Source organism: Stegodyphus dumicola, chromosome 7 (assembly GCF_044657685.1).
Source record: "Stegodyphus dumicola isolate Sdum_Otavi_A_Nest chromosome 7, ASM4465768v1".
NCBI classification, from domain to species: domain Eukaryota; kingdom Metazoa; phylum Arthropoda; class Arachnida; order Araneae; family Eresidae; genus Stegodyphus; species Stegodyphus dumicola.
The window spans coordinates 24,315,898-24,436,058 of NC_140774.1; the positions used below are offsets into that span (position 1 = coordinate 24,315,898).

The window sequence follows — 120,161 nt, forward strand, 5'->3', positions numbered from 1 at the left end:
TCTTACTCACTTGGTTTCCTTTTATGTCCAGCGCGCGGAACTGTGTATCGGAAATTCTAAAGATATGCTTGCTAATTTTAAAATTATTTTGCGACATTGCTGTTGAACTGAATTTTATGGTTTAAGTGCAAAGAACATGTTATTTAATAGATAAAGGTAGCACACTAAACGTAAAAAAAAAGGCCCTTTTGACGTAAATTTAAAATCTGACACCTTTCAGATTTTTTAAATATTTTTCTAATTGGTATTATATTTAATTTATATCATGTAGCAATCAAGTACTAAAAAAATTAACTTCGTAATGAAAAAAAAAGATATCAAAATGGTTGCCATAATAAGTATGCCCACCAGCGGCCGAGCGGTAAAGTCGCTGAACACTGGTAGATCGGTCCGAGGTTCGAATCCCGTGAACGGGTTGGTTGCATGGGCGTTTTCGTGGTTTTCCCCGTGTGCAACGTGTATACGAGCCAGTTTCCCTTAGAAAGTCCTCCACGAAGGCATCCCTTCCCTTAGGCAGATTGCCGTAGTGTGCTTGGCCATGCCATAATAAGGATCGTGGTTACTATTTCGGGCTGGCTTGCCAGTGGCCCCAGGTTCGAATCTTGAATATTTGTAATTGCGCAATGTTTGTGCGGGATGAAGGCACTTAAGATATGGGCGAGCCGAATGTCGTCCCTGGGATGGGAAGATCTCAGCCGCTAGGGTCCTTCCCGGGGTGTTATTCACAAAGTTGAGACGGAGCTTTCCTTTTCTCGCGGGTGAAATTTGGTCGCTCCCCTGTGGGCTTATCCTAGGCTACACATTCGGCGTTGAGACGGCTGAATGATAAATGGTTAGTGGCCATTGCCGATGAATGCTTTAACCTGCAGGTGTCCCAGCACACGGCATTTGGAACAGAAGTAACTACAACAGATATCTAAATAGTAGAACTGAAAGAAAAAATTAAAATTGCAAAGCATTCATTTAAGCATTTCAGAACATATTACTCTTATATTCCAAATCATAAATTATGCTACAGTATATTTGTGACATTTGCTAGAAAAACTAACATGTAGCATGATTTAAAGTTTAAAATATAGGTATAAAATAAATCTAAGACAGTTTAACATAAATTCAAAATTACTTGCAACATTAAGCTAAAATTTCAGTATTATAAATGCGTGACATTTAAATTAAACATAGATTTTAATTAACTGCGAGTTTTAAAAATTAAAAATGCAGATTATTCTGCCATGTTCACAACCAGCAACTACAGGCAGTATCTAAATTTAGACTCAAACAAACAAAACTCCCTAATTTATCGGCAAGTAGTATTAAATCTACAACGCAACCCTAAGCACGACACGCACGTAAAACACTTTTAAACATTTCTTCAACCTTGAATAAACAATTTACGCTTTTAGTAACATTTAATTCGGTTTCCACAAGTTGCCCATTGCATCATCTCACATGGTGAAGGTCAACTGTGAGCGATAAAATTCGTAATATATCAACGCTTTACTGCTGGTCCGTATGAGTTAAGACATTATTTAATTTTGCATTGCGTGGTTATATTTTCCGTTAGACTGATCGCAGAAACCCGTTAATATTTTTTTCCAAATCAAAATCTCTTAGGGACAATTTATGAAGTAAATTTGAATCAAACATTCCTCATCTGAATAAAACATAACTGAGTCATAATTATTTAAAGGCCCACCAGCGGCCGAGCGGTAAAGTCGCTGAACACTGGTAGTTCGGTCCGAGGTTCGAATCCCGCGAACGGGCTGGCTGCATGGGCGTTTTCGTGGTTTTCCCCATGTGTAACGTGTATACGAGCCAGTTTCCCTTAGAAAGTCCTCCACGAAGGCATCCCTCCCCTTAGGCAGATAGCCCTCGAGGCTTTGCCATAATCACACACACACATAATTATTTAAAATTAACTTTTCCTTCAAAGCGGGCTTTATATTTATTTCATGCTCTATATGCATGTCAAATTATGTGAGAATTTCGGAAAGAATTACTTTCCTTGGGGTTTGGAGTCTGATGGAAAAATAACAAATAAATAAAAAATATAAAACGATAAGTAGTCAAAAAAATCATTAATTTATGTATAGACTATGAAACAACTTATTATACACGTACGGTTCGAAGTTATCGACATTTAATTTACTTCCTGATAATCTATGGAGTTCCTATTTTGTACACACTAATTTGTTTGTAATTGTACACACTAAGATCAGATCAGATACAGCTGAAAAAAAACTTTTTAATGACGTTTATTCGAGATTTTAACCGTAATTTCCTATTTTTTGACAAATTCGCTAGATATTTTAGATATTTTGACTTAACGGAAGCTTTGAAATTTAAAGGAGTGATTACTTGTTGTTGAAAAAGTTGGTTAATATCAGTTGATTAATTTTATTAATAACGTACCACTAAAACTAAGAAAATAAAAATGTAAAAATAAAAAAAGATTTTATAAATTATACTTTTATTTCAAACTGATAAAATCACTAGTGAAATAAAAGGAGAAAGATAATTTATCATACGGTGTAATGAGAGCAATTCTTTCTACAAAATTCATCTACAATTTATATCACGAATAATAAAAGCATAAACGACTAAATACCGAAATCTGATAATCGACTTGCATTGTTAAAAGCTTAAATCATTATTTTTACAAATTTATCAAAGGCGTTCCACGCTCTTATCTTCGTAATACAAAATTGTAGATGAGTTTTGTGAAGAGAATTATTTAATGTTTTGTTCCTATTAAACTGTTATATATCTATTCTACTTCATTAATTATTTTATGAGTTTAAAATTAAAGCTTATTTCGTAAAAACATTAAAATTTTCTTTTATTGCTATGGCATCTTAATTGCTTTTTCTAAAATTTTATCTCTTTAAGGAGAGAATTTTCTGTGCATTTAATTGTTTACTTTAATTCAGTGAACATCTCTTATGGGTTCGAGAGCAAAGATCATTTATAACGTTTTGATGTAAAGCAGTAAAATTAATAAGATTTTTCAAACAGTCTGCGCCTAGAGATGAAATTTTATGTTCTGCTTATGATACTGACACAAAATGGATTTTATCTGCTTGGGTTGGAGAAAATTCACAACGATCCCAGAAACAAGGTTTCAGAAAACAAGGTTAAAACCATGCTTATATATATTTTTTGAAAGATATTGTAATGTATTTTCTCCCTTCTTTCTATATTTTTTGAAAGATATTGTAATGTATTTTCTCCCTTCTTTCTCCTACCCTTCGTTGTGTAACTGGAAGCCCGCTCGACGCGTATTTGGAAGATCCAGAATTCGAGTCCCGGCGAGGCGTTGCACAATTTTCACATCTCCTACTTCAAAATAACTTAATGTCCCTACAAGGGGCGCCTGAACTAAAAGGTGGTGAGTGATAATTCGTCACCAGCAGGATTTGGCGACTGTACCCCCAGTCGCCTTTTAAAAGGGAGAGTATATAAGGTATTTTCTCCTTCCTTTCCGCGTGCCTTTGTGGTGTAATTGGAAGCATACTCGACGCGTATTCGTGAGGTCCAAGGCTGGAGTCCCGGAGAGCTTTGCACATTTTTAACGTTTCTTTCATTTTGAAACACATAACGCATTGAATTCTAATGCGCATTTTGCGAATTAAGCTTGAAAATATTCAATAGAATAACTAGTTTGTGTAGCACGGCAATACCAGCAGTCGAGCGGTAAAGTCGCTGAATACTGGTAGTTCGGTGTGGTGTTCGAATCCCCGTGGACAGTCTGGTTGCAGGGGGCATCCCCATGTGCAACATGTATACGAGTCCGTTTCCCTTAGAAAGTCCTCCACCAAGACATACCTCTCCACCAAGACAGATAGTCCTCGTGTACTTTGCCGTAATTAAATACGGTAAAGCACACGAGCATACATACACCACCGCACGACAATACATCGTTGCTTAGCTCCATTTTTGTTAAGTAATTTCTAACAGAGAAAAGTGTCATTTCTCAGGCACCTCTCTTATTAACGAGATTTATAAGCATCAGACTATTTTCTCTTACTTATAATGAAATTTTCTCAAAGGTTTTTATTTTAGAGTACTCAAGAGATTCAGGAAACGGTAATAAGCGTCTTAAAACTGTGTTCTATAAGATGAGTTCTTCGAAAGAATCAAGCAATTATACGGGTAAGGGCCGGCGTTGCTTGGACTTAAGAGTATTGTGTATTGATGGCTAAGAAGAAAGAATGTTAGGTATTTTCGTAACAAAGAACCTATCCGGCCGGATCTACGAGTATAATAATCTAACCTGTATTTGCCTTTGGTTACGAACATGAATCACATGATATACCTACCTGAAGGTGATTTTTGTTAAGCTTACTGCAGTGCCGTTATTCATACAATAAAACCTCGTTGCTAATTTTATGGAATATGGAAGGAACAACACTGTGATGCTGTCCCGTCACCTTGCAGAACTATGATCGCGATCTGTCAAAAATGGGGAACAAATTTCTGCTCCTGTTGAGCGATATCAGGACAATGTTTCTATTAGTGAAAAATAGGAATGGCTATTAGTATTCCTTTACATCCGATTACAGAAATAAAATTCTGACTTTTGACAAATGTGAAATAGGATAGCTTGAATTAGGTTTATAATGTCTTCAAACTGTAGTGTAAATATAAAGCATGTCTTTGATAGGATAGATAAATTTAATGCATTCTTTTGGTAATGCTATGGAACTTAATATAATAATCTGGTAATGTAATAAATGTAATTCTTCTGACAATGTAATGAAAGTAAGTATGTATAATTGTTTTGTATTTATTTATTAATGTACTGCTGTTTTTCGTTCGGTGTATTACGGTAATGTCATCAGTGTGTTTGGATGTGATCATAGTTAATGGAAAGCAGATCAGAAGACGGCGGTAGACAGTCTTTTACAAGAATACCGAATGCTGTTCTGTTGAATTTTCGATTTTTCATTAACTTAAATTTCTGTGGAAAAACTGTCTACGTATCGAGGGTTAGAAATTTTTTAAAATATTGGTTTGATGTCTATTGTTTCATTTGAAGTGTACTGTTGTCTATTGAAGTTTATTGTCTATTGAAGCCTATTGTTTCAAGTTATTTTAAATAAAGTCCGAATAGTTTTTAATTATGCTGTGCTAAGTGAACAGCAATATAATGCATAACGGAATATCTTTTCTAAAAGTGTAAAAGGAAATTGGAGATTCACATTCGAGTTCTTACTCAATATATCACTGCAATAACTTCGAAGGTTAAACAGAATTAAACAGTTTCATTCTAATGTAACTTTCCAAATGTTTGCTCTAAAGTTAATGAGGAGTACATTCTTAAGTTAACTTGATGAACCAAAAATTAGATGCAGAAATTGCTCTTAGCTAATCATCTTCCCAAGAGAACCAATACTTAAAGCGATCAATATTGCAGAGAACATAATTGAGGAAAAAATAGTGAATATCCCGATAGTTCATGCTCCCTAAGGCGACTGTTTCCACATTAAGATCAGAGACATCTGGAGCTCCGCAAAAGCAGGGCTAAACAGGATCTTTGGCCCTAAGCCTTCTACAATTTTCGGAAGCTTTCACCTGCGCTAAATCTCTTATGACATATATAAGCTATCAGCATGAGCCATTTCTCTCGGGGGCACATGAGAGATGTTGTTAATGCCAGTCATTGAAATGGCAATGCGCAGAGGAACAAAAGCGTTTGAATGCATAGGGAAGTTTCACTGTTGTAATGAAGCTATCGAAAACAGAATAACGAATAAGTGTAAATGAAAAAAAATCTGGAAAGATTCGGATTTTAAACTTTTGTCTCTCTTATTTACATGTATTATACATTACATACAAGCCTTATAAGCGATACGTTATCATCTGAAACACAAACGTTCGAGAACATGATATTTTTTAACATTGTAAACGTTCATGCGTGATAAGAGCTATGAAATTAAATAATAAGCATTATATGCTTTATAAGAGTCACTGGTGAAACTTAAATATTTACAGAAATTTTAACCAGTATCACTTGTAGTAGCATTTCAGGTCAACTTCTGCATATATATATATATATATATATATATATAGTGGCATTTTAAAGGTATTGTATTTAATGATGAAAGAATAAACATGATTATGGTATGTACAGAGTGAGAGGAAGTAAAATAAAAAGTTTGAGTCATCATGAAACGGAATTACATCATCAAGCAACATCGTCGATCAGCATAGCTCAGTTCAATGCATCGCTACGTCATAACCTCATCAGAATGGAATTCCGTTTTCATTTCCTCGCGCAGCTTGAAGAAGTATCTCGCTGCTGTAGCTGTTGCCAGATTTAGGAAAAGGCGGATGAGTTGTAGAAGCGAATGTCCGCATATATAAGATATGCACTTATTTTACTTACGTAGATTATGAATAAATATCCATATAATGTTCATTATCCACGTATGCAGGGAATTAAAATATCTAAAATGAGTTAAATTTGTATTCATTTCACTTCAGCATATTTTATGCGATCAAAGGTAAGAATTTGATCATTTTGTGTATAATTTCATCACTGATTTTAAACATGTGTTTAGGTAATATTTTTTTTTAATGTGGAAAAAACTTTTTTACAAACAGTCTGACGTTGACTTGTAAGAAGTGTTCTGTGAAAGCAATATTTAATTTTTTATATCCACTCGAGTGAAAGATTTAATTGAAGGGTCTCATTAGTGGTTAAAAGAAAAAAGAATTATACATTTAATTATCGTAACTCTCAGAAATGAGCCTAATAAGCATTTTAGCGACAATAAATGGACTAAGTACGAGGGTTTAATCGTCATGGCAATGCAAATTTAAACAATGAATGTATGTTTTTATATATGTCTATCGCATGCACAAATGTCTTGTTATTGTCCCGATCTTGTTAGAGGGTTAATGCTTCTTTTCTCTCTGATACTGAGATTTGTGAGATTTGTGGTTCGTAATACATTGACATAATGTCTTTTTCAACGTGCTGTTTGAGGTGCTCAGGGTTTATGATAGGTGAAACTTATATACTACCGAATTTGAAAGGACGTTACTTCCCGGGCGCTCATATCCAAACTTTCACGCCGTAGCGGGCTTGTTAAATAATTTCAAACCACCGGATGTTGTGAGTTAGTGACACAAAACGTCGTTAGGCACAATTATTTAAAGTTTACACAAACTGAATTACGGGAAATGATTAACTGAGAGATAACGGCAACCGTGATCAACTCGTACATTTTACAGAGCTATTACCTCTATTGCTCTTACGAAAAATAAAAGAGCAAATGAAAATTCGATTTTCCTTTGGGCATGAAGCAAATGATGTCTTCCAAAGTTTCTGTATATATTTTATATTTTCTGTATATTATAGGTAGAAACATTTGATTTCCTTCTTCAATTCATTTTCTTCTTCAAACGTGAAGTTTTATGAAAAAGATACGTGACGCTAATGTCTTCTGCGTGTGACATATTAGACTTGATGGTAGATTGATAATTCACGTTATTAAGTTCCCACACCAGATATTTAGAACACGAGAAAGATCAGGCTGATTTAGTTTGATAATATTCGCCTATAAACGGGGTAAGGATTAATGTTTATGTAGCGGCGTTATTATTTAATTATCCTAAAAATGTATATTATGTAATATATGACGTTTAATAATTGTTATTCGTATTTGAATATTACTCATATTTGTAGGATGACCGGATGCCAGGCATATTTTTATACACTTGGGTTTGGCAAGAATAAAAATTGTTGTGGAATTGTTTTCAGTGGAGAGGTATCAGCATATAATCCCACAAATAGAAAGTAAAAGAATTTCTATGAAAATAAATAAGATGCTGTAAAATAATATTGCCAGTGAAATATTTTTGGTTGAAATGAGTAAGGCGTAGAATAATTAAATAATGAATGAATTAGTAATTAAATAATGAATTAGTAGAGTGTTGCCATGGCTCGCTTTGAAATCCTTGAGCTTGTTAATCAAAAATTCGTTTAAAGTTTTACAAAATATGAAATCGATAATAAAACAAATTCCAAAATTCAAATTGGGTCTTCCACATGTTCATATTCGTAGGAAGATTAGGTCATTCAAAATTCGATGGCTCTATGTACCGTTGTTTTATCACAATGCGAGAAATACACATACATTTATGCAGATTTTTCATTATTTAATTTCTTCAAATATAATGCAGGACTCTAACATTTGACATTTGATGGCAACAGTTTGAAAAGTGAAACGGACATTTATAGTGATTCAACGCAAAATGAAAACAGTAGTCCTTCAGAGACAAAGCCCCTTTGGACTAAAAATCTGAAAGGCTTCAGGTTTTAAATTACGTCCAAAGGGAAGTATATTTAACCTTTTGATTGTTACTTTTATTTATTAAATCTCTTTGCTCTTTGTACTTAAAACATAAAATTCAATTCAACAGCCATATCGAAAAATAATTTTAAAATAGGCATATGTATCTTTATAATTTCTGATACAGAATTTCGCGCGTTGGAGATAAAATTTTTTTTTTTTTTTTTTTTTTAAAAATACAGTATTGCCATTGCTCGCTTTTAAATTGTTTAGTTTGTTAATAAAAAGTCGTTGAAGTGTCACAAAATATTAAATCAATAATAAAACAAATTTAAAATTCAAATTAGGGCTTCTACATGCCCATAATCTATGGGAGATTACGTTATTCAAATTTTGATGGCTCTAGCTACCGCTGTTTTATCACAATGCGAGAAACATACATGCGTTCATGCAGATTCTTCATTATTTAATTTCTTTAAAGGGCGATAATATTTGTTGGCAACAATTTGAAAAGTGAATCAACGCTTATCGTGAATCGAGGAAAAATGCCAAAACGAAATTAATTGTCCTTCTGGAAAAACTACTTTGGACTAAAAATGAAAAGAAAAAAAAAAAAAAAAGTCTGAAAGATGAAATTATTTTTTTCACTTATATATTCATTTCTTAAATCTTTTTTATATTATAATGAATATTAATCTACATAATAGTATATTAGAAATTTTATGTAGCAATAAAATCCTTTGTGAAAACAGTAGAATTAAAGGGTTCTAGATGTAAATTAAAAAAATTGTCTTCTTTTTATTAATTCCAAAGCTTAATGTCTTCGAAAATAATTAAGCTATCTCAAATACAAGTACGTGTGACTTGTTGTTTACCATTTTAATAAATGGTAGAACTGAATTATTCTATAATGCTAATTAAAAACAAACATTCATTAAAACCCAAACTTAATTCTTAAAAATGTAAATTAAGAATAAATAATTTAATATTAATTTAACAACAACTGAGCATTGTTGTTTTAAATAGAAAAAAGTAAATACACGGTGCGTAAATACTAGAATACATTAGGACGTTACAGTCTTAGTACCATCCATTTATTGACGTCAATTAGCTCCAGCTTCACAGTTTTATTTATGCAGCGAATTATGAGCTTTTACCATTAAAATCATTATTTAGGAAATAATTATTGAATTTTAATTGTTTTATAAAATATTGAAACGTTTCGACTTAACATATTAAAAAAATCTGATGTGTACACCACATGACTTCTTTGTACGGAATATTAAATTATACGATTTTTTTTTTCATTTCATTTAAACTTATTGGATTGAATTTAATCTACTTTGCCGACAGCGCATAAACCACAATAGAATAAATGCATTTTTTAAAATTCACTCTAATTGTTTACCACAGCGACACTCTGGCGCTAGGTTCTCTTAACAGTATTATATTTCGTTCATATTATAACTCAGAATGCACAAAATTTATATCATTTGAAGAATTATCTAATCGTTGCCACATGTTCTATTCAAATACTATAATAAATCTAGAACGATGTATAAAAGAAATTAAGCAAACAAAACAAAAAAGAAACAGTTTTTCACAGACGATTGATTATTTCTCATTCAATTAATTCACTTCTGACTTCGCAAATAGGCCAAAATATCTATATTGAAAATTACGAAGTAAATCTTAAACACTTATTCCCTTGACAAAATTCCAGAAAGGATTAAGCATGATTTAATTCGCAATGATAAATGAAGGCTTTATGTTTGTTGTTGCGAAGCAAATCTTTCTAGAATGGCAACAAATATACTATTCTGTTGTTTCAAATGTAAACAAGCATGTCCGCCATGTTATTTAATAACCTTATTGTTATTTAATAACCATGTTATTTAATATAGTCTTAACCGCACTTAAACAGATTTTAAATTGTTGATAATTCTACAAATATTGCTTGCAGATTTCCTAAAGGGATAAAAACTGTAACCGGAAGATAAAAACAATATAATTCAATATTTCGAAAAGGAAAAAATGCACAATTTACAACCATATAAGAGTTAAGAACCTGAGATCACTGAGCCGGGTAATAGAGGGAATCTATATATAAATATATTCATATACGTTTGATGCGGCCGATTCCAACCAAAATACGAGGTGCACATGTTGCAGCAGTCCTATATACAAAATTTCAACGTTCTGAAGCTACTCGGTTTAGAGTTATGCGAGATACATACGTACGTACAGACACCACAAAAAATTTTCTTCAGAATTCATTTTAAAGCAGTTTTATAATTTTTTTGGAGGAAAAGAGTCTTTTATTCTGTCCTTACGTATAGATGTCACGCAAAAACATCGTTAAATTGCATTCGATAGCGGTCAAAATGGATATTTTCGTTGCAATATGCTGCCTAAAACTTTTCGCGATTACAGTACTTCCATTTTACTTCGTACAAGGAAATAGAAAAATTGTGATGTGGTCTGCTCATGACCTAACACCCGCAAGGAGCTGTGAGACTTCACTAAAGATATCACTTCTGGTTAAATGCTTGTAAACAAAATCTAATTTATTGTTCCGCTAAATAGAACGGTAAGTAATATAAAATTTTGAATTATATTTCATTACGCATAACGGGCCGTGTGTAGAAACTAGTTTTCCTAAATTTATACCAATATAATCAAAGATACGTTCCTTTATTTATTTGATTAAAAACAGTATTTCATTTGGAAGTTGAATAACATATAATTTAACTGTTTTTTTTTAATTAAGTGTTTATAATATATTTAAAATAAACAATTTGAAACGAATATCATAGTTCAACTTTCTTCTGTGTTATTTCTATCATATTAACAATTCGTTAGAATCAATCTAAATTCATTTTGATCTGAACGTTTATCACAGAACATTTATGTTTCAGCAAACGATTATGGTTTAACGGCAAGAATATATTATGGTTTATGCAACAAAGTTCTATGTTGATTACTGAAAACGGTTATGGGCTTCAAGTAAAGTATCACTTCCGGTCGTCCAGTTTTACCCAGAATCTAATATGAATGTAGAAAGCATAAATATGGAAAATAGAAATATTTATAAGTTTGATACTATGTGTACGGAAAACCTGTGGACAGAAAACATTACCTTTCTTATCTATCTATCTATCTATATATATATATATGTAAGTTCGCAGGTGGTAATAAACGTTTTGAATGAAATAAGAAAGTATCTGAAATAGAATAAACCCAAAATTAACTTTTCGAAGACAATAATTATTTTTATTGTAAATTTTAGCTTTAGTGTTTGATACTGAGTTACATTCAATTTTAAGTTAATTTTTAAAAGTTTAAAACAAAAATGCTAAAAGAATGCTAAAGGAAGTTAGAAATATTTTCCATTGCGGGTTTGTTAAAGTAAACATTTTATCTGCAATGGAAATAAAAAAAAGGGGGAGAAAGGTAATGAAGAAAAGAGTGATTAATTCAAGGATTTACCTAGTTAAGATTGTGGGAACATTCAGGTTTGAAATTTGCTAGTGTTGCCATCTAGCGGTTTCTTTGTAATGTAGACTGTATAGTTGTTAAATGTTCCAATAGATGGCAGCACTAGTCATACACAGGAATTCGTGCAGGAATAAAACTTTCCTTAAATGTGATTTCATGTTTCCTGAAATAATATGCTTTCCAATTTTTTTGTCTTAATTACTCTTTACGTTTTCTGTACTTTTATAAAATAATTTCCTGATTATAATAAATTTAGTTTTTAATACGTGATAATGTACTAATGTTTAAACTTCAGATAGAGCATATCTCAAAATTTTCCCTGAAGAATCTAATTTTGCTCAACCAATTAATTGTTATTTCTGTACAATTCTCACTAATTGATTGCCAGGCTACCTTTTCCACCATATTTAATTGTAAAAGGAAATATATTATCACCGATTTTTTTCTTAAATTTTACTTTTAATAAGACGATATTTATAATAAATTTCGTGTTTTATTTCTATCACTTGATCTGCCGTATAATATCACCAAGCAAATTATTATGCTGTCATCTACAGATCTTTCATGAAATTGTACTCCTCTGTTCTCATTCAGTTATAATACTAGCTAGTTCATATGCTGTAGGTTATGAGGCAGCCAATGACAATAATTATTTTGCACTTCAAAACATCTTTATTATGCTAGCTTTATTAATCGTTAAGTGCTACCATACCATTGCGCAGATAATTTGGTCGTCTGCCACTGTGCACAGATATAAGAAAACTTATATAAACTTCGGTTTTAGATTTACTGATTCTGGAAGTCGTAAATTTCTTGTATGTGTTGTATGCGGAGAAAAATTAAGCGATGAGTGTATGGTTGTAAGCAAACTAAAAACAAAATCTAAAAGATTTCCAGATTTTATATTACGTCCAAAGCAGCACTTTTTTTAAACATTTTGTATGTTAACTTTATTTATTAAATACCATGTTCTTCGCATTTAAACCACAAAATTCAATTCAACAACAATATGATAAAATAATTTATAAAGAGCATATCTTTAGAATTTCCGATTTACAGTCTCGCGCGCTGAAGATAAAAATGTTTCATCCTCCCCCCCTACAGTGCTGCCATTGCTCGTTTTGAAATTGTTGTGTTTTTTAATCAAAAACTCATGAATGCTTTACAAAATATGAAATAAATAATAAAACAAATTCAAAATTCAAAATTTCGGTTTCCAGATGCCCATATTCTGGTGGAGACGTACGTTATTCAAAATTTGATGGGTCTAGGTACCGTTGTTTTATCACAATGCGAAAAACATACATACATTTGTGCAGATTCTTCATTATTTAATTTCTTTAAATGTAATACAGGGCGATAATATTTGATTAAATAAAGATGCTGAATTTTAAATATAATAAAGATTGCAACTGAGAAGGGTTGTAAAATTTTTTTATTCTCAGTAGGTTTCCACAATTATTCGGTGCAGTCTAAACTGCGTAGATTACTCGTGAATTTCGAATTCGTCACTCTCCATTTATTTACGTTGGGTTGGTAAGTAAATACTACTTAGCTGATAATTGATTGTTCGAATGTTTTCTTCAGTTCCTTTCTAGCTTCGAAGACTATGCGTAATATAAGGTATGTGCATTTTACTTCGTTTTTGTATGAGGAATAAAAAGTTCCGATTGTTGTTATCTTTTCCTAAAGCCAGAATTAAATATTTTAACGAGGACAAAATACGTATGCTTTTTTTAACTAGAAATAATGTGTATTCTTTTAAATTCGTTGAATAATAAAATAAATAATTTTTAATGATATAGTAAAGATAGATATTTCTTGATTTTAAATATGAATACCTTAAAATCGTATAAGTTTAATTTTATCTAATAGTTATTTTTTATCTTATAGTTTATGCTATAGTTATAGTTACAGTTTTTATCTTATCTTATAGATTTATTTTTGTTTTAAAGTTTTGTATATGTCAAGTTATGCATTAGTCAGAGTGATGGAAAAAAAATTAAATGGACATCACATGAAATTCTTCAAGTAAAATTAGTGTTAAATACAATGCCATCTTAATTTTCTTTTCTGCATTTTAAGTATTTTAAATTAAGCCATGTGAAGATAATAAAGAAATTGAATAGAATTTCTCATGAGAACCAGTATTAATCAAGTAAAAACAAAAATACAGATATATTTTCGTATAAATTAAACTTTAGAATCGGGCGTTACATATTAATTATATATCCATTCTAGAATCAGACGCTCTTCTATTTTCTGCTGCATCATGACTCCGTAAATCATTACTCTTTTTTCAACTGCTTGCATATATTTCCACTTTAGACCTTTGTTCTGTTATACAGTGCTTGTTAAAGAGAACGCACATTTTATAATTGCATAGCTTTATTGCCTGGTTTTAAGCCTTTGTTATGTGACCAGAATATGTGAAATTAATAGCTAATTTTGTAAAGTTTATTTTAGTTGATATGTCGTTTTTTTATGTTAAATCTTTCCTGTTGTTCTGCCTTTACCATCAAATTCACCAGAAATGTAAATTGGCAGAGTTCAATAATGGACGTTAAAATTGTAAAATTGAGGATGAGAGTATAAAAACTTTATATAAAACTTTGTATAAAATCTTATATTTAACTCGTTATCATAGCTGAGCTGATTTATAGCCATTATAGCCGAAAGTATCCATTTCAACCGCTCTCGAATTTATTACTGCTCTCTGATCGCATTTGAAAGATGTTTTTGCGTGACAACACTACATGCGGACAGAATAAAGGATTCTTTTTTCTAACGTAGATTGTAAAATGGATTCAGAGCACACTTTTTCCGTGACTTCTGTACTTACATATGTATTTATCGCACATAACTCAAAAATTCAGAAAATTGAAATTTTGTATATGGAACTGCTATAACATGCAAGTTTTGGGACCCACCCTTTGGGGTTGCAATCGGCAGAGCCAAACATATATATATATGTGTGTGCTCACTCTGTAACCAATATTTTATTCGTATAAGCTGGTAAATTGTGAATTTTTTGCTCTAAAATTCATTGAATTATGTTGTTCTTAGTTTCCAGTTATTGTTTTTAGATAATCTGCATGCGACAGTTGTAGAATTACCAACAGTTGCTTAAGTGGTACTAAGCCGAACGAAACCACAATTTATTTACGATTGAAATTCTTAGCAATATAGCGAATTAAGTTAATTTGTGCACCAACTTCAGTGTCCTTTTACCGAGTGTGACCCAAAGTAAGCTTTCAGTTTTGTTCAGCGAAAAGTTTGTCTTCCTGCCTGCTGGCTGAATTGCTTGGTTTTGAGCAGAAAGTCTTAATTTTAATCGTAAAAACTGTTTTTTAAACTGTTTTTAGGTGTATTTGGTGCTTTATGTTTTTCTGTATTTTACAATTTTAATGAAGATTTTTTGATTTTTTATGTATTTTTGCCTTTTTCGAAGTGAGAACTGAATTAATTGAATGAGAAATATATCTCTACTGAAATTCGAGGAAGTGAGTTTAAATGAAATGCAGCAAAAAACTGTGTATAGTTTAATAGGGCGAACAAGGAAATCAAACGGGTGTCCATATCAGACTTTTTTTAACAGACACATAACGTAAAATGAGATTAAAAACTAAATATAAATACACTGCTTTCATAATAACTAATATTTGTAATTCATTAGTGTCCTGAAATGAATTGTCAACAGGGCTGTATTTTATATTTTTAGTGGAATTTGAAATAAATTCTGGAATTAATTTCAAGCCTTTTTTCTTCTTTTGGTGTGTTAATATCTTCAGTGATATATCGAAAAATAGACTTTTTCAGGAAACATTTTGGGTATTTCTTACACTTTGCTTGTTTTTCAGCGTGAAAATTCGAATTTGGAAAGCGAAATGTGTCATTTTTCTGAACGTTTCTGAAAACGAAAATGTGAAGGAGCAGTAAAGATCAACTTGTGAAACTACAGCAGATTTATAATCATAATACATTTCTCCACTAATGAAAAGTTAACAGAAATAAATTACCGCTTTGTAATGACATGAGTCAAAGAACTGGAACGGATTTTCTGATTCCATTCAAGTTCCGAAACTGAGCTAGGTAATTTATTGTTTGAAATTATTAGGACACAGTGAAAGTGAAAAATAACGAAAAAAATTCCATAACTGCACATAATAATAATTGAACCATTCTTTCAAATTCGAATTTTATTTCATTGTTTTTGGTAGCTTAAAGAATATTGTTTCATTTGTATTATGAACAATATGACAGCCTACAAAATACAGTTTCTGATTAATATCTCACACTAATTGGTTTTTATTTTCTGCGAAAGGTGTTGGTTGCTTTTCGTGTTTTTCTTCATAAATGTCACTTCTGACGCAAGAGCTGCCTCCACAGAAAGGAACTCAGGTAAAATTGTCCAGTAATAATTTTTGCCTTATTTTGATAAACATTCTGTAATTAACGAAATTGTAATAACTATAAGGAAGAAAGAAGTCTTATGAAGATAAAAGTTTTCATTAAAGAGAGTATTCATTCTTCGTATGGCCCTTTAGAAATATGAATAAATTCTTTAATTGGTGTAAGAAGGTTGTCGAAGACATCACTTGTATTTTTCAACTTATTCTTTATATAATTGAATTTGCATTAGTTCGAAGCAGTTATAAAGTTTTAATTTCAAATATTTATCTTTATATTTTGTAATAACTTCTCATATTTTGTGAAATGTCTTGACAAACAATATTAAATTATGTTTCATATAATAATATAAGAGGAAGAATATTTTCATAATATAATATCATTTCCATGAATAATAAGGAATGATTTATAATGTTACATGTATTAGATAACTATTATTTTAAATTTTATAAATGTTAATTATATATGCTAAAATGTTGGCTATAATACAAGGCATCAAAAAAAGACGAATCGGATTTAAATAATTATATATACTTTATCGCAAATCAATTTTCTTTGCTTTTGCCACAAAATAATTTCAAAATGTCCAAGTTCTGACTGTAGGCCAGAGAGGTTAAAATTGACATTCTAGAAGCTTTGCTCAGCATTAATGTCTCCACTCCCTTTAATCTGTCAGTTCACATGAAAAAGATGACCGGGAAAAAAGCTCAATATGTATGTTATGGTACGCAGAATTAAAACTTTTTTTATAATTATTCAAAAAACCTTTAACGAAATTATGTGACAATGATGCCAAATGATCACTTACTGTCTTGGCTACAATCAAGGAAGGTTGCAAGTATACGAGTAGGCGATACTGGTAGCCGCCTAGAATGCCCGATTTCAGAAGGCGCCAGCAAAATTGTTCATAGAGGTGGACTTCTGAAAAGGATGTTTGATGACCTTGAACTTATGAGCCAAACACCGATATAACGAAACCTCGGCTATAATGAACAAACACTTTCATCCCGTTGGCTAAAGCGAACTTCCAAACTTACGATTATCGGATATGTTATACCTTATCTCACTTGCGCGGCCTAATTAGAACAAGTCTACGAGTTTTATCTTGGCAAGGAGCTCAAGATTACGTCTGTCGTTGGCATGGGCTATGGGCATTGCATAGGTGACATTACTATTTAGCCAGCTCCCTCCCAATTTTGTTAGAATGAGTCCAAAAATTATTCCGAAGGTCTTCCTCCTCACTTTCCCTATCACCAACTCATTTAAATGAACTTTCGGCTCGCCATGTATATTGAGTACACCCTGCTGCACAAATACTATATGCTTAAAAGCATCCATGTTTTATTCCGAGATTCGATCTCGAGTCAGGATAGTAGCCAGGAGAAATCGGACATAACAAATTTCATCGCTGTTTGGATTAAATTGTTTTTAATATTTATTTTTCAAAAAATTTGAAGAATATCTGCATGTCTTAGAAAATTGTTAACTTTTTAAAATCCTTCATACTTAGGCTATTAGGGGTAATCAAGAACACATATAGATTACCTTCACCTTTCTCTAAGACAAGACTATGTGCGAAACAATTGTAAAAACAATTCTTGGAAACAAAAGCCCGCAGCAGCATTATCCCGCAATAAGCATAAAGAGTACATAGTGTTCTCAATGATTACTGAGTTAAAGAACTTGAATTGGTTCCCTAATTCTGTTCAAGTTCTTAGACTCAGCTAAATAATTTATCTTGTAAAATTATTATTATACGGAGCTGGCAAGAATGAAGAGAAAATAAAGCTGAAGGTAATAATATTCGTAATGAGCCCATAACACATTTTAATATTCTAATTAGAGGTATTACTTACTTCTTTTGGTAGAGGCAACAATGCTAAAATGATTGCTTTTATTTCATTTATTTATTTACTTTTATTTTTGAAGTCATCAACTAAATTTTACAATCTTTTGTGGGGCAATATATTTTAATTATTAAACAAAACGTAGCAAACAAAATTTCCGGTCCCTTTAAATTCATTAAAATAAAGAATTAATTTTATGCTTAATCTGTACGGGCGCTAACTGCACTTATCGCTTTGAACGCCAAAAGTACTGGAGCCAGTCCTGAATACAATAGCATCAGTTATGATCGAGTATACATAGATGGAAACGGATTAGTGCCTCGATAATTTCAGAAGAACTAGGGCAGAAGATATACTGAAGTACATTTATTATATGGTAAAAGGAAAAAAATAGAACATTCATATTTAGTTTCGCAATAATTTTTTTTTCTGCTTGCCCCATGTACGCTACTAATAAAATTAAATGTCAGGTATATTTTTTGATTAAACTGTATTTAAGTAGTTGACACTATATAGTGTTCAATTAAAATGATTTATTGCATTTTCAGATTCGCTGGAAGTGGTCATTTTTAATTCTTCGTCAAAAAAACCCGAGCACACCCAAGCAGACAGAAATTGTCACACAGTTGCAGGAATGGAAACAATTTGTGAACCTTACTTGCGGTGTTATTTTAACAACTCACCAGCATGGACTGCAGTAAAATGCAATCGCAATAGATTATATGACATGCTATGTTGTTCTGATGGGCTACAGGATGGAAGTATACCGAGTACGTTAATTGAAAATATGTCTGTCAATTATTCTTCTGAAAATACTTCCTCGCTGCATTCTATTCTGGAGCCCATAAAAAGTTTTCTCGAAAGTGTACTGATTCCAGTACTGGAATCCTTGTCCACAACAACACAGCCTTCTAAAATTTTCAGCGCTCACTCTGAATTAGGCAAGAGCAAAAGAGCCACAGTGATTCCACATCATAAAACTGCTGAAGAATTATTAAGCCTCTCAACGACATCAACAAAAGTCCCCGCTGCATATGATATACTGCCAAGTACGGAATTGGATTATGCAGCTGATGAAGCTACTGTATTACCCGATAGAGCGTCAATGGCATCGCCTCCAAGACTTAGGTATCCTGTAATTCCAGATGCAGTAAAAACGTCAGAGACGAATACTGATGTTTTGCCACAAAATAGTCAATCCACAGTAGAAAGTTTCACGTCTTCGTCAAGGGTTGGTAAGTGATGCGATTTATTTTCTTTTTGTTCAGCATTTATTGGTTAATTGTAACCTTTTATTTTAAATCAACTCTTAATTTTTTAATGATTGTTATTGGCATTTCTGAACGGAAATTTGGCGATTTTCCGACATATGAATTGGAGAGGCGGCTTTTGCATTTGAGATAATTTTCCTTTGTAATATTTTGGATAATAATTTTATGTAAAATTATCCAAAATTTTGAATATTTATGCATTTTTAAATTTACCAGAGTTAAGAAAAGTACCCATTTAATCTTACTAGAGTTCATTACCATTTTGAACAATTTAAGGATGATTTTAATTGCTTAATTTAAACCTTTTATCTTTTAAGCTTATCTATAATAAAAGTTAAGAAGAAAAAACGTTTCTAAATAAAATAAAAATTAAGTAATAAAAATTTCAAAATCGAATAAATGTTACATACGGTTGTACCCCAGTATCCAAGGTTTCAGTTATCCTCGGATTCAGTACCCTTGGTTCCAGGGCAGAAAAAGAATCCTTCGAAGAACAGCCAAATGTAAAACAGCCACTGAATAAATATTCTAACGGTGATCATGACAATATGTATGTGATGATTCACATGCGCATATAGAAGATCCACATGCATATGATACACACGATATAGATGATCCAAATTGTCTTCTTTTTGTTTCCCATGACGTGTATACATTTCCCTTACGACTGTAACAAAAGGGGAGAGAAGTGATAGCTTGATAGCTTCAGAACCTTATGCCTATTGTCAAGTAACAGGTCACTTCTCAGAATCGAGCTCATCTTAGTTCACCCCTCTCGCCCCGATGGCTATAAAAAATATCACTAGCTGCTACGACTATTAGCAGCCAAAACATATAGCTTCCTCTCTTCTGCACTTACACACATTTTGCCTGTTAAAGTTTCCTCTTGTCTTGTTTTAGCAATTTTCTGAGTATCATTAGTACCATTTTATTGCAGCTTTCGCAGTGAGAAGTGTTTTATTTTAGAGCTTAAGAGTAGCGATGTTACTAGGCTTTCTAAATTTTACTCAAATAAAATTATTCTCAAGGACCTAGAATATTTTTTTTGTTTTGGAGGTATGAAAGCAGCTAAATTGAAAACAGATTTTACCACAAATTGAGTCAAAATTTTTATTATCGATCAAAAGGAACATGTTTCTGCATAAAACATCTCATATTCACTGTCAATTTCGGTACCACTACAATAGTTTACTTCTGTTTGCAGTAATTACTACTGCAGTAGTTTACTACTGTAGTGGTACCGAAAGTACTACCAGAATCACTATCTTTGGTATCGGTATCCAACAGTATTCTCCGAGTCGCCTAGCGAAGTAGTCTCAAATTCAAATTGCACGCAGGCCAAAATCTGAAAGTAGATCCACAATCTGAAAGTAGATCCAAAATCGGAAAGTAGATCCAAAATCGGAAAGTAGTCATTTCGCTGTAAAATATAAGTGAATAAATAATGGCGTGCAATAAAAAATAAATGGATAAATAAAAATGAACAAATAGAAAAGAGAGAGAGTTTTTCTAACAAAACAAATTTCTTAACTAAATTTTAAAAAATTCACAAGACATTTGTTAAAGCATACATATAAAAATGATGCAAAGAAAAAATTCAAATTATACATACTGCCTTGAAATCAAAAGTTTGGTTGGTATCTGCAATAAATTTCTGTTGGTCACAATTTATAATTCAAACATATTGGCAGCAGTATAAATATTGAAATTTTTAGATTGACATTCATTCAATTAATTGGAATATTTTGAAATAACCACTGAATAACTTAAATTAAAAAGAAATACATGAAAACTTCATAAAAGGACAAAACTTGAGAATAAATAGTGTCTACCTATCCTCTTTCTTTTATTTAATACGTTTTTCTATAATACATATCAAAAATACGTATTTTCATGTAAATTATTATAAACTTCTCTGTTTTTAGTACATATCATGCCGTTTCGATTTTTATAAAATTTGTAACTTGAAAAATTGCTAGAAAGTATCTCCATCACCTCTATTGGCAGTCTGGTTTTTTTCCTTAGATTTCTTAATTTTCAACTACAGAAAAGAAAAAGTTCACGTGTGAATGTACTTACAAATAAGGCCATTATTTCAATTGCAAAAATTCGTAATCGAGGATATATATCTTTTGACGTGTACTCATAAAAGTTAATCAAATCTGTATCTCTAAATCTTTAAATACAATTTATATCATAGTGTAAATTATTTATCTCCATTTCTATATTTTCTATGGCATTACTGACGTTCGTTATTGGTAATGGAAAATAACGTAAAATAGACTCGAAACGATAAATATCTTAAACTTTTCTTTCAAATTTTTATCATAAAATCCTAGTTAGTTTATGAAAAATGTAATCGAGGGCCGCATAAAATTGTTTCGGGGACCGTGAGCCGCCAGTTTGAGGCCACTTGCCTTTAGAGCACTGCATGTTCCACACTTCACGCTTTTCCCACCGCCGGACGTTGGATTCATTCACGTCAAAAGCAAGTACTAGAGCTCGTTCCAGTTTTCATCAGAGAGTCGGATTGCAGTTTAAATTGCACCTCGTAGCTGAATCCATTTGTCGGCTATTTTCGTTCAAAAGACCTGTATATATATATAAAATAATAATAATAATAAAAAAAAATCCCATGTAATGCTTACCAATAATAGATTTTATATCCAATCGTTAAATATGCGCTGCTATGTTTGCACATGTTTGTATGTATCTGTTTCTAATCAATCGCGCATAGGTGCACCCCTAATTTTCATCTAATATTTTTGCGAAAAAAAGTGCGGCTTAACCACGTCAGAATATGATACATTAATTAAATATAACGCTGAAGCTATTTTTCCCCCATATCTTCCTTTAATAGACAAACTGAAGCTCTCAGAATTTTACTGCTTTTAATCTATCATATAGTTTCATAAGAACAGGAGATTAAACAATTCTCTTTGCAAAAATTTCTCTACAATTTCATATTACGAATAATAAAAGCATCAGTGCCAAAGCAATGAAATCTAATAGTCGAATTACATTACCAAAAGTATCAGTCAGTATGATGATAAATTTATCAAGGATGTCTCCGTTTATTATTCGTGATATATAAAATTGTAGATGAATTTTGTAAATAACATTATTTAATATTTTGCTCTCATGAAGCTATATGATGAATTGTTTTTTCTTTTAGTTCATTAAATATTTTATGAATATTTAATGAAAATTTAAATTTAGATATTTAATGAATAAGTTCATTAAATACTTAAATAAACACTTATTTTATAAAATTGTGTTTGAAACTTATTTTATAAAATCATTTTTAGCGTTCTTTTATTTTAAATGTATAAATCTATATGTTTTCATTTCCGTCAAGAAATCCCAGTTCTTCTTCCAGTCATATAAGATTAATAATTACTTTCCAAATGTTTCGATTCCATTTACGGGAAAAATGAGTATCGTTTTCCCAAAAGAATGATGAAAAAAGTAAAACTGTATTCGGTTATAAGAAAGTTGCATTATTAATCTGCTTTTGCTCTATCATTTATCATTTTTCATAATTTACTCATCAGGTTGTGGAATAAGATATGAGGGATATGACAATACTAGTCTGAGAAAAATATTTGAAGGCTTCGTTCTTGGAGGATCAGAAACTAACTATACTTGGCCTTGGATGGTAAGCATATAGCATATACGTACACAGACTACATATTTCTTGAGAAACACTAGAGACTTTAATTTATTTTAAATAGCGGGATATGTTTCCAACCGAGCTTTAATAATTAGATGATTATTCAGTAATTTTTCTCTCCTAAATTTTATATTTTGTAGCAAATACTAAAATAAGATTTATGAAATAATCTTAGCTTTGTAATAATAAAATATCGTTTTCTGTATTTATATACGTTTGCATTCGTGTGTCAAGATCGCTGTAGATCCTTTAACGTTTTCTGGCAATAGTTATACTCTGATTCCTAAACTCCTCCAAGCTCTGCGCCTTGGACATCTACTACTACGCTATCAGTAAAAGGAAAACTTCCATTTCTGATACGAGCAGAAATGGGAGTACTTATAAGAATCAAATCTTATCGAAAGATGGAAGAAAATTTTAATTAAGTCGTCAGAAAGGAACTGGAGTGTTTGTAGTAGGAAAACGTACCAAGGAAATATCTGTATTCAAACAGCATATATATATATAAGCTGTATATGCTGCATGTTCAAACTATATATATATATTTGAATTGATATATACAATTTGAAAGGTAAATATTGCATATATATATTTCAAATTGTATGTATATGCTGTATGTTCAAATTGTATATATATATAAAATTTGAAAGATAAATATTGCATATATATATATATATATATAATTTGAAACATTAATTTAGTTATTTCACTCAGAATATATCTTAGCAGATCAGAGTTTGAGTATTTTATGAATTTTTCTCATGCTCTCTTTCTGAAATCTGTCGATATATTTAAAAAAAAAAAAAAAAAAAAAAAGCATTTAGATACATGTGAAATAAAAATAAATAAATTTTAATTACATTCGAAAGCTGAATTTTTCTAAATATTTCTATGGTACAGATCTGCTTATATAGATATCTATGATAATTTATTAGCATATCAGGAACTGGTTTGAACGTTTTCATGTTTATAATACATTGTTTTATACTTTAGTAACCGTTTCCACGGCGAGATGCCTAAAATAGCGATTATAGAAAATTTAAAAAATATGTATAACAATTTTAATGAGTGCAGCTAGTGTCACTTCATGGATCCAGATAGTAAATAATAACAATAGAGCTTAAGAACTGCGTTTACTGCTTTTAAATCACTTAGTTTGTTAATCAGTAACTAGAATAATATAGATTAAATATGAAAGAGAAAAATTAAACATCTTAAGCTTTACCAAATGGTAACACGCTGGCGCGTAGAAGATTAAAGTATTTTATATTGCGCAGTGGCAACACTTTTCTTCGCTTTCTCAAATGACAACATATTTCTTTTAAATACTCACTGTTATATATAAATACTGACTGTTATGATTCAATTTGAAATATTAGTATCTTATTCTTTGCAGAGTAGTGAAGCATTGCTTCCCAATCGCCGATTTTCTTTAAAAAGTATTATCATATTCAAGCAAAATATTAAATAAGTTTTAAGAAAAATTCGAATTTCAAAATTTGAGCTTCGAGGTGAACATATTCTAGTGGAAGCCAATACGCGTTCGAAATTTGATGTTTCTAGGAGCGGCCGTTTTTCGGCGATGCGAGGAACATAATACATACACATGTACGTATATACACAGATATACAAATTCTTCATTAGGTAGAAAGATAGCTATGGAGATCACACTTTATTTTTAAAATTTTATTCCTATTGCTAATTTAGGTACAGAGTTCCGTTCCGAATTGAAATGCAACGGTTACATTTGTATGGGTAGAATGAGAGATTTAGTTTTTTTTTTTTTTTTTTTTTTTTCTCATTAGCGATTGCATGCGATGCTAGATATAAAGAATTTACTGTTTTCATTGTTTGTTATTCATTTTTACATTTCTTTTTACGTACAAACAGGTTTGGTATCCAAGTTCCTCAGAAAAATAGAATTAATATCGATATGGCACTTTACTTTAAACAGCTCTGCAAAATTTCCAACATTAGATAAAATTCTACGAAGTGCTTCGATTTCTTAACCATGAACTGAAATGATTAAAAAAATTTAAATATTTTACTGCCAGTGTAAATGGAATACCTTATTTTCATGTAACTTGTGTACTGGCGCCATCTAGTGACTTAATTAATTATCAATATGAGATTTGGGAAAATGTATTACAGCTCGAGTTATAAACATCAAAATGTAAGAATAAAATGATATATTTAAAGTTCTTTGGTAAAATATTCATAATTAAATTATTATTTGAAATCTGTTTCTAATAAAATTGCGAGAGGCTTTTATTGATTAGAAACAAACTAGGTAAAGTATTTAATTTTCAAAATGAATATAATTAATTTCATATTAACATTGATAAGATTATGTAAATGGATAGAATAAATTATAAACTATCCACATTATACATATGTATCAAAATATGCAGTTAAATTTTTTATATTTATAATCAGAAAGAGAGGAATAGAGAAGGGGGGAAAGGAATCCTTACGTCCTCCTTCAGGAGGAAGGGATTCACTTCCGAAAATGAAGGATCAATGTCAGTTTGCACTTAAAATTGATACAAATTTATTGAAAATCTCTACCAATCGACGCTAAATTGTAGCCTAATGTAAAATTGTATGCTGAAATATGTTTCTTCCATTTAAACTATTAAAATAAGAAATGGGCAATTAGGTTTCAAAAGTATTGAAAGAAATATACATAAAATACTAAAAGAAATCATTAAAAAAAAAAAAAAAAAAAAAAAAAAAAAAAACCCGAGAATAAGGAGTTTTGTATTGCGTCATAGAAAAGAACTTTATTTGCCTTCAAATCAATGCATTAATTATGTATCTGTAATTTCAACTCTTTGCTTATTTTTAATATGTATATTGTACATTTTGTATCAAAATAATTCGCAGTTCCAGAAAACCTTTTCGATCTGATGAAATGTTGTACGGGAAAGGAGGAGCCAGAAATGAAGAAGAGGTTAATATCAGAGAGTAATCAAACTATTTATTGAAAAATTATCGTATTGTTATGCTTAGTATGATATACGCGTGATGTATCCAGAACTGTTTGTATTAAAATGTATACAGCTGCTTTTGTTAGCAATGAAGAAGTAAACATAGAAATGTCAAATGCAGTTTAACGGAATTTGCTGCCAAAGAGGTACTTCATCAGCAGGTTCACCTATATTGTGAAATGAAATCAATATACGTCACAATATGCTTCTTTTGTGTTTGACTGCAGAAAGTTTTGAAATACTTTGAGGCCAAGAAAGGATTCTGATTCCACAGAAATATATCTTGGATATGTTCGCCAAGTGTGGGCTAGCAATAACATGTAAAGAGGTCCCAGACAGACACCCCGTCGACACATCTGTGGACCATTACCAAAGAATATGTATTGTTAAGAAGGAAAGCTTCGCAGCAGCAGGAGTGGCTCCCTCCGAACGAAAAGGGACACAACTGCGCATGCGTGAAATATCAGTCGCCAAAAAGCGTCAAAGCTCGCAGCTGATGTGGAAGTTCGAACAAGTTCGACGGTCACGTTTATCAAGAGTTTAAAGCTGTGTGACTCCATTTTTTACCCTACATATTGACAGATATAAAATCAGACATCAAACTGCGATATGGATAATACAAGTTCAACTAGTAAAGCAAAAAAGCACGAAAATTCGAGTTTAAATTATCGCGAAAAGTCAAAGAACGATTCATCTTAACCCGTCTTCTTTAATTTCCTGTACACGTGGCGGAGGTGAAAAATGGGGGAAATTCTCGCCAACAGGTTCCATCGCCAAATCCCTTGGCGAATTGTCCCTATTCTTTCTAGCGGCGTAGAAGACAAACTGGTTTACATTACATCTATAGAGCCCTTCCTTCTTTTCATAGACTTACTTTGCCATTACAGTACTGCAAAATATGACTAAAGGTTATCGGAACCAAATTCTATTGACTATCCCAACTATAATGCTACATGTGATGGACATCGTGCATATGTATTAAAAAGCATTGCATACTTTTTCTTTTATTATAGTAACTCTTTTAGGCGGCTGACTGCGCCAGCGGCTTGTTATCAAAAAAAGTACCTGCATTCCTTAGATGATATTATCTCGAAGAAATATAAAACGTTTTTCTTGACTTATGTAAGAATCTTCCGTTCATGAACCCATTCACCGAATTTTATTGTCATAGCTTGTATATTTGTGATCTCTCCTCTCGCTCTCTCAAAATGCAATACGAGCACAATGATATGAATAAAAATTAAAACTGATTATCATTACCGTATAAAAAATGTTTGTACATCATATAATTTCATAATACTTCAGTCATGGATACCGCAACATTTCGTTACACTATTTTTTAAATTTTATCACGCTTTAACACTTGACCTAGAAACACATTTCACTATGCCTTGTCTTTAAACTGAATAACTTAGCATGTTTTTTGTTATTCATTTTCAAATGTCAGATATTATACTGACGTCGTAATTCCAAGCTGATTTATATGAAATGTACGCAAGGCAGTTATCTAATCGCAGGCTCATATTAAAGAACTCTCGTAACTTTGTTTTTGGCTAAATTTTTATTTGGGTTTGAACTATCATTTTGTATAGTCTAAATTTTTATAGTAAGGAGAAAACATATATCTTGGAACTTCAAACGCAGTTCTAAACAGGAAATCACACTTCCCTCCTTCTCCCAAATTTTATTACTAATAAAAAAAAAAAAAAAAGTATTGGCCCTTGATAAATTCAGCAATTTTATTTAACAATTTAACAACGATTTTTGTTTTTAAACATGTAAAATATTGTAGATTTTATTAACAAAGAAATCTTATAACAGAAATATAAAATGTATGTACACACTATCACAAACATGTATACATACATAAAGTGAATCATTCGTTTTTTTTTTTTTTTTTTTTTTTTTTTTTTTTTTTTTTTTTTTTTAAAAGCATAAAATGTGCAATATCCTCGTCTGGACTCGATAGACTTCTCGAATACGCACCGAGGATGCTTCTAATTACTACATACCAAAGGCATTCGGAAAGGAGGGAGAAATCACCTTATATACTCCCTCACAGCGACTGGGGTAAGGGGACCTAACCACCAAATCCTAGTGGTGACGAACTATCGCCCACAACCTTTTAGTTCGAGCTGCACCTTGTGTAAGGTATTTTCTCCCCCCCCCTTTGCGCATGCCTTCGTGTTGTAATTGGAAGCACACTCGACGCGTTTTCGAGAGGTCCAGAGTTCCAGTCCCTGCGAGATCATTGTTCATTTTTTATGTCTTCTGCTTTAAAATAACTTAATGATTCTACAAATCCATTTCCTCATTTTCCGGGCCAACAAATACGATTCTGCACGTCGTTACAGAGAAGTAATCTTCGAACTCTGCCAGTTCTGAAAATCCATATAACTATAATAATTTTATAGAGCCCCGTCCTTCATACGAATGATAAAAGTTAAAAATGCATGGAAAATGTTATATTGAAAGTCTTGCGACTCCTTGAATATTTCTTGGCGTTGTATTACTGACCAGTTAGCGCCCTGGCATAAAAAGCGGCAACACCAGAACTGGTTTGACGAGGCGAAAAAGGGTTCATGGTGAGAAGAAGAACGGAAAAAGGGCGGCGAGGAAAAGTAATGGATGGTGTCGTAGACGTTTGGCAAGTTTACTGTCAGGAGGTATTAAAAAAAATTAATATGAGTTACGAAAATTAAATAATTTCGACGATTAAGCATCCAATCTAGGGAAACAGGGCTCGGTACGACAACACTAAGCTGTCAAAGGAATATATTGAGCCTTAATCATAGGCATAGCACGTATAAAATAATTGATTGTTTGATTAATTTACTGCTCAGCTAACTTGTGTCAAGGACCCGGATCTTCGAGAAATAAATTTTTAAGTGTGTATGACGGACGTATGTGTTCAAGCCATTTCAATAAATGATTTCAGACTTTTGGCATTATCAAAGAGCGAGTAACTGGATAAACATAGGATCTTAAAATGGTGTAATGGGTTCATCAGCAATGGATCATACCAAAATATATCAATATTCTATGCGTTTAATGTAAAAAATGAAAACAGAAATCATTATTTCATTGAAAGCAGATCTAGTGCATATTATTTTAGGTAGCAGTAATAACAGAGGTTAAAAAATATCAATTAATCAATTGTTTTATACGCTTCTTTTTGCAGATGATAAGTCATTTAAAAATAACTTCGAATTTTAGTTTTGACTCGTGGGATCCCCAGAAGACGGGAAATACAACTCGGTTCCACAGAATGTAGTTTGAGGACTACTACTGTGGACTGTATTTATTACATTGTGAATTTTTTACTGCACTATTATTATCTATAACTCATTATAGATTGTTCATTGCCCAATATTTTTTCTTCAATGATGAAATAATTCGTTGAGGCTATTGGTGAGTTTACCAAGATTGAGACCAAATCTTCGAACTCTGCCAGTTCTGAAAATCCATATAACTATAATAATTTTATAGAGCCCCGTCCTTCATACGAATGATAAAAGTTAAAAATGCATGGAAAATGTTATATTGAAAGTCTTGCGACTCCTTGAATATTTCTTGGCGTTGTATTACTGACCAGTTAGCGCCCTGGCATAAAAAGCGGCAACACCAGAACTGGTTTGACGAGGCGAAAAAGGGTTCATGGTGAGAAGAAGAACGGAAAAAGGGCGGCGAGGAAAAGTAATGGATGGTGTCGTAGACGTTTGGCAAGTTTACTGTCAGGAGGTATTAAAAAAAATTAATATGAGTTACGAAAATTAAATAATTTCGACGATTAAGCATCCAATCTAGGGAAACAGGGCTCGGTACGACAACACTAAGCTGTCAAAGGAATATATTGAGCCTTAATCATAGGCATAGCACGTATAAAATAATTGATTGTTTGATTAATTTACTGCTCAGCTAACTTGTGTCAAGGACCCGGATCTTCGAGAAATAAATTTTTAAGTGTGTATGACGGACGTATGTGTTCAAGCCATTTCAATAAATGATTTCAGACTTTTGGCATTATCAAAGAGCGAGTAACTGGATAAACATAGGATCTTAAAATGGTGTAATGGGTTCATCAGCAATGGATCATACCAAAATATATCAATATTCTATGCGTTTAATGTAAAAAATGAAAACAGAAATCATTATTTCATTGAAAGCAGATCTAGTGCATATTATTTTAGGTAGCAGTAATAACAGAGGTTAAAAAATATCAATTAATCAATTGTTTTATACGCTTCTTTTTGCAGATGATAAGTCATTTAAAAATAACTTCGAATTTTAGTTTTGACTCGTGGGATCCCCAGAAGACGGGAAATACAACTCGGTTCCACAGAATGTAGTTTGAGGACTACTACTGTGGACTGTATTTATTACATTGTGAATTTTTTATTGCACTATTATTATCTATAACTCATTATAGATTGTTCATTGCCCAATATTTTTTCTTCAATGATGAAATAATTCGTTGAGGCTATTGGTGAGTTTACCAAGATTGAGACCAAATTGATCGAACGATATATAAGCGAATTTCGATTATTAATTAATGTATTATTTATATTATATTTTAAGAAGAATTAAACGCTAAAATTAGTTTATTCTATTTTGCATAATTCAAAAATTTATCTCCCGTTTTTTAACAGGCTTCTATTCATTCGTGGCAAAAGCCTACCGTCAGTCGTTTACTTTGTGGAGGAACGCTCATCAGTCGACGACATGTTCTCACAGCTGCTCATTGCTTTGACGATAACAGCAAGTATGGAATATTCTTCATTCTTTCACGTCATATCTAATTATAGGTAGTCTGAACAATTGTTTTCATACAATGACAATTATTCATAATGTAGAAAAGAATCAGAAAAATTGATTAATATTATTAATACAATTTTTTTTTGTTATGCGTAAAATGATACGATAATCTTGTATTTAACGTCTTACAACAATATCCTTGTATCTGGATTAAGAAATACAAGATCGATCTGTTCAGTGGATGATGAATGGGGATACCTCTTGATTAGACTTTACCAATGTTTAACAAGTATTGTCCTACATTCATCTTTAACTAAATTTGTTTTAATTTTAAATAATAATAACCAAATCAATTACATTTTCACAGGAATATCATTTCAGAATTTTTCAGTGATGCACCGCGCTAAAGCGTTCTAAAGATACTCCTAACATTAAAACATCGGAAACAGGGCATCTAGTCTAAAACATAGCATTTCTAAATACTGGTCATTCAGCCCTAGTTCAAATCTCAGTGAACGGACTGGCTGGCTGAATGGGTTATTCTTAGTTTTCCTCATGTGTAATGTTAATGAGGCTGAAAATATCGTGGCTAAACATCGTGGAAGAAAATACCGCGGAGAAAACAAAGCAAGACGAAAACGTCGTAGTACAAAACATCGTACGAGAAAACAAAGCGAGAAAAAACATCGCAATTCTAACATATCATGGTACAAACCATTGTGATCGAAAATAAAGCGGTTCAGAAACTTCGCAGTTTAAAAACATAATCGTCGAAAGTATCGTGGTAAAAAATACACCTACAAGTCGTCATATGACGATATCATCGTAGACATGCGTTTTTTAAGGGTTAAAAGTTGTAAACGCACGTTAGCATAATGATTTGTGAGCTGAAGGAGAAATGAAGAATATTTTTATTTTTATATTTCGTATTTTTGATTTAACTACTAAATTTCTGCTGAAAAAATAAGAAGAATATTCAAAAGTTAAAATTAAATGGATAAACAACGCTAGATGTAGCAGTTATTAGAATTTTAAAATAAGTAGCTACTTAATAGCTGTTAATAAAATGCATGACAAATTTTCCGGGACCTATCCAGAAATGGGACATAGCAATGAACAAGGAGACTGTCCCGCACAATCCGAAACATCCGGTCGCTTTACAAATAGCATACTCTTAGGTTATGTGATCTACTGACAAAGATCTCTATTCGTACAGTCTCGACTCTGGGGGTTTCGAATAGATTCATAGTACTTAGAGTAGGCAGCGCAGGTGGTCAAGACTTGAGGATGGTGATATCGCTAAAGGAGGTCGAATCCTCTTCTGATGCTTAGCTAGTCTAGAAAGCCTCCTCACTGACAACGGATCAAAGTTGGCGGGACATTTCTCATTTTATTATTTTATTGCTTTTTTCTCATTGTATTGCTCTCATTGTATTATTTTATCGCTAATACATACAGGGTGATCAGCGAATAAGCCCTGATTTCAAAATTAAATATCTCTACAACAAAGATCGATAGAATTATGCGGTAAACTGTACGTTTATTAGCAAAACTGTAAAAATGGTGTACAAAAGTTTATAAAATTTAGTTATGAAATTAGTTAACAGATGGCGCTCCAATCGCAATGGCCTATCAATAGCCTTTAAAATGTGCTTCGAAGTCGAAAGTGATCAGTACAACTGTTGGCTAGTGAAAAGAGGCTAGCGTAGAAAGTGAAATAATGTATTCCATCGAATGACGTGTATTTTGGTTCTGGAATTTCACCAATTAGAACACAGTCCTACGGCAACACTTCGCAGTTTTCGAAACCGATTCAATGTTCCAGTTGGACCCGATGCGAAAACCATTCGCATGCTGTTCGCGAAATTCGAATGGACTGGCAGCGTGACTGATGATCGAAAGGGAAATGTTGGGCCTAAGCAAACTATAGTCACCCCTGCCAAAGTTTCTGGATTTGTTCAGCAAAATCCTAGAAAAAGCATCCGACGTATTGCATCAGAGACAGGTTTGAAGTACACGAGCACACAAAAAATATTTAAAAATAGCCTACCGCTGTTTCCATACAAAATCCAAAGTCATCAGGCCATACCCATGAAAGCTGCGCAACAAAGGGTTCACTTTACGAACCAGATTCTAACAATGATCGACAACGGCAGATTTGATGTGAGCTGCATCTGGTTCACACATGAGGCACATTTTCATTTGAATGGAATCGTTAATAAACAAAACTGGAGATTTTGGGGTACCGAAAATTCTCATTTGTGTGAATAAAAAGCGCTGCATTCGCCTAAAGTTATGGCATGGGTTGCGGTATGCGCCAGAGGCATTATCGGACCCTTTTTCGTACGAGAAACGATAACTACTGAACGTTACGTTACAATTCGTCAGCACTCAACTAGCGTTGGAGGATCGACCAGGTATTGAGTGGTTCCTGCAAGATGGGGCTCGACCACATCGAATAAATAAAGTTTTTCACTTTCTTCACGAATGCTTTGAGAATAGAGTAACTGCGTTAGATTATCCTCAATTTACTGACACAGGAATAGCTTCGCCTCCATATTCTCCCGATCTGAGTCCTTGTGACTTCTTTCTGTGGGGCGCATTGAGAGACGCTGTCTATCGAAATAATCCTACTACTCTAGATGAGCTTGAATTGTTGATTGGTGTTACATGTGATTCCATTTCCGTCCAGAAATTGCAAGAGGTGATGTCTAATTTCATTGTTCGTTTACGCCACCTCATTGTTTCGAACGGTGAACATTTTGAAAAAGTTGTATTTTGATTGCAAAGGCTGCTTCACTTTATTCTTTTACTAATTTTTTGGCTCCTTTCAGAGAAAGAGTTTTCAGTGCGGAGCGCCATCTGTTAACGATTTTCGTAACTAAATTTTCTAAATTTCTGTACACCATTTTTACAGTTTTTCTAATAAATGTACAGTTTACTGCATAATTCTATCGATTTTTGTTGTAGAGATATTTAATTTTGAAATCAGGGCTTATTCGCTGATCACCCTGTATAAGTGTATAGTTCTCTTAATTAAATAGGAGTGCGATAAAGATAATTACTCAGGCTAGCTCGCTTTGCCTTAAATGATTTAGAAAGCGGAAGCCCAACTCACCTGAAATTTTAGCGGCCCTACTTACGATATAGGGTATGCAAACGTCTTTTCTTTAAAGATTAATTATTGATTCAGAGACCCTCTGAACATAGAGTGCCTCGTGATTGTGACTTGTAATACCCCCAAAGTCCACTCCTAGTTGTCATCCGACGAGTCCAATTCGGTACCAGAAGATATTAATCCTGACAGATTAAACCTGCCCCAGAGTGCTTCCGTAACGCTGTTGAATTTATTTATACATAAACAGATTATATAAAGAAGGAAAACATTCAGTGAAAGGATTGGTAGAAATAAAAATCAACAGTTTATCACTTAAAAAGATCGAACTGCATTTTCAAATTGGATATAATTTAGAAAAATGATATAAAAGGCATTTATGTGGTGTAACAATAACTACAATTTATTTTTCAGGATTAAGGTCAACTATACTGTCATGCTCGGATCGAAAAGCCGAATTCCTGAAACAGACGATAAAAATGTTTTTTATGGGAGACATGTGAGTGTTTCAAATATAAAAACACATGAACATTACGTTTCCAGAGTTCACTACCATGATATAGCCATCTTAACTCTCTCTGAAGACATTGAAATCAGCGAAAGAGTGCAGCCAATTTGCCTACCCAATGTGTCAGACACGGCGGCAGTTACGTCACGGGCTAATGTTACAGTAACTGGCTGGGGACATACGTCTTATGGTAAATAAACTTTTCATATTATTATATGTCACAAAAGCTTCTATGTACCGTTTATATAAATGTAAAAAAATGTATGAAAATTGCAATATTACTGTCAGCATAAAATTTATAATGGATATACTTTGGTATAAATCATTAAGTTGCTGGAAATAAAATGGCCGATTTTAAAGAGGATTAAAAATGAAGAAAACAAAAGAACAAGAATACTTATTTACTCAGCGTAATTGGTAGCAGTACTCGTAAATTTTTGCGAACGTATGTCAAAATCATTTGTGTGACGTTTGTAAAAATCGGATGTGTATACCACATGACTTCCTTGTACAACCTATTAAATTATGCATACTTTTTGTTGCATTTCAATTAAACTTACTTCCTCGAATTTTCATTACAGGTATATTTCTCATTCGATTAATTCAGTTCTAACTTAGCGGCAAGGCAGAAATACATTAAAATCTCAAAATATCTTCATTGAAAATTGTAAAATACAGAACATGAAAGAACAGATACAGTTAACAGTTAAAAACAATTTTTACAATTAAAATTAGAGTTTCTGCGCAAAAACAAGCAATTCTGCCAGTGGGCATCAAGACAGATTTTCCGGTGCACAAAACTGAAAGCTTCCTTTCGGTCCCATTTGGCAAGAAGACACTAAAGTTGGTGCACAAACTGACTTAATCACTTATTATACTAAGAGTTTCAAATGTAAACAAGTGGGGGCTTCATTAGGCTGAGTAGCACTTAACACCGTTTAAATTATTGATGATTCTACAACTACTGCATGCAAATTCTCTAAAGGCATAAAATCCTTAACCAGAACATAGGACCAACTTAACTCAATCCCTTTGAAAACAGAAGTGGGTTATATGTATATTTATATTCGATTGCTACGGCTCATTGCAAACAAAAACGGAGGTACACAACTACATGTTATAGCAGCCCCATATACAAAATTTCAACGTTCTGAGCTTAATTGTTCGTTAATTATGCTAGATACAAACATATGTAAGTACGTACAGAAGCCAAGAAAAAAATATCTTCTGACTTCATTTTAAATTCCTTTTAGAATCCGTTTTGCAAAACGAGTTCTTTATTCTGTCCGCACGTACAGATGTCAGGCAAAAACATCGTTCAAAATGTACATTTTCGTTAAAATACGATACCCGAAATTTTTCGCAACTTCCTTTACTTCCTACAAAGAAGTAAAAAATAGTATCTGTACAAGAGATGAAGGCTTCTACTGCCCGATTAATTTATCTATAGTTGGCAAATAATTTTTTGGATAAAAAATGGCTTAGTTTCCGGAGAAATACGTAACCTGTTGAGAAAATGCCAAAATAGTATGGAGGATGAGCAAGCACTGATTTGCTGTATGGTAGACACACTGCCGTATCTGGGTGGGTAGTATCCTAAATTCATAAGACTGCATGGCTCTTCTGGTTGCTTAGGTAAAATTTCTTTTATTAAAAAAATTATTTTCCACATATTTGAAGAATATCAAGGCGCATGTATCATTTCGTCTTTTGGGAGTAATAAGAAGTGAATAAAGTGAATAATATCAACAGATAGCACAACTATACTGTAAACATCTTATTTAGATACAAAGATATCTTTGAAGTCTTTACTGGTATACCTACACTCCCAGCCATGTCGACGAACATATGACCATCATCGTAAAATATTCACTTCTCATCTGCAGTCATAATTCATTGAAGGCCAGTTTCTTCTTTATTTTTTCTTAAGGGACAAGGGCACACTTCTAAGCTCCGTTCTTAATTTTCATCAGTGAATTCGTAAGGCACCCACTTTTACAGCTTTTTATTTTTCCTTTAAATGCCAAATGCTGTAAAACAATAAAAATTGCGTATTAATTGTATGGGCAATTTCTAGTGCACAATTTGTTGTTTTAGTTCTTTAGTTCATTGGAATCAACGAAGGAAAGACGATGTCTACGCGTTACATTTTGCAATCTCAAACCTCCTGAACGAAAGATTGCAAATCAAAGTCTAGCTATTCTCTCATTAGTTATTCCTCCCCTAAATGCATTGTCGATATTATTACTACAACCGGTACAGAATTTTCCAGTTTAAAATATATCTGGCAGTCTTAATAAACTGGGCTTTATGATAACTTGTTGTCAGTGATATACAATGTTCAGTGCTCGTTGAATGAAATAAATACTACAGTTGCATCACAGATGTTTTATACGATCAAATTTAGCATAAATTCCAATGCTCATTTTTTCCCAAAACCAATGGAAATATGAAGCCATTCAACGGCTGTTTCATCTGCTACAATCCAATAATAAAATGTTTTATATAGAATAGTAAATTTAATAAATAAATAATGAATAAATAACATAATAATAAAATGTCTGTCAATGTAAATTTATAATATTCTGAAACTTCTATTTTTCTGTTAAAGTGAAATATTTTGATGACGCTGAGTAGTCAACATATGATTTTGGATTCTTTATTAAAAGTTTTAATTAATGCATGGATGTGCATAGGATAAATATAGGTAAATATAAATAATCCGTAGTTACATCAAGCTTTTCCAGAGCTTTCACATGAAGTACGTATATATTGTACTGATTAAAACACGCAATCCGATCAGTATACGATTTAAAACATTGTTTAATTTATATATATATAAATAATTTTTATAGATGTCAATAAGGGAAAGTGCATTCCTTTCGTTAGCAACCACATGGAAATTCCTTCACAGAATAGTCCAAATACTGTGCAAAGCTGTGATGTCATTAAAACCTACAGAGGATGTTTTCACATTTTTAGAACAAATTCAGTAATAAATTAAACAAATGCGAATAATTTGAAATAAAAATTTCTGGAAACAGCTTATTAGTTGAAATAAATAATGTTGTATGTTACTTTTAAATGCATATTTCTTTCAAAATGTCGCATGTTAATAAACTGCGGGGTTGAAGGATACGTTTTTGTGCTTTCCGAAGATATATATTCCTATCCCATAACTGAGAAACGTTGTGAAATGCATGGTATTAAAATTTTTAAGTGAAAAATGAGCAAAAGTATTAATCAAAAAGGGAAAAAAACTTTCAAATATTACTGATACATGAAACGAGATCTCCAAATGAATACCCGAAATAGGTACGTACGGTTTATAGTGTTTCTAAAGTTAAACCGTTGGTATCAAGAGAAAAATCCGCCGATGCAGAAATCATTTCCAAAGTCTTAAAATACATCTGTGCCAATAAAAAGTAAAATAATAAACTAACATTTACAGCTTAAAAAACTAAAAAACAAAATTTACCAGCTTTTGCCGAGATATGTGCCTCAACACAGAAAATTTGTACAACTCTTGTAGAGGCATTAGGTTATTTCGAAGCAGGAGATGTGAAAAATGAGCAATACCCTCGCCGGGACTCGAACCACGGACCTCTCGAGTTTGCGTCGAGCGTGCTGACCACTACACCACGAAGGCAGTCTAAAAAGGCGGGAGAAATACCTTATACCTTTATGAAAACTATTTAGCCCGAGAGAAATAGAAATACATTGTGACTCTCGATGAAGCATGAGTTTATCTAAATGAATGCAACAAAAAAGAGAAAAAAGTTATTAACGAAAAAAAGAGAAAAAAATGTACAAACCTAGTTCCGTCAGTGCAATGAAAGTTTCAGTAAGGGGTTTATGATTGTCGCAGGACTCTCTTACCATAAGAAATTGAAAATAAGAAGAAGAGGGGATGTTAAAATCAACTCAGCATACTATCAAGAGAATGTTTATGTCCCATGTTTGCAGAAGAAATTCCATTTCATTTTCCCAATGACTTTTAAAGAGTGAAATTTCATCAGGACACAGAAAGAAGTCATACTTTGAAAAGTACAGTTACATTCATTGAAAAAATGAAGACTGATACAGGTATTGTATACATACCTTTTCAACGTATTCCCGCAAAGTTCCGTGGGCTTAAACCTATGGACTATTGTGCGTCTGGTCTTTTGAAAAGAGCTCTTCTAAACGTAAATACAGCACGATTGATGGACTCTGAAGTAGTAGAAGAGAAAAATAGAAATCAATGCCCCTGGACATTTTGCAAAACATCATTCCATTTAGGAAATCCTAATGCATATTTACGGTCCAAGAACAAGGTTATTAGATCGAATATTAAAAAAAAATACTCTTTACATATTAAAAATTAATTAAACGGTCTCGAAATCGTTCTATAAATTTGTAAACACCCTCTGTAACTAAGCTGCTTACCCGTATAATTTAGTAATTAGTTTACTCATGTTATTTCGTCTTCAATTTTCTCTTCGAACTCTTTTCTAATGATAAATCCATGCGTTAAAACTCTCTTACATCGTAAAATCCGAAAGTTGAAATTATGTTTTGCTTTCTGTATCTGTACTTCTTCATTATCTTTACATTTCTCTTCATATTCGTTAAAATAAAATAAATAATAATCTCTTCAAATAAAATTAACAAGAATGCTTTGTGCAGGGTTTCTCAACCGGTGGTACGCAAAGAAGGAAAGTATTTTGAACTATTAAATTCAAAAATTAAAATCCCAACATCCTCATTAGTTTTTGTCTCTAACTCTCGTAAATCTATGCGATCTGATCTTTGTTCATAGGGGTTGGTGATAGTAGTACTCTGTAGCGGTGATACTAAAGGTTTTCAGTTTTTGTTTAGATGCTACGCATTAGTCAAAAGGTTGAGAACCGCTGCTTTAGGGTTTTTCTTTTCTTTTAAATTACATTCAGAAAAAAAACAAATTCTGGGTCAAAGCATACTTGTTTATATTTTATTCAACATATAACCTAACGGAAAACGAAACGATGAATATATGAATATTTTTGAATGAAAACTAATGACTACATTGAATATTCCATAAAATACGAAATACGAAATGTATTTTATTTCGATGGTGGATTTACTAAGACGAAAAAATTAGAGGATCTCTCTTTTTTAACAGGCTTCGCTCCGAGCTTCCAGTTTTAAAATCTGCAGTTTTAATCAAAACATAACTTTGAAAAGGAAATCCTAAAGCTTTTTTAATTCCACTGTATTAAAAAATAACGTCTTTGGTGAAACTATGCATATGGAACTAAGATATTTATTATTTTTGTGCATATAAAGCTGATTATCGTTATCCAAAGTAATTGGATTAGGATAAATGATGCACTATCTATCTATCAGATCGAAAATCGAAATAATTGATATGAATGTACTTAATTTTATTTTCTCATAATAAAATTTCATTTTTTAGGGGGAGAAAGCAGTAACATTCTAAAAGAAGCCTCGTTGCAAATTGTGGCCCTCAGCCGTTGTAAACTTGCTTATGAAAACCTTAAAACTCGAGCTCTGTCTCAAGGTATTACCACGAGTATGATATGCGCTGGACATCCTGATGGAGGCGTGGACGCTTGTCATGTAAGTATTCACCCTTGCTGTGTAAAGACATTGCTAATGGATCGGGATTCCCATTTGTGAAAACGGAATTACCAATCTTTGAGTCAAAGGTAGATCAACTGGCCAAGTACATTTTGAAAGGGGAAAGATAAAGCATTTCTTCGCAGGGAGAAAGCAATCTTAATGGTTTTTTTTTTTTTTTTTTTTTTGGCAATGAAATTTATGCAAATATGCAAAACCTGCATAAACACCATTTTCTTCCTTCTTTGAATGTGGCATGTTAATGGAAAATTCATCTGTGAATCAAATTATTGCAACGGCTTTAACTAAAAATTCATCGAAGCTGTAGGAAGAGGTACTGTAGAAGTCATGCGCTAGGTGACTTCTACAGTACCTCTTCCAACCTCACACGCAAAGTTGAACAGTATACTGAACTATTTCCTTAGCAATATTACCGTCAATAACACAACGGAGCTGCAAAGTGAGGGCCCAAGGCCTCTGAAATGTTTAGGGCCCTACATCCTAAAATATAATATACGTTTACTATTTTATTTAATTAATTGGCTTAACTTTATTAGCCTTTCACGACTGCCACCTTTGAGAACCGAAACACTCGTTACTGGTGTCAGAATCCTATAGTAATATAAGTTTGAGTACAGCTCCATATTTGTTTGCAATCATTAGAGGACCCATAGAAGAAGCACGCAAGTATAGGCAGTATATAAAAATATAAGTACCATATGTAAAACATCTATATCCGATGAAACATGGATGGCCTTGTTTCATCACAGACGACATGCTGCTGTCACAGACGAATTCTAATGACCTTCACCTAATATGATACGAGAGAAAATACTTACATCTTTTATTTTGTCGTCATTTTGCAAGATTTTGTTTTACTTTATCTAATAGATAAAGATTCAGTTACGCCTTCTGACCGATTCTTCCATCTCTCCTCCCAAGAGAGAAATTCCCACATTATTTAGAAGATATAAATTAGTTTATAAAAGGGCACAAAAGTTTGGGGAAGTATGAGCGTTACTTGAACGGGTTTACTAAATATCTGTAAATATAATCCTATTTCCTTTTACTATTTAAATAAAAAATTGTGGTTAGTTGATTTAATTATGACAAGTCACGAGCGTTGCCTGTTAAACGAGGGATGTTTTCGCGGTGAACTTCTAAAGAGAAACTACCTCGCATTCTTTAAGAATTTTAAATTAGTTGTTCATTTATATGGAACATCATTTGAATTAATAAATTATTTTAACTTAGTTTACTTAAGCATCTCATCTAAACCTTACCAGTGACCGAGCGGTAAAATCACTGATCACTAGCAGGTCGACTCTGATTAAAAATCCCAGCGAAAGTTTTAACTAAATGGAAAGTTTCACGACTACCTCATGTGTTCCCCTGTTTGTCTTAAAAGTACCCGAGAAGGCATCCGTGTTCTTACGCAGATAGCCTTTGCTTGCTCTAACTTATTTCAAACAGTCCAGTTCATTTTAGTTAACAATAATGAGATGCTTTACCGCAGATGATTGTTGTAGTATTAGTTAATTTTAGACCGTAAATTCTGTAAGGTTTTCAATAAATTTTAATCTTCATATTTTTAGTATATGTGACGTCAGGTTTATTGTTGATATTTTTTATATTTGTATGGTATATTTTGTACACGTTTCTCCGGCGCACCTTTTGTGATATCATCGGTTAACAGTTCCAGTTCACAGATGGAAGATTTACTATTTGAATGCCTTCGAGGACCAAATACCTTCTTCTAATGACCCACAATGCAGGACTCTTCACCTCTGTTTCTTGCCTTGCAACCTGCAATATGCCCAAAAGGTCAGTACCAGTGTCCTACAAATTATGGTAGAACTTGAAATTGAAGTGGTACCTCCAAAAATATTATGACATTCATTCTTGTTTCCAACCACAGCTATACCTCCCACTTGCTCAGTATCTAGCTACATTGTTTATAATAACCCGCTTTCTTCCTCAAAACTACTCTGGCTCACGTAGCACACGTTCCTATAACAGTCTTCAAACGCACAGCCCATTATATTCAACAACCTGCTAAGGTAGCTCCTAATTTAACAAGACTTACACAGGTGTCGCCGGACATATTATTAGTGTCTGCAGTGGGGCATATAAAAATCGTACGCGAGCCAAATGTGCCAATTCGTTGACCCAGCACTAGTGGTTAGTCAACAACAGGGTGCGTCCCTCAGATGCAGATATCAAGCAATGAAAAACCGTGCAACAGCCAAATGTACCAGTTGGTTGACCCCAGTACTGGTGGTAAGACAGGAGCAGGGTCCATGCCATGGATGCAGATATCAAGCAATAACAGAGCAAACATTCTCGAACGCTGCAGTTTGAAATAATTTTGAATTTTACAGTTCAGGAATGCCACAGCGGCACATAACAGATCGATTAACAAAGCTAAAATCTCTTGCTGGCGCAACAGCTTCTCTTAAACAACTTACTTGTACAAGCCGGCATTTAGGATTGCATCAATAAGATATTTCGGACTGAAAAATCCCATGTATCCATGTTTCCTAATGATAACACTTGTGCCGAAGTGTTCCACTGCCTACTGGTTCCACTCATTTTCGAATGTGACGATGGAACCGGTTTTTACGATCAGCAAAGACAGCATCAAAGAAAGTTTGTACAGCCCAACCATGAGAGGAAACCTGGCTCACAGTTCCCTCTGACATCTTCTGAAATATGACATTTCAGAAGGGCAGTGAATTAATTCCAGTGATTTGATTCAGTGAAAATTTAATTTTATGAAGCTCTTTTACTGAAAAAGGCCACAGGTCTAGATGATGTCTATAAGGCAATCATACAGATAACGCAACAGGTTTTTCTATACTTACTGTTTGCCTTCAACTGGGCATGTGGGAAACCATGATATTTTCTTCAAGTCACAATACGTGCAGAAGTAGCTTTATTGTTTCGTAAAAGGTAAAGATACTGACCTGAAAAGCTCCGATTGACCGATATATCTCTCCTTTGCTTTTGGAAAGGTCCTGAGAAAAGTTATCCTCTCTAGAATCAGTCACCATCTACACTTGATTAGAACCATTAGTCCTTTACAGTTTAGCTTTAGAACAAAATATTCATGCTATAAAAGAATACACTAACAGCCAACAAAGCAGATTTTCGTTTAGTGGTTATTTATTTGAATATACAGAGAACCTCTGACTTGCTGTAGTACTCAGATGTTGAGTATAACTCTTGCAACAATTGCCTGAGCGGGTTCAATTGCTGACTTATTTCGAAATTACCTTCAGGGAAGAATGGTCCAAATCACATTAAGTGGCACTGAATTGAACAAAGACGTCGTAAGCGGATGCCCAGAAGTGTCATGCTTTATGGAACATACTTTGGATCTTTATTGCCAACAGAGTATTCCAACTCTATAAAGGAGAGGAAAATCTTAAATTCATTGGCTTTGCAGACGACTTCCTCCTGGTTGTGGCTATCGCAAATGCGCATTGCATGCGCAAATGCGATTTGACACTTTCTCTGGCTGGACTAGGCAGCAAAAGCATCAGATCTGAAATACTAAAACCCAAGCTTGACTATGTACAATCAATTAAAATACGCAATCAATTAAAAAAATCACTCAAAACTTTAAAAGTTTCGCGTTAAACAAGAAAGAATGGAATTTCATAAAACATGTTAAGCACTAAAATAATAAGCGATCAAAGCAAGTCTGACGCTTGTCAAGTTCACATAAAAATATACAATCAATTAAAAATAAACGCTGATAACTAAATTAGTTAAGCGTCAAAATATACATATATACAAGAAATTACACATGAAAACACCTTAAACAAATACATACTTGCTTACAAACGAGAAGTTGCGGTTGCTGATCGGTAACACTTCCCCAAAGGTTAGGTTAGGTTATTTAATTACGGCAAAGCCTCGAGGGCTATCTGCTTAAGGGGAGGGATGCCTTCGTGGAGGACTTTCTAAGGGGAACTGGCTCGTATACACGTTACACATGGGAAAAACCACGAAACCACCCATGCAGCCAGCCCGTTTGCGGGATTCGAACTTCGGACCGAACTACCAGTGTTCAGCGACTTTACCGCTCGCCTGCTGGTGGGCTTCTAAACAGAAAAAAGAGAAGGGAAACTATTGCCGCTTAACTTGCCAGCGCAGCACGCATCGCGCCCTCTTGACAAGATTAACATAATCCTTACATAGTCAAGCCACAAGCTTGACTATGTAAGGATTATGTTAATTTTATTAACAGTTAAATTTTAAGTTCCTTTTCTGTCGATTCTTAGCTTCAATTTACTACTTCCGGCCAGAATGTAGTTTTAGAATCACGTCTGAAAACATAATGAGGAAGAGCGGTATTTAACCGAGAAGTTCTTCGGTCTTAGTGAGAGAGATACGAGATATTCTGGCTGCATGAGTCCGCCTCTATTAAACTACTCTCTTCTAAGCTATTACACTCGGCCGTACTTTAGGCGTTTGATAGCTTGGCAGTCTATTAACGCTTAGGGGCCAATTCTATTAGAATTTTTGATAGCTTCGACTATACCTCTTTAGATTAGATTAGTTTAGTATTATTCTTAGTCTCTTAAGTTCAAAGCCCAAGTGTCGGCTTTATTGTACACTCCAAGACGAAGTTTTGTTAATTTTTAGTTGGAATAATAAAGAGCTAGTTTACCCTTCTATCTTGTTGTTTCCTGTCACACGAACTCAAGCAATTATTCGCTTATCAGTTCTTAAGATTCTTCACTTCCAATAGTAACTCAGCATTATACTATGAGGAATCCTACAGCTATAGCCCGGAATAAAACGTTAGCTAAAACGTTAAAGCGGAATAAAACGTTAGCTTCAAGAGGTCTGGCTTTCCCATCAAATGTGTGGTTAAATAAAAGTTAAATCTTTTGACATAACATTTGACAATACATTATCGTGGATGCCACATATTCGGCACATTAAACAGCGTAACAGTCACCTAGCAAATACAATGCAAAGAACGGCATGTTGAAAAGCCAAAGGTTGCCTCAATAATATCACAGTATGCATTCGTATCCTAAACTGAAAACTTTGATTCTGATTGACTCTCATAATGATAGTATGACAGATAGTATAACGATAGATGTATGACATTTATAAGTCGCAGATCCAATGTATTATATTGAATAAGAGCGAGTTTTCCTTAAAGAAGGTCCTCCTCAAAGTTATTCCTCTCCTTAGGCAAGTAGATCTCGTTTGTCGTAATAGAAATTCGAAATCCCAGTTTTTGAGTCCTCTATCTGAGTCTTGCGGCTTAGACTATAATGAGGATCTTATTATCGCAGATAAGTGAAAAATTACTAGACTATGTTTCAGAAGCATTAATAGGCTGTGTCACCAGCCTTCAAATGTGTAAGGCTGTTTAGGAAGTTTTATTTTAACCTTATATTAAATCCTTTGATCATGCATTGAGTATGCTCTTTTAAACAATACTCTGTTTCACTGTAGCCTCCAGTGGTCGAGTGGATTAAACCTAGTATGAATACTAAGCATTCGACTCAGGCTCGATCTACACGAATGGGCTGACTGCATGGTTGATTTTCGTTGTCCTTCCCATGTATAGTGTGAATACGATCCAGTTTCCTTTAGGAAGTCTACCACGGAAGCATCCATTCCCCCGAGGCAGATAGCTTATCTGTGCTTTACCATGTTCCAATAACTATAACTTGTCTTATTGTAGTACTTTGTTCATACTGTAAATGTAAATTATAAATGTTTTAAATCATAGTCTACCAGAGCCAGAAACCAGCAAAATATCTGCCTTATCCGTGTTGAAAACTTAAGGCTAATTATGTGCCGTAACATCTCCACAGATGAGATAATCACTTTGCTTTCTTTGATAAGTATATGAACGGATAATACATTTAACTGCGCATTCGGTTTTAATTAGTCTTAAAGTTGATATCTGTCCATATATGAAATGAACAAGGTCTCCGTCATGTTTTTCCACTCTGTTTGCTTTAGCAAAGTTTTAACTGATATGACACGGTTGATTTGCTTAGCGGGTGTTCTTGATTCACCTTTCTCGATTGAAATTTCCAGTAATAATGGAATTTCCCTGAATGACGTTTTTTAATAACAGATGCTTGATCCTGTAGGAAAAAAAAAAAAAAAAAACGCTGCGAAAAAACCCGGTTTACTTCTCCCTGCTAAGCAGAAAACTAGTCACTCTCTTAGGAACTTTGAAGAAGAATATTACATTGAACTTTGAGATAAGTATACCTTATAAATTGCGAACAGCGCTCTGTACCCAATATATTCAGACTTCAATACATTGCATTAATTTAAACACTGCGATAACTTTCCTAGACTTCCAGACAAATTCTCGCCCCTTATTTAACGTAGAATCAAATAACATAAAGTGATTCAGCAAGAGTCAGAGTAATTTAAATATTTACTTGTATTTCGACTTAAAGTTACAAAACCCAAACATCCTCTTCTTGTGGGCTGATAATGTAAGTATATTCAATTACTTACAAAACAAATATTAAATCAGAGACGCAAAATTCTGGCTGTTATGCAAATGCGCCTGTTTACATAACGACAAGCAGGCCAAATCTCGCAAACAATACGGCTTAGCTTAGAGAGTAGCTCGGCGTGCTTTTCTGAGAAAATTTAATTTTTGACAATTATAGACTTCTTTATCGCTTGAAGTTGGCAAATTCTCTTTATACTACTTATCTGAGGAAATAACTAAGCGTCTTCTTTAAGAAGACTTAATTTTCCATCGGTTTAAATTCCAAAGTCGCCTAAATGTAGGAAAGTTATTGTCAAAAGGAAAACAATCGATGTCATACATTCTTGTTTTACTTGGTTGACTTTTAAATGGGCAAATGAGATTAAATCTGCACTTGTGTGTAAGGGATTGTAATCAGGGGATAAATCAACGACAGTTTAGATTTGTTTATTTTGATATACCGATACATATAAGAAATAGCGCTTGCCTAAAGGGAGGTACGCTTTCATGCAGGACTTTTCTAGGGATAGTAAATTGTAAAAAAAAAAAAAAAAAAAAAAAAAAAAAAAAAGAAAAGAAAGAAAAAAAAAAAACATCAGGCAGGGCATTCTCTCGGGATCGAGTCCGGGCTAATCCCAGACCGAACTATCAGTGTTCAGCGGCTTTTATCGCTCGGCGCTAGTAGGACTGAATGCATTATATAAGAGATATTAAATGTACAGTAGTATACATATATAATTGAATGTGTATATAATACAGAATTATATGCAATATTTAGCTTAGTTTATAATACATATTATAATGTAGTATATTAATGCAGAGTATACTGTACCGTACACTGTATCATTAAAATACGTCCATGAAAATCCTCGTAACAGCTCTTGTTTCTGTAACTGTCCTGGATAGTGTCGTTTGTGCTATTATTGAGAATTTAGTAATAAATTGATCAGATTTTAGCTACCTGAACTGAATAAAAATAATTTTGCTATATTTGATATGCCGAAAAGACTTTTCACGCGACTAATTTGTAAGTGATTAAAGTTTAAAAATGCGTTATTAATATTCTCACGAAGTTTTATTACTTTAGAATCATAACTTGGTAATCGTACGAAAATCCATTATACTACAAATATTTTTTAGCCTAAAGGGGCAATTTGCCCAGAAAGGCTATTAATTTTTTTTTTTTCATTTTGCGTCATCCACTATAGAACGGCGTGTCACTTTTCAAATCTGTGCCACCTAATATTAGAACCTTGTATTATATTTAAAGAAATTAAATAATGAAACGTCTACATGAATGTGTGTATGTTTTTCGCACTGTGAAAACCCAACTGTACATAGAGACATCAAATATTGAATAACGTGTAATCCTTCACTCGAATACGGGCATCTGGGAGTCCAAATTTAGAATTTGTTTTATTATCTATTTCATATTTTGTAAAATTTTAACGAATTTTTAATTACCAAACTGAAAGATTTCAAAGTGAGCAATGACAGCACCGTAAGGGAATAAAATATCTCCAGCGCGCGAGACTCTGTAGCGAAATTTCTAAACATATGCTCTTTTTAAATATTTTGTTCTATTGCTGATGGTTTAAATGCAAAGAACATGACATTTAACAAATAAAGGCAACACACAAAACGTTAAGCAAACGACCCTTTGGGCGTAATATAAAATCTGAAAGCTTTCCGACTTTTTTTTTATTATTGCATACAATATTACACTGAACCCCACAAACATTTTCGAAAACACGAATTCTGTAGGTTCTTTGATCTTCACAAAATGTGTAGTGATCAGTATTTTCATAATAATTTGAAAAAGAATGTTCGCCATTTAATTTCTCAGCATCAGAACCTTTTTTCTCTAAACTGATATTTTAATTTAATTCACGTATGCATGGAAACATTCGCTCCCCAATTTGTGTACGGTCCCGAAATAAGATCTCCGACTTTAGTACCAAATATCTCGATTAATTTTTTTTTTGTCGTACAGATGTCCCATTTTTTGTGTTTTATTTCATATAATGAGACAAAATTATCACAAATATAATTACAGGGACCGTAAGAGAGTATAAAACGATTAAATTAAAGAAATTTTTAAAAATTGGTTTTTTTAAATTTAAAAATGCCAATCTTTGCATCATGAAACATTTTTGTAAATGGGAGTATGTATGTTTGTGACCAATGCTTGTGAAAATAAAATCTGGATAAGAAATTTTGTGAACATGATCTACAAAAACCAGAGTTATTTTTTTCTTTAATAAAATCTGCAGACGCTATTTTTTAATTTTTTGAAAGCAAAAATATTTTCCTTTCATTTAGAATAATAAATTTAATTAATTGTATTCATTATATATAATGTACGTATATTTCATTAGTAAATACAAATAGAAGTAGCTTTTATATGTGATATGTAAGTTAAACTTTTTGGGAAGTAAAATACCGACTTATATTATCTTAAAATATCCATTTATAAATTGAAAAATATGGTAAGTCGTTAAAAGAGAAGTCCCGTAAGTTTCGATAAATTTTGTTATCTATGACATCATTGTCGAAAATTTCACAGTAAGCGAGGAATTTCAAGAACAATGCAAGGTCAGCAGATTCTTTAATGATGATAATCACTTCCATTGATAAATTCTAGACACGTATCTATCTCTTGTTACTTGAAGTTAACGGAAACTGATCAAAGTCGATATTTGTTGTTCACTTTATTACCAATTTCTTGAATACTTAAATATCTTATTTCAATTTTAGGGGGATTCCGGAGGTCCTCTAATGATCGAAATAGATTCAAGGTGGATACATGTAGGAATTGTCTCGTTTGGCTTCTTGTGTGGTGTTGCAGAATATCCAGGCGTCTACACTCGAGTCTCTTCTTATATGCCATGGATTCAAAGAATTGTAGCCGAAGATAATAACTGAGCACAAATTAGATTTTTTTTTAAATATACGTTCAGATGTATTTCTTACACTACTTCTGAACTCAGTCTGACAATTCCAGAAATTTTCTTTCTGCATTTAGTAAAAATATTTCCTTTTTTAAATCGAATGTAACAAGAAATAACCTTCGGCTCATTCATTCGCATTTTCCTGTTTATTCTTTGAAATGGAAGATAAGTGAATGTGTTACTGAAATTATTGTTCTTTTAATTATTGTATACCTTACAACATTAATGGTGAACCTTTTGAGTTGAGCATGTTAAAACTTGGAAAACCCTAATTTTGGCGACGTATCACATATAGAATCATCCGTCTGCCATCTGTATCGTCTGTCTGCCAAGAATGTACTCGAACGCATCCGAGGCAAGCGTAGCATATAATGACAATGATGAGACCGTTGACAAGAAACAAATATTTTTCTGTTATGTAAATTTTTGTCTCGTTCGGCGGTTCTGAAGTGCGTAATGCGTGTCATACGAAATAGATTCGTGTGTCATAAGTAAGCAATCACTGCTTTATAAACAGTATCCCCTAAAATTTCTATCATTTCATTAAATTTTAACCTTTTGAGGCCGGGGCTTTGGTAGCAATAAAAGCTACCAAAGGACGGGGAATTTTGAACCGAATGCTTTCTCCCCTTTAAGAAATCACCTCCTATTTGCAACAAGGATTCTTGTGTGTAGTTTAATGGATTCTCAGAGGGGTGCATCTATGTCGCAAAAGGAAGACCTTTGAAAGTGATAAGTGGTTAAAATCCCAGAGACGTCAAATTTGACATTTCACCTCAATTTTCAGCCTGGAAAATGGGGGAAAAAGACATGCCCACTAAAGTGGACAACCCCGTTTTTCAAAGAGAGGACTCTGTGGCCACTATAATGGCCATCCCGTCTTCAAAAGGTTAAATCAATGCCATGCCATCTTCAAATCGTTGTTGTTACTTATGCTTGCTTGTCTAAGAGGAACATCAGCCCAAGCCCATGAAATTCCTCGTGGCAGGAAGAGCAAGATACAGCCTTGAGCCCCATACAGGTGACAGAGCGATTTAGCTCATTTCCGCCGACCACCCACCCAAGGACTTAACGAGTCTCTCGGTCTAATTATCATGTTGGCAGATGCCATCTAATACCTGTTATCTGTGGTTACAGCTAGCAGGCAGGATGGCATTTTTAACAATTCTCAAAAAGGTTACAGTGCGACATATACATCTTTAAATAGATTGTTTTCATATAATACTATACATTTTCGATTCTAGGATGTTAAATACAGCTATTTGTTATGACTTACATAGCTTAGCAGTCAAATTTCCTATTTGCTGGGAAATACTAAAGATTAATTTTACTGAACAGTTTCAAGAGGTTATTTTGCAAAGGGTTAACAGAGCACATAACTAATTAAATACAAAATACATTTGCACAAGGTTAATAGATCCCGTTCTGAATTAACTACCAGATTCACACTTTTATATATACAAATAGTTACAACAGGATTAAAATGAGTATACTCAAATGACCAAAGTAAATGCACTTATAGAACTATAGCTACATACATTCAAAGTTACATAATTGTTGAATGAAGAATAATAAATTTGCCTATAGTACTTGTAGAGGATAACATCTATTTTCTTTATAGTACTTGTAGATGATAACATCTCCTTTCTTTAAAACAAAAAATATAGGGGAAAAATCTTACTATAAATTCCTTAAAATACAACAGATATGCTATTGATTACATAGACACAAATATGCGCAAGGAAGCTATGAACCCAATAATTAAACATAGTACAAAAAAATTGGTAGTTGCAAATTAGATGTAATATTAATAACCGGGGGACGGGTCCGAGGGTCTCCCACTCCTCTTCCCTTCCATCAAACCACACGAGAGGACTTTCGGCTCGCGGCATATTTAGAGTGCCGCCATACTACACCAACACTATACATTTACAAACATTTACAACACTATACATACAAAAACGTTATGACTTCTCCGCGATTCGAACTCGGGTCCTTCGGCAGGGCATTCAGCGACGCTAACCGCTATACCGGTTGGATTGCGCTGCAGATTGTTTCTGTTCTGAATTTGCATATCGTTTTAAATGGCCCTCTTCGTGGGAAACATACTTCGATTTTAAATATGAAGTAAGTATATATATATCTGAACTTCTTTTAAGGTTCATGTCTTAACATTAATTTCAGCCTGACATTTTCTGAAATCTTCAGTCTACAAAGAATGAAGTAAATAATAATTCGTCATAATCTTGAATGGATCGAAGGCGGTTTGCCTCCATACTATTCATTATTTAGAAAGAATGTAAATTATTAAAGATTATGACAATGTTAAATCTCTATCAGAGTATGAAATTACACCACATACGACTTTTATAGAGTAATAGTTTGGGCATATCATTCCATCATGAGCTGAATAGAAATTTAAATCCGGGTACGAATGCCCACGGGTATTTAAAAACTCGCCCTCCAAAATTCCCGTGTCTTTGCAAATACTAATTTCAGTTTGATTTTACATGCGTTTTTGGCTAAGTATTATTAAACTATTGTAGGGGTTTCTTTGTCTTCACTTTCCTCGAGACGTAAAGGTCACAACTATAATAATGTCCAGAGCTGTGTAAATAAAGAAATCTTCAGTTATGAGTTATCAAGAGTGATTTAATTGAGTGAGACATCAAGTTGAGTTATGAAGAGTGATTAGCCTAATTATAAAATATTTCTAATCTGATTTATTTAAAATACCCATGAACTTCTTTCTAATTCTAATTAAGTAGCGATAAGAGATAAGGCGCAAATAAGTTAGTGATATCTTTAACTGCATCAGAGGTTAGCTAATGATGCACTTAAACTCATATGACTCTTAGTTTGACGAATTTCGTGTTAAATTAGAAATGATAGTTTCGTACAACAACATTGTTAAGCATTTCCCAGTGTCTTTGTGATATGCCAAGCATGTAGCAAGAATCTCCATTATACTCATACCGAAAGATATTTCTCAGAATCAAACAATGTCTTTGAATGCTGTAGTAGTTGCAATCAATATTCTGTCTACAGATAATCACGAAAACATTTCTTTGATTCATAATTGAGGGAAGATGCATTGTCCTGTTAAGAGAAAGGCAAAAAAAAGTGTTTTCTTTATTTTATTGAATTGACAATTTACAAGTTTCTGACCGTTCATTCATCCTTTCAATAATCAAAATATTTTGATATACAAAATAAAAGATTCGTTATATCACAAGAATCTTTTCCTTACTTCTGTTGTTTACTTACTTCTTTTCTTTGCTTCTATTGTTAAATGATTTCGTTCTTCCTCATAGTCATTTATATGTTTGTAACTTTTTGAAATCTGGAAGCATTTTTTATTGAAACAGAAGCAAATAAAAGATGAAGTATATTTATTTTTTTCATTTATAGAAGAACTATGCCATAACTACAAAAAGAAAAGAAATAAAATGTAATAAATGCTATCGTTGTAGAAACAGTGGTTAAAAAATAATCACATTGAAATTTTTATAAATCAACTCATTTAAATTAATTATTTAAATTCCATACAGCATTCCATGCTTATTTTTATAAATTTATGCTTTCAAAAGTAAAATATATTTACATATAACACATTTTACATCATGCCACTTTCGAATGAATTTTGATTTTATTATGTCCAAATAACTTCTGAGAATCGAAGTTTCCTGTGTAATCATTATGATGAATGACCATAGCGTTTGTCTATGTACGGAATAAATTTGTTAGTGCCCATTTTCTAAAATATTACATCCACCATATTACCTTTAGTCGAACATTCATGTAAGTTCAAAAAACAGGGGCCCCCGTGAACAAGAACTGAAAAAAGATGCGAAAGATGATTTTGCGCCAGATTAGGATTATAGAGAGAATGGTCCAAAGTCCAACATCGGAAATACTATAACATTTTATTTACGTAACAGTTAAAAACTTTGATTAGCGTCTTTCTTTTATGCCTCATTTCGTCATGTACTTACTCAGTCCAGAAATTTGTCCAAATTTCACTGGCAAGCGTTTTAGTATATATCGTAATCGTATGAATTGCAATGAATAGTTATTTGACTGTGTAAATACTTGCCGAGCGTGCCTCGTATTCAGAGAATGTCGCTTTTATGGTAAAATAAATTACCATTTATTACCCCAAGTGGTAGAACATAAGTTGTTCGACCCAAAGTGTTGTGGTCTTGACAGAAAATTCGTATATTGCATCAAAGTGAATTGTATGTTACAGCCGTTCTTTGCGAAGTCAGGGATACTTAAATTTTGTTTTGTATTATTTAAATTCAACACTCACAAATGGTGAGCTAGAATGAAGTTAAAAGTTTTTGAGTTTGCTAAGTTAAGCGGCAAGCGATAGCTCGTATCATAGCTTTCAGGTAACACTGAAGGGTGAGAGTAGACTTATCAGGACTTGTGTTCCTCTTTACTTGCTTTGGAAACATGAACTGTCCTGACTCGGAACAGGGAGCTTACTCAAGCTATGTTCAATAAATCGTGAAGTAGACAATACACACAGGAAGGGTATACGAAACCCTTTATTTTTCTATCTTTACAGAGATTTCCGGAACTTCGGAATACAGAGACCAACCACTTGTAGTCTGAACGTAAGAATATAAAACTACTAACTAAAACTATAACTAAAACTAACTTTGGATTAATATACAAGTGCCTAACTTTAAGATTGGCCGTTATTTAACAAAATCCGTATGTATTACAGAGAGCTGCTAAAACTACGATACGTTTGAGATTATCAAGAGGACTAAACCTCTGGCCTTGAAGGCAACCAGCAACCGAGTAAAACTACTATGGCAAGCGGCCTGCTTCTAATATCTCCTTCCTCTCTCTTGCTTGGCAAAAAGCCACAACTTAAGTACTTGGCGTTAGCAAGACAAATTTGCATAAATTAGTTAAAGCTTTTAATTCTGGCCGGAAGTAGAAAATAAGAAGTGATAGTAAAGATTTAAAATAAAATAAACGTTAGCAAAACTTAGGATCCTTACATAATTCCCGGCAGAGTTAATTAGTTTGAAACTGAGGTCTAAAACGACCTTGTTGAAAACTTTTAGCTCTAGAATCTAACGCGAAGCCAATCTTTTACAAACATTTCTCCCTAGAAATTATCTAATCTAGAAATTAAAAAGTCGTTTTTACATTATCAACTCCATGGACAAGTAATTTTCATCTGTACTGCATCTATAAACAGAAGTTTCTTAGTTGAAATCTGGTTCCTTCCAGAGATCTGGAAGGAAAACTAGTTTAATGAAATGTTACACAATCAAATGGCAAGTAACATGAATATTTATATTTCTCTTTTAAAATTCTTATTTCATTCATGACGTTATTTAATTATCTCCCTGGGCTCTCTGACATGTGTTGTAAAGAAAAACACCAAACACGTGCGTGTCTATGTACAAGTGTTCAACACTACCGCCTGCAATCAAAACACTAACGTGTTAAAATTCAACATAACAAGACCTCAGAACACACTTCATATTCATCTCTAAACCCTGAGGTACTATTCTGAATAGCGGCTAACTCTGAAGTGTAGCGTCAGAGAACCTAACTACATTCATTCAACCTTTAACACATATTCACAATAATTTGCTCTTTTTACAGTCACACCAATAAGTTAAAATTTTTGGTATTACTCTAATATTTTCACTTTTAACATATCACAGTATTTCTTAACTTTTAAGATAACAGTTCACATTGTATATAAGGACATATTAACATGCCGTTAATTTTACGCATTTTAAAACATACATTAGTAGTACATTGTTAACTTCTATTCTTTTCCAAGCAAGTGCAAATTCTTCTACATTGAAATGCTACATTTCAAAAGTCTTTCAGACTAAAACTTCTTTCTTGCCAGAATCTTTTAATTAAAATTTTATACAATAATTTTTACAATTTTCTTAAGGTACCTTTCTCAAAAATTATCAATGCTTTTACAATATTCAAGTATTTACACATTCCTATTATACATTAATTTTAGTTTTACTCGCGAGTAATTGAAAAACAATACCAAAATAGGTAACAACTCATTTCTCGCCTTTTTGGCGATAAAGGTAGGCCTCACATGAGGTAAAACTTCTTGAATTCTGCCACTTGCAGTAAGAATGAAAAACTAAAATTTTCAATGTAACATAAAGTTTTACTTATCTTTGTGATATTCAGACATCCTTTTTTCTGCCCAGTCCTGGAAAGTAGGAAAGACTACCGCCTGGTTTATCTTCCTTCTTGAGCGGGTTCGCCCTTCAGTTCCTTCCTCCATGAGCTTTCTTTTTCTTCCAGTCCGGTCACCCTTGAAGACCTTCTTTTTAACATCTGCTTGTGGTCTCGGCCGTTTGATGGCAGCTGGTCTTGACGGAACCGGGACAACTCTCTCTCGTTGTTGCCTGGATCTCGTTGCTAGCTGTTCAAACTTTTCTTGCTTCTTTGCATCGGCAGCTGGTTTTCCTTCATCAATTCGTCGATATTTGCTGCGTAGACTCCTATCCGATGGGTAGATCTTCCGTTTTGGAGCCATGTTATAGTTGCTGCTATTTCTCCTGGCTCTCTTTGCATTAGTCGTACTTCTCCCTTCTTCATTCTGGGGGTGGTCGTGCCCTCTCTTTTCTGGTCGGTGGAATGGCTTCTTTTTCTTGTTACCTTCAGTTTTCCAACGGGGAACTTTCTTTTCAATTGCTCCTGTCTACTAATGGCTTGCCCTTGTGATTGTCGTTGTTCCACCTCTGGATATTGTGCCTGCCGTGTTGGATCCTGCAAAAGATCTTGAAATATTGGCATTTTATTACGATTATAAAATGGTTTTATCTGGTCAACGTTTGCGGTGCAGGTTTCACCATTCCTGGCTTTTAACACCACTACAGCCTGAGTTACTTTTTCTATGACATATGGTCCTTCAAATTGTGGAAAATTTTGGCAGATTTATCTTCTGGTGCTGAAGAAAGAGAATGCTTAATTTTTAACACTTCATCCCCTACTTTATAAGTTACTCCCTGTCGTTTCATATCATAATACAACTTCTGTTTTCTTTGTGCTACTTCAGTGTTTTTTTTTTTTTTTTGCTTCTTTCTCCCTGCGCAGCTAACACTGTCGTATTATCCGAATTATATATTCGGTATCTACAGAAATACTTCCTAAAAAAAATCTTCTGCCACACAGGAACACTGCGCGCCTGTATCCAGGAGTGCGGTGGCTGGGATGTTGTTCACCAAAACTTCAATCTTTGGAAGAGTCAAATTTTTTACAATAACTGTATTTAACTTGAAGGAAGAGGGGTTTTCTTGGCCTTCGGATTTCCGCACCCTCCCGTCAGCAGAAATCCGTTTTAGTTTAAATTTTCTTTCTTCCTTTCCATGCCTTCCTTCTTTTTCCGCTGGCCTTCAGACTTTTTTCTGGCTTACTATTGAACTGTCGACGTTCGCCGGTGTTTTTTGGATACTCAGGTTTCCTTGCCCACTGATTAGATTTGCTTCCGTAGCCGTGTTCTTGTCTTTGCTGTGGTCTTGGCGCACCAAATTGGCTTCGTTGCTCATACTGGCGTGTTCTTTCAACGTCCGCCGTTCTTCTACTTTCAAACTGGATTGCTAGCTCAAATAACTTTTCCAGTGTAGTCGGATTCCTTAATTCAATAAAGTCTTGTACTTGGGGAAGTAACCTCGGCAAAATCACTTGGATTATATCAGGATTCGGACGGCTTCCATACAAGAGTTTAAATACGTGAATTTTTCTTAAAATAAAGCTTGAGAGATTTTCAATTCGTTGCTGGTATATGCTGAAGAGTTCCGCTTCTAATTTTGAACGATTTCTTACGAAAGGGAAGGCTTTTACTAAGGCAGTCTTGAAATTTTCGTAAGTATAGGCGGGGCTTCCCGCTTGACCCAAGAGGTTTCTGCCTATACATTTGAACCAATTAAGCGCTTGGCGCCTCAAAGCGCTGGTAGCTAAGGTGACTTTCTGGAATTCATGGACTGGATACAGCATGAAGTGGTCATCCAATTTTTCCAAAAAACTGGTTACCGGTGAGTTTCCATTGAAGGTTGCTTCTGGTTTCATCGATGCGAGCATGGTCTGGACGAAGTACCCAAATCGTTCCAGGGCGGCAGCTGGCATTTCTGGATTCTGAGCCCCTTCTGCAGGCACCACAGGTTCTTCTTGAAACTCGGCCATGGTTATCCTTCTTCGTCGGGCGCCACTATCAGGACTTGTGTTCCTCTTTACTTGCTTTCGAAACATGAACTGTCCTGTCTCGGAACAGGGAGCTTACTCAAGCTATGTTCAATAAATTGTGAAGTAGACAATACACACAGGAAGGGTATACGAAACCCTTTATTTTTCTATCTTTACAGAGATTTCCGGAACTTCGGAATACAGAGACCAACCACTTGTGGTCTGAACGTAGGAATATAAAACTACTAACTAAAACTCTAACTAAAACTAACTTTGGATTAATATACAGGTGCCTAACTTTAAGATTGGCCGTTATTTAACAAAATCCGTATGTAGTACAGAGAGCTGCTAAAACTACGATACGTTTGAGATTATCAAGAGGACTAAACCTCTGGCCTTGAAGGCAACCAGCAACCGAGTAGAACTACTATGGCAAGCGGCCTGCTTCTAATAACTCCTTTCTCTCTCTTGCTTGGCAAAAAGCCACAACTTAAGTACTTGGCGTTAGGAAGACAAATTTGCATAAATTATTTAAAGCTTTTAATTCTGGCCGGAAGTAGAAAACAAGAAATGATAGTAAAGATTTAAAATAAAATAAACGTTAGTAAAACTTAGGATCCTTACAGACTTAAGTAGTTAGGTAGTTACAAATACTGTTCAGTTTTTGTAATATTACGGACGTTCTGAATGAAGCTGTCATGAAGGGACAAGCATTAATTAAAGAGTTAGTCGACAAGACTTTTCCCAAGAGAGGGAGCACCTGAACGATGTGTGAAATAAAGTGTAAAGTTAACACTTCTTAACTTGTTTGTCTATTCAGCGTGCACACGAACATAGCTTGAGTAAGTTCCCTGTTCCCACTCAAGATTACTAGATGTTTCCCAAGACAATTAGAAAGAATAGCAGTCCTAGCTATTATTTTGCCATCAAACAACATAATATTACATCTCCTTATTGAGGATATGTAGGATACCGCTATGACTGGGATTTTAAATTTTGGCATGCTATAATGAAGCCATATCTAAGGCCCAGTAACAAGTGTTCCAGAGCTTATTGGTTATGAGAGGCATCATTTTGCAGAAATGATGCTTCAGATGTCATTCTTTTTGCTTTATCGGCCTTTTAAAAATTCTCAGGAGTCCACTTTATTCAAGCCTCACGAAAGTTCATCAGTACGATTATTTCGGACTCTGGTTTCGTATATCATATTCAATCCGTTGCAATTAGTCGTCTGTTATCTAATTTTAAATGATGTTAAAAATTTATTGGTGGCTATCAATTTCGAAGTGACCACGATGTCAAAATAGAAGTGGCACGATGATAAAATGTTACGAGCAGTATATTCAATCCAGACAGACAGAAACAAATTTACACCCTATACTGCCTCAGTCATCAATGTGATTATATAGAATAGTAAAACGCTTGTCATAGAACACACTGCAAATTATATTATTCTCAATTAAATTTTGTTCTTCAAGTATCAATACACTAACTTTAGGAACATTTACTTTAGGTACGATCATGTTCATAGCACAGGTTAATTAACGATAAAACTAGAATAAAGTTTCAGATTAGCATTTTGGTCAATGAAGGAGACTCAGAAATTAATGCTGAGCTTTGAGGTCAATCTATTATTTTAATCTATTTGCTAAGCTTTGAGTTGAATTTAGCAAATGATGTAGTATCTTATAGAGTCGTTTCAAGTAAACTAAAGCACTAACTCTGACTTTCAGTATACAGGAAGTTTTTGTGGATAGTTCTTTTCTTACTCTAGAAGCCAAGAATCGGATGTCTAGGTTTGCTACATTTTATAGGGTTTTAGAATATGCTGCCTTTATATTTCCCTAAGCATTTACACGATGTTAAATGAAGGTTTTAGAAACAGTATACAATATGCAGCTATTAAGATTTGTAAACAGCAAACTAGAATGCCATTGCATTCTAAATTACTCAGCAGTGTTAAATTGAAAACGTTAATATTGAGCTGCACAGAAACTAATTAGAAGAGGAACACACAAAGAAATACACGCAAATATTAGAAACCCTATGCAGATTAATGACATAACTGTACACAGATATACAAAAATAACATAAAAGAAACAGTTACTTTAACCCTTTGCGGCACAGTGTGTCCGGTCTGGACACACCTAAAAATTTCCTTCTGTACGCGAAGAAAAATTGAATGAAAAAGGATTTATAGGTTACTATAGGTTACTCTGAACCTTCTTTATTTATAGTAGATGGCAGCTCAACACAAACCAGTCCATATATTTTAGCCATGTTTAGTTTTTTAAGACCCTCATTTTTCAAAGAAATTTCCCAGATTTTTTTAGGGTATAAAAGGAATTGTTTGAAAATAAATTTCTATGTTATTTCTTGGTTGTATGCTAATCTCCTTATTCTATATTAGTTTTAAATTTTTACCTTGAAATCTTGCATAAAATCAAACGGCGAACCCTAGGTATGCCGAGATCGGGCTCACCGATCATCTATGACAAATGAGAGTCTGTATTCTTTGTTTCTCCGCATCTCATCGGTCAGTTCATTGACAACAATGCTCGTTTCAGCACTCTTTTCGAAGCTCTATTCAATCAATGTGCCAATTTAGGCACACCTACAGAATTAAAACGATAAGTGCTATCTTCACAAAATTTTACTTGTGTACTTCTCTAGGTCTAATTAGGCTGCCTACCTTTTTTTTTTTTTTTTTTTTCCATCAAAACTCCGACTTTAAAAGGAAGCGTGCCGGAAAGGGTTAAGAGTTTTCTAGATACAAGCTGATCAATGCTGCTGAATTATTCCCGATTGATGCAGGAATTCTATCCCTACACATTGGAGGAGGGTATAGTATAGGTATTACGTTGATCATCCATAGTGACTTACTTGCAATTACAGAACATAAAAAGTAAGTGTAGGTTAGGCAGTAAAACAAGAAGCGTTTCTAAGTACAATGTACAATCCACTGTACGAATGTGTTTAAGTACAATCCATTGTTCAGTGGATTGTGCAATTTTTTTATCTTTTCTTGTGCTGTTACTGAGGGCTGTAAATTTTAATATTTTAATAGCATTTTCATTTGCTCTTTCTTTTTTTACAGACAAAATGGTAGGTTCTTGGATGTGATAATGATAAGAGAGTGTTATGTCAAATACTACTCTCAAAAGACGGTAGTTGTCAGCCGGCGGCATTTAAATAAAATAAATAACAATAAACTTTTCTCGTGAGGAAATTGCTTTATTTTATATACGGTACGGACGAAAAACTGAGATGGATTATAAGCTTCTCAGATTTGATGAAACATTAAACTCTGATGCTTATTGCGTTTATTTCTCGTATTCACTTAGAAACTTGCAGTAAGACTCTCTGTAGTAAATAAAATAAAAACAGTTTTACTGTTTTACGGATTCATTCTTCTCGATTACACGCAAGACTCATTCTTTACGAAATACTCTATAAAATTTCAGAGAACTGTGCTGGAATTTTGGTTGGTTGGTTTTCTAACTACCTCATCTATTTTATAACCCCAAAATAGCTGCCTTGTATTACTATTTTTGATGAACAATGTAATGTTTATTAGTTGATAAAAAATTTAAAATATTTTATGCTGTTCAACCAGATTGTAATTCTAAGAAATTAAAGTGTTTTAAAAATGGTACTTACAGCTTGATTTCTGGGTGGAGAAAGGTTACAGGAAATATAAAAATGATGAAAATTAATGAGTATTTACGTTACTAATATCTTTGTGTTTGCTTTGATTATGATACAGCTTCGAAATTTACCTATAAAAGCGTTGAAAGTTTGAAATGACCTTTTTATCAATTTTATTGCAGCATAGGGATTCGAATTTGAAGCTTTTTATAGCCAGCTGATCGTTGTGCCTACTGTGGATGACGTAAACAGTGGCATCGCAATCATATTGAGTTGTTTTCAAAATGCTTGATAAAAAAAATTGCATTTCTACCATTTTAGAATAGTTTAATAGTTAGCTTGACAGAGAATCTTAAGATCCCAAGTTCGAATTCGACGAAAGACACACGTCTGTTCTCAGGTAACACTTGAAAATGCTTCATCTCTGCTGCATGTATGCAATTAATAGGATCAATAACTTTGGTTGTTGAGATAATTATTTATTTAAACAAAATGCTTGTTAAAGAATCATAAGGAAGAAATTCTTCTAGGTTAAATAAAAAGAAAAGAAGCTATAAGCAAAATAAGCATTGAGGATCATCAAATTGTACAAATGCTCATAAAATTAATATTTGGCTATATTATAAATTTAAAACGATTATAAATTACATCTTTATATGAGATTTAAATTATAAAAATGGGCTTTTGTCAAGTCATTGAATAACCTTTTTTAAATCACTGGATTAACTATGGAATTACAATCATAATTTCGAAAGAAAATCGAAGATATCGGCTCACACAAATGGCAGTGATCTGGAAGGAACTGCTTTCCTACAATGTGTGATAAATTCAAAATCTTATGTGTGCTATGATTACATTTGCGATGATGATAAATTATGTGAGAATGTCACGATGATGTTGAAGAAGTTCAGTAACATTCTACTAAAGACATTTCTAATGTCAAAATAGAAAGAAATTTTCGCGCCATTACTTTGAAACTCCACCGAGGTCCTGTCAGATCAAGGAAGTGTTCATATCAGATATTTACTATTTTCAACCCTGAAAAAATGTTTGTCATTCGTTAAAGAACAAAATGTTTAAAGATAAACAAAGAAACATAAAAAGCACGCGTGAAACTTACATTTTCGAACTTTCATTTCCACAAACATTTTCCTTGACTTAATGAATTACTTCAAAAAAGGATGTATCGAGGTCTTTGTATTACGACTATATATACGTGCTCAGACAGATAAGGAAGATAGTCCATTTTCTTCACTCACATTTGTCAATTTTGATATCACTGACTTATTTCATTCAACAAAGTAAATCACAGATTGCTTAAAAAAATCGTAAACAAAACTACAATCATAATATCTCAGAACCTTTGACTCATTAATTTTAACATCAAAGTTTCTCGTAAAAACTTTCTTTCATAACTATAAAAGTTATAAAAGAAAAAGTTTTAAAACTATATTTATAACTGTAAATAAATTAATTACACGAAAATATAAATTATTTTAATTTTATAATTTCGTTTTTTATGCAACTGATATAATAATATCAGAATTGTATCCCTCTTTTTATTTCAAAATAAAAGAAATCATTCATCAGGTTTGAATAAATCTATCTATTCATTTTGTAAATAAGAGGAATTTACTTATGTATTGATAGGATTAATTTACATATATGATAGCTAAATAAAATATTATTTTATGAGTTGAACTACATTACTTCTTTAAAATGGCCTATTTTTTTAACGTTAACTGTTTAAAGGATATGCTAGTATATACCTTCTCTCGTGAAATTTTATGCTTGTTATAGGCAATGCCAATTATCTCTTTATAAATTTTGCAGTTATCGCCTGACCCTCAAGAACAAATTCCTTGTGAAGCATTTCTTTCCACCCCCCCCAAAAAAAAATAATAATCAGTAATATGAGCTTTACTAGTTTGTATGGCCGTCAAAAACTTTCTCCAGTATAAACAGATATTTGCGATTTTATCTTAGGATCAAAAGCAAAGTGTACAGTTTCAGCTCCAGTCGCAGTTTGTAAACATCAGGATTAATATCTGCTATTTGAGACAAGTCATAATGTGCGAGAATTCTATCTTGTTTCTATCACCCAGTCAATTCAAGAAGTACAAAATCAGTATAAACATTTCTTTTACAATATAATTCACTAAATCCTATGAGTAGTATATTTATGACGTTAAACTCGCGGGATAACATTCGAAGAGCCAAGTGACGGTTTTTCGACAACAGTTGTCGAACTGTTTCGATGTTCTCATCTGTTCGAGACTACTAAAAAGGGTATTACTTCGCTTCCATCACGAAATTATACGTATTACTAGCATAAACATGAGATTTTTAACACTCACATGCTCTGCATAATATTTCCAATGAATCTGTTGCAATTTCTGCTTTTCAGCATAATTTTACTGCTCTTCATCGCTTAAATTTCGAATCTACTAAGCTGGATGAAAGATCCTCACTGGATGAAAGCAAATGATTAATTATTTAGGAAACTCTGCCCATGAGCACACGAGGTTTTAGAAAAAGCATGTTGAAACATTGTAGTGAAAAATGCTGTCAGTTACCATTTCGCAGTTTGGCTGAAATTTGCTAAAACTTTATCTTAAAATTTTATACACGTACTGTTTAAGCCAATACATTTTCATGTCTGATACTCTTCGGGAAATAACGTCCCTCTTATATGCTCAGCCTTAATCCTGATACTCGTAAAATTAGGATAATTTATTAAGTATTCCAGTGATTTTAATATTCAAATAAAACACTTTTAAATTTGGCAAGTTATGATGTTTAAATTATTCAACTTGGTTTTACTTAGTATCTTCTTCTAGCTCATATACAGAGTAATCACAAAACAAAACCGGATGTTTTATGTTATTCAGTATTCACCCCAGACACACAAGCTAAACAATGGCCAAGTAAATAAGACTACTAAGCACTGGTATTTCGAATTTCAGGTGGGTTCATATCCTGTCGATCGGGTAGCTTGATGAACGTTTTCATGGTTTTTCTTCCTGTATAACGCCAGCACGAGCTAACGACTTTTAGTTTAGTATCACACATTCATTAGTTTAGGACGAACAACTGCTTTAAACAGTTTTTCTACTAGCTTTGCCATTGTAAAGATGATACACGATTTTTTAATTTCTTTTGCAAAAACCTGTAAGTTGTTCGTTTTAAAGTCGGCTATCGAATCCTTATCATCAATCACCGTTTGTATTGGACAACTACAAACGTACCTTTACATTGTAACCCCAAAACGGTCTGCGATGATTGGCTGTTTCACATCGTGGGACAAAGCAGAAAACTTTTTCTAGAGAGTTGTTCTTCCAAAATTTTTGGAATGTATGATACTACCTTTAGAAAGCCTTCCATGGAGGCATCCTTATCGTTAAGCAGATAGCCATTGTGCGTTTTACAGTAATCAGATCAAGAAACCTAGACATTTTCGTCCAAAGTATACAGTCAAAATAGTTTAAAGCTTTGAGATTCCATAAGAGTTCGATAAACATGAAATCCAACTTTTGTATGGCTCATAACCTAAAAAAGTATTGTTAAAAATATTCATTAGATATTAGATATGGCTTTATATGATATATTATTTAAAATGGTTTCGCAGTTTTTTTTTTCGTCCTCTTTTTTTCTCCTTTTCTTTTTTTTCTTCTGTGTGTGTGTGTGCGCAGGAGGTAGAGAGAAGGATGTTCCTATTTTAGAAATTTCGAGTCTAGGTCACACACAATCTTTATTTGAATTTATTACATTTATTTGAATTTGTTCCATTTATTTGAATTTATTCTATTTATTTGAAATTTTTCTGTGGCATATTTTTAAGTATTTAAGTGTCTATTTTCAATAAATAATAGTTGGTTATTATTTTGCTATGAAACAAACCACACTCAAGAAGCAACTAAAATAAATAACTTATTCCTCAAAATTTTGCTAACTAAGTAATCAAAATTATTTTTTATATATATTCCCAATTGAAATATTGACAGGCGAGTGACAATGCTCTATCCTGGAAGAAACTGATGTCTTTTTAAGCTGTCGAAGTACGCCATCTTTTCTTTTTACTTTCACGATAAAGTAAGGCTTTGCATTGTTTTGCAATTTTACACCGTGATGGTGCAATGAGTTACGTTGCTCAGTCAGCGTAGCTAGTTAGTGCGTCGGCTGATTTGCCACAGGGAAAATAAAAGTCGCGCGAGTTGCACGCAGAATGAAAATTTGCCTTCATTAAGAATCCAAGGAAAAAAAAAAAATATCTATGCGCAGAAATACCTGCAGCTCAAACGACTTACTACAAGAGGAAAGTCCGAGTTCCTGCCGATTATATTATTTTTTATTTTCTTCTGTTGACGTTCAACTTTCTTACATTACCAAAGTACCTCAAGGTCATAGCATCCTTTACGTCGCCAGAGAGCAATTAAGAATCCCGAAACCAGAAAAAAGAGAAACGAAAACAAAGAACAAAATACTGGGCTAGAATTCGCTCCTATTTGAAGACTCGTTTCAATGGCTGCTGCGGAACTTTGAGTGGAGGACGTCTGATGTATATACAAAATACCTTTTAAGATCTCCGTGCTTTAAGAGGTAAGATTTTCCTTATTTTCTTCATCGTAGAATTGGCTCTTTTTGTGTCAGTTCAGACTTTTATGTAAATAGTATTTTCATAATAGATTATTCGTTAAGAATCCAATGTTCTGATCTCTTGCAAGGTTCATTAAACGGTTAAAATGACTACGATACTCAAGATAGAACTGAGTTTTCCATCAGTTATTCCAACTGTATTTTTAAAAATTGCCGTTTAATAAACTCATGAACTGGTTTTATATTTGAAGATTACATTTTGTTCTAACTATAGCAACCATTGTCTAAATTATTCCAGGGATATTTTTTCGTATTCACCTATTTTAAGTTTCATAAAGAAGATTTTAAGGCTTGTGAAAGAAAATTTTTGTAAAGTCGAGGTTGCCAACGTTAAGCCGCGTGTTGTACTGTAACATTCGCAATACAATGATCATATATATTTTCCGAAATTTGCAGGAATAAAAATAAATCGAACATAGGCATTAGTATAGACATTGGTAATATACCTCAAAAGCTTTTTTTATCGCATTGTTTTGCATAAGTAACCTGCAAACATTTACATAAAAAGTTACTTTTTTAGAATATATATAATTTAACAATCTTTCTGATAAAGTAGAGAGAAAGAATAATTTACAGTGCTTGAATATATTTTATTTTTAGGGATGTTACTTATAATTAAAGGTATATGTTAACCTTTTCCTATATCTTTTTACCATCCTTGACTGGAATTAAGATAGTCATAAATAATTGCATGATTTAATATGCTTTACTCCAAGATTTCTCAACCAAGAGGTAGTTCCCGTCTGGGGGGGGGATTTTATAGTTTCAAGGGAAGAATACGGTTAGCCTAAATTCATCTGTTAAGTATTTAGTTTTATTTTATGACTATAAAAAAACGACAGAAGATCTTTAAGTGCCTTTCATTAATTAGAAAAGCTTGTTGCTTTACGGCAAGTTTAAATATTTAAAAACAATAGACGCACTTTTTAAAAAGAAAAAAAGAATCTGAAATGTTACGGATTTTAAATTACGTCCAAAGGGGCGTTTTTATAACGTTTTGTGTGTTACCTTTATTTATTAAATATCATGTTCTTTGCACTTAAACCATAAATTTAGTTCAATAGCAATGTCGCAAAATAATTTTAAAATGAGCATATCTTTAGAATTTCTGGTACAAAGTCCCCCTCGCTGGAGATAAATGTTTTTTCTCCGTATAGTGTTGCCATTGCTCGCTTTGAAATCGTTTACTTTGTTAATCAAAAATTTGTTTAAGTGTTATAAAATAGGAAATCAATAATAAAACAAATTTCAAACTCAAATTAGGGCTTCCACATGCCCATATTCTGTGGAAGATTACGTTATTCAAAATTTGATGGCTCTAGGTACCGTTGTTTTATCCCAAGCGAGAAACATACATACATTTATGCAGATTCTTCATTATTTAATTTTTTTAATATAATACAGGGCTCTAATAGTTGGTGGCAACAATTTGAAAAGTGAATCAACGTTTGTAGTAAATCAGCGCAAAATGCCAAATCGAAATTTATAGTCCTTCTGGGCAAATTCCCCCTTTGGACTAAAATTCTCAGTACTTTCAGAGTAAAAAATGTGTTTTTTGCGCGCTTTTTAAAAGAGTATACAAAGTTTAACAGGTTAATTACATATGAAACTGAAAACGTTTGTCAATATTTTTCATGGTGAAGGTCTATGGATATAAAAATTTGTTAATATATCACAAGATGTTTTGAATTAGTTTTTATATTCATATGCTATTCTTTCATGTTTTATATTCAAAATGCAGTTAACTTTTAAACGCATGCAATCACTAATCAATTTTGAATAAGCTGTTTGTTTTTCGTATTATTTGCTCACATTTTCAATAAATTTTGCGAAAAGGAAAAACTGCAGGAATCTACCAGTAAACTGGTTTACAATGATAATTTTGCCGAAATACGAGTAATTGAAAAAGGCGGCAAATATGCAGATCTTAGTTTCCTGTTACAAGGAAACTTTCTTTCAAATGCCATTATAATTAAAATACAAGGTAAGTATGTCGTTAATATACAAACTTGTAAGCTGTTTTTAGATTTTAGAAACTAGGAATAGTCGAACTTCAGGGAATAATAAGGCTGTAAAATGAAACGTAAGTGCACGTTTTGGCCAAACGTTCTACAGTTGTGATGTCCAAGAGCAAAGGACATCGTCGCGAAGAAGCTGGTGTCCTCTGTTCGGTATCTTGGTCTCATATGACGAAACCTGACAGATTCTTGTCTTTGATGACAAAGAATACCTCTGATAGTTTACTTCGACTAAAGAATTCTTTTGACATTTGGTGATTTTTTTCGATTTCCGTTAGGGCACATTGCCGTTTTGTTTAAGAAACATAACAAGAAACCCCATGTTCATTATCTATATTATCTTCACTATCTATTATTCAAAAAATTGGTAGACTATTTGTTATTCAATGGGATAACTTGGTACATGTCGTCCTTTATTTTATTTAGATTCCAAAATATTGAACCAAAGACATAACGCTGAAAGTAGGAGTTAAAGAAGAGTCTCTGCCACTGTCAAGATAAAACTGTCAGATGACTTATTGCCTCGTCTGATTCTTATTTCCTATTTATATTTGGAGGAATACCAATTCCACTTTTTATCTTGTATAATCAATGTCAGTTTCAACTTGCCATACTACATACTCAACAAGATTAAGATTTGGTATACACAGATAGTATTTAAAATTATTGCAATTTCAGGATATTATTGGATTTTCATCGGAGATTACTTTCTCTCTATAAAAAGGTCTACTAGCCATGATACAATTCGGAAATGCATTTTAGTGGAAAATACGGAATTCATTCAGTAGAAAATAGGAAACAATTTCATTGGCCGTAGATCAACGGGATTATTTCCTAAATTCTAAACACTCCTTATACACCTACCAAGAAAAAGCTGTGATTTAACAGAGTTCTTTTATTTGCAAATAGTAATATTGTAGACTTTGTGATCTCCCGAAAAAGGGGAACATGATATGATCTTGCAAAACAGTGGAATTACAAGAATTATTACGAATAAACCTACATAAAATTTAATGACGGTAATTCGTTACTTTTACGTAGCATCAGATTTATTTTCAAATTTTTAGGTTATGTAAATGAATTGTTCAAAGAGTTGAGTTAGAAATAAAAATGGCAATAATTAATGAAAACAGCTAATAATTAAGAGTTAGCATAACATCAATTTAAAGATTGTCATAAGTAGAAGTTTATCGAACTTTATTTTCTTAATTTTTATTTAGGAAATGTGACGGAAGTAAGGAGGGAGCTGAATAAACGACATGAGGTGTTGCAGTTGAAAGACAGTAATGGGAGATATGAATCTCAGGCTTATCGTTTTGGTTTCTGTCCTTATTCTGTTAGAAATAACAGGTAAGTCAAAAGAAAGCTAAGTCAAATGTCACGCAAAGGAGAGAATATGAAGAAATTACTTCGGAAGTTGCAGTATTAACAAATTTGTACAAACGGCAACTTTTCAGGCAGAAAACGAAGGTCATAACATTTAGACATGCAATACTTGAGAACGTCAAATTAGAAAACATGCTAAGAGTATTTTGTTTTGCTAAACGCTTCTACTGCGCATTTTCAGTCTGTGTAAAAAATACAGAGGATGAAGAAAATTTGCTAGACTGTTTCTTTTATTTATTCTATTCAAAAACCAAGATTTAAAAGAAAATGTCACACCTACAATTTTGTTATTTATTTTCTTCTTGCTACATCAAACAAAATACGAGAATATAATAGCATTTTTGTTGATGAATCCAAACATACGTACTGAATATTACTATCGTAGAACCGCCTTTTTCGTGATATAGATTTAAGCTTATATGAGTAGGCGTAAATTATGTGTTACATCGAGAAAGGTAGTCATGTAAAGGTCAAAGCCATGCAGGGTTCCTCTACTAATTTAGCTAATTTGTACCTTTCCAAGACTGTCAGTTTGTAGAGACATTAGCTTATTTTGAAGCAGGAGAGATGATAAATAAGCAACGACTTCACCGGGAGTCGAAGCGCGGACCTCTGGAATATACGCCCAGCGTGCAGACCACTACAATACGAAGGCACGCTAAGAAGGCGGGAGAATTACCTTATATACTCCCCCTTTTAAAGGGTGTTTGGGATTGGACCCAATCGCCAAATCCTGGGTGGGGAGAATCATCATCCACTACCCTTTTCGTTCGTATTGGCGTATTTACGTATTGGCGGGTTTTGAAATTTTGCATTTTCTTAAAGCAATAATAACGTAAAATATGGCTTACGGATCTAAAAATAACAGATATGAGTAAAAAATATAAAGCAAAGAAAGATATTTGAAAGAATGAACGATTCACCTTTTTTTCTGTTAATGCACTAAGAAAGTGAAAGGAAAATAAGTTACCATAATTAAGAATTTCTCCCAGTGGACTATTTTTGGCGCAAACTGAAAAATGTGCATCCAGATAAATTTTCGAATTTCTCAGTAAATTTCGAAATTTAATATTTAGGCCAAATTTGAGTCGTAGAAAAAGATATACATTTTATCCGTAGAATCGAAATATGGAAAAAGATATACATTATTTCAGAAAAAGTCTGATTTTTTGACAAAATACTCATATTAGAACAATCCTAGAAATCTAATGAAATCATGCTCTCCAGAAATGAAAAACGCAAGTTAAATTTCATCCGTCTCCCCACTCTAGTAGAACGGGATATATTAAATTGTCCCTTTTTTGTGTAGAGTGTGGGTATTGATATCAAGTAGATTAATATCAAAATTAATGTCAAACTCTAATCCACATTTTAAAGAAATGTCTCCAGTTTCAATAGTGTTAACATTGTTTTGCCCAATCTCTCGTGTGTTATAAGTATTTGAAACAAATTAACAACAAAGTACTATCAATGACTTTCCCATGTATACATAACAATACTGAAATAATGTATGACTGTAAATTACATTACAATCAAAATTTTAAATGCGTTATTTCTTCGCAGTAAACGGGAGCCCTCAATTCACCAGATGCAAGGCAATGAGTGGACATGCTGGCCTCTGCGTCGCTGATCGCTTCTGCAGAGTTCGGTCTATAAAACTTGTTCCGTGCGTTACGGATGACCCGTTTTTGTATTGCTGTCCATTTCCCGCCAACGATACAGTTTGGAGTTTGGAAGATAAAGATTCTCCGCCCATCATCTTCCCCAATGAAGCTTCCCTTTCTGGGAAACCAATAGTAAGTCCATTCATTCCAAGTCTCATAAGCAATCAAAACTTCGATCTCTACATAAAAACTACATTTAGTGATAATATTTATGGAATTATAATTCTTAAAGTTTCGGCACAAAGGATATATCAGTTGTGCTGAAAACGTCATTCGGAATAAAATCATGCATGGAATATAGTCACAGTACATCATGGGAGAAGCCAAAAGGTAAGAAAATAACTGTCAAAATAGTATTTGAGCTTTGAAAAGACAAATGGAGTTGCGTCTGGCATCCAGATTCATTTTAAAGGATGACATATCTTTTCAGGGGCCGAAACTTGATGTTCACTTTAGACTAGGTTTCGCTTCAGCATCGTTGGTCGTTGTGAGTTCCCTTACTCTGGATGTAGCGTGATAGACACTGCAAGATATACGTAGTGAGTTATCTAACTTCGAGCGTAGCATAATAGCCAGAAAAACGTTGTGAGCTCCCTTACGTAGCTGTGGCTAGAGACGCGTCGTGAGCTATCTGACTTTAAACGTAGCATGAAAATCCGTGCGAAAGACACATTATATGATATCGATGATAGCGCAGAGATTTTGTTCGCGTAGTTTCTGCAATGTCACACTGATGACATTACCTACGCTTAAGTCAGCGATTAGGCTGGCAATGGACACTTACAATGCTCATCGATTGCCACTAACATGAACCGCCAACAAACGCATTTAATGAAATCATTACAAATATCATTGAAAGACCAAACACAGAACGTTAAAAGAAGAACTCTCTTTTGCCTTCTGTATTTCATAGAAATATAGAAGACATTAGCTGCACTATTTATGCAACAAAGCGTTTACAAGTTTACTTCAATATACATATGGCTATTTAAATCCTGTACTTAAGCAAAACGTAGTTTTTGTTGAAGGAAGTGAATGACAGCTTTTGTTTATGTTTAATTTATAAAGGCTTAATATGAAAGTTATGAATTTATAATTTTAGCCCTAAATTTGCATGAGCAGATGGATTGTATAACTAACATTAAATACCAAAGTACAACTACGATATATATTAGTATTTTTATGTAAAACATCGTTATGTTATTTTCGCAGTGATCTGACACATAATAAGCGATGGAAATTCAGTCGCAGGAATTTATATTATTTTTTGCTGCATGACAAATGGGAGGTTTCATATGCTCCTTTAATAACTGAGACTAAAAAATTAAAATACCATTAAATTAAGTAGTTTAAATACGAGCAACCTGCCGTCAAATTAATAAAAGTTCTAATTGCTCTTGAGAGAGATGCTGTATTTAAAATTAGTACCAGTTGTATGCTTAGCGGATGTTTTATAATCAGAGCCTTTATGTATGCCTACATATATCATAACATAATATTGATTCTGCAAAGTTTTAGTACTAAGTTCGTACAAAACCGAAAGCTGAAGAAAACGCTTTTTACTTCTTAACCTTCGTATACAATATTTGTAAGTCTATGCAGTGCTTGGCACATTGATACATCTGCTTGATTCCTTAGTAAAACTCATGCTTTGGAATACCGTTTAACGTCTTCCTGACAGTTTTCTGTATCTAGTCAGTGAAAGTAGTCTGCAGGTGCCAAGTCTGATAAATAACAGGATGGTTGAGATTTAAGACACGTATCTTTCTACTAGGAACTGCTTGACTACAATGGAACTGTAAGACAGTGCATTATCATGCAACGAAACTAAGTCGATTGACTGAAAGCGTTTTCAGGCTTCACATGTTGAATTTGCTTCAGAAGGTTTTCTATTATATCTTTGTAAAATAAATTTCTCATTAATTAACCCTTTCCAATTAAAAATTTATTTTTTCCATTTTAGGATAATGATGATGCCCGAGAAGAAGGCTATGAATCGGACGAAATAGTTTTCCCTCAAGATGAAACAACAACCACTAAAACTACACACCGGCCCACTCGAAAGTTACTTCCTTTTCCCTTTTTAGGGCATACAACATCCTTACCGAACTTGGATAAGCAACCACAAAATTCTCGAACACAAGAACCTAAACGAATGCCTACGTCAAGGGAAAGAAATCCAAATGAAAATGTTTATATTGATGGAGAGCTAGAAGAAGGAGGACAAATACTGTTCGAACTATTCCCAAAACCTAAGACAACCACTCAAAGGCAGAGGATAACTACATTGAAAAATCAAGTTCCAACAAAACTAACTGTTACCTCAAGACCAGAAGTGTCTACATCTTCTAGACAAGACTATCCCACAACAAAATCGACCGTACAGCTTCCAGAAACAACTACTAAACTTACTCCAGATAAAATCACTTACGGCCCCTTTGACAGTATTGACACCAATAAGGCTTCTATAGAACCAGGTATTGTGGTACAGGTTTTGTTTTTGACATTTTCATTAGTACTAGTAATTATAGGCAATCATGAAATTAATTCACAGTGTGCTGCAAATGTGTGTTTTAGGCGTTTAAATGCCCGTATATATAATTTGCTCGGCGATGCAAGTTTCTTTCTAAAATTACTGCCTCACAGGAATTTGTTTGTATAGTGCGAATTTATTTCAGAGTTGATCTAAGCTACTGATCCAGTAATAAAAGTCATGTTCATTATATATTTTCTATCCAAGAGAACTCATCGCATGTACAAATAAACACTAATTTCGGTGGATATCTAAAGATAGTATAAACCTCGTTTGCCTAATCGAGTTATTTTCTGTATTTTCTATTTATTTGTGGAAAGTAAAAGTCCGAGTATCAACATGATTCATCAATCAATGCTCTGCAATGATGAAAACTTTCAGTGATAAGTAAGTTAATTTTAATTAATGATAGCATAAAGAAATTAAAATATAAAATTAAATGAAATAATAAAACAAATAGAACAGTACAAACAAGTCGAGAGTTATAGCTCGTCACTTCCATATGCAATATTGTTGTTTGTTGCCAATTAAATCGTCAGCAACATTGTTTGCTGTCCTATTCAAAACCATTATAGCTAGCATGGACACTGTCAACATGTTCCTGTCGCGCTGGTATGATGTTTCCCTGTGTAGACAGGTTGGTGTAAGCGCAGTAGTCGTGGGAAGAAACTTGCTCGAATACATGTTTCCTCGTGTAGACCAAGGCTGTTTGAAGCTTATCTAAACATTGTCACTTGACGCTATTGGTGCACTGAAGATGTATCGCTGAGCCTATTTCCTCGGTGTCTTTATGTGTATGTAGTTAGATTATGTAGTCTCGGTGTCTTTTCGTGTTATGTAGTTATTATATGTAGCTAGAATTTACTGCATTGCATTTCTATTTATCATTGTGTTTAAAGCAGCGGACTAGAAAAATCCTGTTCTTTGAAATATAAATACATGCCCTTGGTACTTACGTGTATTCGGCATTAAACTCCGTCCGCAATCGAATCTCCATCTTTAACCATTTCGTTACGCAATCAAAACCTTTTTTTTTTTTTTTTTTTTTTAAATTCTTGTGATATTTTTTTGTAATGTTTCTTATAGAATGTACACTAATGAACCTAGGATATCAATCTTCATCGTCATTATCCAATTTCAGGCAAGCAAGTAACTAAAAATCAGAAATTCACTTACGATAAGAAATTGCTTTTAGAATACTCATATTTCATATTTATTGTTTACCCAAACAATTTAAGGAGACTCAGTACTAGATGAAAATTGGGACATGTTTTTCTTGTTTATTAAAGCTGAAATTATTATTTTACACACTTGGCAAGGCAGGCTGTTTTCACATACAAATAAGTTTCTTGTAAAGTTATCGTCATTCTTTGATCAACAATTTTATTTTAATAAAAACAAACACAAGGTAAAATTTACCTGTAGAAACTATCTGTGATGTCACGAGTACAGAGATTCACTTACAATTCACAGTATATAATTTTGAGGCAATGCTAAAGTTTGTCATTAATGCTTTTCAATTTTGCAGTATAAGATACGGTTATAGAAAGAGATGTATTCACATTTCAAAAGTAAAATGCTTTTAAAAATATTTTGACGAGTCAACGAGACGTTAGCCAGACTATAGAATTTATATGAGAGCTTAAGAATCAATGATCAGTCTTTGACCATAGTGACAAGAACAGCCTTTTTCTGTCCATTTTTGAAACTTCGTGTCTTTAGGATGTTTACTGGACTATTCATTTGACACTTGGCTAATAAATTCGAGAATATTTATACATAACTATAATCGCTTGTTGTTAACTTGATCGCTTGTCGTTAACTTGATCGCTTGTTGTTAACTTTATCGCTTGTTGTTAACTTGATCGCTTGTTCGGTAACATAAGAAAAGGGATATCTAACATAAACAACATTTTGTAATTCGTGTTAACTACATATATTTTTTAAATGCCATAGAAAACAAAAATATAAAATTACAAAATATCAAAAATTTTATGCTAATCAATGAACTTAAATATGTTTAAACTAACATAGCTTAAAAATACTTATTTAGAAAATCACCTTTGGTTTTAATTATTCACGAATATCACTCGCAAATCACAAGATCATTCATTCGAATTAGACGTTGAATTTTAACAGTTGTTAAGATGGTTTTTTATAGGAAAAAAAAGTATATTTATACTTCTGGAAGGGCGAATAAACGTTGTTGACCTCTAGTTGAAAGTATCGTATGTTTTTCTCTCTTATGTTTGTTTTCATGTTATTCGTTTGAACAGTGTTTTACTCGGCTGTTTGTATAGAATATATTTGTGGATTAGAATTCAAAGAACTAAAATATTTATGTATTTCTTTCTCCTATAGCTTGCGGACAAGCCCCATTTTCGCCTTTAATTGCCGGAGGTACTGAGTCAAAGTCAAAACAATGGCCCTGGATGGTACGAATCAGTTTTATGTTAAAAATTATTCATACAAATGTAATACAGATCCTTGTAAGATATAATGACAAATTTAACATATTGTATGACTTAGCACACCACTTAACAAGTTAAAATATCTTAGTATGTAAGGTTAAACCTAATTTCCTACATAATTCTTAAAAATATTCTTTATGTAACCTTCTGTGTTTCCGAGGACCTTATCATGTTCTCACTTAATGAAAAGTGTAGAATTCTATGAAGCACTGATAAAAACTAAAATTAAACTAACAGTTTATTAACCTTATGTCTTTTAAGTACAACCAAAAGTAATACAAAACTCAACCATTGCTTAATATGTATGACACAACAAATATATTTAATATCTGCATAGCATAGCGCCAGCTAATTGCGATCTCTAACCGTAAACGTTTACTCACTAATTAAATACCATATAATTTACCTTCTGGTGACATTGATGGAAGAAACAGAAATAATAGGAGAGATTTAATATAAAATTAAAAGTGTTCTGGATTGTCTCCTTTTTATTGATTTAGATACTTATATACTTATCATTTTTCCTTTATTTACAACAAATTGGGGGTTTCTAAAACTCAAGAGCTAGTGTCTTCCGAACAACGTTGTATACATTTTCGTGTAACACTAACGTAGCACTCAGTTATGAATATTACGAAGCACTCTTTTTTTTGTTTCTTAGGAAAGTGGAAACGCATGTTTTCTGTCTCTAAAAGTGCGTAATATTTTGCTATAAAATCAGACACCCATCCAACATTGAATTTCTCATATTTTTGAATATGTTTCTGTACTACATTTATATTCAAACACCTCTAGTATTAAAATTATATTATTTCATTACTAGTTGCTGTTCTTCCCAGTGCGTAAACCTTTTCTTACAAACATTTCGTCAAACAAAAAATAAATGCATGTGATTATAGCATCCTTTTGCATACGACATGGAAATATAACTTCCTTAAAAATTTTGAAAACGTTTTTCAAGTTGTATAGTTAGGGTTGGCAAAATTCTTCCGCAGAGGTATGTACTGCTGGAAAAATGAGCTAGAAGAAATAGATTTCTTCCATTAAAGGTGGAAGAAGCTAATTTTTGAACTTGTTTCATATTTATGCTATTATATCTAGATTTTCTCATATGTAGCACTTATTTTAATTACATAAATATTTTAATTCTGTATAATAGCCTCATTTCAATGTATGCAGTGATATACTATATTTAATTAAATGTATAAATTCAGTAAATTTATAATCATATTCACCATAATAAAAATTAATTAACACAAAAAGTGTTTTAGTTGTAAAATTAAACAGAACTATTGTAAAATCTCATAAAGTACCAGGATTGTGTAAAATTCAAATTCGTGCAAAATTATCACAACGAAAAGTGCAAAATATAATAAAATCAAATGAATTTTACATATCCTGGAAGACTTTATAAGTGGATGGTGTAGGGAGAGGAGTAATAGAAAAAGGCTTATTCTGAACTCACAAATATACAAAATTAATCTTAAATCAGAAGAACATAAATTAGCACAGTATGAGTGTAATGTCAATTCATCTGCTCAACGTCTACAGGCTGGAATAATAAAGGTAACTTGCTCAGATACAAACGTAATTAAATGTTATACAAAAATGAAATGAAAGAAAACTTGGAAAAGTAGTACAAAGCACAACTTAAAATTTATTAATTTTTTATGAAACGTATTATGTTTAACAAAAATACAAGTAAATAAAACTTGCAATCTGCAAATAATTGAATCAGTAGCAAAATAATTTATAGATCTCAAACCAAGCTTTTGTATTGAGAACAATAAACACGATAATTGTTATAAAAAAATCCTAATAAAATTTTACAATCTTTAGGTTGTTTATTTACGGACAGAAATTACGTAGGTAAATTCAGAAATCTTTGAATAATAAAACTTGTCCAAATATATCAAAAGTCACATTATTGCATTTCTTTTTAAAACTACTCGTATTTTGAGAAACAAAATTCTTTAACTATTTTAGGAATTTTTATTCATTAAAAGTAAATATATTATAATTAAAAAGTCCCCTATTGTGATCATTAATCTGTTGTATTTACTTAATAAAGATGTGATAAATCAATATTAAAAAGTTGAGAGTTTTTGAAATAATTCCTGCAATTTACTTATGATGCTCCATTTTTAGAAATTCAGTTACAATCTTTTTAGGAAACAAGTGCGTACAGTGGTCTCCAATTATTTTAATTCACATTTAAAATATGTAACATTAATTAATATCATTTGCTATATTAAGGAATAAAAATTCTCAAATGAAATCCTGACATCGAAATTTCTTCCACTAAAACATTTGCCTTTTTGCTATATAATTTTCAATTAAAACTTTATACTAATTGTTATCCAGTTGCTATCTATTCAAACAAATTATTTAAAACTGTTGAATATCTGCAACAGTTTTAAATAATAACAATTTAAACGTCAAAGCAACATACATGAATTGAAACATAAGTTATACGTTGCATATGATTATGATTTATTAAATCCCTTCCCACCGTGTGAAAATTTCATAAATTTCGCATTACGAACTTTGAAATTTTATTTATAATCGTACTTTATTCAATTTGACTTGAAAATTTAATTAATATTATTAGTCTCAGTTGATAGACTTACAATTTTCATTAAAGTGCTTAAATCAACATGATTTTACACTTATTTAAAGAAACGAAAAGTTCAGTGGAAAGAGACATATGCGAGATGTATTAGCTTCATATTATAAGGTATTTATCCCGCCTTCTTACCGTGCCTTCGTGGTGTAGTGGCCTGCACGATGGGCGCGTATTCCAGAGGTCAGTGGTTAGATTCCCGGCGAAGGCGTTACTCATTTTTCCCGTCTCCTGATTTCAAAAAATCCCTAATGTATCTACAGTGGCGCCTGAACTAAATGGGTGTTGGATGATGACTCTCCACACACAGGATATGGAGATTAGGTCCTCTAAAACACCAGTCGCTCTTTAAAAGGGGGAGTATATAAGTTGTTTCTCCCGCTTTCCTAGCGTGTCTTCGTGGTGGAGTGGTCTGCATGCTGGGTGCGTATTCCAGAGGTCCGTGGTTCGATTCCTGGCGAAGGCGTTGCTCATTTTTCATTTCTCCTGCTTTCAAAAAATACCTAATGTCTCTACAGGGTATTTATATAATGAGACAGCTTATGACAGTTTCTGTTATACTAATAAGCCTTTACTAGCATGTCTTTTAAAATAAACGAAATGAAACCCCTTATTGATGATACTTGATGATCATTAAAAAGCCATGTTTGTAGTCACTTGCTTTAGTGATGCATTGGGGAGGACCAGTAATTCTGAGAACAGGCTTCAGTTCTTTGCGACAGCGTAATGGACTTTTCAAGAAATATTTTTCTCGAATTCCTAACATCACCATAAACTTGTAGGCATACATGATGTTACGGATTGAAAACATTTTCAAGAAATCCCTCCTCTAAGATCCTAATTTTACATTAACCTTTAAAATATTTTATTACGTTAAAACTACATTTGGTTAATAATACGCTTAAATTGATATAAGTTGTTTGTAAAAGATGATTGTAACAAACTTAGCTTTCTTTAAACCAAAAAACTTTCTCCTCTCACTTTGAGGTTGGATTTATTGGACGGATTTTACTTTTCTTCCCTTAAGTTTTGAACTTGGACTCTGCCACCGATAGACGTAAAAAATCAAAATAAACTATGCAGGGACTCTGCAACCGTTACGGCATAAGAATATGCAATCAATACCCACCTGTAATCTGATTATTTTTTGCCATTATTTTATGTTTTTGTAAATGCTTTTATGTATTTGTCAGCGTTCATAAATGAGATACGTTAAAGTTATTTGTCGAGTCATTATTATGGTAGGGAATGCACTTCCATGAATAATGGCTAAAAATGATCTTGAAACTAACAGAGTACTACAGTACAGAGGCTTCTTGCTAGTGCTTTATATTTTCCTAACTGGTCATTTTTATACTTCTGGTCGGAGTGAATACTTGTAGCGTGAATGAAAGGGAGCATAAATGGAAAGTATGCAGATGTTTTATTATAGAGATGAGAAATACGTAAATGTTTTGTAAATGTAACATGTAAATGTTTTGTTTCAGAGAAAATGTTTTATTTGAAATAACATTCTTTTTTTAACAGTAAAGTGTCACTGCATATGGGCAGTTTCTGAAATTCAAGATATTATTTTCCGTTTTTTTATCTAGGCAGCTATCTTTCAAAGATTTACAACTGCTCGACCAAACAAATTTCTTTGTGGAGGGTCATTGATCAGCACAAGATATATTCTGACAGCTGCTCACTGTTGTGTTAGTGGGCCGTCTTCTGTCGCTCTGTAAGTGCCATTTCATTTGCATTCTTACAGAGCTTATTTAAGACTAAGATGATTTTATTTATTCATCTCATGAATATTGTTATAAATTACTGTAATATTTTCTTCTTTTTATTGGATTGACTTGGCATTGTATATTATTTTATTTATTTAATTTTGAATTTATGGTTTTTAGAGTTAATTTTGTGTGTAGTTCAATTTATAGCCTCATGTTTAGTATAAAAATATTTATTTCTTGTATTGGGTTGTCAATGTTTCAGTTCTGAATTCAACGACGTTTAAATTGTTAAAATAGTTCAACTAGAATGCAAGATATGGGCAAAAACGTTCTGATGGGCCTTGACGGCATCTAGCAATTTATTGCCAACTTGGTGACTTTCTGCAAGTTTCCAGTAAACGTATTTTCGAAGCTTTAGGAATGATACCGTATTTACGCGAATCTAATGCGCATCGTTTTTGGCTAAATGTAGTATTCAAAATTGGGGTGCGCATTAGATTCGATGGCGCATTAGATTCGAGTGCAAAGTTCGCCGATGACCGTGAATTAACCCCGGCAGGAAAAATTAAGCGTGCTGCACCGCACATTGTTGCACTGAGTTTCTGCTGCCTGGAAAAGCATCGAAGCACCAAAGATTGTGAAATTTTTCAAGAAATGTTGCATGACAATGATGATGAGGAGGAGGAGGAGGAAAGAAGAAATGAATCTGCGGCTGACGAAAAGAGCTGCGAGGATTCCAGTGATGAAAACAGTGAATAAAGTGAACGTTTACTATTAATCACTAATTGTAGAAACTGTTAGCTAGATAGAAATGTTACGATTTATTTCATGTTCATATTTTACGATAGATACCGTATATACGGTAGTGGTAATTAACAATGATTGTTTCACATAACAATTGCCCACTAATAGGTTAATTCTGTGTTCTACTACTTTATGTATAAATCCATTGTTGTATAAAATATGGTATCTAAATTTAAATAAAATTATCATACCATTAATTGATAGTTTATATACAAATCCATTGTTGTATAAAATAAGATTCAATAAATTCCTCATATCATTGATGCGCATTACATTCGCCGACAAACAATATTTTTATTATTTAAAGTTTTAAAATGGGGATGCGCATTAGATTCGATGGCGCATTAGATTCGCATAAATACGATATTTCCCAGAGCTTCCAGAAGATCGGGCAACACCTTATCAATAAGCGCTAGGAGAAGTCTGTTGTTACTCAGATTTAAGAAATTGGCGGTTCAAACAGAATGAACTGCACTTTAGAGTTTATTCTGTGAGTGATGTTGAAAATTTACGATATTTCTCGTGTGGTAAGGATGATCTGCCTAATTTTCACGTTCTCCTAGAGCTGTTTATTGCTATTTATTTTGATTTATATTTTTTCAAATTATAATAGTAAATTTCCAGTTTTTCATACCCATCTAGAGTGACTATTTAAAGAAACTGAATAACTATTATTCATAATTATGCGGGAATTAAAAAGAAAATTTGAGTAGTTAACAAACATGATGTTATACTTTATAAGTAAGCAATCTGTTTCATCTAACTGCGAAAGAATCGTGACAATATAAAATTTTAAAAAGAAAATCATTTTGAACAGTTAAAGTAAAGTGGTCAATCTGCATTTATATGGATGTTCTGTAGTAGTGCTGGCATTAAATATATGTCGAGAAGACCCGCAGAAGTTTCAAGTCGAAATTTAAAAAGGAAAAAAAATTGACGATTAAATTTGATATTCAGCGAAGCTTCCAAGTGTCAGTAGCCAAATTCTCGTTTACAATAATTTTATTGAATGTGCTGTTTATCATTTCTGAAGAATTTGTCAGAAGGTTGATAATGAATTGTGTGTTATTTTTGTACTTCACCATTCTAAGGCAATTTATCCAAATAAACAAGTCCAAATAAAAAAACGACTATTACATTACAGTTAATGAGTCGTTACTTCTTGTCATAATATCTGCACTGCAAATGAATGAATAACCAGATATTAGAAATTCAATGAATAGAACGCCAATCATTCCGCTGGATGAAAGTCTGTAATGGAGTATAAAATACCAACAGAATTGTTCTTTATAAACTCGACAGCCGCATGAATTTACTAAAATACGGATCTAAGTAGTGCTGCGTTGTTTTCCATTGCGCTATTTTGGCGAATTCCGCAATCTTTTAATGTTTTGAGTCAGCGCATCAGTATAACTAACCTCGCAGTTTTAAAAAAATACATAACTAATTGCAAATCTGTAGAAAACAGGTTTCAAAATTTTAATCCTTTTTTTAAAATGCTACAAAAAAGAGAAATATCAGTCCTTCTTCTTAAAACTTAACCTAGCTTACTGAAGATGGGGGTTACGCAAAATCAAAGCAAAACTAGCGAAGATACGGATGCTTGTCTTTCTGGCATGTGACATTTAAAATATTGAATGGCTTTCGGGTATCGAAAAATTATATCAAAAATTGAGTAGTTTGCGGGTAGAAAAATATGATGGGAAAAATAAAATTTGTCCGCGAGGATTTTCTCAAAACTGAGACGGAACTGGGTGGAAGTTGTAGTGTCATCCATAAGGTGCCTAAGGCCGTCTAAGAAACTGGCCGGAATTTGCAGTGTCATGTATAAGGTGTTTAAGGCACAGTCGCAGTTCAGCAGGATGACAGTCGCAGTTCAGCAGGATAATATTCGTGGACTTGATCTAATATTACTGTCAAACAAGCAATATAAGTGATAGCAACATTAGCACATAAAATATCGTTACGAAATGCCCAGCTGCGGTAAGATAGCTTTCCTGCAAAGCGGGATTAGGGTTGCTAAAAAATGGCAAGGAAAGGTAGGCTTGCCAGATTTGACATGAAATCGCCCATTTGGTAATATGCCACATACGGAGCGAGAACATTTTAGAATGAATTCTTACCGGTTTTCCTAAAAATGTTCTCAAAAGGCACGTCAAAACCTATATCCTGCCTGTACGCAGAGTAGGAAAGTATCTAGAGCATGTTGAGTTTAGTAGTAGTGCCAATTCAGAGTGATCGAGTGAGTCTGGAACTCTACTTTAGTGCTTTGCCGTGAAACTGTCTTCCTCGTTACAGCCTGAGAGCCTGAAGGCTGTGTTGCAGATGGTTTCAGCGTGTTTTTCGTAGTTTTTCGATGTCTGTAACGCGTCTTTGGAACTGCCCTGTATAAGTCTGACGAATAAATTATGTTTTGAGTCTTTATTAAGTGTTGCCATCAATGCAATAATATAAACCAGGTTTGGAGCAAATTAGAGCAAAATATGCAACATGATAACAAAAAAGACTTCAGATGTCAACAAATCTTCAAATTTTCCGCAACTAAGAAGGCAAAGTGGAATTACAGACGAATGAATTAAAGATAAAAAATAGGTTGCATTGTTTTCTACTGCTTCTTCTGACCTTATAGTTAAGGTTGTAAATGATATTAAAAATGAAAAAAAAAAAAAAAAAGACTCATTGTAAGTAGATGACGTCAGTGATTTGGAGTGAACTGAATACACAGGTTTTCGCCCGATCTAGTATGAATACATAAATAAGGAAAACCAGCCTTCGCATTCAAATAGATAAAAAAAAAATAGCTGTGTGCAGAGAAATTAATGATAGGGTCCTTCAAGGAAATGAGACGCATTGTATTGCATTTATTTTCTTATGCTTTAAATAAATTAAAAGCTAGTTAAAGAATAATTAATGAAAGACAGGGTACTCGTGTGTTGTAAGAGAAATGACATTTTAGAACAGCTGTATTCTGTTCTGTAAGAGTATCACAGCATCATTCAAAATCCATTATGTTAGAACTCTCATAAATGTATTTTAATTACGCAACGGAGAATCTTAGAATGTCTAAATACATTTTCTTCGGGGCACTTAATTTTTAAATGTTTTTTAAATATCTTGAATCCTTTAAAACTCAGTAGAGTTAGAAATCGTTTCTAAGGTTACAAATATCATATAAAATTACTATTATTTTTAAATTATTGTTCGTAAATACTTTTATTAAACATATGCTATTTTTTATGTTTTCTTTATATAAAAGCCACACGAAGAAAATATGACAAATGCCGCCAGTTTGCCATATATATATAAATATATATACGCACACAGTTTCCAAAAAGCTCCTTATCCGGCCTTTATTTTAGCAATTGTTGTTTGAAGACGTACACTTATTGTTTCATAAATATTTTAAAGGACGTAAAAACCATATTTTGGAATTTTTAAATTTAAAAGAATTAATTTTATAAAATTTACGAAATATAACTTTTTATACTTTCCTATAGTCCCTATAATTCTATTTATGAAAATTTTGTACACGTTATAAGAAATAAAACATAAAAAAATGTGACTTCCATACTATAAAAATTTACCAAGAAATTGGATATTAAAGCCCTGCACAAATTGAAAAGCGAAATATTTACATGTACATATAACTAAAAACAGAATATCAGTTTAGGAAAACTTTCTGATTATAAGAGATAAAGTTAGGAGCATTTCTATGCAGAGAATTGTGAGAAATGTGTATCAATGTAAATGCTTTGAAAAGAGAGATCTTATTCACTATATTTTACAGAATTCGAGTTTTAGAAAATACTGACGAGCTTCATGTTGGCATGTAGCAATACTATTTGTATTAATTAAAAATGAAAAATATTTGTACTTTAAGGATTTTTTACGATTATCAGGTTATGACTGACGAAAATATTATTAACGCATTTTTAGACTTTTTAGATCTTATAATTTATTTATGTGAATGTTATTTCGGCATGTCAAATGTGACAAAATTATAAAATAAAGACACAAGTAAATCACGAGAAAATATAGGGGGATGTAAATTTTGCAGCACTAGTTTCGATGGCTTAACTAACCATCGAAACTAGTCCTGCAAAATTTACAAATATAGCGCTGATTCCTGCTGTTTGACTTCTTCAATAACACTGCTGGTCGAATGGAACAGACATAGCACATCTTAGAATTATGTTTAACAATAAAACTTATGAACGTATCCTTATGATTAACAGACTCCCTTAACTTAAAGCGTCTATTTTTAAAGTTACAAGTTACGTGGCACTGTCTTTTGAATATAACTAGACACTGTGCACCTTTGAAAAAAAATAGCATTACAAAGCTAATGCGTGAACTTTCATCTGTGCAGGCAATCAATATTACAAGTACTACCTGCTGTCACTGACTCAATCAGTTGTAGATTCTGGACTAATTAGGGCAGCATATTAAAATGCAATAGCTATTTTTCAAGGTTTCGCAAAGTATGTTTATTTCCATCGTACCTAGCACAATTGTGCACACTATCAAAATGTAACACTCTATGTAACTTGATACTGACCTCGTTCAATAAAAGCCGATTGATTTCCCGGCACAGCTCGGTTGTGCTGGCTGGTAGGTAGCAGTTTTTTTCCCGCGATAACGAAAGATAACAAACAGCAAAAAGAATATGTCATTCGATATATTCTGTTTGTTGTTTGTTATCTTTTGATATCCTATGTCAGAAGTTATCCATGGGGTTGAGTAGTATGTCCGAATTGCATACTTACTAATAAAAGCCGTGTTTTAACTGAAATTTGATTTAGGTGGACTTTTATTTGGGATACTCTGTATTTTACCCTTCTACATTTACACCGAAGTACTGTAAGTAGGTTACTTAAATTACTTAATGTGAAATATATTTGTAATAAATTGTTGTGCTAATTAACTACCTATATCAAAACATTTTAATATATTCTCATTAAAATCCCTGATGAATTTCCATCCATATGCATTATCCTTTTAAAAAGCCAATAAATATTGCATAATTAATCATTTTAATAACCTCTCATAAGTAAGTGTCCTTGTGTTGTAAAGCAAATTTGTTGTTTTCTTCAGTCCAGCCTCATCGTTTCTGGTTCGGATGGGCACAAACGTCGTTCACGAGGGCGATACCTTCTCCATAGCTAAAGTCAAAGTGCATTCCAACTTCTCATTCACTGGCCAATTCAATGATATTGCCTTGCTGAGGTTGACAGCTGATCTTCCTTCTTATACGGATCGCATAGCTCCTGTCTGTCTTCCTTATCCTACGTTATTAGACGCAGATTTGGTGGACCAAGAAGCAACAGTTGTTGGATGGGGAGCCTCATACTTAGGTCATTATTAACCCATTTTCTAAGTATTTATTTCCCAAAACTCGCTTATTTTAAATTGGTGCTTTTATTTTCAATGTCCGAATCTTTTCAACTAAAACTTTCTCTCTGCACTTAGGTTATTTGCAACATTCCTTTATGTTAATTAACCAGTTATTTTGTATTTTGGTTCTTTACAGTTTTCTCACTTCCGTTTTCTCGCCAGAATGCACATTTAGTTTGTGTGTACTTGAGGCAAAGTTTTTGCATTGTAAGAGCGAACGTATTCTGCCTCTCAAGACCACGCTACTAGGTTGCTAGATAAAATAAGATTTGTAGTCTTCGGCCTTGCATTATAATTGCCGACAGTATATATCCACACCAGCTAAGTTTTGAGACAACTTCAAGTCAAGTAATTTGTGTAACCTTTGGCTACTAGCTTAATTAAATTTAGCTTTGTTTTTGAACTTAGTGTTAACTTAAGTTATTCCACCGTAAGTTCTGGCTGAGCTTGTAAGCACCAGGTACACTATTTGTTCTTAGTTTTAAGTAAAAGGTCTTTTAAAGCTTCAATTGTTACAGTAGACTTAGCGATAATTCACTGTCAGTCTATCTAAAGTTAAATTACATTATCACAATTATAATTAAAGTTAAATTATCTAAAGTTATTATGCTTGAAAAAAAGATATCTAAACTTTATACATTTAACTTTAACATACATTAACTTTTCAATGGTACATTATATTACAAACAAAAACCAAATATTGAGATCCATTCTAACTAAATGCAAGAACGTAAGTTTGGATGTGTAAGTTTCTTTGCATCAGATTACATCACAGGTATTCATGATAGGAACCGTGAGTGACTTAATAGTTTCTATCAGATAGTCCGTTTGCTACTGTACCAGTACACCTCGCACAAAAAAAAAAAAAAAAAAAAACACTATAGCTTCCGTTTTTATAGGCCAATTGACGAAATTTAAAATGTGTTTTTCCGTGTCTCTAAGGCGAGACTTAGGATATTTATTAGTTTTATATATAGCATTGTTCTAACAAAGGTATTCTGACACAAAGTCGGATTTTTTCTGAAATGATATATCTGTTTTTTTCCATATTCCGATTCTACTACTCATTATGCCAAAGTTCGAAGATTTGTAAAAAATCGCACGAGAAGTTTTTAAAAAATTATCTCTCAAAAGCTAATTTTTTAAAAACTTCAAAAGCTTCTTAGTTTTAATTCAATTTGATATATATTTATTAATAACACTCTTTTTATTAAACTTGATTTCTTCTTTCTCAGTTCGGAATTTAGGTTCATTCCAAATAAATGTCTCAGTTATTTACTTATTTATTTTTAAACTTTATATTATTCAGTATTTTTGTTTAATTTTCGAAAACATATTTAATTGCAACCTACAAAAGTTTTACCATAACCTTAAAGTAGAATTTCTAGGCATACCTACAAAAAATTAGGTTTTATTCAAAATTTCCCGTGATATACATCAACATACATATTGGCACGTTTTCAAATTTGGCATATTTCTTATTAACGATAATAAAGCCAAACATGCTGAATAAAAGATGAAAGAATGAACTAAGCACCTTTTTTCCACTCGTGCACAATGAAAGGGAAAGGAAAATAAGTTAGCATAAATTAAGAATTTCGCCAAGTGAGTTATTATTGGTTCAAACTGAAAAAGAAAATCGCCAAGATACATGTTTAAATTTCTCGTTAATTTTCTCATCAAGTTTTACACAATTTAATATTTAGGCATAATTAGAATCCTAGAATTGAAATATGAAAAATAATAGCTATGTCATTTCAGAAAAAGTCTGATTTTGTGTCAAAATAACAAAGTTGAAACAATGCTTTATATAAATTTAATATATAATCTAAGTGCGCTTTCGAGACATAAAAAATGCAAGTTAAGTTTCATCACTCTGCCCAGTGTAATGGAAGATGTAGAACTGTCCTGTTTGTTTTCCAGAGTGAATATATTGTTGTATCTAGGATTTCTTTTGTAACTTTGGTGAAACTTTTGAAAATCTGGATTTTTTCATCTTCTGGATGCTACAAATCCAAAAACTGGCACTGCTTCTGAAAATTGCCAAATACAGAATATAAGCACAATATCTAATGCACAATCACAAGAAAAATCGAACGGAATTGCATCGGACAATGCCTCATAATTTTTATACGTGTATTATTTCCATCAACACTTCGAACAAGCTATTAACTTTTTACCATTTAAAGCAAAGTATAAACGAGGATAATTTTTCTTTCAGACGATTGTGGATGGAATGTTTATCTTTCTTTTCGTCAACTATGTAATTTTGAGACTTACGCTTGCTGTTCTGTTTATCTGGTACCCTTATCTTTTATCATATCTATCATTCACTGTGTACTTTGTTTCAAAATATACTGAAAGTCTTCCATATTATAAATCTAAATTATTTAATCATACTAATTATTCTAAATATTTGCATTTAGAAATACTAATTATTTTCGTAGACTGTAATCTTTTTGGCGCGATCTCATATTACTGTGTTGTATTTTGCATGTTATTGTTTCCTTCGTTTCTTAACATGATTTGTTTCCTGCAGAGTGTAAATGTTTAAAGGTTCATCACAGTTTTCTGAATAACCTGAGTTTTCGAACATTCCACAGGTGGAGAACATCAAGAGATGCTACACGAGGTGACTGTACCGATTGTATCAACCGATGATTGCGCCTTGGCATATTCTAGAATAAGAAGCGCTGCTTTTCTTGCCAGGGGCTCTACGCATGTGCTATGTGCTGGTCTCAAAGAAGGAGGGAAAGATTCGTGCAAAGTAATTATGGTTTTGCTATTTGTTTCTTATTAGTGTATTTACACTTCCAGAGATATTTGACTCTTAGCCCATATTTCTAAATCTTTTCTACCTTCAATCTTTAAATTACCATTTACATTAATAGTATAAGGTATTTTTCCCGTCTTCTTAGCATGCCTTCGTGGCGTAGTGGTCAGCACGCTCGACGCGTTTTCGAGAGGACCGTGGTTCGAGTCCCGGCGAGGACATTGTTCATTTTTCACATCATTCCCGTTTCCGAATAACCCGTTTCCGAATAATAATAATAGAGTATTTTAATTCTTAATATTATCACGTATGAACTGAAGAATTGTGAATAAGTCAGAGATAACATTGATAAAAAAGTGTATTTAACGTGACTTTCTGGTTTAAAAAAAATCTTTTTTTTATTACTAGTATGTGTTTTACTAGAATACTACATGCATGTCAATCGGTTTTTAACCGTAATGGAAATACCATCAGGAGGGGAAAAACTTTCGTTTCTATTAATATTACAAAAATAATACCTATTAAGTAAAGTAATAAAATAAGATATTAATAATAATAAAAAAGATGAAACAGGAAACTATCTCGTGCTTTATTTCTTTGTTATACATTATTATTACACATTACTTATTACAGAAAGAAGTAAATAATAAAGTACAAACTTGCTCCTTAATAAGAAAAAGTATCAAATTAGTGTCTAGCGATTGCTTATTAAAATTATTAATTAGTATTGATCATAATTATTTCTTAATTCATACTAATTTCGACATATACGAGACTACGACTAATACGAGACTATTAATATTAATACTCGATTAAGTACCAGTTATTTTTTTATATTTCAAAATTGTTATTTTTATGGCTTTAAAATAAAAGGATATGAATATATATTTACGTTTTTTAGAAAATGCATAACTGCAACAAAACTACCCAAATGTTGTGCTTTGACCAAGGAATAAAATTCCTAGCTATCGTTTGTCACAGCTATGAAATAATTGTGATGACTTCGTTGTTTAATAAGGCACCATTTAGCAAGACGAAACGAACATTTATTAGGAAAATATGATTCAAAGCATAATAGTAACTCAGAGCTCCCTCTTCCGAGGCTAACGTGCATTTCTCAATAAATACATTAACTCTTCTTGGCGAAGAGCTACATGCGCCAAGCACGCTCTGTTGATCGCCAAACAGTCGCCAGATATCACAATAATATACGAGCATATCAATAATCGGTTAGTGTAAAGTGCAGCTAACTTTTAAAACTTTAGAGACATTAGAACTTTAGAGACTTTACAAAACTTTTGAGAATTTATAAGAAGAAACGGTTCTCGTTCAGTGTTGTATACATACGTTACTGTTCTCATTTAATGCTACATAGATGTTTTACATAATGTTACATAGATAAATTCAGCAAACGCACAATTTATTTTCTCATTTTAATATCGAGCTAAAGTACTAATCTTCATTAATTTCTGCTACTAGTGAGGCTATTGTGTTAAAAATACCTTTAATGATCAGTGCACACACGCATTCATGTAGTCCTATTAAACTTTAAATAAAAGATTTCTAAAATCTTAATTCCGAGCAATCGGAGAGAAAAATTAAATTTATTTGTGAAGCTATCATCTACATAGGAGCTTTTAACAGAAAACTGAAAGAGAGTAAGCAAGACTAACTAACCACAGAAATGTAGAAAAAATGAAGCTATTGAAAAAAATAACCCAATGCTTGTTAAAATGAAGTAAATTCAGAAAAGACCATAAACAACAATGTCGACAAGTATGAAAAACATTTTAAATTATCAGAAACTACAGCCACTAAATTGAAGATTTGAATAACCAGAAACATAATTTCCTTAAAATGAATATCAGCTAACCATGAATGAAGCTCACAGAAGATATGTGAATTTTACCTCAATCTGAAGCACAAGATACTTAAAAGTTCTAGTTAACGATCCTAATTCCAATCCATCTTTGCCTTCGGGCTTTAAAGAAATTATGTTTTAGTTCTGGTTTCATCAACAGATGGCGCCACTAGCTTATTTTCTGTCCAGGTTTTCTTATCTTATCTGATCATTATAGCCTATCTCGTTCATTTGCGCTTTCGCAGCTGACGATGGTGGTTCGGTAAAACCATCGAAACTATTCCTGTGAAAATATGAAAATATAACGCTGATTTTTGCTGTTTGACTTCTGAATTAGTTAAAAGAAATTCAGAATTCACAATGATTTCACAATGATAAATGATAAATTCACAATGATAAATAATTTTTATTTATTTCACTTACAATTTTCTCATAAAGAGGTGGGTTTAGATAAATTTGTGTAATATTCAGATTGAGGAATGTATCCAACAAACTGTTTCATGGCTATACGAATTTAAACTATAGCTGGGTACCCATAATAGCAAAAGGCAACAAAGGGTATCATTTACTATCTAGACTACAATTCCGATCATGTGACGCCTTTTAATATAATAAATATATAAGTATTTGGAAAGAAATTTTAATGAAAAGGACTTCTTTCCGAGATGAATTAATGAAATAAAATAAGCATCCTCTTTATATAATCAAAATTACTCGAAACACCATTCATTAAATTATTTTAAACTGTTTTCGAATTTCTCGCATTTTACTAAGATTTTGAGAAAGCATGGATATCCGGGTATTGTAAAGGCTTTATGCTTAAACCAATGAAAAATGCCGTACGTAAATATTTTGAATAAAACACTAATGAGATGAATAATAATTGTATAGCTTGTGTAAGCATTTTAGAAGGATTTATTTCTCCCAGATTTCATTAACTACAAAACTGTTTGAAAAAGAAAATATTGGGATTAAATGAATTTTTTTCAGACCAAACATTATGAAATAAAATATAATTAAAAATGGTTACAGGCAAAAACATCGCCAGTAATAAATAAAAATAAAGTAATATTTTTTTTAACTTTATATTACAAATTATTTTCAAAAACTACTTATAGATATGAAAGAAATATTAATTCTTATGACTAAGTCAGCTGGCTATATTCAAAAAATAATTTTTAGTGAATTATTACGAACTAACATAAGAAAAAGGAATGAATGTGCTAAAATATGAAGTAATCTCTCTTTCTGTACTTTTATTTCAGAGTGATTCTGGAGGACCGTTGATGATTCAACTCAATAACGATCGCTGGACCATCATTGGAATTGTGTCATTCGGTTACAGATGCGCCGAACCCGGGTTTCCTGGAGTTTACACTAGTGTTCCTCATTACTTAGAATGGATCTACAGCAATACGCAAGACTGATTTGTGAATAATCGAACCGTTGACTGAATGAATTTATTCTATTAAAAACAACTTGAAAATGGGACTGCGACAGCCCATAATGTGTTATTGATGAGAACCTGAATTCAGAGCCTGGGATCGATATTCTTTGCATCAGGAAATCTTAAATCAGAGAAGCAACATTTTTTTTATTAAAACAAGTTTTCTAAAGAAATTCTTTTTTGTTTTATATTTTTGCACCACCTCTTGCAAACACACATAATTTTGTAAATTTGTTCTTGATTTAGTGTTTGATTTATATGTATACGAGGTATTTTCGTTTGTTACCTATATTAATGTATTTATAAAATAAGCTAAGGTTTCATATCAGTTATTGTTGTTATGTTCTAGACTGAACTAGGAATTCTAGACTGAACTTTAAAGTCATAATAAAAGATTTGGAATCACTACCTGTTATCATCGCATTATTACAGAATTTGGTACGATAGAGAAGAAACAAATGTACTATAATAAGTATGTAGCTTTATCAAACAAATACAATGTGCGCAAAAAAAAAAATGAAAATTTCTCGACATGTAATATTAATGGCCTCCTACGCAACGTAAGTTATTTTCCATTTATATAGTGGCCTATCTCAAGCAATGAAAATACTACCAAATTAGTATGTGGGACTTCACTTGATCTAAAACTGGTAATTAGTGCTGTAAACCAAACAAATATAAAGCGAACTTATCGCTTTGTCTGAAGGTAATACAAAATCTTGAGGAGATTTAAATAACCTTTTTATTTAAACAGAATTTGCGCACTCTATTCTTGTGCTAAGAAACGCTAACAAGCCACAACTCATGGTGATGCAAGTAAACAAAACTGTCAAATTTAAGTTAAACTTGGAAGAGTAGTCAAAGAGTATACAGTTAAATATCACTCCAACCTGGCTCAGTATTCCACTGAAGTGTCAAAATCAAAATTTCAGCAGCGATATAACGCAAGACGAATAATTACAACTATCAGAGCTGATCGGAAACTAACATGTTGCGTTAAAACTAGGCATAAACTAAAAGCATTACTGTTTTGAATGGCCTGAGATATGATAGTTATCCGCTAATACATTTGAAAATAAACATTTAGATAAATAAGAGTTATACAAAAAACATTAATAAAGTTATTTAGGAACAATTAAAGATTAATGGCTTTCACCGCATTTCGTTTTAACATGATTTAGTTCAGATTTTCTGAAAAAATGTGTTAACGCAAATATTAAAAATAGTATCAACGTTAAAATTCTAGAATGTAACTGCCAAAAGAGAGATTTTTACATTTGATCATTACCGTTAACCAAAATTATTATATTACAAGGTTTACTCTCGACCGAGGTCAACCGGTGTATTGACGTCGACATCCTTCACTTGTAAAGCCTCATTTAGTATTAGTGCGATACGAATGCGTGGCGGTTACGTCATTGTCCAGCGTCGAAAAAAGAAAGGTTTGCCACTTGAAAGAGCATAACCTCTTCTCTCTACCGATCTTGTTCTCATCTATCATCTTTTGACTTCAAACGTAAAATTTCATTTGGAGAACTCAGTGTTTGCTGTTGTGTAACGATACTGACTCTCAAAAACCTCCCCAAATGCAGCTACTGTTGTCTGGTTTCTTTTTTCCCGCTTCTGTAAGTAAGTGACGTCAGCGTTGGGAAGAGCCTAACCTTGTTTGTCTACTGAATTTGATTTATTGTGTTTTGTCGTAATGATTTATTGACAGCTTCACAAATGATAGATAAAAGATATCGATGATTTTTCACCACGAATTGGAGACGTCACCTGGGAAAATAGCTATTCTTTAATCGAGAAAGGAATGTTAGTAACTCCTATGTTCAGTGCCCTTAAAGTCAAATTATTGACCTTAAAGTCGAGATAATTATCTTAAAAGAAAAATTAACTATTAAATTTAATGCTGTAAGTTTTAAAATCTAATTTCTTTTAGACGTTGCATAAAACCAAGACACATTTTGCCCTCTGACAGAGAGGTAGAAGGCTCGAAACGACATTTTTTGCTGGTTAGGCACTGGTTGAAAGTGAGAACGGAATTGTTGCGAAGAATAAAACTAAGAATTTTAATGTTTAAAAAGAACTTTACTGAATAATTGAAAAATTTTATTTGTGTTTTGAATAATTTCATAAAAATAGATTTCTGATTATAAAGCGTAGTGTTGGCATAAAAGAAACGTAATTTATAACAGCAGTACCAATACTTTTCAATAACTAGCAACATTTATTACACTACCATCACATAAACGTCCATTGCAAAATAAGTTCTAAGCTTGTCTAGTTTTCTAATGAATTCTCATACTATCATCGCTGTTTTGTTTTAGTTTGCCTGGCGCTTTACTGCCATCTTTTGCACATGATAATTAAATAACTGAAAATGTGAAAAATGCAGTTAATTTTGAGCTGCTAAATAAAATAAAACAAAATGACTAGAAATTAACGTAAATTTCAGATAGTTTGATTTTTAAACTGGTGCTGAATCTACAACATGGTGAAATTTATTCCCTTTTTAAATGTTTAGTATAATCACACCTAGTAGGAAAATATACGTCAGGACAAATGGTAATTCCTCCATTTCTGTATAAAAACGTTTAATAAAAAGAGTTTACTATTTCTTAAGAGTTAAAACTATTTATTTAACTTCTTTTACTGATCTTTTAATTCTAAAATAACCATTCGCTTCAGCAGTATGTAGATTAGAATTTAATAACAAGAGCATTTTAAGTAATTAGCTCCATCTAGAAAAGCACAACTGAAATTATATGGAAAAAACATGGAAGTATAATAAAACAAAACCAGAGGCTCTTAAATTAACTTTAAAGCAGAAACATGTAGCTGAAAGAGAAAATTGCTAGAACAAGCGACTAAAACACATTTTCTTGATAGCTAAAATAAATTTTAAGATTCAGATTTAAAGAGCTTCAAGAATCAGTTTCAAAGAATGTTTAATTTCAGGGAATTCAAAATTGTAAAAACAACAAAAACGATGCAGGCATAAAAATTTATTTTGTTTTTCAAAAAGTTTCTAATTCAAGATGCAAGGTAATTTTTGAAATCGGTATTGTATTTTGGCACAAGGAACGTCATTCTTAACCTTTTGCAGACAATGAAACCTCATTGACATGAACATCCACAGTCCTAGATGAATTTGGTTTTTTACACTCAACCACAAAATTATTCTTAATATCAATAATAACATTTGTATTCTGCGAAATACTGTTCACTTTCAGAGAGACCGTCTACTAACGATCATCACCATGAGCGTTAAATAGAGATGTTATATAATTTGTTATACTTTAAGATATATGTATATATCATGTCCTCAAAAACTTTTAACCTGCCTTTATTCTCGCAACTGCTGGGCACAAAAATATACTTCCTTTCAGCTACAAATTATTTTAAATGTCACAAATATTCATGTTCTGTCGTGTATAAATTTATAGAAATCATCTTTATCAAAACTACGAAATCTAAATTTTTGCATGTTCCTCCGATCCCTATACTTGTAGTCAGGAAATTGTTGCACTCCGTATAAAAAATAAAGTGAGTTAACACAGACATATTTATATTTTAAAACTTATTTATTTGATAATAAAAACGGAGATCATATTCACGGGTGGCGCACAAATTGAAGAGCAGAATGTCTGCACGTAACTAAAAGTAAAATATTATTTAGAAAATGCTTCTGGCGTTAAGAAAGTAATCGACGAGTATATTGTGAAAAATATTGATCAGTATAAATGTTTTCAAAATGGAGATCTTATTCACAAAATCACAGTGCATTCCCATTTTAGAAAACTGTGGCAGATTTAAGTATTGACCCGTAGCCAACTTATAATACTATTTACATTGTTGAGTTCTACGGGTTCACGGATTTGGAGTGATTGATGACAACACTTGATGAACATCAAAATATTCGTCAGTATTACACAAAACAGTTCCAAAGACACGTTATAGTCGTCAAAAATTTATGATAAACCTGCTGAAACAATCAGCAACACAGCCTTAAATTTATGAGGCTATAAGGGTAAAGACAGCTTTCACGGCAAAGCACAAAAGTATAGCTCCCGACTCGGTCCATCGCTCTCGAGTTAGTCTATGAACTCTAGAGACTACTACTGAACTCAAAATACTCTCAAGATACTCTACTTCACGTACAGGCAAGGTACATATAGCTTTTTTTCTGCCTTCGAGAACATTCTTGGGAAAAGTGAATCATTGTAGAATTCATTGTACTCAAACTGAATTCATTGTAGAATGTTTTTGATCTATCTTTGGCATATCGCCAATTTTGAAGCCAAACGTCGTCAAATGGACGATTTTGCGTCATATCTGGAAAAGTGAGTTAACGTGTGAAATTTACCGTTCACTTTTGGCAACCCTAAACCCGCTTTGCGGGGAAGCTATGTTACCGCAGCTGGGCGTTTCGCAACAACATTTATTAAAAATTAAAAATATTCGGCATTTATGATTACCTGGTTACGGTTGTAAAGAAATAAAACTTTATGAGAACATTAATATGGTATTTTAAGATTTGAAAACTTATAAACTACAGTGGTGGCAAAAATTGTGGACACTTTATAAGAGTAAAGAAACTGAGATCACTGAGCCGGGTAACAGAGTGGATATATATATAAATATATTTATTTGGAAATTTTTATATTTTTGAACTTTGTATGCTTATAGAAAATGTTACGTTTCGCAAAATGCAAACTTGCATATATCATTTTAAAAGAATTTATTACTGAATTCAATACAAAACACAAAATTCAATTATTTGCAATACAAAAAAGTTATATGTACTTTAATATAAATAAAAAACACAGTTATAAAGTGGTTTGTAATGTCTAGCTTTCCTGGCCAATCACTGTTATTTTTCTGAGAACCAATCAAATGTTAGTAACTGATAGTAGAAGCTGACATCATGTTTACATTTGAAACAATTCATTATTTTGCTTTGGTCTGTAGAAGGAGGACCTGTTTCTTATACACTGCAATTACAAGTAGGAATTTTTGTAAAAATTTTTAATATTTAGTCAAGAAGCAATGACATCAAATAAAAGAGTAGATTGGACACCTAGAAAGAGATGTAATATTAATGCGTTACAAGAAAGTGGTCTTTCCTATGCTGAAATTGCAAGACAGGTGGGTGGTTCAGTGACTACATCTGGAGTCCTAAAGTTTTGTTTACGATATCAGGAGACAAATTCAATAAAAAACAAAGAAGGAAAAGGCCGAAAAAGGTGCACCACAACTATTGATGACAGAAGAATAAAAAGACTATGTCTCCAAGATAGAAAAATGTCATCAGCGGCCATCAGAAGTGATCTGAATGATGCTGGTGTTTCTGTCAGTTCAAGAACAATCAGGAGAAGATTAACAGATGTTGGACTGAGAGGTAGAATTCCACGAAAAAAGCCTTATCTTAATTTTCAGCAAAGAAAACAAAGACGACAGTGGGCAAAGGAACACATTAAGTGGACAGATGATCAGTGGTCACAAGTTATATGGAGTGATGAAACTAAGATATCGTTATTCGATAGTGATGGGCGAAAATATGTAAGACGTAGAATAGGAGATGAGCTACATCCTGACTGCATTCAAGCAACTGTGAAGAACCCAGTTAGTCATGCATGTCAGCAGATGGTATTGGTCGCCTTCATGTCATCGACGGGACACTGAATGCCAGAAAATACATTGACACTATTCTAGAACCAAAACTTCTACCTTCCATCAGAGATCTCTTTTCCAACAACGCTTCGTTTATTTTTCAGCAGGATTCTGCTCCTTGCCCCACGGCCAAAATATCGAAAGAGTGGTTTCGTACAAAGAGCATTAAATTGCTGTCATGGCCAGGAAACAGTCCTGACCTCAATCCTATCGAAAATTTGTGGCACCGTTTGAAAACTCTTGTCCGAATGAGGCGCACATCAAATAAAAGGGAACTAATTGAGGCTATAATTGTTTCCTGGCATCATGTAATAACGAAAGAAGAGCTTAAAACTCTTGTCAGCTCAATGAAACGTCGATGTGAAGCTGTAATCAAAAATAAAGGGTACCCTACTTAGTATTGATAACTCACTGCAATCATCATTATCTAATGTATATTGATAACTATTATCGTTTAACTTTTTTGTATTGCAAATAATTGAATTTTGTGTTTTGTATTGAATTCAGTAATAAATTCACTTTAAAATGATATATACAAGTTTGCATTTTGTTAAACGTAACGTTTTCTATAAGCATACAAAGTTCAAAAACATAAAAATTTCCAAAAATGTCCTCAATTTTGGCCACCACTGTATTTGGGCAAATATTCTTTCGGCATACCAAAGGTAAAGAAATTATAAATTAAGACACTAATAAATCGCAAAAGTATATCATTGAATAGCATTTAAGGAATAATTAAACCTCGAGTTATTCTAATTTATTTATTAATCAATCCATTAAAAGTACTGAAAAAGACATCAAAATCGCAAAATTTGTGATTTATCATCTCGGTCCTTTTTTGTCGTACGAAAGTCAAACTTTTGTGTTTTATTTTTTGCAACAAGCGCAACATTTTGCTGATGTAAGTATAGGCAGCAGTGGCACGTATAAAGAGTTAGATTCCCTAAATTTTACAAAATTAATTTCTTTAATTTAAACAATGCCAAAACAGGAATCTTTGCGTTATTTAAAACATTTTTGTAAGTAAAAGAGTATGTCTACGACCAACGGTTGCTAAACGAAGGACGGGTATGGACTTATACAGGAAAAATAATCTAGTACGCATTTTTTACTGAAAAGCAGTAAAGGAGCATTTGATATAATATTAAACCCCCTAAAATGGCCATCCAAGTAATCCATGCGATCCTGATCTAGCCCGTTAAAGCAGTGGTCTCTGACAGGTTGTTTTTTCAACTGATTGCTTGTTCTTTTTCACCAGAAATACTACTCTCTTTCTTTCTTAGGAGTAATGGTTGTGAGAGGTTTCTCATGCAACTTATATTTATTCACGTCACATCACAATTTGATTCATGTTAGATAATGAAATATTTCATTTACTGATAAAGAGTTCGATTACATTGTTCATAAAGCATAGTTAACATATCGGTAAATTTCACGCGTTAAAATGGGTTTCAAATACAGTTACTGTTAATTTCTTTCATTTACATCATTTTACTAATTTGTTATTCCTTTTGATTTTACAATTATCTGTGGGTTAATTAACACAGATAATTATTAGTTCAGCGTGTTGTGTTAAAGCAAAAAATAAAAATAAAGATAATGCTTATAACAATTAATTAAAATAATAGCAATAGGCTTACAGGGATCGATGTATTATTTTAAAAATCCCATCTTAATTACTTCGCTTTGATTGACTATAAGCTGTGCCTATTTGGAGAATTGTCACCCTTTCAAAAATTAACAAAAATGTCTAAATAATACATAGATAGGCAATAAAAAAGAGATTTTACGTGCACCTGGATTTAAACTGAAAATTATTTGACATTCCAATATCATAAAAGATTTGTAATTCAAATGTAAATTACTTCAGTTACGAGTAATAAAATAAATTGTTACATATTTACTTACCCAATTAAATCTGGGTGAGAATGCATATCAGTCACTCGCGCTATTATTAAGATCGCTTTTCTGCTTTTTAGATGCTCTGTAGTGCACATATGAGTCCTAAGGCTGGAGCTATTCGCATAAGCTAATGCTAGTGACTAGTTTGCAGTACATTTCGTTTTCTTAACTGTATTCATTGCATTTGTATATTTTTATACTTATCATCGAATTCTCAGAACTGAGAGGGAAACGAGACAAAGCAGGAAAAGTTCAAAATTTTCCGGTCAGTGCAGCTTTACTCAATAAGCAAATCACTTTAAATACATAAACTGAAATTAATGAATTTAATCAAGTTAAATGAGTTTAATAAGAAATCAGGAAATTGTTCTAACCGAAGATTTTTTGCGGTTGTTCCATCACAATATAAATAAATTATTAAATACATCAAAACCACAATCTCCTCCAGCTTCTCGCCATTTTGACGTCATGTCTAAACTGAAAACTGATATCTAAAACGACAGGTGAATGAAATACGTAAACAAAATTTGAGCTATTATAGTATTTGAAATAAAAACAGCAGTTAAAAGTAATTATCTCGCTCTGTCGCCACCGCCGCCACCCTTCGCTACACCTCACGGTATTTACTTCTTAAAGTTCATTTTTTGTTCTTTTCCTCCATTTTTCATGCATTGGGTATCTCTGTTCCGTTTGAATGTTAAAAAAATGAAGTGTTATGCTTTTTTCGTTTCTTTATTTTTGCCTTTGACATTTGCGGTTAGAGGCGTTCAGCAGAATAGAAATATTTCGGCAAAATGTTTTCCATCTGCTGTATTTCCACCTTCTGGGTTCTCCAAACATTGATGCTTGCGGAAAAACCGGCGATGAGACTGAAAAGAACTTTGAACCTGCACTGCAATTCTGAATTCGCTGCGGATTTTCCTTGCCCATTATGCTTCAGGATCTTCTCAACATTTACCCATACCTGATCGTAACCCTCAAACCTATGATGTTCCTGCCGTTTTAATCCCAAACTATACTTGAACGAATCTAAATTCGAAACCACTTACTTTTTTTTAAAAAAAACTGATTATCAAAAATTTTCGAATTATGTTAATACTATCACTATTATTCGAAAGAAAATGCTCATAGCATAAAGTGATATAATTCTAGCTCACGTATGGACAAATATGTAGAAAATATGTAGGACATGTCATGTGAATGAACCCATTAGTACCTCAGTCATGCTTTTGTCCTGTGTGGCTAATCACTGTCTTCTATGAGCAGGTGTAACATCGCCGAACTTCCGTCACGGAAAAAAAATCAATCCAGTTGTCCTTTTTTATATTTATTTTAAAACTTAACATAGACTTTCTTAGTTAAAAAGTAACTTTACAGCATTTTTACAGAAAGGGAAAGATATCAGCTTTCCCGATGCGTGATACATATTACTTGCTCGGCGTATGCTAGGTGAAAAAATCCGTTATTGTTCTGCGTGTTGATCCTCATTTTGAATATTGTTCCACACAAAGCAGAACTAATAAATTCTAATTCAATTACCTACAAATTACTTAATTTTTTATATTTTGTATTTTTGATTTTGTTTTCATGCGTTTATAGTTTTAATTTTAGTATTTCGCATACTTCATTTATTTCTATTAATGTGATATTCTTTATATTAATAGATATTAAGAATTAGTATATTATGTACGTAACTTCAAAAATTGAGGTTATTGTATTAAAATGCTGATTGTATATGAATGTTTTTTCTGAAAGTAGGCTTAACTGCTTAAAATGCGTTGGCCGGTGGTGATGTTCTGTTTCGGGAGGGTTCGGTCTCGTGCCTGCGCTTCATTCTCCGCGAGTTGATCTTCAAGGGGTTAATAGAAAACCGAGACTCATCTGAGAACATTAACACTGATCATTCCGAATTGCTGTAGTGACGATAGCCTTCCTACCCCCATATTACAGCAGCACAAGGGTAGATGCTTGAAGATAGCACAATGACTGTTGATCATATCTGACTGTCCTTCATACCTGTTACCTAACAGAATTCATCTAGCAGGAGATGGTTTTAGCAGATATGTGGCCATGTGTATTTCTTCAGCAATGATTGCAATTACATAATTTCTGCTCCTTTTTACTAAAGTAGAAGAACATTGATCATCTCTTGTTACACTCATTTCATTAACAGTATTTTAATTCTGAAATGGTCACTAAATACACATATTTCCGTGACAACCTTGAACTGGAGTCGGATCTGTAATTATTGCGTAGATGGCAGCCGCCGTAAACGCTAGAGAAAAACAAACATAATTGACGCAAGAAATGCTCCCAGGTTTTGTTTAATCCAATTTGTTTGCCTCAGTTTTGTTTGTCTTTTTTTTAGTTCATTTTCAGTATTTCTAATAATTTCTAATTTCCACCCACCCCCCCAAAAAATGCCACAAGAGATCAAATTAATTTTACTGATATCCAAAAGAATTACACAGTTGAACATTAATAGTCTTATGATGTTCGACATTTAAACACATAACACGTCTCGGTGAAAGGGCTGACTTATAGAATTTTTTTTAATTTCCTTTTGTGAAACAAGAATACGAACCATTCTCTATTATTACATCCTCCACAAAATCATCCCTTCTGAGGCCAGAAATCTCTTGCAGGCTTTGCGATAGTCATTAACTAATCATTACATTAGAATCATTACATTTAGAAGAACACATATGCCTCCTTGCTATTGATAAAGAGGTCTTTATTAATGAGCCAAATTTGTTGATCAAATTTAAATTATTAGTGTAAAAATAGATTGAATGGACAATAGATAAACTTACCGTTAATTGCGTTTTTATTTCAAATAGTTTTAAAGTTTCATATCAATATTATGTGAATTGCTGTTTTAATCCTCGAAATTAAAGTACAGAATAATTACATGTAGACGCATATGCAGCAGAGCACAGTTTCAATCAGTAAAGATATTTGCGCAAAATTCTTACTTCACAAGAAAATACAAAAAGATCTGGAATTTTTGAATTAAATTCATCGCAGTTCCAAAAAAAAGGAGAATTGTTCTTCCAATCTAAATAACTCAGTGTAATAATGAAATTTTATTTTAAAAAAATGTATTTAAAATAAACATAATACCGAGCAACGTGAATGTAACATACCAGATTAAAGAAAATAATGGAATTCTATTTAAGATTAAATAAAAAAAAATAAAATTTAAAAAAAACCGCCCATTTCAAGTACTCAAGCGATACGCATAATTCAGAAGTACACATCAGTATCGCCACTGAGGAAAGGGTTTTTAAAAAAATGGACCTATGAGCTTCTATTAATCTTGTGTCGTTGAATTTTTGAAACTGTGCATATGACCGCACGCTGTTTTTTACGTTTCATGTTGCACTTTTTTTCACAGCGTTAAACGTATGGCATATAAATGCTGCTTTCATTTTAGTAGAAAATCTCGTAGTGTTTTCAATTTATAAGTTTATTCAATCATCAACATTTCACTTTCGCGAAACATATCATGCAATAATATTCGGATTAATGTCCGTGGCATACTATCGCTCTTTACATCCAGAAAATGACTCATACTACAATTAGCCTCGAATATTGTGCCTTTATTAACACCTGTGGATCAAGAGAATTCAAGTGTATAATTTTTATATTGAGATAATTGAATACGGTATTTTCTTACTTTAATGCTTGCATTCCTTGGATTTTGAAAGTATAAGACTCAAAATATATATTGTGAATGATCTGATTATACTTATTGTTAACATTCAAAAGTTATACGTAAATAGATTAAATATATTCGTTGTTAATAAGATAAATTCATGGTGTCTGAAGACTATTTCTTGTGCTGGCTATACATTAAGAGTGGACAGTTATTAACGTGAAATTTAACACATTGAATGGGTAAGAATGAAAGTTGGAAAGTTCACGTTGAATAAAACTGTGCATTGGCTATAATAATAGCTTATTATTATAGCCAATGCACAGTTTTCCAGCGCAAGAAATACTATTCAGACACCATGAATTTATCTTATTCACAACGAAATTTAATTTATTTACGTATTACTTTTAATGTTAACAATAGGTATAATCAGATCATTCACAATATATATTTTTGAGTCTTATATTTTCAAAATCGAAGGAATGCAAGCATTAAGGTAAGAAAATACTATATTCAATTATCTCAATATAAAAATTATACAATTGAATGCTCTTGATCCACAGGTGTGAAATTTAATACCTTTGTCATATAGACTGCTATAAAAAATGCTGAGACTTCTACTTGATCTAACTTCGTACTGAAAACTGTTACAAGAAATCCACGATGCTTTAATTATTTTTTACAGGAAATTGCGTGGCAAAGAATTTCAACTATCTTGCTTAAAGCGCGACAAAAGTCAGAATATGCTAAATGACAAAAATGTTACTGGAAGCCCATTGATCCAGTATAAAAGCCACACCCTCGGTGGTGATATAGATGTGCACTTACGAAATATGCAAGCGGTACACTAGATAGGTACATTAGGTTATGTTTAAGTGGACACTTATCAGCAGTTCAGATGTGCCTCTAAAAATAACTTTTATCATCAATGAATCATCTTATTTTCTACCCCAGAATAAAACTAAAATTTGATATATAAATTTATCTTTTGCTGTTCTAATTAAAATCACATGTGCTGACATTGCTTTTCTTTAGGCACCGTTTAAAACTATATACTTATTTCATTCCTTTTACTACACTGAATTTTAAATGAGATCGTCCGAAAGCGTTTCCATTAACTTCTAATATGTCATACGACTTTTCTAAGTTTTTTTAATACTTCTATTTTCTGGTTTGGGTAAAGGGTTACTTGTTCATCATTTCTCTAAAATAGGAAGAATGTTTAGGAAAAATACAAAAAAGTTCAAACTTATTCTTGAAAAATTAGACTTTTTAAAGGAAACCAACTACACATCGTACATTTTACTTCTAATATTGCATCAAATTTACGCAACACAAAGAAATGGCGATACAAAGTCTTTTTCTGAGAAACAGTAACTCAAGAGCTAAGCGTTAAAATAAATTAATTTTGTGGTGACAATTTTGTTTACAAAGTGATAGAATACATACGAAGAAGCGAAAAAAGAAGAATGTTTTACCTAACGTTAGCAAACAAAATTTGTCACTCAATCATACATACAACTAACTATGAGGGAACGGTATTAAAAGAGCATCAGAATATAAAAAAAGAAGGATATAAAAAATTCAAGAATAAACTTAGCACATACAACTTTCTCTATTAATAAATCCCTTTCTTTAACACATCAAACACGACAGTCATAAATTAGGTTAAAATTTCCACACTGCCGTCCCGGCAGTTATTCCCGACAGCTATTAGAATCGTCCCGATAGCTACACCGTGAACGCAGTCAGTAGCATAATATTTACTTTACTAACAGATTACAACGGATTGATTAAAAATGAATAATTGATATCACTGAATTTTCAGGTAATGTCTTTGAGATGCAAAAGAATAAAAAAATCAGTACCACGAATTTATGCTTTTGGCGAAAATTGGATTTGATCATACGGTTGGGCATGGTGGTGGTGGTAGTGGATTTTTGACGCAAAACTCTAAAGACCATATGCGCCAAACACAGGAGTCATACTTTCACACACAAATAATCAACAAGCGCACATATTAGATAAAGGCAAGTTTAAAACAATTGCACACTTATAAAATTAACAGAAGCAATAAAACGATGTCCCATTTGTCCCACTGTCCGAACTGCCCCCCCCCATTTTTTCCGAAATGTACACCTTGCACACACACAAACAAAAAAAAGGGGGCAGTTCTATATCTCTCATTCTACTGGACCGATTGTCAATATTTAACTTGTGTTTTCCATGCCTCGAAAGCGTGACCACGGCCGGATTTACGCATAGGCTACAGAAGCTATAGCTTAGGGCCCCCACTTTCTTAGGGAACCCCAAAAATTAAAATATAGTATAAATAGTATTAAAATATATTGTAACAGACTTACAAATATCTTAAATAGCATAGGCCCCATATCTTAAATAGCATAGGGCCTTATCAAGTCTAAATGTGGCTCTGAGCGCTACCTAGGATATTTATTAGATTTATATATAGCATTGTACTACTATAGGTATTTTTACACCAAATCGGGCTTTTTCTGATATAACATACCGATGCTTTCCCAAATTTTGATTTTCTGACTGAAATTATAATAAATTGCCAAGTTTTGCAAAAATCGCACGAGTAGTTTTTAAAAAATTAACTCTAAACATTTTAGCTCTTCCATATTAATTGAATTTGGTGCATATTTATAATATCTCTTTTTTTATTAAACTTATTTGATTCTTCCTTTCACTTTCGAAATTTAAGTTAATTCCAAATAAAATTTGCCCATTTTTTGTGATTCATTTTTAAAATTTGTAATTTTAAATGATTTTTTTATAATTTTTTCGAAAAAACGTTCGAATTATAACCTATAAAATCTTTACCATAATCTTAATGCAGATGTATTTCTAAGCATACCTGCAGAGGAAATAGAGTTTTTATTCAAAATTTTCCTAAGATGTACGTGAAGCTACGTATTGGCGCGTTTTGAAATTTAGTACATTTGTTATAAGCGATAATAACGCCAAATATGGTTTATGCACTTTGTTAAAATTATTTGAAAGTATGAATGATGACCTTTGTTCCGCCGAGTGAATTATTCTTGGCGCAAACTCAAAAAATGCGTCAAGATAAATGTTTAAATTCTTCATAAATTTCTCATGAAAAATTACAGAATTTAATATCTAGGCGTAATATGAATCGCAGAATTGAAATATGGAAAAAAAATGATAACTTATTTCAGAAAAAGTCCGCTTTTGTGTTAAAATAAATATGTTAGAAAAATGATACATACAAATCTAAATATATATACTAAGTTGCGCTTTCAAGACACGGAAAACCCAAGTTAAAATTCGGTTATTACAATTTAAATATACAGGTTTACTCTCGGCACCCAAAAGGTAACCGTGTGCAAGTCGAGAGCAACCAGTTTTCAGACGCGTTAACAAGAATTCCTCACTCTGGTTTCTAATTGTCTCCCAGTACCCTACTTTTAAGTTTGACACTTCTTAATTTAGACTAGACTAGAAGAGACACACGCTAATGTGACAATCAAAATCGTAAAAACAACCTTGTATTTAGCGTAAGTATATTGAAACAATCGGTTTCGAGGACAGCTAAAGGTCCCTCCTCATCAGGAGAAAGAAATACATAGTAAGAAGAAAAATAAAGGGGAAGGAGTCTCAGAAACACGTGGTCCTTATCAGCACTGCACGTGGTTATAACCGGATTTTTAATCAGAGTTACACTGGCCGCCTACTTTTACTGAGCCAGGGTATCTGATCAAACATGTAACACAAAGGACAAGAAAAATTAGCGAATTTAAAAATAGGGAGCGAGGAGCAACTGCACCTTCACACTCAAAATCTGAACTTCGAATAATGGAAAGCTTAGACTTAGACTCTATAATTGACCGAGCTAATGCGAAGAGCAATGTTGCCGGTTCCAGAATTAAAGCCCAAGGGCACTTGACATAAAGAAATCCGGACGTGGAGAAAAACTCAGATGAGAAAACGCATATAAGGGGAAGAAGAGAGCAAGACAATCCAAAAGGAGCAAGACAATCCAATCGGACAAATTCGCAAAACGTGACGAGCGATCGTAACTTTCAAGGAGGACCCAAGACAATGTAAATCAATGACAACAATATGAGAAGATACACTACAGCAATAGTTCCAATGACAAATTCAAATACAATAAAACAACCTCAATCAGTAGTGCTAAATACAACACAATACAAAACAAGTATACAACACAATTTAAATACTACTATTCAACGCAATACACTACTGCAATTCAACAACAGCCTAAGCAACCTATTTACAACACCACTATATCATCACAATGCGAAAAATCTCACAGCATTAGTATTATCAATCTCCAAGAATAATATTCAAGCTACAGAAGAACTTCAATCAAAATCAGATGCATTGGAAGTATAAACAGCTACCAATTGAGGATCTAAGTGAAAAAGTTGTCGTCTCCTCCCATGAAGGTGTGAGCTGCAAGTGGTTTGACGCTTCTATCTTCGAAGAGAATTTCATAATTAAAGACTTGGGAGTAATTAACAAAGTCACACTGCACAGCTTTGTTGAAGAATTTTTCATTAAATCTTCTGATGTAATCTGGAATCGTCTCAAGTTTTAAGTCTCTGTGGAAAAGTTTATTGCGGATAAGATAGTGTGAATCAGTAATAATGTGCAGAAATTTGTTTTGCACTACTTGTAATTGATGCAGTTGAGTTTGAGTGACCTTGTTCCAAGCAGGAGCAGCATAACAAAGTATCGGTCGAATGCAAGTGGTATATATATGTTTTTTGGTACGCAAGCTAATATTTGAATATTTTCCAATGACCGGGAGAAATCTGCATATTATGCCCATGGCTTTGCTCTTGACACTATTAATGTGATTAGACCATGTGAGCCTTTGGTTCAAAATTTCTGACATAAGATTTATGTTCCTTGATGCGAAACTTCAACGCTTTTTTTGTTTGGCCAATATATCTTAAACCACACTGACACGATATACTATAAATTCCCCAAGAATTCAAGACAGAAACGCTATCTTTTAGAATTGAAGGGTGAATTTTATTAATAGGGGAGAAACCGACTTGAAACCCTATGCAGTATGTATGGGATGCTCTGGGGAGGGTAATTACAACTCGCAACCCCCTAAGAGAACTATGGAGGTAGGAAAGGGAGGAGGGGCCAACCCGCGCTAGAAGTGAAGCACTGCTTTGAAGCTTGGGTCACCAGATGGGGTATTCTTTGTTTACATTTAGAAGCTCGCTTGACAAGATTCTGATGCCGAGAACCCATGGAGGTAGGAAGCAAGATGGAGTCGCCCTAAACAAGTTTCTCCGTACCCTGCTCTGAAGCACCGGCGATCCCTACGTGGTGACCAAAACATTGGGTCATTTACCATTGAGTTCTATGGGATTTGACGCGTTCGGATGTAAATATTTTGTAATTACGTCGCAAATATACATATAAATGTATATATTTTCTTTTTCTACAACACTTCAGAGTCCTAAGTATGTGAAAAAAACATATTTTTAAACAACATTTCATTCTGAATGGAATTAAATGCTATACTTTTCACAGGACAGTTTTCTCAGAGTGGTTTAATTTGAATGAAATATTTTCACAAGTTTTCGTTAATTACATTAGAAAAAAAATTAAGGTAATTCGATTTTATTCGGTTAAGGTACAAAAATTAAGATCAAAGTTTATTGTATTATTAATATTAAAATTATGCATTATTTCTTTTCTATTTATAGAGCTTCTTCCTAAAATACTTTCTTAAATATGACATGATTTTTCGGCTTCTTTTAAATCGAAAAATGTAAGTCAATTTATAATTAATGCTCCATTCGGTTCATTTTAAATTAGAGAATTATTAGGAATTAGCGAAATATAAGTATTTCGCTAATTCCTAATAATTAAATAGGTATTAAATAGTATTTGACTTTCTCTGAACATTTCTAAAAAGGAATAAAATAAGTTTTTTTTTTTTTTTTTTTTTTTTTTTTAAGTATTATTTAAAACTTGTAACTGAGTTATTTATAAAATGTAAAGGGGAATAATTCTTTTAATTATACTTATCAGATTTTTTTTTACCCTTCATTTCAACAATACATATTCCAAAACTCTTTATTACGTTCTTAAGTGCGCATCTTATAGCATTTGCTTTACAATACCTTTTAACAGATTGCTTTCCAATACGAACAATTCTTGCTTAAATAGTTTTATAACGTATTTGTCAACAGGATTTCAATTTATGTTTACAATTCAATATTAAGGTTATTATATATTTAGATAACATTTATAATCATTATAAATTAGATACATTTAATCATTAGATTTCTTCACAGTACTTTCATAGTTGTTTATAAGTGAATAAATTCTTCATTTCAAATACATTTATAAATAATTTAATGAATATTTAAGTATTTTGTCAAAGGCAGATACATGCTTTTTGCAAGCACATGCATAAATACCCATACATATTTCCTATTTATCATTTCCGGCATGCGCAAATCTTTAATTTCTGTGCATTCACTATATTTTTCGTGTAAAGTAATTTACACTAATTTAGCATAGACCCGAAAGTTTTACATAAAAAATATATATGAATATAATTTGAGTGAAAATTATAAGTATTATTTTTAATACCCACTCAAAGGTCAGTTTTTCTTCAAAATTCCTCCACAATGGCATCTCTCTCTTTAGACAGATAGCCCTTGCATGCGTTACTCTATTTAATAAAAACTTAATCTGACCTATGTGCCTAATTACAAATATTTTAACATACATAATTTTATATTTACATTTAGCCATTAAGTTTCAAACTTTTCAAAATCTTCTAGAAAATAAATTTTGGCAGATCTCTTTAAGCAATTTTCTTAAAATCTATATTTTTGTAGTGCAACAGCTTAGAATTTTATAAAACAAATTCATAATCAAAATCGCTGTTGTTAGTTATCGAAAAATAACCAAGATGTGATTTTTGCGTAAATGTCAGTAAACTATACAAATTGCTATTATCCACCACACTATGAATGTTTCTTTCATGCGAGAGTGTCCCTTTTTGGATTTCTATGGAATTGTCGTGTGTCGAAATACTATCAGAATCTTGTCAAGCGAGCTTCTGATTGTAAACAAAGAACACCCCCTCTGGTGACCCAAGCTTCAAAGCAGTGCTTCACTTCTAGCGCGGAATGGCCCCTCCTCCCTTTCCTACCTCCATGCGAGAACCATCCAGGAACTGAAAACAGCGTTGCTGAATGAATGGGACCAATTGCCACAGTCACTGATAAACTGCCTTATTTCCAGTATGACATCACGCTGCTGTTTCAGACCTTAAGACTCCCATGAGTGTTACACACGAACATGTGTGTCTGTTATAACACATGTGTGTCTGTTATAACACATGTGTGTCTGTTATAAAGTAATTTACACTAATTTAGCATACACCCGAAAGTTTTACATAAAAAATATATATGAATATAATTTGAATGAAAATTATAAGTATTATTTTTAATACCCACTCAAAGGTCAGTTTTTCTTCAAAATTCCTCCACGATGGCATCTCTCTCTTTAGGCAGATAGCCCTTGCATGCGTTACTCTATTTAATAAAAACTTAATCTGACCTATGTGCCTAATTACAAATATTTTAACATACATAATTTTATTTACATTTAGCCATCAAGTTTATTTTGTTTGTATTATATCAACCCATATTCACTCCAGATTTTATTAAAAATCTGTCCAGTAGTTCTGGCGATCGTAGATCAAATATTCAAATTCTCCTTATTTATTTCACTAGTGTATTTTAGTGCTTATTGCCTTTGGAAAAATGTGCTCACTTTAGGATAAAATGAAAATAAATACTGTAAATTAATAGTGACTTTTTTTTTTGCAAAAATTTCACAAAATTCAGTAAAAACATGACTTGTTTAGAACGATTTCGATAAGAACTAAAAGAGAAAAAAGCAAATATTTTGGAATAAGAATTTCTGACAACAGCTTAAATGAGAAATATCATTTGCTGCTTTTAATTTTATTCTACTTTCGAAATATCACATATGAACATGGATTGAAGGATCAGTTTTTGCGCTTTCCGAAGATAAATATTCTTAGTCTATAATTTAAAATCTTGCGAAATGCATGGTATTAAAATTTCTAAGTGCAAAATAAGCAACAATTTTTATCGGAAAAGGAAAAACCGTCAATCATTACTGCTACATAGGAAAAAAAAACGAATACCTGAAAATGTACTTACTGTTTCTAAAGTTAAATCGTTGGAAACTAGAGAAAACCCTCAGACTCAGAAACAGTTACAAAGTTTTTAAATAGCTCTGTAGAAAGAAGAGACGAAAAATTAAATCAAGATTTACAGTTTAAAACGGTAAAAAACGTAATGTTCACCAGCTTTTGCCGAGGCAAGTGTCTCGCAGAATATTTTTTAGAGCCTTGTATGAAAACAATTTAGCAGGAGATAAAAAGAAATGCATTGTAAACCTTGACGAAGCATGGGTTTCCCTAAATGACTGCAACAAAAGAGGTCTATTTATTATCGAAAACGAGAAAAAGTGTACTACTTCCGGCAATGTAATGAAAGTTTCACTAATCGATTTACGATTGTCGAAGGGTTCACTTCCCATTGGGAATTTAAAAAAAAGAAGAGCAGAACAAAATGGTAAAATCAGCTCAAAGCACTAGCAAGAGAAAGATATTTGCAGAAGAAATTCCATTTCTTCCCAGTGACCTTCCAAAGGGTAAAACTTCATCAAGACAAAGCAACAAGTAGTACTTCAAAAAGTACTATTGCATGCCTTGGAAAAATAAAGACTTATACAGGTATTGCATATATACCTTTTCAAAGTATTCCAGCAAAACCCCCTGAGTTTTCACCAATGGACTATTGTGTATCTGGTCTCTTGTAAAAATCTCTTTGTAAGGGTAAATCCACCACAACTGATGGATTCTGGAAAGTCGCGGAAAAGGAATGGAAATCAATACCTCTGGAAATTTTACAAAAAGCCCTTCTGCCATGGAAATCACAGTAGACCATAAGAAAAGCTATCAGGTGGAAGATTTGAAAAATACTCTTTACAATTTAAAAATTAATTAAGCGGCTCTGAAATCGTTCTACAAATATGTAAACACCCCCTGTAGCACCCAATAATACATATCTAATGTATTATTTTAATTCCGTTTCTGTTTACAGAAACACTACAATTTAACCAGAAGCCCTGTAATACTCTTTATGATTCTTTTTTCTGATGCTTTTCTGTAGTGCTTTCTAATTCAAATTCTAATTAACTTGGAAACATGAATGAGCATGTGAGGCATTTCTGAACGGATATTGACCCCTGCTATTTACTAATAAATGTTTGTTTCGAAAGCAAGACTAAATGCCGTGTTTAGCTTAGAAGGAAAGAGAAAAAACCCAACCTTACAGTGAAACTACGTTACAACGGTTAGCGTACATTGCTTAATCACGAATAAGATAAAAAAAAATGCATGACCTTCTGTCACCCACCCTACAGCGATCCGCAATTTGTCTTCTCTATTTTGATGCGCAAGTTTCCTTTTTCATTTCACTCTCCCTGTTCCGATATTGTTGTCCCTCCCCTTATATTTCATTTCTCACCGACCTCCTTCACCCACTTGTCGACTTTTTGTTATCTGATCGACCTTTGCGGTTTTACGGTTGCAGGTAATGCCTTCGCCAAACGAGCAAAACAGCTACTACTTGTTTGAACGCCAAAACGAGAAAGTTGTAACTGACGTTAAACTATACGGCATTCACTCAGTGATGGATGATTACCAAAACTTTATTAATATTCGTATTATTCCGCTTAGCTAAAAGTAATTAATTTGTTATTGAAAGTATGAACAATGTTTGGGGGAGGGGGGAACAGATACAGCTTTACAACTAATAAAGAGATATCACGTTATCAGGTTCAATATTCCTTCTAACCTTCTTCGGGAACATACAAGGACCTGACTCGGAACAGAGAGCTTACTAAAGCTATGTTCACTAATTGTGGTAAGTAGACAGGATACAGACGAAGGGTATACAAAACCCTTTATTTTTCTCTATATACAATAACTTCCGTACTTCGGAATACACTGACCCTCCACTCGGGGTCTAACGTAAAAAAGTATAAAAAATAAAACTAAACTCTAATTTAACTTTAGAATAATACACGTGGAAGATTGGCCTTATACTCGTAATAACAGGAAGCGTATGTAGCACAGAGACTGTGAACACTACAATACGTTTAATTTATCAAGAGGATTAAAACCTCTGGCCTGGAAGGCGGACAGCAACTGCGTAACTTCTAAGGTAAGCGGCCTGCGTTGACTTACTGCTTCCTCTCTCTCGCTTGGCAAAAAGGCCACACTTAAATACTTGGCGTTCGCCAGACAAACTTTGCATAAAATCCTTCACGCTTATAATTCTGGCCGGAAGTAGAAAATAAGAAGTGATAGTAAAGATTTAAAATAAAATAAACGTTAGTAAAACTTAAGATCCTTACATACTTCCCGCCAGAGTTAATTAGTTTGAAACTGAGGTCTAAAACGACCTTGTTGAAAACTTTTAGCTCTAGAAACTAACGCGAGGCCAATCTTTTACAACATAACTTCTCTAGAAACTAGAAAATTTAAAAGAAAGAAATTTGTTACAATAGCAGCTCCCAGGATATACAACAATCTTTTTTTCATCTGTACTGCATCTAAACAGGAGCTTTATTCAATTCTGGTTCATTCCAGAGATCTGGAAGGAAAACTAGTTTAATGAAATGTTACAGAATGACATTGCAAATAACATATAGAATATACTTCTCTTAACATTCTTATTTCGTTCATGACTATTTTAATTATCTCTCCCCGTGCTCTCTGACATGTCTTGTAAAAAAACACCAAACACGACTCAGCAGGAGTTTTGCCCGTTGTATCATGTTTTGCGGTCCTAAGGGCGAAAGCAAATTCATTGACATAGTTATCCCAGCTTTTATGAAAATTTTTAACATAACTACGGATAATTTTCACTATATTTCTGTTGACCCGTTCCGCTATATTTGATTGCGGCCGATACGGGACCATTTTTAAATGACGTATGCCCAGTTTTTGGCACATGTCTTCAAATATATTACTTACAAATTGAGGACCATTATCCGATATAACTTTTAGGGGCGCCCCGTATTTTAAAATATATTTATTTAAAATAGAATCGGTAACCAATTTCGCGGAGGCTCGTTTTAAGGGAACAATTTCGGTCCATTTACTAAAATGATCAACCATAACAAGGAGATAGCGACTTTTATTTAACTGACTTTTTGGGAAAGGGCCCAATAAATCGATGCCAATTATTTCATTTGGAAATTCGGATTTAATACTATTTAGAAACCCGGCCGGGCGGAAATTAATATAATTAACGGCTTGACATGTTGGGCAGGACTGGACATACGCCCTTGTTAACTTTTGCAGTTCAGGAAAGTAGACTGCCTCGCGTACGCGTTGGATAGTTTTTCGAATACCAGCATGAGAAGCTAAAGGGCTGTCATGGAGCTCATGCAGGATATTTAATCTAAGACTAGCTGGGATAACAGGTCGAAATTCGTTGTTGGAATTCGTAGTTTTTGTATAGAATAATAGACCATCTATTAGTTCGTAATGGGCCGCCCTATTTCTTATCGCCACAATATCTTGGTGGCTAAAATTTTCAGGATCCTTCAAATACTCATAAATACTTCCAAACTCAGGATCCTTACCCAGTTCTGTTATTACAGTTTCTCGGGAATTTATTGTACACGCTGTAAGCATTGCAACTTTTACGGTATTACCCTGTTCGTCTAATTTAATTCGTGATAGGGCATCTGCTACGATATTTTCTTTTCCGGGGGTATGCTTGATTACCAGATTATATTCTTGCAGCTTGAGTGCCCATCTTATTAACCTTGGGGATAAATTTTTCCCTGAGTACAATCTAGTTACCGCCGCATGATCAGAGTATACTATTATCGGCGCCTTTCCAAAATAGACTCGGAACTTTTGCACTGCTAACAGAACTGCAAGTGCCTCTCTCTCGGTCGCGGAATAGTTTCTTTGTGTTTGATTTAAAGTTCGGCTAAAAAATGCCACGGGCTGCTGATTTTGCGAAAGTACCGCTCCTACCGCATAATCCGAAGCATCCGCTGAAATTTCTAAATTTTCATCCTTTTCAGGAAATTTTAACACAGGGGCTTGCGTTAATGCTTGTTTTAATTTTTCGAAAGCACTATTGGCTTCGGCCGTCCACGAGAATCTTGCCTTTTTCCTTTTTAATTTTAACAATGGCTCAGCGATAGCCGCAAAATCTTTTATAAAGGACCTATAATATGAACAAAGTCCTAGAAAAGAAGAGAGCTTCTTTGCCGTGTTTGGAATCGGATACTTTTGTACAGCGATTATTTTTGATTCATCTGTCTCGATCCCTTTTTGCGATATTTTGTAACCTAAATATTTTAATTCAGGGGCTGCAAATTTGCACTTTTCGACATTAACTTTTAGACCGGCCTCATTTAATAAAGAAAACCCCTGTCTTAAATCCTGTATATGTTGGTCGAGATTATCACTAGTAATAATGATATCGTCTAAATAGATAAATGTGGACTTTCCAAGAACAGGTCTTAACACAATGTCCATGCATCGCTGAAATGTTGCTGGGGCGCCTGAAAGGCCAAACGGCATACGCAAAAATGCATAAGTGCCAGACTTGGTTATAAAAGCAGTCTTAGGCACGTCCTCAGGCCTCACCCCTATTTGAAAATAACCAGTCGTTAAGTCTAAAGTCGTCATAAATTTGGTTGATTTTATGTTCCTTAAAATTTCTTCTATGATCGGCAACGGATATACCGGATATTTCGTTATGGAATTTAATTTACGGTAATCAATAGCGAATCTCCACCTTTTTGGATGCTCCAAAGGATAATCATTATTTTTCTTACATAAAACCACCGGGCTAGCATAACTACTTGAGATGGGCGTTATGATCTTTTTACGTAGCATATCGGTAATATGCCATTCTATAATTTTTTCCTTATTCTTATCATACCGGTATGGTTTTTGACGAACTGGCAATGCATCTCCGGTGTCAATACTATGGTTAGTAACCTGAGTAAATCCTGGAATATCACTAAATAACGAAGCAAATTCACTTACCACTTGTCGGATTCTATCTTGCTCGTCATTAGGCAGGTGGTCAAGATTTAACCTTGGCGGTTCAACCTTTTCTACACGCACTGGTTTCATTGTCAGCTTAAGGGACGCTTCATTAAAATCCAGTGTAGCTTGTGCGTCTGAAAGAAAGTCTATTCCTAAGATTAAATGCGCTTGCAAATTCTTTACTATAAAAAACATCACCTTTACTTGTTCGTCCTTGATACGGATATACAAAGGTACTTTACCTACGCACTTACATTGTTCTCCTTGCGCCGCTAATACTGTCGTATTATCCGCATTATATATGCGGTATTTGCGAAAATACTTTCTAAAAAAGACTTCTGCCACACAGGAACACTGCGCGCCGGTATCCAGGAGTGCGGTGGCCGGGATATTATTCACCAAGACTTCAATCTTCGGAAGAGTCAAATTTTTCACCATTACTGTATTTAACTTCTAGGAAGAGGGGTTTTCGTGGCCTTCGGATTTCCGCACCCTCTCGTCAGCAGAAATCCGTTTTAGTTTAAATTATTTTTCCTTTCCGTGCGTTCCTTCTTTTCCCCTGGCCTTGAGACTTTTTTCCTGGGTTGCTATTGAACTGTCGACGTTCGCCGGCTGTTTTTGAATGCTCGGGTTTCCTTGCCCACTGATTCGATTTTTCTCCGTAGCCGTATGCTTGAGTTTGCTGTAGTCTTGGCGTACCAAATTGGTTTCGCTGTTGATATTGGCGTCTTCTTTCGACGTCCGCCGTTCTTCTACTTTCAAACTGGATTGCTAGCTCAAATAACTTTTCCAGTGTAGTCGGATTTCTTAATTCAATAAAGTCTTGCACTTGGGGTAGTAACCTCGGCAAAATCACTTGAATTATTTCAGGATCCGGACGGTTTCCATACAAGAGCTTGAAAACGTGAATTTTTCTTAAAATAAAACTCGAGAGGTTTTCGATTCTTTGTTGATATATACTAAAATGTTCCGTTTCTAATTTCGCACGATCCCTTACAACAGGGAAGGCTTTTAGTAGGGCAGTCTTGAAATTTTCGTAAGTATAGGTGGGACTTCCTGCTTGACCCAAGAGACTTCTGCCGATACATTTGAACCAGTTAAGCGCTTGGCCCCTCAAAGCGCTGGTAGCTAAGGTAACTTTTTGAAACTTGTGCACGGGGTAGAGCATGAAGTGGTCATCCAATTTTTCCAAAAAACTGGTTACCGGTGAGTTTCCATTAAACGTTGCTTCTGGTTTCATCGAAGCGCGCATGGTCTGGACGATGTAACCGAATCCTTCCAGGGCGGCAGCTGGCATTTCTGGATTCTGAGCCGTTTCTGCAGGCAGCACAGGTTCTTCTTGAAACTCGGCCATATTTATTCTTCTTCGTTGGGCGCCACTATCAGGTTCAATATTCCTTCTAACCTTCTTCGGGAACATACAAGGACCTGATTCGGAACAGAGAGCTTACTAAAGCTATGTTCACTAATTGTGGTAAGTAGACAGGATACAGACGAAGGGTATACAAAACCCTTTATTTTTCTCTATATACAATAACTTCCGTACTTCGGAATACACTGACCCTCCACTCGGGGTCTAACGTAAAAAAGTATAAAAAATAAAACTAAACTCTAATTTAACTTTAGAATAATACACGTGGAAGATTGGCCTTATAATAACAGGAAGCGTATGTAGCACAGAGACTGTGAACACTACAATACGTTTAATTTATCAAGAGGATTAAAACCTCTGGCCTGGAAGGCGAACAGCAACTGCGTAACTTCTAAGGTAAGCGGCCTGCGTTGACTTACTGCTTCCTCTCTCTCGCTTGGCAAAAAGGCCACACTTAAATACTTGGCGTTCGCCAGACAAACTTTGCATAAAATCCTTCACGCTTATAATTCTGGCCGGAAGTAGAAAATAAGAAGTGATAGTAAAGATTTAAAATAAAATAAACGTTAGTAAAACTTAAGATCCTTACAACGTTTACTATCGAAAGCGTTTTAATGATGTTTAAAATTTTACTACGTTCTTTTGAATAACAGCGTAGCCTTGAGATCAAAGTACATATAGTATTTTCTTTACAAGATTTATATTTTATGAAATATTATAAGAACTCGTTGAAATTTATTACATAATCACACTTCCAACTGTTTAACATTTTTTATACTGTCTTCTAACCACTCTCTAAGTGTAGATTATTCTTATGAAATTTTTCGTAAGCCTGCATGACAAAGATGAGCAAGGTACCGTCAATATTTTATACAGAAAATATTTTTATAAATTTTTGAGGTTGCTGAGATTGAAATCAATCAACTAGATTGCTCATAAAAATTAAAACATTAGTTTCACGCAATCTTACGCTATTCCACAGTAGAAATGGCTTAAGAATTACAAAGTTGAAACCATCGATATACAGTATAGATTTTCAGTTTCAGAATTCGGAAGACAACGTGCGTGCTTGGAAAACTCAGAATTGTTTACTAGGGATGATGGTAATATACGTGAGTTACTAGAGTTCAGTGTTAACAAAAGATTCTAAAGAGTATTAGAAACAAAACTAAAGATGCCGATTTCCTCTTTTTAGGATCTCGTCGTCATTTGAATCCATAGTGAAGTAGGCCATTAACGTCTATAACTTCTTCGAGGCCTGTCTGCCTTGAGGTCGAAGGTCGGAATTGTTGACTGTTGTGATTAATGCGTAGGAGCTAAAATACGGCAGTATGCTTCCTGTTTAGACACTTTCGAAACGCCTTCCAAAAACGCTATTTTTATTTTTATTTTTATTTATTTATTTATTTATTTTTTGTCGCCGTCACTAGGAGAATGTTTGTCAGCTTTAACTCCTATGGACTGGTTTCATCTTCTACAATACAAAATAGTCCTATGTCCCATGAGCGGTCAATGTTGCAGTGAGATAGATGCAGAGAGTCCACATAGAATGACGAGAGTAAACAAGTTTGTGAAGACATTTGACTGGGACATAGAATTCCCTATACTAAATCGACTTTACTCCTAGCAAAAGGGCTCAAATTTTCCTTCTTTTTTATAATTACCATTCTACTTTTGTGCAATCATCGTTCAAAAGAATCTCTGAGTGCTATTTCCTCTTTCTAAATTTTTATCACAAAAGCAAAAATTTTCTGCGGCTTTTATCGCTTAGCGAAGAAAGAATT

General features: G+C 33.1%; 2 protein-coding genes and 1 non-coding gene across 3 annotated transcripts; 2 read left to right on the top strand and 1 right to left on the bottom strand.

Moving 5' to 3' along the window:
- The first annotated feature begins 18,782 nt into the window (after positions 1–18,782).
- On the top strand, positions 18,783–50,002 carry LOC118199976 (clotting factor G beta subunit-like). Its single transcript, XM_035371883.2, has 6 exons — positions 18,783–19,290; positions 22,881–22,984; positions 30,639–30,751; positions 34,274–34,557; positions 39,805–39,968; positions 49,216–50,002. The coding sequence occupies exons 1-6, from the start codon at positions 18,783–18,785 to the stop codon at positions 49,381–49,383; spliced, it is 1,341 nt and encodes a 446-aa protein (XP_035227774.2). The 3' UTR covers positions 49,384–50,002.
- On the bottom strand, positions 37,944–38,016 carry TRNAL-CAA (transfer RNA leucine (anticodon CAA)). The gene has a single exon. It is a non-coding gene; the product is annotated as a tRNA-Leu (tRNA).
- Positions 50,003–65,512: 15,510 nt separating the features above from the next.
- Positions 65,513–93,003, top strand: LOC118199970 (proclotting enzyme-like). Its single transcript, XM_035371876.2, has 9 exons — positions 65,513–65,849; positions 69,145–69,274; positions 70,874–71,106; positions 72,938–73,451; positions 75,869–75,942; positions 80,194–80,321; positions 86,215–86,474; positions 89,118–89,281; positions 92,414–93,003. Exons 2-9 carry the CDS (start codon positions 69,211–69,213, stop codon positions 92,573–92,575), a joined length of 1,599 nt encoding a protein of 532 aa, XP_035227767.1. The 5' UTR covers positions 65,513–65,849; positions 69,145–69,210; the 3' UTR covers positions 92,576–93,003.
- The last annotated feature ends 27,158 nt before the right edge of the window (positions 93,004–120,161 follow it).

Coding starts and splice junctions, on each gene's coding strand:
- LOC118199976 (XM_035371883.2), top strand. CDS start 18,783: ATGCTATGTTGTTCTGATGGGCTACAGGATGGAAGTATACCGAGTACG. Junction 19,291..22,880: donor CACGTCTTCGTCAAGGGTTG/GTAAGTGATGCG, acceptor TTTACTCATCAG/GTTGTGGAATAAGATATGAG. Junction 39,969..49,215: donor GAGGCGTGGACGCTTGTCAT/GTAAGTATTCAC, acceptor TTTCAATTTTAG/GGGGATTCCGGAGGTCCTCT.
- LOC118199970 (XM_035371876.2), top strand. CDS start 69,211: ATGGGAGATATGAATCTCAGGCTTATCGTTTTGGTTTCTGTCCTTATT. Junction 69,275..70,873: donor TATTCTGTTAGAAATAACAG/GTAAGTCAAAAG, acceptor ATTTCTTCGCAG/TAAACGGGAGCCCTCAATTC. Junction 86,475..89,117: donor ATGGGGAGCCTCATACTTAG/GTCATTATTAAC, acceptor AACATTCCACAG/GTGGAGAACATCAAGAGATG.